Source organism: Ochlerotatus camptorhynchus, unplaced genomic scaffold, assembly GCF_037179485.1.
Source record: "Ochlerotatus camptorhynchus isolate MF236.1 unplaced genomic scaffold, CSIRO-AGI_Acam_v1.1 ptg000238l, whole genome shotgun sequence".
NCBI lineage: Eukaryota > Metazoa > Arthropoda > Insecta > Diptera > Culicidae > Ochlerotatus > Ochlerotatus camptorhynchus.
The window spans coordinates 157,067-301,245 of record NW_027040728.1 but is presented as its reverse complement, the minus strand read 5'-3'; the positions used below and the strand labels follow the sequence as shown (position 1 = coordinate 301,245).

Genomic DNA, 144,179 nt, shown 5'->3' with positions numbered 1-144,179 from the left:
TCGCAAGTGCACCAACAAGAACGAACAGTTCGAAACTATCGTGAAAATGGCTATGCATTATTGCGTCTAAACCACTATGCATAGTCACATGGAACGCTTGCTCCTTAAGAGCAAAAACCATCGAGCTTGCGGACTTCCTCCGCAACCATAACATCGATGTGGGCCTCCTCACCGAGACACACCTCAAGTCCGGCGACAGTTGCTGGTTACCGGACCACAACATCATTCGGCTTAATCGTACCAGCTCCAGGGGGGGGGGGGGCGGTGTTGCGATCATCGTCATAAAAGGATACGTCCAGTTCATCGCCGTCTACTGCCCTCGACAGTGTGCCGCCAGCAGCGGACTAGCGGCTAAATTCAAGAAAGACCTGGCCACCATCACCCGTACCGGTTCCCGCTTCGTTGTTGGAGGAGATCTGAATGCTCGCCATGAGGCCTGGCGGAACTACCAGCAGAACCAGAACGGTCGTCTGCTGTTCGACCATTCGCAGCATGGCCTGTACTCCGTTTGGTTCTCGGACGAGCCAACATTCATCTCACGGGCAGGCAACCCATCGACGCTAGACCTGTTTCTTACAAATACCAGCTTGTAGAAGCCGGTAGCCTTGACCGAACTCAGCTCCGACCATCAACCGGTGGTGGCTGAACTGGGATACAACGTAGCTCCTGCTCCAAGCCTGCGCAAGGACTACCATCGCGTAAACTGGGCCCAGTTTGGACGCGTGTTAGACAGGCACATCATCGACAACCCGCCGCTTGACTCCGTGGAGGACATCGACCGAGCTTTGGGGGGACTTCACCAAGCCATAACCGTGGCTGACGAGGCGTGCGTCCGACGAGTTCCTGTGAGGGGTAAGTTTATTGCCATTGATTCCCACACCCAACTATTGATTCGACTGAGAAATGTTTGTAGACGCCAGTTCTAAAGAACCGGAGATCTAGCGTGAAAACGTGGGAGATTGCTTCCAGAATGGTCTCACTCCAGAATGAAAGTTTCGGGCGGCTCATCCAGAACCTGGACGACCGCTCCAGATCATTCTGGAAGGTTGCCAAGGTCCTAAAGACGCACCCCAAACCCATTCCTCCACTCAAAGATGAAAATGATGACGATTGGCTCATAATCACCCCTCAGGAGAAAGCAAATACGATTGGTGAGCATATTACCAAATCGCACTTGCTTGGCTTCAACATCCAAAGTCCGCTCGAAGTTCAGGTTGAGCAATGCGTACTCAACCTTGATTCCTCCCCTTGTGCCATCCCTCCGCAGGATAGAATCACAGTGGAACAGATTTGCTCAACGCTGAAATGCACCAAAAATATGAAGGCCCCCGGGTTTGACGGAATATTCAACCTAGTGTTGACAAATCTCAGCATGAAGGTTCACTCTCTTATTCTCAATCGTTTGCTCAAGTTTGTCGAGGAACACAACATTCAACTACCGGAACAGTTCGGGTTCAGGAAGAGGCACTCCACAAATCATCAGCTAGTACGGGTGATGAATAACATCCGAAGTAACAAGGCTGTATCCAAGTCTACAGCCATGGCATTGTTAGACGTTGAGAAAGCGTTTGATAATGTCTGGCACAATGGGTTTGTATACAAGCTTTGTAACTTCAACTTTCCTTTGCATCTTGTTAAAATCACCCGTAACTACCTTCAGCAAAGGTCGTTCAGGGTATCGTTGAATGGTTGCAATTCAAGCACATTTTCCATCCCAGCAGGTGTTCCGCAAGGAAGTCTGTTGGGCCCTTTGCTATACAGCATCTACACTTCGGACATTCCTCCCTTGGGTAACGGTTGCGTATTATTTCTGTTCGCAGATGATACTGCTATAACCGTCAAGGGAAGGATGCCTTGTGAAATAACAAACAAGCTTCAACGATGCCTTTACACCTTTGCTGATTATGCCACCACGTGGAAAATCAAAATCAATGCTTCCAAAACCCAAACAATAATGTTCCTCCATCGGCAATCTCCCAATCTAAAACCAGCTCCCTCTTGTACTGTAATCATGGATGGCACAAGGGTTTAGTGGTCCGCCGAAGTAAACTATCTCGGGATGTTGTTCGACGAAAAGCTCCTATTCCGCTCGCATGCAAACCGTAATCAAGTGTTCCGCCTTGGTTAAGTGTCTGTATCCGCTGATTTGCCGTAGATCCCGCCTCTCAAGGGTGAACAAACTGGCTGTCTACAAACAAATCATAGCACTTGCGATCCTCAACGCAGCTCCGGTGTGGGAATCATGTGCTCAGACTCACAGGATCAAAATCCAGGTAGCTCAGAACAGAGTGCTTAGGATGATCCTTGATCGTCCCTTTGACACAAGAATTTCAGACCTCCACCAAGAGGCGAACATTCCAAAATTAGATTTCAAAATTGATGAGATTGTAGTTGTAAATTGTAGTTGTTAATAGTAGTTATAAGTAGTCTCCATTTTCAAATTCAAAACAAACCAATCCCACCAAGGTGGTCATACTCTAATAACAGGCCTGATAAGACTAGGAACTGTAAATAATAATTAAAATTTCAAATGTACTAAAGTTGAAAAGACGCATCTGTGTCACTTGATAATTCATACATGTAAACTAAACAAATACAAGGAATAAAGATCATTTAAATGTCAAAAAAAAAATTGCTCTGCTCATTACCGCTTCGGACGGCGTGGCACTAGCAGGACCAAGTCAGCAGCTAAAGGTGGATCACGGCGTGACCATAACCACCACAATGAGGAATGAGACTTGGAAAATTATGTATGTAAAACCCCCCCTTAACAATAACGCGAAAAGGACATGGACTTTGACGATCACTTTTTTCTGGGAAATAAATTTTAAGCCAACCACAATTAGGGGCTGTTCATTAACTACGTAGACAGTTTTTTGGAATTCTTGACCCCCTCTCTCCCTGCGTAGACAATTGTCCATACATTTTTTTTTAATTTGTATGGGCTGTGGATAATTGCCACCTCCCCCCATTGAACTCTGTCTACGTAGTTTATGAACAGCCCCTTATAAGTAAAAATATTTTTTCAAAAGAAATTGCTTACGATGAGACATGAATTACCAACAACTGACTGTAAAACATATCTGGTACCTGGTATGCAGTAAGATTAACATCCAAAGTCTATCCTTTTTTACATATTCTGTACAAAAGAAACTTTCTGTCCCGCCTCATTTATAAAAAAAACGTTGGGAATTCCTGCCAGATGCGGTTGTACATCATTCTGCTTGAACCTGAAAAGATATAAAAAAAAAAAACGCTGCGGTCGTGCCTCTGCGCATTACCGCTTCGGACGGCGTGGCACAAGTCAGCGGATAAAGGTGGATCTTGGCGTGATCAGCTGTCACATAATGAGGAATGAGACTTGGATATGCAACTTAAAAAAGACATGGATTTGACAATCACTTTTTTCCGGGAAATAAATTTTAAGCAAACTACAATTATAAGTAAAAACAAAATCCAAAATTTTCAAAACAATTGCTTAATAAGAGTCATACATCCGATGATATTATGTTGGTAAATTACCAACAACTGACTGTAAAACATATCTGGTACCTCTATATATGCAATTAGAATAACATCCAAAGTCCATCCCTATTTCCATATTCTGTCCATAATAGTCAAAAATGCATGACAAACCGAGTGACACACATCAATTTTGCGTGGTTCTACGTCATACTGCGGTCGTGTCTAGGACACAACCCTTTATTTTTTTTAACTAGTTCGTTTATTTGGAAGGCTCAATCGCGTTAGCTTTACGGAGTTCTTTGCATGAGATTCGAACACTGGTCATTGGCGTGGTAGACGTATTACTTCCTAACTAGACCAACTCCACTTGATAAAAGTGTTATTACTAGTGTCTGTGTTATTAGTATCTATCATGTTCTTGTCAATGACATTAAAATTGTATTCTCGGGCAACACGCCTTCGATCCGACATAAAGACGTTTTGTAAGCAGCAAAGCGTACATTTAATTGTCAGAGTGTTATTTAAATGTTTTTTTCAACTCCTTATAAGACAACCTGCACCTTTTCAGTTGTATTAATTTATTAGATGTCACAAAAAAGTGATTTCCATATTTTTTTTTTGTAACAAACCTCCGAAAACCTCATAATAAACTGTCGATTACTGCGAGAAGAGACAGTCCGGTTCAATGACGCCGTTAATGTTCACGCCACTCTGGAAAGTACAGAATCTCTTCAAGAACTTTATAAATTCAACTAAGATTGAATTTTCCTAAACGAAAAGTATTATAGTGGTATTGAAACAGTAAGATGCACGTTTAAATAACATTTAAAGATAAAAGCAAAAGAAGACTATTTTGGAAAATGTGGATATCTAGGAAGTATGAAGAAAACATCTTTAAACCTGGGGGCGACCCCGGCGTAGTGGTTAACATCCATACCTCTCACGCCAAAGTCACGAGTTCAAATCTCACCCCCGGACAAGTCACGAATGACCCAAGAGTGTTAAAGTGACTATAATAAAAAAAAAATCTTCAAACCTTATTTAAACGTAGGATGTTTTCTGCATCACTTATAATAGATTTATACAACAAGCCGTTCTAATTCTTTTTCAAAAAGATGTTTTATGTGTTACTTGGGTAGGAAACCCGAACGTAGAAAAATATGATAGAGCATGGGATCTATGTGTTATCCTAGACTCAAAGCTTACCTTACCCGATCATTATAACACAATTATTAACAGACATCCTTGGTTTCATGAAACGTTTCTGCTATAACTTTCACCATCCGTATGCAATAAACACATTTTACATTGCTTATGTAAGGTCGAAATTAGAATATTGCAGCATTGTTTGGTCTCTTTTTAAATCATACATCAAAAGAGCGTCATGAATTTTCTATGATTTCATTCGTAAACGATATCGTATAACATCGCATTGATTCAATAGAACTATTGTCATCCTCAAATGTATATACTATACACCATCGAGGCATTTACGAAATAGCACATAGTAAGCACTACAAACCACCATCGTACGAATTTTCCCAAACTTGGACCCTTGAACCAAATGATGGGCACATACAATAAGCACTGCGATAACATTGACTTTATGCCGTGGATACACTTGTATGACAAACAATGAACATGAGCCTTATTTGTATAATAAATTATTAGCACATCCATGGTCACACTTGTATAGTTTTTGTATAGTTTTGTATTGTGCTCATAATTATTATACAAATAATGCTTATGCTCATAGTTTGTCATCTAAGTATATTCGCGGCATTACAATGACAAAAAAAATTAAAGCAATATTTTAATTCCTCGCGTAACCTCAGCTAGTAGTAGTTTTTTTTTTAATTAGTTTCAAGACATATTATAATTTATATACCACAAACAAAATTGTCAAAAATAGAACTTAAGGAAACTTTTGTAAAATGGTCTACACTGATTGATGACATACATAAAATAAAAATAAAATAAAAATAAAATATAAACAAATACGTACCGTAAGTAGGGTGGCACTTTGCAAAAAAAATATAAAAAAAACATCGTACCCTACCTTAAAACATTCACATTTTAGCAATGAAAGCAATTTAAAGTACATGTATGATATATGATATATTAACGACTGTCATGGAAATGGTTTATTGAAGTTGATTGATGTCTTATTTTACTAAAATTAAATAAAAAATACCGATTCGAATATGAATATGGCATTAAATCTGGTTTTGAAAGTTAATGCACAGGTTAATAGTGAGGTTACGGGACGTCGCTGGTATTTTGTTATATTTTCTGTGTTTTAAGGAAATACCTGCATACATACATACATTTTGCATTTCACTACATATATTACATAAATTATACATTGCATGATATACTATTACCTTTAGCTTAATATTTCAGTTTACCCAAGCAAGTCATCGAAATTAATATGAAACAGAAGCATTAAATAATATTATATGTTTATAATTATTAAGCAGGTTATTTCTCGTCATGTTAGTTATTCATCACAATTTTTAGCATTATTGTTAGTATCATTCGAGCAAAATATATATAATTGCTTAATATATCCTATACATTTCAGTGTTGCATCCACCTGTTGTGAGCTGAGGAGGTGTAGAGCTGCATCTTATTATATGTAAAATACTTCTTCATTGCAGTAGCAACTATATTATCCATATAAATGTATTTCATTATGTCATATTTTAATGTTCTGATATATTTCATTTCTCCATTGCATATATTTTTATTATATAAATAAATACTGGGTTGGGAGGGAGCATCAGGGTATCATTCAAACTGAAACTGGACGATGGTATGATTGACAGCCGGAGTCTAGGAGGGAATAAACACTATCATTTTCTTTATCCTACCGATTCGATTGTGGTGGTGTGAATTCTACTCCAACAGTTTCAGGGCATTGACGCGCCCTTCTTAACAAACCATCCAGTAGGAAGCTTAATAAGTATTGCGAATTGTGTTATTCGATTTGTTGGAGCGTATCGTTGGAAAGAGATTCTTAAATTCCCGTGGATTTCGCGTAAGTGTCTCTGCTTACGGGTCCACCCCTCCGTTTTTGGCCCTTCATACAGCGATATAGTGAATTCAGATCGGTAGCTCAAATTGATCTTGCTATTAAGTGGAGCTGCATACAAGACAAGTCTTGAAAGGATGGTGGCTACCTTACATACATACATACATACAAAATTAAATAAAAAATAGACCAACGCAAAACATTATGGGGGGTGACATTGGCCAAAACATATAAGTTTTGACAATTTGATGTTTGAAGCCACAAAAGTAGTTGTGACTATTTGACAATTTTTTCATGAACTAATTTGTCTCCAAGTCGCACACTAATATCCAAAGTTTACAACTTTCTCTTGATGAGCTTTCAGTCCATTCATAGCAAGAACGATGTTTTCGGAAGAGTGTTCAATGGGGCAAAAGTTCTCAAACATAATGGCAGTTTTTGAAAAAATTTGCCACGGCAAACCTTTAAATACCCCATGAATATCTGAACGACATGTTTGTGTCCAAATATTATCAGAGCTTGGCAAACAGAGCTTGGCGAAAAATAACAGTCGAGTATTAGTACAAGACACTGAAGAAGTCTGCACATTGTAGACGAAATACGCGTATCTGTCAAGGATAAGCAAATAAGGTAGTGGAATTAAATGGAAATGACTAATCTTTCTCTCTCTCTTTATACAGGTATTCCACTAAGACGCTCACATTCATCAGGAAACATAATCCAATCAAAAATAGTGTCTTCCACAATAAATGCAATAAAACAGACAAACAGACGAAACACTTCATTCTGGATCATCGTTCACGCATTTAACGACTGATTTGAATATTATCAATTCCGCGAACTCCTCACCGCAGCGCTGGCATCGGATCACTTTGACGTTTCTATATATTCTTTTTACCTTGCATGCAACATTGTTCGCCAGTTAACGAACTAGCTTGTTTTCCGCGAGAAGCTCGAGAGCAAATCAAAAATGCTCTCGGATTTCCCGATCTATTCAGAGATTTCTCAGTAGAATTCCATATTAGTTCTGAGTACTAAAAAGGTGATTGTGACGAAAACTTCAAACGATATATAAGGATGGCTTCCAAGGTGCAGAGGTCCACGTAATTCCAGGTGAATTTTAATAATAATTCCAAGCAAGTTCTGGAATGATTTCCAAATAAGTTCCAAAGAAAACTCTAAAGAAATTGGGAATGAATCTTAAAATGAAATCTAATTAAACATCCAAGGTTGTTCTTATATCATCCAAAATATAAATCTAGGGATGAAGGAAAATATATTCGACGTGCAGAATGATGAGCGCTTGCTTCTCACCCTTAGTCCATCCGTATGAGCACGCATCAACAGTTTATTGGATAAAACCCAGCTTCTTGAAGTAAATAAAATTTCGCTTACATCCAACGTATGGTTGGTTGGTTGAATTAAATGATATTATAAACTAGCCATTCTTTTTTTTCTAGATTTTAAAACTTGTTCTAGGAAAATAGAACAGATTTCTTATTTTGGAAGTATTACGAACAGTTTGTAATTATTATTTCTGTTATATTGACGTCACATGACATACTCACACATTTTCGCTGCTGCTGCTGTACCTTCACATGACTGTACTATCTTTCATTACGACTGCTTCTCGGGACGACCAAAACGTAGCGCTGGAGTAGCACAATACGCTTTACGTTTGACATTTGCTGCATCCATACGCCTCACATACATACAGCTGCTTTTGCGGAACTGAAGTGGTGGTGAAGTGATCAACATTTTTTGGGAACATTTAATTTTTCCCGATGACCTCAAATAATTGAACAAATAAGACAATTGTATTTATTTTGAAGTGTTTGATTGTTTACCTATTTGTTTGTAACATACAATTTTGTAAAAGTAAGTCACTTTATGCCTGGTCTTGTAGCTTCAATCACCTCGCGTAGAAATCAGGCGTTGTCAGTTTCATTTTCGTTCGTTCTTCATTTCACCGTCCAGCAGCAGAGAATGTGAAAGAAAGAAAGAAAGTGAAAACCTTCTTTATTGGAAAACATGAGTCAAGCGGTGTTTGGGAAAATAGTCTTTTAATCATACTTAGCTTCTAAAAAGCTATCTAATGTGTGCAATAAGTTACATTACTCACAGTCATTGATTGTTAGAATAGGTTTGATGAATACATGACGTTTGATGTATGTTTCGATTAAGCTTGCATGAATCAGTTGAAAAGCGAAATTGCACTTTTCCATGCCTCCTCTCAACGCTTAATTGACTGAAAGCGAGTGAGATTAATTAAAATTTTCTTTTCCTATCGTGTACTTCAATTCATACAAACGGGAAAATGAAACGTGACCCGGTATCACTCTCCTTTGACCAGCAGAGCGCAAATTAATACGAAAGGAAGAGACTAATTCAAGATTATTCGTATAAATAGAACATCAGTATTTTTGGAATCGATTTATTGCCCAATCACGTTCAACTTAAAGTATAGCATGTAGGAATAAGCGATTAACAAATATCTTACTGTTTTTCTTTTCCCAGATGGCTTCAGGAAGACCCATTAAATGCGTTGTTGTTGGAGACGGAACGGTGGGAAAGACATGTATGCTCATTTCATATACAACCGACAGTTTTCCCGGCGAATACGTTCCCACGGTGTAAGTTTCAGTTCAGTTTGGCATGATCAGAGGGCATATCAAAAATAATACGCTTGAATAGTCATTGATTTCCGTTTCTTTTCTTCAAATCATACAGCTTTGACAACTATTCTGCCCCGATGGTAGTGGATGGAGTTCAAGTTTCGCTTGGATTGTGGGATACAGCTGGACAGGAGGATTACGACCGATTACGACCACTATCGTATCCACAAACGGACGTGTTTCTTATATGTTTCAGCGTTGCTAGTCCATCGTCATTCGAAAATGTTACTTCCAAGTGGTATCCAGAAATCAAACATCACTGCCCCGATGCGCCAATTATCCTTGTTGGTAAGTGAAAGATGAACTAGTACTGCAACAAATTTTAATTTGATGAGTGAAAATATGTTCAAAATCGCTACACTCCTATACGTATATATGACATTTACTACTTCGATCGACGTTACTTCGAATCTATTTCTAAATAAGGTACACTGGGGCAAGTTGAAACGTTTTTTTTTTTAAACTTGATCTTTGAGGCTCTCTGACATAAACATAAACCCTATGTTTTTTAATCAAAAGATTCGTGAAGCGTCTTCTATCATGAAAATATATTGAATTACAATTAAGAACGAACAAACTCACATTTTTATAAAGATAAATGTTATAAAGTTAAAACATATATATTAAAGCACATCTATTTTCTCAATGTAGTGTCCACTCATTTTGCTCAATGAAATTCCCTGAGTTTCCAGCTTTCTCTAGGACTTTTCCGAAAAATTATAGGTTTTTATAGCATACATATAATGAATTTACATACTTATACAGCTGTGTTCGATAAAATACTAGCGCATGCTGATTTTCATACAAAATGGTCAACTTTGACATGATGTAACTTTGTTAACTTATGATCAATTGAGCCAAAGAACTACAAATATGTTCAATTTTATGATCACAAAATATTAAATTTTTGGAAGCACCTGCCGGAAAGTGAGACACCAGGAAAATTTGTTCCAAATAATAGCAGTTTTTTATTTGAAAATCTTCGACGTGCTGCAAATATTTTAAACATTTTTAACTATTATGTACATTTGTTAATTTGGTGTGAATTGTTAAAGTTTTGAGATGTGTAAAATTTAAAATATCAAAATTAAGCTGAAATGAAAATTATTAGTACTGCTATTACTTTGAACAATTTTACCTGGTGTCTCACTTTCCGGCAGGTGCTTCATAAATTTAATATTTTGAAATCGTAAAATTCAACATATTTGTAGTTATTTGGCTCAATTCTTGAAAGAGCTGGAATTAGGGCGTAACAGCTTTTGTAAACAATGACTTCTCTAGATGATTACTCGAAACTCAAGGCACGCCCACGCAAACCAACATAGCCAACGGGAAGGGGAAATTTTCCCTAGAAATACTAGAAGGAGAGATGAGCGGAGAGAACACACTAAGATTTTTTTTTACAGGAGTCAGTATTTTTTTACTGGGTTTTTGAATTGCTGAAAAAGTCGGTAAAAATTCAAATGACCGTTATCCATAAGGAATAAATTAAATCGACCAATTATATTTTCTATCATTAAATGGGGTTAACAGAACTAAATATGTACAAGTTCAGAACAAATTTTCTCATTAATAAATTTTCCACAGATTTTTAAACTTTTACCGATTAGTTCCGCAATTCAAAAACTCAGTAAAACCGTACTGACTCGATTAGTGTGAATGTTTTGAGCCAAATGAACTGTCAAAATCTGAGCCAAACGAACATTCCCATTAGATTTTTTTCCGAGGATTACTTATTCTTACTAGATTAAATTTGAGAGTATTGCAATCGAACAGAAATTCAATCACCTTTATGGTTCGTGTGCTTCTCAAATTCAACTAGTTTTTGGAATCAAAAACAATATTCTAGCTCTATTGATTAATTGATCTTAGTTGGTTAATTAATGGCAAAAAATGAGCAAAATATTGCGATGTAATCAATTATTAATTTACACGTAAATCGAATCAAAAGTAAAAGTCATGTGAAATGCTAAGTTTAAGTAAGGGTTGCAAGATAATTTAGATACAAATCCCTGCTGCCAAATTGTATTTTGTTTTCTCCACCCAGCTCTCCCTCTGTGTATTTCTAATCTTCCCCTACCCGATGGCAACGGTGATTTGAGTAAGCTAGTCTTGGCTTTCTAGAAATCATATAGAGAAGTCATTGTTTACAAAAGTTGTTTCGCCCTAATTCCAGCTCTATCTAGAATTGATCATAAGTTAACAAAGTTACATCATGTCAAAGATGACCATTTTGTATGAAAATCGGCATGCGCTGCTATTTTATCGGACAAAGCTGTAATTATTACAAAAAATCCTGGTTTATAAATCCTTTGTTCTATAACAGATATGCTGCTATTTTCAGTGCATAATTTCACAACAAAAAACCCACGCATGTATTATGGTTTTCCAAGTTTAATTCATTTGCTATTTCAACATTTTATGTTAATAACAAACATGTGTAACCAAGGGTGTAGGGAACTGCAAAAGTTTGAAATCTTAAAAACATTTTAAAGTTTACCATTTAGGATATTTCTCTTAGTTTTGAATCTTGAAAGTTTCTCATGGTTCAGATCCAAGATTGATGATTTTTCTTAATCCATCAGAATCAAGAGAACTTTTAAAGCATGAGATATCAAATTTCGAAGTTCTTCGTCTCAGAATTAGGATTTTTTTAATCTTATACCTTGATTTTTCTCCTGTGATCTCGAAAAAAGTTCTATGTTTGTATCATACTGATATCTTTGTATTTATACACAGGATTTCTTTATCATTTTCTCAAGGATTGTTTGAGAAGCATCTCAACATTTCCTCAAAATGCATCTTAGAATCTCTCTGGCATTCCCTTACAATTTGCTCCATAATGCTCTACAAATTGTCTACAGGAGGCTCTTTGATTCACTCTGCATTTCTCTTAAAATTCTTAATTGTGTTCGCTTTATTACCTTCCCAAATTCTCCTGAAATACACTCTCCTCTGTATTTACTTATAATCCTCCTAAAATTTCCATGGAAATAACATTGAAATTATCTCTAAATTTCTAGTTGTCAGGTGAATATCTTGAAATGCTCCTCAGAGTTCCCTAGGAACTCTTCTTTGAGTTTCTTAAAAATGATGAATAGCCCCAGTATTCCTTTGAAATTTGTCTCAAAACTTAATTGGAAATTTTCTAATAACTGCTTTGGAATAAATCTCCGAATTTGCAAAGATTTTGTTACAGAATTCCCTTTGGATTATCCTTATTATCTTTGCATTCTACTCACAAGAACCATGAAGTGCTGCTAACAAATTTCTTTGAATTCTAGGAACTCTCTTGGATTTCTCTTTGAAATTAACTTGGGATCCTCCTCAGAGTGCTGTTGGAACTCCTACTAAGAAGCTCCTTGGAATTATACACATAACTACCTTGGAATTCTCTTTACGTTTCACCTGGAATCTAGAGTTCAACAGAACTAACCTGAAAGGAATTCTCAGATTTCACTTCAAGTTCTCCTAACAATTCTTCACTTGGCATTCTGCTTTGAATTCTATGAAAATTATCCCTGAAGTTCCTTGGAAATTCACGTCAAATTCTTTCATAATGATCCATGAGCTGTTAAAGTTTTGTAAGGCCCTTATTTTTTTAAATCTGGGTTCTTGGAGGTCTGGAAGTCCGACGACTTGAATATTTATTTTCGTTCGAGATTCTTTCCAATTCTGATTGTATTGGGTGCAGGGCTTAAACATTTGTAGAAATTATCCATGTTTCAGCACCCTAAACTAACAGTTTCAGTTTCAGAATGTATGTTGTTACTGATGATAAATGCACTCCACAAATATTACGATCATAGAATAAAAGCGAATAACGAGGATAATAAAAATTTGTTGTAAAATAAAATGTTGTGAAATGCTTCAAAAGGTTTCTCGGCAAACTTCTTTATTTTCTATTCTTTTATTTTTTGTTAATTACTTTATTTGTACAGGCTCAATCGAATAAACTTTACAGAGCCAAGTTATCATTTGCGTTATACATTATTAATGTCTTAAATCTAAAATTAAAAGATTTGAACCAAGTACTCGCGGTCTTCTCGAGGTTTGTGGATGACAATTGTATGGATTGGGAGAGGGAGAAGGAAATTTGAAGTATGACTAATGATTCAAAAGTTTAACTGTTTTTAAAACATATACTAAATTCGATCAACGCATAAACTGGAAGTTATGCTGGCCAATTAAGGCACCAGCAGCACTTTTTTGGCAGAGATGGCCGGGAATCCATTATCGACGTTTCATTCTTCAGTCCGTCGCTGGTGGCAAACATGGATTGGAGAGTGCATAGCAACCATCAGGCGATTCGATATGGCATCGGCCAACGGAATACTGTGGCAGTACGGAGGGCCAGAACTTGTGACCGGAAGTAGAAGACGAAGGTTTTCGACAAGGATCTTTTCGTTGAGGCATGTGGCATGAAATGTGTCGAGAGGAGGGTACTTGAAATGCCGTCAACAGAGCAGTCACGCAGATTATGTCGGACCTGCAGCGTAAATGGAGAGAAGATCAGCGATCCAGCATTGCCAGCTAGCGCTGAGAGTATCAGAAGGGGGGATCCAGGCAGAGAAGAGAGTAAGGAGTGGAGCTGTACTAGGCAACTAGTGGATACCACACCGTGCCAACTACACTACAGGCCAGGCTTCTTGAAGCTTTACTAAACCTTACTTAAAAAAAACACACACACACACGCACACACTCACGCCAACAGTAATGGAGGTAACCCAAATAAACCTCAACCATTGCGACACTGCTCAGGACCTGTTGTGGCAATCGACAACAGAAACAAAGTGCGACGTTGCAATCATTGCGGAACCGTATCGAGTCCCTCCCTCTGAGTTTTAATTCTTCGTAATATTTACAGTTTACAGACGGCTGTAGTGATAATATTAAATTGAGGTAATCTTTGCGAAAGTATAACCATGTATCATTTGTTTATTGCAGGTACTAAAATTGATTTGCGTGAGGACCGAGAAACGTTGAGTGCCCTTGCTGAGCAGGGACTATCGGCACTTAAACGCGAACAGGGTCAAAAGCTATCCAACAAGGTTCGTGCCGTAAAGTATATGGAATGCTCGGCACTGACCCAGCGTGGTCTGAAACAGGTTTTTGACGAAGCAGTCAGAGCTGTCCTTCGACCGGAACCGCTCAAACGACGTCAACGAAAATGTGTTGTGATGTAAGAAGAAGTCTTCTGATGAGATTCGCAGTCTACCGAAGTCTCTTGTATATAGGATTAAGTAGTGAGAAAGGAAACAAACAACAAGCAAATTGCATCTAAACAATACTCAAAACCTTAGTTCAATGAATCTCTTTGTACGGTTTTAGAAACGAATGCAAAAGTCCGATGAACAATAAGTCCCTAAGCAACCAAATACTAGGCCGACCTTTTAAGCAGTGCAACTAAGAAATATTTGGATTATTTGAAAACATTTTTTTGTGCCATCGAAACTAACTGCGAACGTAATGTATGAGCAACATTTTTATATGATATCCGTATACCTCACGCCTCGTTAAGACCAATATTGATTTAACTTCTTTTGAATTGAAGACTGTTTTTCGAATCTGATATATAATAAACAGAAATGCGATAAAACAAAAGATAAAAAAAAACAAAGCACCAATTTTACCTGTACTCAACGCTAGCGCCCAAAACAAAGTTCTGCCAAACATAAAACATAAATAATTGAAAAAAGTCTAATCGCAAGTTGATGAACAGTGGATCGAGTTCTGTAGGGCCTATCCGTAGGAACATAAAATATGCATAAGTTTGCTATCAAATTATAAAATACGAGAGTTGGCAATGTCAATCGCGGAACGCTTGATTCTTATCAAGGAGCATTAGTTTGAAGATTTCAAATGACAAACCGAAGTCATACTTGCTTTAAATACATTCAAGAGGTTTTGTTAAAATGGCAGTCCTAATCAATGAACAAGGCGAGATTTGTTTTAGAAAAACAAATGCTTACAATTTCACGACTCATAAAAAACAAATATTGATATCTATATTTGCCTAATTTTATTAAGTTGAACACATCTGCATGTACAAAAAACGTTTTGGCAGGTTTTTATCGTTCAGTGGGCTTGACTTTCTTGACTTGAAATTTTACACCACTAGTAACTGAGACTGAGAAGAAAGCAAAAAAAAAACGTTTCCCTAAAATCATTCTAAATACCGAAGTATCTTTTCGTAGTGACACACAAACTCAATATGATGCGTTCCAAAACCCAATAAAAGTGGAACCCGTTTTTATAAAGTAAGCTTTTCGTTTTTATCTGCTATTTTGGTTTCGGAATTGAGCGAATAGAGAAAGAAATGTATATCTAGTCAGTAGTGCTCCTCAGAAAATTTAAAATGAAACAATCTGATAGAAACCACTGATGGCACTTATCAAAATAATAAGAAGGTTTAAAACGAGCAAGAGTCAACAAAAGGAAAAAGTCAATTTCTGGTTTTGGATGATACATGAAAAAATAAAAGTCATATAGTTTTCCGTTCTAAAAATATAAGTATACATATATCATTTGCCGTGTTACAAATGATTTTTATTCATACGCAAAATCAAAACTGGTTTCGTCATATCATTATAGATTATTATGAATATGTGTATGGTAGTGTAAATGCAAACTGGCTGGCACAGCACAGTAGCCAGTAATTAGCATCTTTATTATTTTAATTTTGATAATGGTTAACATCACGTTCGAAAAAAGAAAACATTTCAAGAATCTAAGGAATCTCAATCATTAGAGTACATTAAACTAAAATTACTGAACCATGATGAAAAGTTGTCGATTTAAATTTATTTAAGATCGATTTTTCAAGTTGTTATGGGATCTTTTTTCTTTACTGTATAAGCTTTGACTCATATCCTAATGAATTTCTTTTTTCGAGTGTGAAGGATTATGATTTCGACTACAACTTACCCGTATGCTTTTACCTAAGACAAAAACTGGAGAGTTCACATCGGATGGGCAAATGTGCAGGCTAATAAAAGTACTAGTATCTATTTTGTTTTGGTAAAATATGTATTTTCTGTACTCTTTTTTTTTGTTTACTCTAATTGACATGACACATGAAACATTGTACTCAAAAGCAGCTACTAATTTTATGCTATATATTTTTCTAGGTTTTCTTCTTGGTTTATAAACTACGTTTAGCATTCTTAAATTTCTTTTATAATCGTATTACTAATTACAATAACTTTTTTGTATGATTGTAGCATATAACTATGAAATATATATACATATATATATTTTTCCCGAAAATATATATTAAAATCCTTTATTACCATTAGCATGATGACATTCTAATACACAGTATCATCTTCGATCTTGAAAAGATTGCCGTAAAGTACCAAGATTCTGCGCCGCACCTAATTACGCACGTTTTGCCAACATTTTGTAGAATATTATATATATTTTTTTAATTTATATTTTTTTCCATATACAAGTGAATAAAACCTATCTACATCATCAACTCACTTATTTTGGAATTAAAAAAATCTGCGCAGAATTATGGCACTTGTCGGTATTTCAAATTAATACTAAAGGGATCTTTTTGTCATAGCTCGTTAAATTTATAAATACGCCGTGTCCGAAGTGGCGGATTGTGCAACTTTCATATGCCTCTGGTTTTTCTTCACCAAAGTTAGTTTGGGTGCTTCCATTACTGAATGAATCGCTTGAAATATTCTGTCTGGAGAAATTGGAATTATTGAATTTTATCATGATTTTCCATGAAAATGTTAAGGGCCAGGGAAAATCAACAGATATAGGAATGTAAGCACTCAAACTTACTTCTGGCGAAGAAAAACTCGAGGTACAAGAAAGTTGGATAATCGGCCACTTTGGACACGGCGTGTCTCATCTGCTGCAACACTTCGCGTTCAGATTGCAAGACGTTTAGATCTGAAAATTTACCTCGAGGCTTGTAATCTTTGATCAAACACTGAGTATGATTATAAGTATGTACATTAAATTGTGTGCTAAGCATAGGTTTGCTTGAATCATGTCCTTAACGGTATATTTAAGGTGGTCGCAGTTTTGGGTTTCTAGTTATTTGAAGATGAACGTCTTCAAAATATTACGAAACCCAAAACAGGATATAATTTTCTACCAATCCTTAATCCTTACAAAATTTCACGTTCTATTAAATTATAGACTTCGAGAATAATAATTTCTCGCATGAATTACTTCATTTACCGATAAAGCCTAGTCATGCATACAGTTTCCAGTTCAAACATGATCAATGGGTTCTGATATCAAGATAGATAGATAGATATCAAAATCACTACTGGACAGTGGAAGATGAATTGTATATACATATATGGAAATCATCGATTTGCGTTGTACGCTTCAATTTCTGATAACAATATAGGAAGGAACTGTAACGGAGAGGAGTTGCTAAGATCAAATTTTGGATAGGTTTTTTTTTTCTGCTCAGCGCCTTCTTTACGCTATGTTTTGAAATGCTAAATTAGCAGGAAAATTTATTCGTTGCCTGGTAGACTTCCTAGAAAACGTTTAAAATTAAATGTTCCTTTCTCTCAATTGAAATGATTGGGATGATGCCTGCTTAAATTTAAATCCCCATTTAATTTTTAATTTTTTTAGTTTAGGTAACATGCGCAATGTGGTGCTTACACCATTATCAAAATTGTTCGGGAGAAGCTTTTTTCTGTTTAGGCAAAAAGTTAAATTTTCACCGCATTCCAATCGATAATTATAACCCTAATTGATATCATCAAGCAAAATGATGTCAGGAAAAAGCGATTTTTTTTGCAAAAAATTAATTTTGACAGTGTCGTTTATAGTAGGTGCATAAATAAGTAAAAATGCAAAAAAAGTGCAAGTTGGCTGTAGTGGTGTATGCATCACTTTGATGTCACACGATAGTTTTAGTTGTTTGTGATACACTAACAATAGAATGATTTTACAGATCAGGATTCGTAAATTGCTTTTTATAATTGAAATCGTCAACCGGGCTACAAAATGATGAGCCAACAATCTGGAAGGAGTATGATACCTAGCTTTGCCCCTTGCAAGATCCTATCTCACACCTCCACGAGTCATATGATAACAAACAACTACCAGCTGGAACATTGACATAGCTGGGTGACACATAATGGGGCGATTCCAATCAAAAGCTGGTCAAGCATAAAAACGTCTTTAAATCAACATAAACACCAATCCAAATCTATAGTTTTTTTTTCTGCATTACAACTTGTAACACGAGAGATACCTATGTATCTTTAATAAAAATACATATATAATTTTTATTTTACACAAGCTAAAATATTAAGAAAACAATTGGTGATCGCGCCCGGGAGAGATCCCTACGTTGTGTTTATTTGTTTATCTCTCAATTGTTGATCCCGATCGAGACGGATGGTAATGAAAAGCACCGATTGCTTCGCCGTCCTGCCATGGCGGAGGCATATGAGACACTAATTTATTGTTGCTTTGTTTTGTATATTGTGTGGTACAGTGGGTAGTTGCACATATAGATGACATTGCACAAACATACTCCCCCCCCCCCAAACCTACGGTTTTCTATTGATGCAAACAGGTAATCATGAAACGACTAGTATTACAAAAATACATACAATGGTTGCACAAACTCTGTTGAAATGAAGACTCTGACACTGACATTGAAAACAAATACGATCGTTGCTGAAGAATCCGTCATACGCACTCGCCCCAAGTTACCAAAAGTTCTGATAAAAGGCTATTTATGGCTTAAGCAGCTTGGTTAGTGGTGGTCTGTAGAATTCTAAGCAGCCTCATTTTTAAGTCGTTATATGAACTTGAAAGTTCCGCTATCATAATTGAAGAGCATTCTAAGCAGCTTCTGGCGGAACTTGAACGGAACTTTTAGAAAATAAATTTAAAAAGGTTTTTGTCCTCTACACCAAAATTCTATGTATAGTTCGCACTTTTATGAAAGTTATTTCTAAAGGCAGGTGTTAATGTGTATTGATTTTATCAGCATTAGTAGTAGAATTGGAGCTGTTTGAAGAATTAAACCCAGTCCTTCTGCGTGAGAGGCCCAGCACGAACCGCTGCGTCATCTGAGATATAATAAAGTGAGCTGTTGTCCCGCCTACTTGAATACGAAACACAACACCTTGATGAATTTTAAAATGGTGTTTGCCCGCATGGAATTCCAACACATTTGTGGCGCAGTGGTTAGCGTCCATAGATCGCATGCCGAATACACGGAATCCAGGAAATTACTTTTTAATTATTTTTTTATGTTTGGATAGAATGTTGATGCATTGCATAAATATAAGAATTATGATTTATTCGGGCCACCAGTTTTTACCCATTGAGGATGAATTCTAGTCCAAAGCATCGTTCATTAGTTCTTTGTGTAATTACAGCTGATCTGGCAACCGTGGGCCAGATGCTCATGCTCAAATAGTTAGCATCAGCAATATGGGTTTGAATCCCTTTCTGTGTCTGTTATTCAGATAAAAGGTATGAGAGTGCTGGGGAAGTAATAAGAGGGTGAGGAATAATATATTTTGTTTTTCAAATGAAGTCCTTAAAAAAACAGACACTCATAAATCATAAATCGTGTTTGCGTAGATTTGATAGCTATCCCATAGGTTATCTGTCATACTAACGTCGACGGAACGCTGGTGGCTACTGTACACGATGAAAAACTACCCAAAAAGTACTCCCTCAATTCCCGGGTTCAGCCAAAAAACCCAAACTTGAATAATACGCATATAGTAGTTACCATTTAACACCAACAATAAAAGCCTTACTCTTTAGTATATGCTACCAAAATTAAGTTTAATTCACGTAAATTTGAGAATATGCAATTTACTAAAAAATAACTTATTGGGCTGAAGTAAATCGTTTTGACAACAATAACGAGTGCAAGTGAGAGTCTCAACTCAAAATTTAATAAAAAGAACTCAAATTTTGGGTAGTATTTTTTCCTATACAGTAGATAGATTCTTACCGCAGCTGTCAAAGTTCTAAAGCCAGTATGAAAATGAGCAGAATACTCAAAAAAACATAGTGTGCATTGACGAGCTTCAAGTATTTTTGCTGGCAATTCTTTGATACCTTGTTTATTTGAATGCTGCGGTGAATTTTCTTTTTCTTGCTAAATAATCGGTAAAACAGAAATAAATCTCTTTATTTTGATTATACTTACAAAGTTTTTTATTGTGAATTTTGTTATTATAACTACATACGGTGTAAATTGTAACAACTGTTGTTACAAACATCTGAGGAGCAAAAAAACAAGCTAGGCTAGGTGTACCAGCTATGGCTAACGTTCCTTTTATAGTGTGTTTCAATTATGGCTAATAGTGGTGCTGGTGGTGTAGTCGTAAGCGTGATTGCCTCTCACCCCAGCAGGCCTGGGTTCAATCCATAGGTCATAATTGAAACACACCGTATGAGGAACGTATAGCCATAACTGGTTCATCTGCCCTATAATGGTCTTGGGATATAACTCATGTAAACCAAAACATTACACCCTACTGTCTTCAGCAACAATGTAAGCTCCATAAATCTTCCTTGTACAATATTTTTTAGAAGCGGAAACAAAAAGATATAATAAAAATCTGTATTTTAAAGGAACAACCTTATTTAAAAGTGCTAAATAACTCTAACATGGTCAAACGAAGCTTTGACAGTTTTATTCGTTATTGGTGGATGGCCACTTTACTGAAAACACACTTTTGCTAGGTCTTCGGTTTTTTCTTGCTCAATAGAATATCAGCATGTTAGATATTTTCAAGAAAGAGTTTTTTTTTAAATCTCCATGCATTTGTTTTTTAACTTTTTGCTCATAGGCCGCCTGGCCGCCTGGCCGCTTTATTGTTTGTTTCACATCCTTGATGTGCAGCAGGCATTAATAATGATAAGAAAAATGATAAATGTATTTCTATCATTTTCCAGGATTAGACTAGAAGACTAGACTAGACTAGACTAGATAGGAAGAGCAGTAGTTGTTAGATCTGATAGCTTATGGTAAACCGTTGTCATGTCGGACCATAGTGCAGTGGCATACGATATCGTACAGCCGTTTCGTGTACGTATAGTTATCCCGTAATCTCATGCAAACTCCATTATTATGTGTCATTCATCTATGCTTACATTATTTGGATTTGACAGTGTTGAAGTAAGTAGATCACTCCAATGAATTGGTATCGATTTTGATAGCAACTGCAGATTAGGTCATTTTTCATGCAGTATTCAGTATTTGTTTTTGGTTTGTGCATATCAGTACTATGTAATCTTTTACTATATTAATGGACACTGACCCTAACAGTGAAATGTCAGGGTAGTATACCCTATTCGCAGTACAGCCTACATTACATGATATAGTCTTTCATGATATCAGAATCCATACATCAAATATTCACTGGAAATCATATATATGATCGTTGATATCAAGATATTCTTAAACACGTGGTTTTAGTGAGACCGGGTATAACTTAGCATTTCGTGCATTGTGCTGTGTATTTTCAATGTCGTTCCCTTTTAACATGAATTCTTTCAATCCAAGGAAAGAATTCCTGTAAATGTGTTGGTAGGTTCAGGTTTAATCTGCATTATCACTGGTTGCAACTTTTTCGATGATTTGTAAAAGTTGATCAGGATTAACTGGCAGAGTCATAGCCGTGGTTGTTTGAGAAGTTTTTTTTTTCCCTTAATCAGTGTATTGTCTTGAAAATTATCGTAGTTCAGTAAGCCTCAAGGACTACTTTTCTCGTTTAGTATAGAGAAATTCATTCTTATATTTCATGTATTTGCTGGTTAGTATGCTTGAAACTTAGATCAACAATTCGGTCAAACATTCCCTTTGCCCAATAGGTTTTTGACCTAGACTTGTAAGCGGTCACGGTAGTTGACACTTTTTCTGTGATAATCGGCTGCCTTTGCCTCCAACACTTGCAAAAGAAGCTATCATAGTACATTACCAAACTAAAATGTCATATGAGAGGCTCTGTCATACGACATTGTCGCCAAAGACCGTCACGAATGTATGTATTTTAGTTTTTCTCACAGCAAGAGCTGCTGATGTTGTGCTTGAGTGAATTCTGAAAATAGTAAGCAATGATGTCCTAGTAATAACATTTCTGATCATAAATGGTTTAGTGTACACCAGGAATTAGAACGAAATCGTGATGTGTGATGTGTGAGAGCAGGGGTTGAAACAGTTGACGCTTTTTACTACACTCGCTTCGTTGTCGGGCACGACAGTCTGTTTGTATTCGTACACTCATGGTCTACCGTCGTCTCACTCACTCACGGCGACAATGTCGTATGACAGAGCATGTCATATGGCAGTTTAGTTTGGTACTGTACTATGTTAGCTTGCTTTGCAAGTGTCGGAGGCAAAGGCAGTCAATTATCACAGAAAATGTGTCGACTACCGTGACCGCTTACAAGACTGTGTGAGAGAGACGACCATAGAGCATGAGTGTACGAATACAAACAAACAGTCGCGTACGACAACGAAACGAGTGTAGCAAAAAACGTCAACCGTTTCAACCCCTGATTTGACCAAATCGCGTTTGGTCTAATGATATATCGGTCAAACAACTTGACACTATAAGCATCAGGGTCTAAAGTAAATTACTGTTGTTTTCGCTTGTTCTTTAAGTGGTATCGCTTTTGCAATGAAATGCAATGAAACAAATCGGGGCACTTTTTCATACATAATATGTATCAACTTGAGCGTGCACAAAAAAAAACAAATTACATCAAATGTCAGTGTGGATATCTTACTTCCTTTGTATATGTTCCTTACAACAAATGTAAGTTTATCCAGAATTAATGTTTTCGTAAAAAAAAACCCTACCGACACGATTTTCTAGCCATAGTGCATGTGTGGAAAAAAATGATTGAAAATTTAACTAACATAAATATTATAAAATAATTTAAAACTCTTCCCAAGTAACAATTTTGGTTTTATGAGGGTTCTGTAGACCATGATTTAGTCTTGTAGAATGCTATAAAACCTGCAATGTTACTTGGGTTCCGACCACCACATTACAGAATTTGATCATGCGGTGAAACACAGCAAATTTTGATTACATCTTATGTAAATCTGTAAAAGAATCTTATATTTCCGGGTTGGGTGTATGTTTCTACGGGTCTCAGTTATTTTTTATGCAAAACATCGAGAAATAATTCAAAATCCAATGATGAAAAATGCTAATAATAGAGTCAAAATGACTGTAAAAGCTAAGACAACATATCAAGAAGACTGGCAACTCTTCCATTTTCTCATACAAAAGATATGAGACAGATACAATCACGCCATCTACCGCTCAAAGGTTAATGCTTCGAACAAAATTTGATAGCAAAGATTACATCCAAGGTTTGTGTATTTGCTCATTTTTCTATGCGTTGCTTCCACCTTCACTCAAGCGCAGCGCTACTGAATCTGTCGCTTGGATTCGGGCAAAGTCACAGTCTTCTTGATATGAAGTCTGCGGTAAAAGTTTACTTTAAAGGGTTTCCAGAATGCCGTTTTTTTTTAAATTTAATGCTATCTAATAGACACACCATGCAATGAATTAATGAACTCTATTATTTTATCCTATGATCTCAACTATCACAAATACATATTATGATCGGTTTTAGTGTTTTTGATGGAATCCTAAAGATCATATGTTCTCTAAGGTAAGAGAATCATGAAATATTATCACCGCTGACTTCTTGATTTAATAATTGTATTTTTAAATAATATGATCTCATTTAACCAATATTTTACATGTCTTGATTTTCTTATGTGTAAAGTGTAAATGTTTTACATTAATATGCAAGACTGGACACACATCCTTCCATTGTTTCTCTAAATTATGAGCGTATTTTTTAAGCTAAGTTTCCACAATGTTTTGTCTAGACGGAAGGTAATGGTATGGTGACATTTGCGTCAGATTGTGGAACGAATATATTTTTAAGAGCAGTTTATGTGTTTTTAATCTCTCAGAAATTTTTCAAGCCAGCATGAAAATTCTTAATAACGTATACAATTTTCACAGCTTTGAGCTATGAATAAACAGAATAGAAATTATTGAATTGGTGCTGTTTCTTTTAATTTTTTGTTCAGGATGACAGCTAGGGGCCCTTTATACCCCCAAGGTTTACACACACACTTAAACCTGATATATGAATGTGAAACTAGGCAAGTCAAATGATCAACTCAGTTGAATTCAATTAGCTTGAAAAGTTGAGCCTAGTTCAACTCTTTTCAATTCAAGTGAGTTGATCAAGTCAGTTGAATGACATGGTTTACACGTTCAATTCGCGTTCAAGTCAGTTGAATTCAACTGACTTGATGAATTGCCCTGTCTAAACCCAGCCTATGAATTAAGAGTTTATTAAGTCAAATTTGCTACCCAGGGGACGTCATGAATTTTCTCTAGATTTTGACACTGTTTTGTATCAAAAATGTTTTCGGAAGTGTTTGACGGATATTCTTCATTACCCTTCAGTCGAAAGAGTTAGCCTTGTGATAAATCCTAGAGTTAGTTAAGTTTTGCAATTCCTCCTACTTTGGTTAGCGCGAAAAGGACAACAAGTTTTATTGTTGTTAGGCTCTTCAAATGTTACGTTAGGTAGTGATTAATATAGTAATTGAGAATATGTCCCTCGAATTCATGGAGCATTGAAAAATACAACAAAAACTAATACGTGGTGGTAAACTATAACGAACAAAGTTTGGTGCACAGGTAAACAAATAAGGCACGCGACGCTTATATAACATGAACATGAGCATTATGAACTGCTTTAACTTGTTACTTACTAACTGGATTTACATATTTATATAGTTAATATAAGACAGTCGCTGATTCATAGGCGTCAACCATACCTACTGGACAACTTAAGCATATGTGTGGCAAAAGGTATGATCATTGACTTGAAGCACGTCAAATTTAAATTGAATAGCAGCAATCTTGAATAGTATTATACAGCAGTACATAATTGTAAACAACAACTGGTGACAGTAAATTATTCCTCTCATTTTCAAGTGCAGTTACAAGAATACATCGATATAACGTAACTGTCACTTTTGGCTTCCATCGTCGATATCTCGCAAATTATCATTCAAACAAGCAAAGTAACACAACTATCGGACAGATGAGATAATCCCCCATTTATTGGTAGTATTAATTTGTATGATTCAATTGTTATTAGCGAGATATTAACAGTGACAGTTACGTTATATCGAGGTATACCTGTACTACAATGGTCATTTGGATGCTATTTTAGTGCCATAATTGAGTAATAACTTTGGAATGCGGTCTGAAACTTCAGTGCAATATAACAGACAAAACACAGGAATACAAATGTTAATACTTCCAACGTAGTCGTAGCCCACATCTACCTGGAGCTATTCCTAACAATCTCATCTTCCTTGTGTCTATTGCTGCCACTGCTTGTAATTAGAAAGGTAGTGAATTTGGAAGAACTATAATGCCGGAAATGCAACGAGTGACACAGATACTGACGACATTTAACAAATCAAGCTATCAAAATATGTGTAACGTATTGCAGATTTGTGGTGTTGTGTTAAGCTTAAATAAGGCTTATTCAATCTTTAAATCCGATAACTTATTGAGGTTGGATTATTGGGGTAGAATTCGCTTCATGCACTACTTATCAACTATATATTGAGCCTAATGTTAATCAGTTTTGTACACCTTAAATCAACCAATAATCAGCTTCTGTCCTTACTGTTCTGCTTGAATTGTTACTTGGGATGTAATGGTGGCGTTGGTCCCGAGACAATGAAAATCAAGCAAATAAATTATAAGCCATGTTTTTCAATGTTATTCCACTATTAATGTATATATTTATATTTTTCGTAACAACAATATTTGAAAATCTTTATTTAGACCTACTTATCAAGCAAAAATCAGTTCAGCGGTTCAAAAGTTATGATTTGAAAAAATAGGAATATTACTGATTTGTTGGTCTACTCAAACTCAAAAGGGGCCATTCTAATGACGGTTTAAAAGATACGGGTCTAATAATGTTCAATAAGGAACAAAACTACCAAGTTTTACGAAATTCTAAGATCCACTCTAACTTTTTTCAATGGAATTTCTGTAGATACTTTCGGTATAAAAACTCATCATTTACACTTATCAGGTCCCACAATCAGAATAAAATATGCTTTCCATATAAAATGGCTTTACAATTTTAATCAAAATAAATGAGAACTGCAATGGAATAGCCCAAAATTATAGGATTAGGAAATATTACATTACGTAAACATTACATGCTGCTTCAAATTGACTATCCATAAATTTTATTATATAGCTATAAAAGAACTTCATGCTTGCCAAAGAAAGAATTTAGATTAGGTGACATACAAAATAGTTGTGACTAAAAGTATTTGTCCACAGTCTTTATGTCAGGTTGTTTGTAGAAGATGGTATAATATAAACACACAAATATATATTTCAAGAAATGTGAACTCAATTCAAATGATCGAATGTATCAATTTCGTGTAGTTTGTCGTGAACCTAAACATTACACGCAACCGGTAAATGAAGATTCAATTACTGATTTGCATTAAAAGTATGCAGAATTTTCAATGTTTCGTGACTTGGAAAGATTCTGTAATGTGGCTACCGGAAGGGTTTTTAAATAATTATGTAGTTATTATCATACCTCATTTTTCGTACAAAGTTTGTTCCACTAAATGCATTGCGCATAGAAAATCATCTTGGGAAGTTTTAAAAAAATATTATTTCTGGAAAAACTTGCTTGTACACTGCAGTCAATTGCAAAAGCTGCCATTACATGTAATGTATGAAACATATCAAGAAGATGTAAAAAAATCCAGTTTTACATTGGATGTAAGAGAAATTGGTTTAGCGTGTATTAGTGTACTAGACTGCCGTTCTACGCATAACTGTCCCATGTTCTATGCAATCCTTATGCACGGCAGTAGAGTAATTATTCGCGTAAGTGCTTTTGTAAATGTCAATTTGGCGGTCGCCCACGCAAACTAATACCACCACCATGAAGGTGAAATTTTCCCCTATATGATGGAGGTATTAATTTGTGTGGGTGCTAAATTTTCGTTTGAAGTCAATATTTACAAAAGCACGTCCGTTGAAAATTTGCTCGAGATAAGTTCTAGACGAACATTTGAAAGGTCATATCTGCTATGATCGATTTAATTGACTTCTTCTTTCGTTAATAACTCAGTTGCAACAACATTCCCTATTGTGTTTGACGTTTTGGACGTTACATGAAAACGTCTTTTATCCAGGCTTGCAATTGCTCATTACAGCTAAAATGCTTTCAGAAGGTCACAACTAGCGATTTTATGATCGCTGATTGCTCACTCATCACGTTGCTCATCGCTATTGTGACCCTCTGAAAGCTAAATTGACATGTTTTATGTGTCATACACACACTTTACCATCTCTTCTTGCATCTTGTTAATAAGAATTATCATTAAAATATCTCATAGCTCATAGCTGTAATGAGCATTTGCAAAATTGCTTTTATCAAACCATGTGGCAAAAAATAGCGTGAAATCTGTTTACATAGCCTTGGATTACGGTTAACCAACTTTAATGTTCATTGCATTATACTTCATTAAAACACAGCATGCGTGCTTACTAAATCACTTGGTCTTAAAATATTCTATCCGTTAAAACTTTGAACTTTTCGATTTTATTATAATTTTCTATGCACATAATAGGCAACGACGTCAAAACCTCACTATGTAATAATTCACCAACAATTTCTCCGATAGAATATTTAAAACCAATCGATTATGGAACGTCAGCAACCAAAATAACTTTTTGCGAAATAAAAAAAAATCCTAAAAAGTCCATGAAAATCCATGAAAGTTGCTTAATCTACCACTTTGGACACAGCCGAACGCACTCCGCTTGGTAAAACAAAACATTGAAGCTGCATAGCTTTGATCATGCATGCCAATGAAAGTTAAAGTTGAAAGTAATTACTGTTTTCTGGTACTAACAAGAACTGTTTATTAATTTTTGACTGATATTATTTACTCGTTTACAAGATTCATTTCCAGAAAAAAAAACCGTTTCGTCATCATTTAACTACGATGATACTTACCTAGATGTCATATCCAGATATTCAGACAGAAGAATTTTTGCTAAGCTAAATTGTTAAGACATTCTTTTTTTTTTTTTGTTGTTGTATCTAGCTAATAACATGTTTTCGTTATCAAAATCTCAATTTCGGTTCTCATTATGATTATAGAACACGGTTTCTGACTGGTTTCCTTTTTTAACAATATCGAAAGTTTAAATTTTCATCAATACTAGCCTCTAGATTGTTTTCAAAATGAATGCCAGTAGCATCATTTTACTAGTGATATCCCTAAACCGAAGCTTAATAAATACGAAACGGTTTTGGATGAATTGCTCGTCCGTCTTTCTTCAAGAAACTTCGTGTTGATTCAACGCGACGCAATTTACGTTCTGGTGATGGTTCCGTGGGTCCTGGTGCAACTGACAGTACTATACACTCGGCTGGTAGTGAGATCGATGTCGTTAAAGAAGATGGACGACGGGATGTGGTCAATGAGATTGGTGCAGGGTTTGGTTCCAGTTCCCGTGTTAATTCAACACCGGACATGCTTGCAGCCATTTTCCGAAGCGTGCGCTTTGCCGAACGAGAGAACACATATTGAAGTAGTCTCGGTTTAAATTTGCTGTGAAAAGAAAATGGTTGCTCGCTTGATCAGCTACGAGGGTGTGCTTTATATTTGGGTTGGCGATTGCATACGATCTACTCTGCAAATTTAGCACAGTGGTGAGTAACGCAATGATTAAATCGAGAGGCAAACTTACGTGATGCAGTAGAAGCGCTGTTATACATTCTACATCAACAGGCGATCGTACCTGTTACAAGGACTTATGTCATCGGAAGTCTTGATTATGAAGCGCAACAAATAAGCACACGCTTTTTTTTTACAAAATGTAACCATTAAATAAAAACAAAGCTGTAATAATCCCAGATGTGTGGTAATGAGAGACAAGTCAAAATTTAAAAATCACTACAGGAAAAAATACGAGTTTGTAACTTCTTATAACATCTAGGGTACCTCAGGAGGCCAAAGCCGTAGGTAAGTTTTGACAAAAAGCGAAGCAACGTCAACTTTTTCGTCGTTAACGGATTTTAGAAAACTTTATCGCATTTTAAGGACAATATTGATGGAATCCCTCATAGGGTAGAGCGCTACTTCGTCGTAATCGCCCATTTCCGTTCTATCGATCAGAAAAGATCAATAATATCAATGATTTCACCGTGCACAAATCAATAATAGGTTTTTTTTTCCGATGCGTTAGTTCATTAGCTACAACATAAATCCTGTTAGAGCGCATTGTATAAATATTTACGCTCATTGTTCTCAAAACAAAAGCGTTCCTAGCGAATCCCCTTTTTCTACATTTATCCGTAGGACGAAGAAAATCAAATGGCGTTTCAATGCGTTAGGACGGAATTGAAACTCGTAGAACGAATTTAGAATCAAGAAGCAATATTAGATTTTTAACAATATCTCAACAATTTGTGACTCTTTATCAAATCCATGGAAAGGTGGATAAATTTAAAAGTCATCTTTGACAGAAATATTCCATTTTTGGTTTAAATTCGTTCAGAAAAGAGAGGAAAAGCACGGGTTGTCCTTAGTAAGACGTAAATTAGATCAAAAACCCTATTATATATATATATATATATATATATTAACCCTTCGTCTGTGCCAAAAATAGCTGGGCGTCTGTTCTCTGTTCAAAGTGGATCTAGGTGTAGTCTATAATTTCAGTCCGGAACGGAATAGTAACTGTTGTTGAATATTTTGTTATTTACGCTAGCGCATCTAGCGGTAGACAGAACATTGTTGTACTATCTACGCTAGTAGTGTGCAAGAAACTGAAACTTTTGAACGTTATTGTACGTCGACTTGACTTTGCTTGAGAAATGTCTATCGTCCCTTATCTTTGGCGGTCATATGGGATTCACATGACCTCACTTAAATCATCTGAAAGTTTTCTGAATCTTCATAAAAGTTTTAATATGTACGAAGGGTCATATTTCACCATAGGTGGATTAATTCGGATTTTTTCTTCAATTCAAGACCAACAATTGAAAAGGCCTCAACTCCATGTTGTAAACAACACAGCAAAAAAATAATTTTGATATCACATCAAAGTGGATGCACTACAATCATGTCGAAAATTTCATGTAATTTTTATGACCACATAAATAAACAAATGCAGTAAAAGCAGCGTAATGTCAGTTCATGCATTGTATTAATGATAATTTTGTCCTTTTTAGCAAGTAATATTACACCATATTTTCGACATGATTGTAGTGCATCCACTTTGACGTGATATCAAAATTATTTTTTTGCTGTGAAACCTTGTAAGGCCATTTTGCCGACAACCGAAATCCGCCAAGGCAAACCAACAAAATAAATAGGTAGGTGAAATTCTCCTCTACCCGATTGTGTTTTAGGTTTGCGAATGTAGGTTTCGGTTCGTGAGAAAATGGCCTTACAAGGTTTGTTTACAACATGGAGTTGAGGCCTTTTCAATTGTTGGTCTAGAATTGCTTGTATTTACTTGACATCTAAACTAGAAAGAAAGTTCCTATGTTCGCTATCTTTGTTTAGGTGAAAGAGATTTATTGAGTGGTGCATTGCACATTTCATAATTCATACATCATGCGGCGTTAGTGTGTCAATACATTAAGTCTTGAACATTATCTCATGAAGGTTTTGTATGAACAAAATAAGTCTGAACAAGTCGCTTGTTTACTACACGCTGTTGTTAAAACATACATTACAGCTCTCGTAAGCATTATCTACATATTTGTTTCATATGCCATATGTTTTGTGTGTATTGAAACCCATTGATTGTCCGTTTTCACCGTAATGGATAGTGCCACTCAAATCGATGAGATAATTGCTCTGGGCGACTTCAATCTAGCTGGTGTTTCGTGGAAACCATCTTATAGCGGCTGTCTCTATTCAGATCCTGAAGGTCTTTATTTCATTTAGCCTTTAGGATATGGCTATATATTACCAGCATCAAGGTAATCTCAAAACAATTACGTAAAGCTTGAGTCATTTAATGCCTGGACGTACTGGAATCGGATCTGGAATGTTTTGACAGCAGTTTGTTTTGAAATGTTTCCTCTATCAGTGCTGAAAAGTACGGCACGATTCATTTTGTTTGAAAAAAAAAGTTATAGGGTTACGGTATGTAATGTGGGTCTAGTCCTTTCATTCGGCCTATCACGCAAATAAATAATTAATTAAGGAATGTTACACAAAAAATAAGGAAAATATTGATCACTGATGATTGATAAATGTGTACCACACACAAATCAATTTATATCACAACATTTCAATACATTTTCAGCTCTCGTAAGTAATAAAACTGGTTGAGAATATCACTCTGTTCGGAGTTTTTAGCCGCCATGACTTCTAAGGTTAAGATGGGAAGGTTGCACTGACGATCATCAAATGGCCTGATTATGGCATTTATTGAATGGAATTACCTGATAATACACACTAGACGTAAAACTCACAGTTACTGTTTGAATATTTTATGTTTATTTTAATTGTTTAACAACGTTTTCACAAGTAAATCATGGACCCAACTTTAGGGACACATTTCTTTTCTATGTTCCTAACTTTGGCCCATGAAATTCATTTGACAGCATATAGCAATAAGAGTAACGTCAACAATGTGGTTTGCATTTGGATGATAAGGAACGAACAGGAAGGGAGATTTTTTCTGCCAAATCTGTATAATGAACATCACAATGTTTTGATTTAGATATTCTGCGGTCGAAAGACGATAAGCGAAATTTTTAATTTTTAATTTTTAACTTGAGTGATTTAATGTAGTTTTCGTAAAATTTTCTCTAAGAAATGTTTTGAGGAATGAAGAGTATTAAGTTAACAGTGATAGTGATAAAAAAAAATACATAAGAAAACGTTACCAAGAGCGTTTTTTTTGAGAATCAAACAGGATAGGACGAAGTTGCATCCATAAATAGACCCAATTTGGGGACAATAGACCGATATTACATACATTTCCCTGGTGAGTTTTTGTCTTAAAAAAAGTAAGTTTTTCAACTTTTTGCGGTTCCTGATAGCAAACGACATGATAAGCATATCTAAGCATACCATTTAGCAGTAGAATATCGTTTGCAGGTAAATTAATTGATGAGTTATGATTAAAAACGTAATCTATGGCTGCATATTAGACCGAGGTTAGGGACGTATACCCTACTTGATGGAAGCCGCGAACCGAAAATAAATTTTGGACGCCCACTTGGAAAATCCAACGTGGTCAGGTTCCAAAATCGCGAAGTCGTTGAAATTGCGCATTGTTCTCAAACGTTTCAGTGAGTGGCATACTATCGATCGACGTTGTAGTGGAAACAAGGATCAGAAGCTGCATTTGAAGATGTTGAGAACGGTTAGGGCAAACTCAGGGTTGTCGGATTATGATATTGCCAAGAAATGTAATGCCCGTCAGAAGGATTTCGATCGAAGCAACCAAACAGGACACTGAAGCAGAATCTAGTGACTAAAAGACGTGTCCGGAAGTTGTACAATGATGTTATTACAAAGTACGAAGGATGCATCCTCATGTATGACGAAATGTACGTGAAGATGGATTGTAGGCCCCGGACAAAAGCACTACACAGCAAAAAATTAAATTTTAATGTTACATCCAAGAGGATGCACTTCAATCATGTCGAAAATCTCATGTAATTGTTATGGCCACACAAATAAACAAATGCAGTAAAAGCAGTGTCAGTTCATGCACTGTATTAATGATAGTTTTGTCTTTTTTGGCAAATATTATTACACCATATTTTTGACACAATGCCACTTTGATGTGATATCAAAATTATTTTTTTTGCTGTGTATAAAGCCACTAGCAAGTTCAAATTCGTTTTTGCCGACAAATTTGGTAGAAAGCTTATGATCTTGCAAGGTATTTGCAGCTGAGAACAAAAAACCCAGGTTTTCGTAATAAACAAGACTATTGATCCCAAAATATACAAGCAGGAGTGCATGAAAAACGTATTCTTTCGTACATTAAGGTTCACAATGGACCTAAAAAGTTTTGTCTTGATTTGCCAAGCTGCCACTACAGCGGAGAAGTTCTACAGTGGTATCGAGACAACGGGGTAGATTTCTTCGAAAAATACATCAATCCACCCAACTGCCCTCAATACTGCTCAATTGAGAAATATTGCGCAATTGTCAAACAGAAGTTGACGAAGAGTGGAAAGATGACACGGGATGCGACAGAGATGAATAGATGGTGGAACAAAACAGCCGCTCAAGTTAGCCAACAGAGTGCCCAAAATATGATGAGTGGTATTCAAAGAAAAGTTCGAGATTTCATAAAAACCAAATCGGAATAAATTGCAATAAATGACCCCCGTTTTGAGTACTCAACATTTTTCTTTCATTAAGATGGTTCCGAGATGCACCCGGTTTTTTGCGTCCAGATATTAAATGACTCAAGCTTTAGTCAACTAGAACAATCATAGCTTGAACCTCTGTTTAGAAAGCGCTTAGGACGCTACTCCATTTAACTTCACGACAAGTTCTCCACTAGTAAAGCAACCCGGGAAAATCTTTACTATTGATATCTAAAGTTGATGTGGATTAGCATTACAGAAGAGGTTAAATATCAAGAAATAATACCAAAACATAGCATGCCGAATACCATATTAAAATCAAATGCTGATATTTGCATATCAAACAAATACCTACGCTTTAGCACTTTGTTATTAATTGGATACCGTAATTGATTAATTTGCTATTGGAACGATATTGCAGGAACAAATTTTAAATATTATTTCTTGATACTATACCTCGTATATCGTGCTAATTCATATCAATTTCTGATATCACTTAGATACTTTCATCTACCCGTGTGGTTTCTAATCATCCTCCTTTGGTTGTCACAGTTGAAGATAATCACGTTTGGAATGTTGACGATATTTATAATCACGGTTACAAGAAAGCCGATCACATAGTAGGTCTACCTAGTATAGGTTCAATGCTGTCTAGCAAACGAGATGTTGATAATTAAACACTTCATTCGAGCAGTTCAAAATGACGTTTGACAAACTATAGAATGGTATACAACTCGAAATTCAATAAAATAATATTTTGAGATTGTTTCTTCGAGAACCACGAGAAAAGTAGCCAAAATGTGTGACTAATTTGTTCGTCCAGCTTTGTGCTGGTAGAATCGCTGGTAGAAAATCACGCCTAAACTCCTTGACAAAGTGGTCCGTTAATGCATAATCACAGCGTTGACCGCGGATTCGAAGTTATTCGACTTAGTATTCATGGAGCCTCTTCTCTTTTATTGTGACAAGGCTTTATTTCCAGGTCGTTCTATCACTACTTATCTGCTGTGCTACTTTTATATTATATTAGTGTTTTAGAGAAAGCGTGGCCTGAAAGGTTTCAATCAGACTTGTCAACAGCAAGCTTGCTTTGGCTCATTTCGCTATAAAACATGTAAACTAGAATTATGAAAAAGCAAATCCACGCCAACTGACGAATCTATCAAACTTTAGCATTATTATTTGTTGGGGGAAATTCAACATCATGATATGTTGAAAGTGTTAAAGTAAATTAAAACAAATCGTTTTTTTCTGTCCATAATCCTCGACGAGAAATAACGATCTTTCTGGACGTAAGTTCTGATTAAAATAATTGAAACTTGGTAATTTTAAATTTCAAAATTGAAAAGTTAACACTCATAAGTAATTCAATTAAGTATTACCTACTACGACGGCACCAGTGATTGAGTTGTAAGCAGTGATGGAAAAGTTTACAAAAACTCACTATGGCTTGCTAATTTTTCCCTTCTTAAACTTTGTGCAATGTCATGAATTTTTCCAACGATGGTTGAGAGCGTGGCATTTTTTCTCATCCCACAGTGGATCTGTGGGCTGAGGTCATTGAGATTTTCTAAGGTGAAAAATCTCTAGTCACGTTTTCCTTGGCAAGGGCAGTAGAGCCGGTTGTTCAGACACATGTCGGGTCCGGTTGAAGTCGGTTCCCAGATGTCGGTGATTGGCACTTACATGTCGGAACAGATACCAAAGGAAAATAACCTAGGAAACGAATTCTAGAAAGAGGTGGAATTAGGACATAACAGCATTTGTAAGCAATTACTTTTTTCGATAATTTCTAGAAATTCAAGGAACGCCCACGCAGACCATCATAATCATCGGGAAGGGGGAGTCTGCCCCTAATGGAAGGTCATGTTGATTTGCGTAAGCGAGTCTTAACTTTCTAGAAATCATCGAGAGAAGTTTACATAAGCTGTTACGCCCTAATTCCAGTTCTATCTTGAATTATGTATAACTACGTAGCCAAAACGATGCACTATAGATACGCACCTTTCTCTAACCAAAAGGTTTTCATGATGTGTGTAATATAATGCAAGAATGGCACATAGGATAGAGTACTACTTCGGCATATACGCCTATTTTCAACTAACCCTATCTATTAACAAAATCTCCGCTGCTGTTACCTATGTGGGGACGCATAGGTTAACACGGTTCTAAAAACAACAATGGCCACTCAGGAAATTTGTTCCAGAAATATTATTTCAATAGTAAATTAAGCAATTACGGTATCAAATCAATAACAAAGTACTAAAGTTTAGGTCTTTTTATGATATGCAAATATAAGAATGCGTTTTTATAATGGTATTCGGCATGCTATTTTTGGGAGATATTTCTTGATATTAATATTTAATAAAATATAACAGGATAAACGGTCACTGCAAGCCCCATTTCGTTGATTCATTGTGCAATTTAAATTATTCTGTTCAATCGCCGGGCAGCAATCATTGATATGTGTATTCAGTCTAACATGAGTAAAGCTAACTCTTTAACCACCAATAGGGCCTCTTTGAGCCTGTTGGTGCTCACAAATTAAGTGATATTGCCAATTCGGAGAAAAATAGCTACCTGCGTAAGTTTTGTTGATAACCGTAGCTTTAAAAGTATCCTCTTCCTGGAGTCCGAGAGTGTTAAAGTGACTATAATAAAAAAAAAAGTACGTTCCTGGTTTTCAAATGTAATGCTTATTTTCCTCTGAATTGACAGTCCTATAATATTAGAATATTTTTGTTCTACACTTCATTCAAGCATCGTATTGAAGTTATTGACTGAAAGATTCAGCATTTAATAGTTCCTTCAAAGACTGTAAACATTAAATACATTTTGTTCATCTTTCGAACTGATACCTAGTCAACAGACCAAACGTGTGCTTATTTGTTGTCATCAATTCTACAGGAGTGCAAAACCAAATACATAGATTCCCAGAAAAAACTTGGGTGGGTATTGTAAATTAAGACGCTTTGCTAGTAAATCCATCGGTAGTGAATATCGGTTTGGTGCGTAGGTAACAATACTGCTACTTTCAGACTATAGCTTATATTACGCAGCATAGACGAGATATAGGTACGCTTGCATCAATCTGCGATTAATAGTTATGGCATTTGATGTCAGGTTTATCTATGAAATATACCATATAGTCTGAACGCAACATAAGCCAAGTTCATTTTTTTATGATTTGTATTTTTAGATATCGTATTTTTTGGAAAGCCTAAAGCCAAATAAAACAATGTGATTACTTATAAACAAATACAATACAAGGTTTTCATATTTTCAATGATTTATTTCTCATTCATTCAAGACTAATAGTAAATGGTACATCCATACTTGTTTTTGTTTTGCTTTTTATCAATGATGGTAGTTTGGTTGGTTTTAATATTTTTATTTAAATGAATTGAAAATGCTCCATCCAACCGTGAATTTTAAATATATGCTAGCATTTTTTTTCCCATAAATATGAATATATCATTTAATGCTAATGCTAATTTTCTTGTATAGCGCGTGACTTTTGTATGCAGATAGAATATCAAAATGACAAATTTTCTTTCAGTATAATCATATTTATGAAATACAATCGTCAGCTTGAAAGGAAATGGTCAAACATCCGCTCTTGAGTCTTCTGCTCTTCATGCTACTAAACTCAACATTCGACTAGAAAATACTCTACAAAAGATAATATAGCATTGAACTTCTGAGGTTCAAATCAAAAATAGGTTACTAATGAGGGCAACTGACGATAATTGCAACAGAAAACTACCTTTTGCTAGTAATCCTTAAACTTAGATCTTTGTCAAGGTTACTCTGACCCTCTGTGTAATTTCAATTATAATCTTGGTAAATTTAATAAAAGTGATCCGAACGAAAAACTTGAAACATCGATTCAATTGGTGCAGCAGATACGGTCAAAGTTTGACTTGTGATTTACCATTGCTCATACAACGCAGAAACTTAAAACTAATTAACGAAGCCGAGTTTAAACTACATTGTATTTATTTTTTATGTAATTGGTTCATCAGTTGTTGGCATCATTGATTTGTTCTAATCGCAGGACTCAGGAATAATGCTTAATAGTATGAATTTTAGTTGAATTCCGGAACTGGGGACTAAAACGAAATAGAAAGAATAAATCAGAACAAAAATAAATTGATTAAACATAAGCGAAAGTAATCGAACACAAAGTCAATCCATAAAAAAATAGAAAAAATAACAATCAAACAAATTATCAAAACCACAAAAAAACGGAAACAAAAAGAAGAATCTTAGGTTACAAGGGTACAGTAGCCAGGTTGCTTGTTTATAAAAAAAACACTGTCAATATGGAGGGTAAGCATGAATGAAACGATTATTTATAAAGTACCTATTGCAAGTGAAAAAAGCCTAATATAGTTTCAATAATAAAGTGTTCTTAAATGTTATTATTATTTTAAAAAATGTAGTGTTACAACTGTGTCAACTTCATCTTCAAAATAAGATATATTTTTAAACTGTGTGTCTCTATCTGAATATTAGCATTACTTACACTAACAAATCTTTTATTCCTCTAAAATCATCAAAAGAGTGGAAGAAAAGCCTGGTGACAAAATACTTCAATACTAAAGAACTCAAAATTGTCTTATCATTTTATGGTAAGTCAGTACCTTTCAAACATATAAATATAACTGAATCTTCCCATGTTAGGCAATGCTTCAAGGTCAGCGGTGTGCAATTTTCTAATTATTTTGACGTGATTTGCTTACATTTTGTACGTACATTGTAAATATCAGGCGTGAGTTACTAGCTTATTATGTGTTTTCAATTAGTACAAAATTCGATTACTTATAAAAATTTCACTCTCTAACTAAATACAAGCTACTTCTAGCTAATTGCAATCAATATAATTATATTCCAAACCAAAGTTTACGTTAGTGAGATGAATCTATTGCAAAATTGTGAGTAAGCAATTGTAATAGCGTGAGGTTTAGTCAATATTAGTAGCGGTGATGGTTGAAGTATTGGGCTGTGCAATTGCTGCTGCGATGTCCCCATAATTCTCGTCATCGTTTGATGTTGGACTCTGCGAAATGTGTAAAAAAGTGATTTTGAAAGTGATCAACTGCCAAAGAAATGGTGTTCTACTTTTCAATCATGCCGTGTTCTGTACAGCGTGTTTTGTTAAAAAGTTTTGTTTGCGTTTGATTAAAGGTGACTTTATATTAGATGTTACTAATGAATGCAAGGACAATCCTTTTGAAACTCAAAGTACAAATTGAAATCCTAAAGGCACTCTTTTTTTGGAAAATAAAGACGGAGGAAACTTACAATCAGACAACTAAAAAACTTGAACTTTTTTTTCGTATTTACGTAGGTTTAGGGACTATTTGTTGAACTTTCATCTACCTGGCTGTACATGGATCATATTTGTTTCAATAAAACTTGTACATATAGTCCTATGAAACAAAATCAGAGGGAAGCAAAAATACCCAATTAATAGACGACGTTTATAAAGCAACCTGAGAACAGAACATATGATTGAACGATGAAAAGGACAAATCTACATTTTATATTACCAATCATCAATTGCCAATCGAAAGGCTTGTACAGTTTTAGCTAGCTATAATTTCACCAAAATTTAAAAAATAGGGTCTGGAAGAATGCTACATGGAAGAAACGCAATACAGCTCTAGGAAGCTAGGCTTGCGGCTGACATTGGACAAGAAAGGGAAATTCTTCACTCGGTAGACGAGACTTTCTCAATAAAGAAGGAATTCTCTCGAACCCGATTTTACCTGTGACGGTGGTGTAAGTCCCACTGGGTGATCAATTTGCTTCAAATAATCCTTGTCATCAAATATCTTAACACCGCCGCCTCCTGGTTTGTGCTTGATGTTTTCGAGTGAGCCCACTTTGCTCTCGGCCTTGATGTCCAACTTTTGATTGACAATCTATAAATATAAAATATTGACCAAAACATTTGAATCACTATAGATTACACATTAAACTCTTACATTTGCATAAATAAGTTATCAAGTCAGAATTTTCGGCTCCTTCATAGAAAAGTCTACTTTTGGTGTTTTGAAGGAATTAGTGTCTAACCGAACAACTGTTTCCTGCAATTGTGCTTTGTTGCATTAGTGCAGGTGCAATGTTGACTGGAAGCAATTGTGAAAGCTTTTTTTATTTGCCATAAGTATTTGTATCGTCGCTACGTATGATACAATCACGCAAAATAAGTATACAACTCCATCTGGACCCCACATATCGAGCAAATCAACGCATGATCAGTTTTATATCCCTTCTAAAGATGTATTTGGGTTTTATCCATTTCATAAAATGTGTAAGTCTCAGCCACCTCAGTCAGGAGCACTTCTGAGACTCCCTGACCTCAATTACCTCAGGGTCGGAACGCATATCGATTGCTGTTCCGCGGGGCAAGGAATAATCGCACGTGACACACAGAAAAAAAACTTCACAAGCACTTCACTACTCAACTTAAAAAAATTATTGCATGTCCTCGGTCGCCGTTCGCTTTATCTCTGGAGGTCCTTCGTGCGCTTGCTGTAATTGTACGGGGTGGCGATGGCGAGCACCGGGTTACACGTCCTGGGCCTACGAGTTGGTTACGTACTCGGGCCGGCAGACAGCGACAATGTAACCTTCTGGTACGTCTACCGGACCTTCACATAGTACAGGATCTGAACTAAATACAGCGGGGTCCTGCTATCCGTCTATCCGTGACTCTCTCCTCACACTTTTCACTGGTTGTCTTACGATCAGAAATGTTCAATTTCAAAGTTGAGTTAGTCATTGGGTCATTGCTCCAGGCTGTCGGTCAGTGAATGTGATTCAACATCCATTCAAAATGGCCATCTCTATCGCCACCTCTCATGGCCTCCCAACAGGCAGTTGTTCGTCCATCTCGGATTTTGCAATTTTCGGTGGGGTGGATTGCTGCGTTTTACGGTAAGCTGTACTATCTTTGCCTATCAGAGAGTTTGACTTCGGATAAAACTGCACAACACTGTAGTGTTCGTGAGTGTTACTATTATTTTTCTACAATTTAACGGAACTAAACACCACGATAATCTGAAAAAAATCCTCAAAACAAAGACGCTAGCACTTACATATGATAGCAACTCTCTTCCATCAGTGAACTCCAAACAAGCTTCATAAGGTTACCCTTTCTTATATTTGTGACAAATATTGAAATAAAATAATCAGCTATGTAAATGTATGCTAGAGTAGTCCAAAACAAGTCGCTGCTAGAATTTTAAACCTTGCATGGCTGACCCCAAAACAGAAACACCCACTCTAAATTTAAAACCACTTGGTACACGGGAAGGGGTGCCGCTAAAGGCTTGATGTTTGAATTGTAAAAATCGGCAAACTGTACATGGGGAACGAGTCACTTTCACATTTATAGGTGGCACTTTCACGGTGTGAACCTTTGTATAATTGGGAACAACTTAACTGCAAACTGGAAGTCAATTTGAGTTAACCCAGAACAGTTCAGTATCAACATTTCAAAGGGGCGTAATTGCATTTGTAAACAATGGCTTTAGCCGTCGATTTCTCGCGAATAAAAGCTCACTCATGAAAAATAATGACACCAGTAGGTAGAGGAATGTTTCCTCTACCAGCTAGCATTGTAATTTTGGAGAGGTGAGATTTCATTCGCGAGAAATTGTCATTGTTTACAAAAGCAATTACGCCCCTTTGAAATGTTGGCACTGAGTTGTTAATTTTTGAACTCAACACCACCCGCCTTACTTATGGTGAGGGCCAAACGTGTTATGTACGGTTTTACTTGGCGAACAAGCATAAATCTGAATCATCTTTCCAGAGGAATGTTTTATCCGTAGGCGGTGCAGGGTCGAGGAGTTCACAGAAAGTTAAAAATATATATGCGGAGATGTTGAATGAGAGCGTGGGAGAACTTTTTTTTCCATAGATGGACTAGGATACAATTGCTCGATTCTGGATCGCCAGCAAAACTGAACTTTAAGTTATTCTTACCCACGAGCAGCTCAATTTTTGGTGCAAACGGCCAATCAAGTGCAACGGAAGATAGATCAGATGCAACTCAGCGACGGTGTTCAGATCCTACAAGTTTTACGTTTCAAGCCACAGAACCCACGACGATTCATCTGGGATCGTGTTACCGAGGAAGAACTAAACTTAAGTGTTTTGTGGTGTTTCATGTGCCGGAAACATTCTTCCGCTAATGTACATTAGAAATTTGATGTACATTGGAGGCATTTGGTGAGATCCTTCCATTTTACTTTATAATAAATACCATTATTGTTACATTCAAGCTTGCAAATACTCATTTCAGCTAAATGTTTTTCGGAATAATAAAACCAAAAGATGGTATAATGACATGTTTTACTTATAACTTACAAGAAGAGGTTACAAAGTATGCGTTTGTAACATAAAACCTGTAAATTTTGCTTTCTATGAGTCACAATCAGCGTGAGTGAGTGAGTGAGTGAGTGAGTGTGTGTGAAAAATCGCTGATTGTGACTCTCATAAAGTGAAATAAACAAGTTTAATATGTCAAACACATTCTTTGCAACCTCTTCTTGTATCTTACCAATTCAAAATATTATCATAGTATCTAATTAGGTATATCATAATTAAAAAAAAAACATTGTTTTAGCTGAAATGAGTATTTGCAACCTTGGTTATATTCACTCTTACATAGCTCGGAGCGTTTGGTAAGGTATGTACACGCATTTTTTCACTACATGGTATGCATAGCTGTTTAAATATATTTATTTAAGCTCGAATTATATCACAGAATCATCTTTGCCGCAAATGCAAAGCAGTACTCATAAAATTTCTTAAATTTTGTTCGGTACTTTCTTTGCTGCATTCATTTGGTAAAATATATTGTTAACCGAAAGTTTTGTAAAATGTGGTGTTTTACCAACTTTTCGCAATGAAAAATGCTGAATTTATGTAATTTACAGAAGTTTACCGAAAACTGTACATACAAATTTACAAACTGTAAATGGCTTCAATTCTGCAAAACTGTAAAAAGTGTGGCGAACTATACTGTAAAAATATTGTTGTATGTATGGAGCTTTTGTAGGTTTTGTTATGAATGCAATGCAATGAATGCAAATGATTTTCCATGCCTGATGGAAAATGTTCCCCTCAGCTGAAAATTAGCAATGTGTGCGCTTGTTTTCATCATTGAGATTTTCCACAGTTGTTGGTTCAGCTCCCAGAGTTTGTTGTCGATAACTTTGTCCGGGTTCTCAGCAGAACACAATTTGTATACGTAGGTGTTTTACTATCAAAAACACACAAAAAAAAACAATAAACTGTTAGTAATAATCTTACGGAACGGTATTGTAAACTTTACCAATCATTCAGCAAAATTTACAATGCGGAATGCAGTAAATTTTGACAGGTAGGGGAAATGTTGGCTTTGGCAATACCTTAACCTATTATCGTCAGGGGGTAAACAAAATCCTAGAGCACTCAAATTTGGCAAATAGTTGCTCTGAAACACAATGTATCCACATGCCAAAATTGAGCTCTAAAGGACGTTGTTTACCCCCCTGACGATAATAGGTTAAAGTATTGCCGAAGCCAACTTTTCCCCTATGTAAAATAACAAAAAATTATCGAACCGATTACCGATGTTCCATATTCGGTAAAAAATTACAATATAATGCAAAAAATCTTAATGCCTTGATCGCTTTGATGTTTTTTTTTTTCAGATATGCTGCCACCATTAATGTTGACATGAAACATGATTAGGCGTTATCCAACCTAATTAATTTCCAAGCTGCTTTCTCGTACTGGCTGCGCTTTTATTAGATAAGATTAGATTAGAATAGGACGAAAGGTCGAATGGACAAAAGGTCGAATGGACAAAAGGTCAAATAGGAAAAATAAAGAACGAATGGACAAAAGGTCTAAACGGACAAAAAGCCAAAATGGCCAAAAGGCGAACGAACTAAAGGTAAAATGACAAAAGGTCGATAGAACGATAAAAGGACGATAGACAAAAGGTCGAATGCTCAAAGGATGAAATGGACAGTAGTTCTTCTTTAACATGCGTTGTTCTTTGAAAGATAAAATAATAGATGAAAATAGTAAATGTAATAAACATTTCAACTTAAATGCTTTATTATTATTTCTCACTCCTTGATTTTATTTCTTCTTCATAACACGAATATCCCTTTGAATGAAAGGAGCGATTGAAAGTAGGAGCCGCTCAATAATTATATTGCAATTGTTCTGAATCAAAAGGGTCTCTTAAGGGATTTTCGTTATCGAGTTACTTTCTCTTGGATAACATTTCTCGCTGCAATGCGTACGCTAACTAATCAAACATTTTACTATATTGAATTGGAAAAATATCGGAACATTGGTTTACTTAACTGTAGGAATACAACGAGAACATCGATGAAGCGAATCGATCGTCGCAGTTAGGTCCTTATGATTCTGAATGATATATTCCACTTTTGGAGGTAATTACTTCATGAGTCGTTTTTGACAGGTTAAATCTATTGAATACACTCCAACTGAAAATGCTCAAAAGTTATTTCTCAGTCTTTGAGTCGACTCTTTTTTTATGATATGAACAGTCAAAAATTTCAAAAGGTTCTGTCTACTTTGATCGATTCTCTTCATCAACTTATTTTTTTGTTAATAACTTAGCTGTAAAAAACCTTCCTTGTTGTGTTTGACGTTCTGGACTCTAGATTAAAACCTCCTTCATCGAACTGAAATTGTGGCAGAAATTGCGCGATATCTGTTTGTACAACAGGAATCAACAAAAGAGGACGTCGATTAAACGAATAGGTCAAAGTAGATATGGAAATTTACAGTGGGGAACGTTGGGTGATATGTGCCCTCTAAGGAAATGATCGATTTGCACTACATTTTAATCATAAATAAACATTCTATTTCAGCACATTCATTAGTCTGAATACCCTTCATGAGGTTACCAAAAATTTCATGTGAAAATATATATCCATCACCGAGAAAATTATATTACAAAAAAAAACTTCTCAAAATAACGTTTTTATTTTTCGTGGGTAATAGCGTAACTGGCAAGGGTAATATGGGTCTTAGTGTTATGCTTTTTCCTAGATATTATGTAGGTTGCATACATTCATGCACTATTCGTACATTTGTATTGCGGGAAGTATACATTTAGGCTGCATTTAAAACACTTTTATAAGGTTCTCGCTATCTGTAGCTCCTGTTTTACGTAACTCATAACAGAAATTTAAACGTCAACGGATGTTTAGGAACACAACACAGCGCATATTGCCCCACTATCAGATCAGAACTTTTAGCATAAAAAACTCTAATTTTTGATCGAAAAACATTCTGATTTCACACAGACACTAAAGTGGTAATGTAGCATGTTTTTTTTTCAACTAGTTTATTTTTTTTGGCTCAAATGTCCACGGAGCCGAAAACCATTTCATAATTATATAATTACAAAAAAATATTAATGAGGGACATTTTTATCAGTTCTTCTTACTCTTACTTGGAAGTGACTCGAGCTTAGCTGCCGCTTTCCCCCGTGCCCTCAACACCTTTGCTTCTTCCAATTGTTTTTCCTTCAGCAGCTCTCGCCGCTTGGCCTCCGCTTCGTAAAGTCCACATCTCGAATTTGTGGTAGTAATGCGCATCATGTTTCTCAGGCCCTTGCATCCTCTCCATTGTTATTCTCGCTGTCCGGGGATGTCACAGCCATCACCATCACCTCATCTTCCCGACCTTGACCGCTTCCTCGTTTGGCGATGCACTTTCACTCACTACACCAGCGTACGTTCTGGTCTCTTCCTTATTCCATTGATGGTTTTCTTCTTCCGTTCGTTGTTGTGCTGGCTGCTTCCAATCCTTCCGCATGGGCAGGAATTTATCCACACAAATTGTGGCTTTCTTGATAGAATATGTTCCCCTTTCTATTAAGGAAATGCATATATAGACCCAAGGCAGCTGGGAAATTCTCCCTAACAACGTGCTTTACATCACCGTATTTCGCTAACACCAATCGCTATCCGAGACTTCTGGTGGGAGGTCGTACACTCTTACTTATTGAGCTGTGTCCCCAGCAGGCGACATACGACAATGAAAAGTTTATTGTTCACGGTTGTTTAGCAGACAATGAAGCACCAAATCTTCTGATTTAAACTTGATAAACATAGAATTTCCTCCACAATGCGATATGTAGCGATCATCTGAGTGGGATCCGCGTCTAGCACTATCACGAAGTTTGCAATTTCATACATATATGATCTCGCCGAGCCTTGTGCGAAGCTTATAGTGAGCTTTATTTCAACGGACATATCCAGTTCTTTTGCGTCCAACGGGTCTACGGCAAAAGCGGACGTACTTCAAACAATGAGTGCTTGTGTCGTCTGCTAAGAGCGAACAGGTAATGCAGCAAGTTAATTCAAATATCAATTCAAGTTGAAAAATGCATTAGGTCCTGAGTAACATTAACAGATTCTCTTCGTCGGCTTTCTCTTTGAATCCTCACGGCCATGTTGAGACATTCCCAGCTAATTATATATAAAAACACGACAAAAAACTGTCCAGTACCCAAGTTATTAACGAAAGAGGAAGTCGATGAAGAGAATCGATCAATGTTACTTAGGACCTAATGCATTGTTCAGTTTGAATTGTAAGGAATGATCTTACAAACCGTTGAACAAATCTTGCATCGAAAGGCACTCAAATAAACTTTTATAATTTTTATAGATTAGAATAGCATTTAACCCCAAAATACTACCTTTTGGTGCAGTAAAAAGTTGACCAAAGTGTCTATTAAGCGAAATATTGTAGTGGCAAGTATTACCCCATCAACGCGTTTTACACCTTTTCTCCCTATTCTTGTCAATCAGCGTTCGTGCTTCTATTAGCATTTTTTCAGTGTCACGCCTTTATACATTGTCAAATAGGAGGAAGAGGCATAATGAGCAGGTTAAGCACACATGCGTTGGTAACCTAAAGTCATAAAATTTAAAATTTTAGGCATTTATATTTCAATATAATCTTTTTCGTTCAGGAGCTGATGATTAAAAGCTAGAAATTTGTTGATTAGGACTTTAAAAATTACAGACAATCAAGGGTAGCATATTTTAGAGGCACGTGGAAAGTTGGCAAAGCACACTCATTGAGCATATCTACAAAAACGGGTAATTAGGGTACAAGACAGTACCATTGGAACTGAATAATATTAAACATACTCTAATGAGTAGTAAACAATTCATAAACCTAATAAGAAAGCATATTTTATATAAGAAAAAAATTAAATTCTTATGCATTTCATGATGATCAATCAACACATTCACGAAATAAAACACTGGTTTAGAAAACCCTTTCTACCATTATTGGAGGAACTGGATCAGCTGCCGTAGGAATCGCAAAGGGGATCTTGCAACAAATATGCCCATTTCGATCTGCTTATTACAATTATTCTTAACTCATTGTATTTAAAATATTGAATATTGATCGCCTCAGGTTTATTGATCAGATGTTTGAAATATAACTTAATATTGATTTCCAGAAATTAAATAGGAAAAAAAAATTATTAGAGTAAATGATTGATGCTCTTTAGACCCTAGATAGAGAAATATAGGGTAAGTGATCCAGTTATTGCATATACTCCGGCTATAGCATAAGCATATAATCTCAATGGTACCAGTTGTTGGCCCTACCCATTTAAATCACATAGGTATCACATGACTGGTACAGCTATTTTTAAATAGTGCCATAATAAGTGCACTTCTCCTACGCGATGTGTTATGCTAATCCGATCGATCATAGATTTAAAAGGAGAGCCTAGGAGTGAAATAAGTTGATTGAGCTATCCAGAATTCAAAATCCACTGACACCATGAAACAAAAAAGGCAAAGATATTAGTTTCCGTAATTTATAGTTGTCTTAATCAGCGGTAATCCGTTAAACGATAGATTTTTTTTTAATTTAACTGAGTTCATCAAAGCATAGCATCTAAGCCGCTTAAAAACTATATACAAAATAATTGATGAAAAGGCACCAGCTGTGTACAATCAACACGCAAATTACTGATAGTTTGAAAAGCAAAGCATAAGCGGTGAGTTTATTTGCTTAGGTATGATATGAACTTATGAATAAATAAATATAAATCAGAATCAAATGAATAAATTTGTCACGAAACGAATACTATACGACACATGGATGTCTAGATGCTGCTCGCTACGGCTTTCAATGCGCATTATTTTAGCGATCAATACAATCATTACTTACTGGTCTTCTTTTTTGCTCAACATTGATGGCACTTCCAGGCTTACGAGAATATTCAAGATATATGCATTATGATACGTATAACGAAAATGTGTGTAGCATAGAACGAGTTATTAAGAAGAAGGTAAAAAGAAGATACAATAAAATGAATAGAGCTGCAACGTTGTTCAATTAAATGACTGTTAGATGTTGATGTCAAATTTAAAACAAACGTACGCGTTTAAAGCACATTTGAAGCTGATGGGCCTGGATTTGTACGGGTGTATTTTTTTTTACTTTAGTTTATGATCGTTGTGCTTCTCGTCAACATTCTACCAGCTAATGAATGAATAGGCAGCTCCATACCGACGATTTTTGGGTGTGTTTTCAAATGCATGAATCGTATCATGGATCTACTCTTTGCCGTTTAACGTCGAGCTCATATTTTTTGGTTGATTGGCGAAATTTTATGAAGCGAGCTAAATTCAAGACCAACTACTTTGTTAAGAGCACGGCCAAGATATACCATAAAAGAATAAGACTAAATTGAATATATTGTTTAGTGTTTTCTGCTTTGTTACGCCCCGCAAATAATCGCGATGATGAAATATGATCAAGAACGGTGAACTTACGGTGGCTAGAGGCAATGTGATTCCTTTAGAGGATGAGTTGGCTTTGATTGTAGCATGCAGTGTGGAGAAACCAATTACTGAAACTGCAAAGTATTGGGTTGCGCAATTCATGCTGCTTACGAAAATGACCATCGCTTATTTGTACTCTCAACTACGACAATTTTATCGGCATTCGTGCTCTACAACAAGTTAGCCTCTTCTATGAATTGGCCATTACATTGTTTAACACATCAAGAAAGTTAATATTTTTTCACCCTTAAACTGAATTCTCACTCAATTGTATTGCTCTTTCACAGATTATTTTCCATTTTACAAATTATTTCTAAGATCAAAAACTTCCACCGCATCTGTCAAATGAACAAGAATTTAAGATTCGCCTGCAAAAATAATTCAAGATTGTCAATGCACACTTGTATGCTGGCGGTGAAGTCTTCGATATAACCACTAGATGGATTTTTTTATTTAAGATCCACTATTACTGGTCACATCATTGCACGCTGCGTCGTGGAGCATAATATCATAGCCCTTATTAAAAAAAAAAAACAAACAAGAAATCGTTAGAACGGAAAATCGCATCTACTTATTTGCTTCAAATTGCTGTACGCGGGGTCTTGGAACGCGAATCTGAAGTCGAAATAAGTTGGCACTCTAACGCGAGTTTTAGTTCAACTCGGGTTCATGACTGATTATAACTTATCTTTTTTTTTTCAAGACCATAAGATATTTGTTGATAAAAAAAATTAAAAATTATTGAGACGATCATCGAACGTCAATTAAATGCATCATACTAACCTACCTAACCTCTCCTCAACTACCGTTTTAAGTGCAATATTATCGTAGTCCATTTAGATAAATGTATTTTATTAATTCCTTAAGGAAACTTGCCAAAAACCCCACTGAAAACCTGTCAAAACCTAACCTCTCCTCGACTACCGTTTTAGGTGAAATGTTATCGTAGTCCATCCAGATCAATTTATTATATGAATTCCTACAGGAAAATTTCCTAAAGCCTGTCAAACAACGACGAGTTCAATAAATGAGATCCCATCTGTTTTCTTCATGGGCCAACAGTGTAAACGATCGATACTGGGTACGTCTTTTCTTTACCTTAATGTCTCCTCCACCAGGCTGATAACCCAGATTATCCTTGGAACCAATCTTCGGTCTTGCGCGATCCTTGAAGTCAGTTTTAAGAGTTTCAATCTTTTTGTCTCCGCCTCCAGGCTTATGGTGAGCATTATCCAGCGATCCTATCTTAGGTTTGGCGGTCCATGTCAACTTTGTGGTGATGATCTGGGAGGATGATAGAATAATTGTATTAATGATGGTTTATTCAGTTATCAGACCAAAATCATATCACAATGTGAAACAAACAATTAAAGTGCGAATGAGTTCATGCAACTCATGATTACATTATAAAAGCTACATAGTAATGCTCACGAAAAGGCTCGTCGAGTGAATTTGTGCGGCCCGCGGAAAGCTGTTGACCCATTGGCTGGCAAATCACTTCAAAGATGCTTTATAATACCATCCTCGCACTATCCAAAGTGTAATTTTTTTACATTCTTATTCACATTATAGCTATTCACACAGTTGAGAACGTAGATGTTTACTATGACGGATCTATGGATTAATTTTGGTTAACTCGTCCAATTTTTAACAAAACATTAAAATAACGTGTTATCCTAAGATGAATAGGTGATTGTATCTTTAAACGATTAAATGTTCCATAAACCATAAAAAAAACATTTGATTTTGGTGTATGTTATAGGAACAGGGTGACGTCCATCTTCGAAAAGAAGCTTCTACAGAGAATTTAATAAAAAAAAAAAAAGATTCTTAAGAAGATTCCATAACAATTTTATTAATAGGATCAAAAAGAAGCTTCTTAAGAAGATTCCAAAAGAAGTTTCTTAAGAAGATTCCAAAGGAAGCTTCTTAAGTAGGTTCCAAATTAAGCTTCATAAGAAGATTCAATGATAATCTTCTTAAGATGATTTAAAAATAAGTCTCTTCTATATGCTTACACGTCGCTCCGCTCCTATAACTAAAAAACACGGGCAGGAGAGTAAATTCGACTAGCTGCACGTTGAGCGTTTTTTAAAGGTTTAAGAATAATTTAATTGCAAAAAATATACATTTCCGCAGCTTCCCAATCCTCAACCATCCACAAGCATAATCTTACCTTTTTATCACCACCCTTTGGAACATAGGCATCGTTTTTCGCCTCGATTCTTGGCGCTGCCTTGATGTCTATTTTTTTCGATTCTATTTTAACGTGCCCACCGCCCGGTTTGTGGGTAGCATTTTCCAACGATCCTATCTTAGATCTAACTACCTTTAAGTTAGGCGAAGGAGCTGCACCGACTTGTATTTTATTCATTGGTACCTCTGTAAATAAAATCGAGTTCGTTGAATAATTGCAGATCTTAGGAGGTATCGGTTCTAAAGTAGCTTACTTTTAATTAGCGGTTCGGATGGAGTTTCTGGAGTTTTAGCAGTAAGTCGTTGCTTCGAAGTGCTTCTGGATCGTGTTTGCGGAGTGATGCTGTCTGGTCGCCGTAGTGCTGGTATTTTGCTAGGTGATTTCAATGGTGAACCTGGAGAAGTTGGACCATTTCGATCCTGATGGAAAATGTAAAGAACAAAAAGTTGAATCACACTTTGATTACTTATTGATCCGCGATATCATCATCACCACAACCTTGAATGATCTTTTTAATGAAAATTTTACTCTATTGGTTTTCTTCGCGATTTTCTCTTTGATCATTGAACAGATAAAAGGACCACTTTCTCCCCGAATCTGGATGATGCAATCTACTGTATGTAACTGCACAAGAATATGTTTAATGCCGACGATAAAAACTGTTTAACTACAGGTAGCCAATATTCGTTAGCAGAGGAACAAGCAAGCAATGCCTTATTTCAGAGGCCAATAGAAGACTGAAAACCAAACCTTCTGTTACCGATTGTGGAGGCAAGCAGACATGGAAAGTGATTAATATCGCGTTGTCTAATGAAGCGCAAATCCAACCCACATTGTTTCCAATTGTATGCTCATAAACGACATTTTATTCGTTCAGGAGCAATATGGGAAACGAATTCGTATGGATCAAACTATCTCAATGCTACGGTTGATGAATCGGTATCTCTGTGATGACGATAGGTCTACCAATAACCACGCTTGTAGTTCAACGAAGTTAGAAAGCGCAACATACAGGAGGTGGAAGGTTCGATTCCAACTATGGTAATTGATCGTTCTGGACAGGAAATTTCCAATTAATATTTTAAACATTCGTCTACATGTTTTACGAGCCTTTTTTAGGTGTGCATTTTCATCGTAAACTGATGAAATATACATATGTGATTCAACTTACCCCACTGTATGGGGCAAGATGAATCAACACACACTGTATTTGTATCCTCATAAAAAGTTAGTTTTGTGGATCAAAACTATACTTTAATATTTTTTCATGATAGAAGACGCTTTTACGAAACTTTTGGTGTAAAAACATCCGGTTTATGTTACTTTATTAATTTTCCTAAGAGCCTAAAAGCTCAACTTTGAAAAAAAAACGTTTTAACTTGCCCCGGTGTACCTTAATTATTATTGTTTTTCCTCCTCTGTTCGGGACCTAACACTACTGCGACCAGTAATTTAATCTATTGTAGTTTATCTCGTGTCCTTAGTTTAGTGCATCACTATAGAGAAATGATGATTTTTTTTTTACAGTTGTCATTCTTACATTTATCGCAAGGATCCGACTATAATTGAAAGGTCCCGCTATTTATACCCAGATTTTTAATAAATGTTGGCCACTATAGACTCGTGCGTTTGTAAGAAAATTGAAAACAATGAAAACAATTTTTTACAAAAACTGCCTTAGACAAGCCAAAATTGATTTACATAAAAAAAATATTCACCATTGTTTCATATTGCCTTGGAGGTCTTTTGAAAGAAAGTATGTATGCAGAAAAAAAAATCGACAGTAGAAGGTTAAGCCGGCGCCGGTGGTGTAGTGGTAAGCGTGACTGCTTTCTAACACCCCGATGGGTCTGGGTTCAATCCCAGCCGAGGTCGGTGGGATTTTTCTGAGGCATAAAAATCTCTGGTCACGTCTTCCTTCGGAAGGGAAGTAAAGCCGTTGGTCCCGGCCAATGTGTGTTGAATGGGTGCGATATCCTACGCAGATGTGGAAGCTGGCTTCCTGCACATTCGATTGCCGTCAATGGATGACAATCGATGTCCGTCGGTGATTGGCACTAGATTGCGGAACAGAGACCAACGTTAAATAAAGGAAAAAAAGTAGAAGGTTAATACATTAAGATTCCGTTACTCACTTCAAATCACGGGAAAGAACTAGTTCTTCAGTTCATTCGTTCTTTTAGAAATCATAATTTGTCAAGCACTTTAAAAAAGTTGCTTGGAGTTCCTAACTAGAATTGAATGCAAATTATTACATTACTTTGTAGAAGCCTTATCTGTTATTAGATGCCTTCCAATTCATGTGTGCAAATGGTCAGTTCAAAATGGTGCTCTTTTTGTGCAGATATAAGTCTCGATTCCCAGGTTCAAACAATACCAAATGCAGGGCATTCGGGATTCAGGCGAGACAAGCCAAGCCTCAGAATCAGTGTCACATGCTCACTCTAACCTTTGCGCGCGTGGGGTGAACCCATACAAAAACATAACCAAAATCATAACCAACATAGGGTAATTGATTCTGGTTGGACCTATCCAAAAACTGATGAGGTTGGACCTATTTTTTCAATCGCTAGTTTAGTCAATCTTCGCTATTTTTTTTTTTTTTCAAAGATCACTTTACTATTATAAAAAACTCTTTTTCTTCAATTTGTATGGGTGTTTTATTGAAAAAAAACTTCAAAACAATTGAGTTTCAATGTGCTTTCAAAACAGTTCACTTTCCACGCATTAGCTCGTCATCATGCCTTACTTTCAAACATACAAAAAAGGAATATTTTTTACATTTATTTTTATTTTCATGCAGTATAATACTTCTTTAAGGTGTAAACAACACGTTAGTACGCCATTTATCCATTGGTTTCACTAAAATGTTTGAATTATTGACGAAATTCGAATAGATAAATATGATCATGGTTGGACCTACGTATGATGATGGTTGGACCTATGTGTTTCCTAAGACGGCCGCTAAGTGCGCTTCGGTTTGTCTACAACCTTCATGCGCAGCTGATTTGAAATTCGATTTTGTTTTGGCCGAGTGATTAGTTTCTTCGATTGAAAAAAAAATGGCTAATGAAAAGAGTTATACGGTCGAAAATCTTCAAGAGGCTGTCCTTTTAGAAAGAAATCACTTACCGCGGATCAGGCACAGAAAAGGTACAATATTCCGAAAACGACACTTCACGCAAAAATTAAGGGAAGCCACGGCAAGAAATATGGAAGGGAAATAGTGTTGAGTGTTGATTTGGAGAACCAGCTAGCGGATTGGGTTTGTATGTGCGCTGCTTCTGACAGTCCCAAGACGACCAAAAAGATCTTGGAAGCTGCTAAAGACCTTGCGTCACTAGTTGGGCGTAAATTTAAAGGAGGAATTCCACCGTCAGGTTGGCTGAAAGGGTAACCACCGATTTCCGAACTACCACGAAAGCGCCGAAAGAATCTGTTAATATGAATTTACATTAAACACTTCTCATACACCTTCTGTGTGTGAATTAACTTGAAATAAAATGTTAACAAACTAAAAATTTCTGTCTAAAATTTATTTCCGAAAAAAAAACTCCTAGGAGAAAAAGAACCATAAAACCGGAATTAAGTTCTGATATTCTGTCATTTTAAGCCCCTACACTCCCCGGGGGCACCCAGAACATGCCCGGAAGTGGCCAATGTGGTCCAAGCCACTCAATTTTGTTATTGATCTTGTCATCGAATTTGGAAGCAATGTGAAGTGTCGCATGATAGCTTTTATTCCTTCCATGTCAAAATTAGGTCCATGTTCCATATACCCTGTAACTTGTTCCGGCCATATCTCCGGAACCAATTGACCGGTTCCAAAAATATTCGACAGCTTTCAATGAGACCACAATACCTATAGTTTGACGTTAAAAAAAATTTCAAATCGGGTAAATGATTTCCGAGAAAATGAGCCATGATGAATAGATAATGCGTGGAAAGTTAACTTTTTTTTAAAAACGAAGTTAAACTAAAATTTCTTGATTTTTTTTTAATTAGCAAATTCATAAAAACTGTATAAAAAGGGTTTTTTCATGATACCAATAAGCTCTAAACAATGTTTTTGAACAAATATGGGCAAACTAGCATTTGCAAAAATAGGTTCAATCATCATCATTTTTTAGGTCCAACCAAGTTCAGTATAGGTCCAACCAACATCATAATTCTTTGCTGAATAAAAACGTTTTATAAAATCATTAGTCATAATATTTAACTTTTTATGTTATTATTAGAAACAAAAAAGGTATCTAATTTTTTTTTACATGTAGTTTACATTGGAAATATCATGAAAAGTTGAAAATAATAGTGGCATCTTTTCTGGGTCGTTGTTTAGATTTATTTTAATATCAATAAACATTTTTATACAAAATCTACAACAAAGGGTGGCTCCTAAATATAACCGATTTTTTTTATCATAGAAGCAAAAACTTGAGCAACATTTGATCTAGATATTTAGAAAATATGTAGGGTTTTTGATCTAATTTTTGATCCACAACCCGTTCTTTACCTTTCTTTTTTGATCGAGTTTGAACAAAAAAATTAATATATCTGCTTAATATGACTTTTAAATTTATTCACCTTTCCATATTCCAGTTGGATATGATAAATAGTCACACATTGTTGGTATATTGGTAAAAATCTAATACTGCTTCTTAAATTCGTCCTACGAGTTTTCATTCCGTCCTAACGCATTGAAACGCCATTAGATTTCCTTCGTCCTACGGATAAACGTAGAAAAAGGGGATTCGCTAGTTTGTTTTGAGAACAATGAGCGTCAATATTCATACAATGCGCTCTAATAGGATTTATGTTGTAGCTAATGAACTAAAACATCGGAACAAACCTATTATTGATTTTTGCACGGAGAAATGATTAATATTATTGATCTTTTCTGATCGATAGAACAAAAATGGGCGATTACGACAAAGTAGCGCTCTACCCTTAATCTCTTTCCGACAGAACAAACCTTAAATTGACGCAATTGGGCACATTTTAGCTATAGATTGTTAACATTGTTTTCAATCTAATATACTATGGATTTTAGGTAATTTTATAGTATATTGAGAGATTAGGGTTGGTTCAAAATTTACTATTTTTCATTGAATTTTCATTTTTACCGCTCTGTACAAAATTCTAATCTTGGCGGAAATTTTTCATTTGAGAATATGAAAGAAATATCTAAAAACATAATAATTCATGAACATAAATTTAAATCACCACGGACTTCGCCCCACTGCGTTAAAATCTGCAATGGTGAATGGCATATGAAGTGAGCTGTCCAGTCAAGGAAGAATTCTGAAACAGAGTTCCTTGGTGGAATAGAACTTTAAACAATCTAAAGAAAACAACTCGGAAACTTTTCAATGCTTCAAAAGCTCGTGGACAATGGTATCAATATAAAACACTCTTTCATCCTACAATAACTTATTATTTATTTCCATTTCCATTTCGTCAAGCCAGTGTAGACTACATACAATGATTATTACAATGTTTACTTACATACTATGCATTAATTCTATTCTGTTTTAGCTTAGTTTTTATTTGCTGCTTGGACATAGTGATGTCAATAGTTCCACAATGCAAATTATATAGGCGCATCATTCGATTGATTGGGCTATTTTTCGCATAGTTTGTTCTGTACGATGTTTCTGAAAATAAATTCCGTGTTCTAAGATATCGACAAGGTGTGTAAAAGTTTAATTGTGCGAGAATTTCTGCCGAATCTATGCGCATTGAAATAATGTCGGTGAGTAAGAAAAGCATTGCAAATTGGCGGCGCTCCTTAAGTGTTTGTATATTCATGAACATGCAGAGCGCTTCATAAGAAATTAAGAAAAGCACGAAGAAGAACGTGGACGTCTTACTGTGAAAACATATAGAAAACTCCAGAAGTAGTCAAACTACAGCAAGTACCTTCTAAGGATCATTCAGATGATATACGAATTTTAAAGGCAACTAATGGTAATTGTATTATTAATTCAAAAGAAATGCTTGGAGTACTCATGAGAACTCATTTCCTAAGATCAAATTTAGTGTCTAGTGATAATGGAGTAGGTACGGAAGTTGAAGAGAATTACAGGCCATCCGGGATTATAATCGTAAATTCGGCCATACCTAATACCATCCTCATACGGATTAAGGTTTAGTGGGCAGTGAACTCCTTTGAACCATTCAAATCTCCTTAAAAGGGTGGTATTTTTCCTGCACTTCTTCAGAAAGAAACTTTTGGTAAATTGAACATCCTAAGAAATTTCACCATTTTCTTTTTTATCATTCAATAAAATAATGAGCGTATCACATAAAATAAAGCTTCCTTTCATAAGCTAAACAGTAGACAATAGCAATGTATTAAAATCCAAAATATTTCATTGCAAAGCTGATTTTATGTTTGCGGGCAAATGAACATTATATGGGGGCAAAATGAACATGTAATGGAGACAAAATGAACATACAGTGGGAGTAATTTAAACAAAGACTGGGAATAAAGTGAACATGTGATAGGATAAAATGAGCCAGTGCAGGAGGCAAAATTAACAATGTGAACACTGTTAATTTTACCCCCAAAACATCAATTGTTTTGAATCGCTTATTTAAAACAATAATTAATGAAAATACTTACAATCTTCAAATTTAAGTAAGTAATGGATAGAATTTATTGGATCTTGATTTTTCACCCCGAAAAATTATTTACCTTTCATCATATTTAACAGCTCCTGATCAATCCAGGATGCTTAAAATTCTCATTGAATAGAATGGCTGTACATTTGGAACTGAATTTACCAATTTTTGCCGTGACCAGTTCATTTTACCCATCCTGTTCATTTTACCCCACCTGTTAATTTTAAACCCACTTTCCCTACTTAATTATCTAACTAATATTCATAAAGGTTATAGTAAGACCTAGCTTTATTAGTTTGGTGGCCGAAAACAAAGTAATGCACGACGCAAAAGAAGAAAAAAATGCAGCGTTTGGCCTGTATGGCCATAACAGGAGTAATGGACACCATAAAAGATCATAGAGACAGCTCGTCATAAGCAGCCACTGCATTAAGGGGGTATTCCCAATCTTTTGCCTTTTTTCGGCCTGTTTTCAATTAATTTTTTTCAAGGAAAATGAATAGTAATGCGCCTAACTCTTTGGGATTCTTGTTTATTGAACATTAAAGTTTACAAATAAAAAATTTTCGACATAAAAAAGACATTATTGACGTCACAAAATGGCGGCAAACAGACCCCTGTTCGCCGCAAACGCCTGGACGGGCGAAGACTTTTCTCGGAACGGCTTCATCTGAAACAGATTTCGTGATGAAATTAATAATCTGCATAAGATTCTCTGGAGCTTCTCCCGTTGGCAGCAAAAAATCTTGCAAATTAACAAAATGGCGGCCAGATGAAAAAACAGGCGATTTTTAGCCCGCTTTTTTGCAGCTTTAAGGTGCTTCAAACAATGTTAAATGTTAATATTTTTGGCTGAAAGTGGGAGAAGCTCCAAAGAATTTAATAAGGAACAAAATGCGCAAAGATTCAAGTCAATATCTCTTATAGTTTCTGAGAAAAATCTTCGCCCGATAAAAAAAATGTGGTTTCGAGAAAAACGCGTTTAAAGTTTTGACTTTAGTTAAAACCATTTGGGGGTTCTTACCATTAGTCAGCTATGCCTGGACACCGAATTCGCTGATCGGAAAACGGCTTGGGGGGATGAAAGTATATAGTCTAAAGTACAAAAAAACGTGAAAAAAAAATTTGATTTTTTGAAAAAAAAAAAAGATCGGGAATACCCCCTTAACAAAGCTATGTCCATTTAGAATCCGGAATAATAAAATCATCTGTATCTCGGTACAGGATTGACGTAAAAATAAGGTTAATACATCAAAACAAAGGTAATTCACTGTTCTTTTAGGAAAAAATATCAATACTAATCATTTATCTTTGTTTCTAATGAAAATTTGCACTTTCTTCTTTATTCCTCCCATCAAACGCTGCACACCTCCGGAGTCAACTTCCTTGGCACAGTTGTTCCACATTTTGGTCATCTGAATCGAGTCCCGAGCCGTTTTTCGACTTTTCTCAAGCTTCCTCTTTATTATTGCCCAAAATCTCTCGATGGGCCAGACCTGCGGGCAGTTGGGTGGATTTATGTTTTTATCGATGAAATCTACGTTATTATCGCAGTACCATGGATGACTTCCCGGCAGTAGCGGCAACTCACCAAATCTAGCCAAAACTTCACGGGACCTTTATGGGCTTTAATGAAAGGTAGTACGCGGTTTTTGAGGCATTCTTCCTTGTACAGCTTCGAGTCCATCGTCTTATTCGTCACGAACACTTTGGTCTTTGCTCCGCAGCTGCATATCCCTTGCCAAATCATCAGTTTTTTGGCAAATTTGTCCATAAAAGCAAACTTAAACTTCGCAGGAACATCTCATCGTGCCGTCGCCATGTAGAATTTTTGGCCAGGAAGCTGTCCGAAATCCATTTTGACGTAGGTTTCATCGTCGATGAGCAGGCATCCTCGGTACTTCGTCAAAACCTGCTGGTAAAATTTCCGAGCTCGAGTTTTGGTGACGAAACTTTGCTTCAACGTTCTGTTTTGTTGCTTGCTGGCTCGATAAGAACGATATCCTGCTCGCAAACGAATTCTTCGAACGGTACTGCGAGCAGCAGCGTATTTTTGTGCGATTTCATTTTCTGATAGTCCAGGGTTTGCTCAGACGGTTCTCAACACCTTCTGGTTCAGCTTGCGGTCATATGTTCGATCCACGCTCTTTCGCTCCCTGAAACGTTTGAGCACATCATACACGGTTGATTTGGCGATTTTCAACGTTTTTGCGATTTTTATTACGGACCACGTTGGATTATCAACGTGGGTGTGCAGAATTTTTGCTCTCCGCTCGGCTTCCATCTGAAATAATTTTTGACTCACTGCACGAAACACCGTGAAATTTATACCACAGAAAGTGGGCGCCTAGGTTAACAAACCGCTGTAAAAGAATTCTTGCAGCGGTCACTTTCCGTGCCGCTGCAACACAATAAGTGATTCCGGATTCTAACTAGACAGAACTTTACGTGCAAATGTAAGCTGGAAAGACTGCACTAAGGCTACGCAAAACTAACGTCTTTCTAGAATACAATTTTTCGGCGCATCTTAGTATACTTAAAGATCTTCTTAATAATCGATTAGTAATAATGAGCGAAGACTACATGAAAGAAAGCTACACCTAAATATACTGTATAAAGTAGTTGAAACTAACAACCGTTAAAAACCAGCTTTATCTGTACTGTGTACCAGACCATTGTGGAATCGAAGGAAACGAAAAAAACTGATTTACTCGCTGGACAGAAAGGTTCTGGTCCTATGAATTGGTCACTTGAGCCTTAAGTGTCCAATTCATAGGACCAGAACCTTTCTGTGGGGTATCTCAATGTTTAATACAAATGAAAAATCAAAAAATCGGAAGACAATAGGATACAGTCAAACTGGACTGCTACAAGTACTTCAAGGCAATCCAAATTTGAATTCTCGCTAAATATATTGGGTTGGATATAATTTAAAAAATTAATCGAAGTCAAACAGATATATGTCGGCTTTGTGACTGCGATTCAGAGACCTCTCACATTTGCTCTGTGACTGTAAGGCACTATTCTTACGTAGAAGACAATATTTCAACAAGGGTATATTAAGTGCTTTTGAACTTTAGTTAGAAAATCCCAAACTGGTGGTTGAATTCATTCTAAGAATCATTCCAGATTGTGGTACTCCTCATTACCAGGCATCAACGGAAGTTACCCTAATGGTAACTTGTCGTCCTGAACAAATGCGATAGTAAAGAGGGGTATACCACAATATATCAGCTTAATGGTCGCAGTGGTTCAATCCTAACAAAACAAAACAACCCTGGTCACGACCTTTTGATTGAGAAACGCTGGTATAGAGAGATTTAAAAAATTTCTCACTTCAACAATTGAGGTGAAACCAGAGTTAGTTTATCGCGCATTTAGATAAAAAAAAATATATCTGTATGTCGCTTATTAATTATTTCCGACGCAACTGGTAGCATTGCAAAAGACCGGTCCAAAGTACCAACAATAACAACAACAACATTCTCAAAATCATGATTTCTGTAAAAGTCGGAAATAGGTTAGGAAGTCGGAAGTCAGAAATCAGGCTTCCAAGCTTTTATTTAGTGCTGGCGACAAAATATGGCATAATTTAGTACAATTATCAGTCTAGGGTAATGCAAACGGTGCATTGCCCAGCGTTTCGGCCAAGAGAGCAGATCGACTCAGAACTGACAACAGTAGAAAGATAGAAGGATAAACTGAAAGGCAGCCGAACAATTTTCTCTACCTAGGGAGAACCAGATTGAATGCGTAAAATCCGAATGCTAACGATTTAAATAGCCGAGTCAGATAGTTTTTGGCTCACTGCAGTTGCCACAGCAGTTTTATGTTATTTGCATGACGCTTATGATTATGTGTTACAGTATAACAGTGTTCTCGATATTAATAGCAATTTAAATATGTCAATGTATGTTTAAAGCTAGAAAATAAAAAGTGATTCATTCTGTAAAATTTTCCTTCAGCTCACTCAGCAGAATGCAATCGTAAAAGGCTCAGCATGGAAAAATAATAAGAGAGGAATCATCCGCACTACTACACTCAGAATCATTAATGTTCGCTCAGCTGTCTGTTTTGCTCAATTTTGCGTTCATCTAAGAAAATATAAACAATGCGAATACGAACGAAATCAGTGTGGCTCGCACAAGCTCTTGTTCGTTTCTGATGTTATATGCGTGTGACTGAGTAGTAAATGTAAAATGAAACGATTTTTCCCATGCTTGCAAACTATACGACACTACACTAAACAACGGTTATTTGACAAATTGAATACTGTTTTACCCTTAAAAATCGTCACAATAAACGGCCGAAACGTCGGGCAATGCATAACTGACCGTTTGGATTACCCTACTGTGTTACTGACTAATAGCGAATATGCATTGTATACGAGTACCCCGAATACAACGTATAGTTGCCTAACTTTACATTTCAAATGCTATGCAATATGCTATGCGCAAGACGAGTCATACGTTGTATTCGGGGTACTCTTATACAACATATATTCGTTATAAGTCAGGTAACAAGTAGACTGAGAAAGCCATAAAAATAAATCTCCCACATACCAGTCGAACAATTAAATAAATGAATTTAGTACTATTTCTGTTAAGCCGAATGCATACTTCATTCATTTTCGTCAATCATTAGGTACCAGTCCGACTGTAGCTAACACCGTGGGATGATTTAAGAGAAAAGGAAAGGATTTTTATATATTGTTTAAAGTAATACAATTCATAATTTCAGATAGTTACGCCGTGGATACACTTGTATGACAAACTATGAGCATAAGCATAATTTGTATAATAAATTATGAACACATCCATGGTCACACTTGTATATTTTGTGTATAGTTGTTGTATAGTGCTAATAATTATTATACAAATAATGCTCATACTCATAGTAGGTCATACAAGTGTTTCCTCGGCATTAGTTACAAAACGTTCATTATAAACTTCTACATTATTATATACAATGTATTGAAATTTTTTAATCATTTCATTTTAGTATCTTGATTTATCCAGGTTTAGTTTCAAATTTCCCGCTGAAATTTCTTCGGATTTTTTTTATGATTTTTGTTATCAACTTGTTAAAGAAATTTCCCCGATTTATTCTGGCTTCCTTCAAGAATTTCTTCTAACTACCTCAAGAAGTTTCATCAGATTTCATTTGAAAGATTCTTCAGGCATCCCCAGAAAATTTTTCAACTTCCTCCGAAAATATCTTCCGGCTTCGCCTGGAAGATTTTTTTTCGGACTTCTCGTGAAATCTTCCGACGTTTTTTCACGCTTTTCCCGTAATTTTCCCCTTAAACTTTTACCAATCTTTCTACGGAACTTACATTACTGAAAATTTCCATTGGAATATTCTTCTGACTCCCGTGGAAGTTTATTTTGACTCCTCTGGAAAATTCCTGCAACTTCTCTTGGTTTTTTTTTCCAGTCTTGCTCCAGCAGTTTATTCTCACTGACACCAGAAGTTTGTAACGATTTGTTCTGGAAGCTTACTCAGACTTCCCCAGAAGTCCTGCTGAATTGCCCAGGAAGCGTCGGCCGGCTTTCTCTAGAAGTTTCTTCCGACTTGCCATGAAAGTTCTTCAGATATCCCCCGTAAATTTCTTCCAACTTTTTTACTCCCGACAGATTCTGTCAGCTTGCTGCGGAAGTCTCTTCCAACTTTCCCAGTATGTTTTTTTTCTAACTTCTTTGGAAGTTCTTTCCAACCTCTTCAAAAAAGTTTGCATGAGCTGCCACTGGGAATCATCTTAATTTATTAATAGTTCTACCGAGCAAACCTCCCGGGAATAGTTTCCTGATATTTTTTATTTGTCCACCTATCCAGAATGTAATTTTAATTTTATTCCAAGGAAATCGAGCTAACTTCCCAAGAAAAAGCCCTCCCCCTAATACAAAAATCGTAGTTGCGCCACTGCACTGTAGTGTAGGGGATGATTTGTGTATGTATGACCCCAAATATTCAATCCAATGCAACTCTATTACCTTCTAAAACTTATGTTTAATAATAGAGTTTTTTTTTTTTTTTTTTTTTTTCATTATAGTCACTTTAACACTCTTGGGTCATTCGTGACTTGTCCGGGGGTGAGATTTGAACTCGTGACTTTGGCGTGAGAGGTATGGATGTTAACCACTACGCCGGGGTCGCCCCCCTAATAATAGAGTAAAAATGCATTATTATAATCATTTTAAGCTTGCACTAGATCAGTACTATAACTCACCTTTTCTTGAGTAGATTCATCCACACCGCTATCGTTGTCGCCCTCTGCGGAAAAGAAAATTTAAAAGGATAGTGTTATTACAAGACGAGAAACGATTTCCAATGCACAAGAGGAGAACAGCAATATTATTTATAAAATCTTATGATTATTAAATTTCATCTTACTATTATCTGCAGAAGAATGGTCTTGATCCACGGAGAGATTACTCCTAAAAGGGCTATGACCACGCGTTTCCGCGTCGAGCTTTTTAAGAAAGTTTGGTGGAACAGGGGTCTTCCGCATTGGTTCCGAGTTTTGACCACCGTTTGTTTCATCCGGTAAAACAAAGGTAACTCGATCAGCACTTGGCGTCGTTGGTGATATTTGTCTTGATTTCCCCATTGCAGCGGGGGGTTGCGAACGGGCTGGTCCTAATTCTATCGGTTTACTTGGTCGGCTTATATTGTCTGTCGAGGGAGCACGACTTGTTGGGTTCGATTGATCAGCGTGTCCCACTTTGCTAGGTTCTGGTGTTCTGTCCCTATCGAATGACCCCGAACTGTCCACCGATTTTTCGGTTGAAATCATGTGCTTCTCCTTATACACTATTTCTGTAGATTGTAGCGTTTGTGGTGATTGTGCAGTTCTCAAAGTATCGGTTGTTTTGACATAATTTCCAAGCCCTGACGGTGGTCTTGATGATATAGACATTTGGCTATCTGATCTGTTGAATGGTGCAGATGTAGATGATTTTAACGTTGGACTCAGTTGACCTTCTGGAGTTCTTAATGATGCCAGTGGGGTAATTTTTCCGATAACGACGTCTTCATCATCATCTGTGGATAGGTAACTACTCCTGGGACTATCAACTTTTCCTAGACTTAAGTCTGACTGCATACGACTTAATGTTTCCGGTGATTCTCTTTCAGACCCAGAATGATCACCAAGGTTACTCATTTGTACTGGGGATCTAAATGGCATCGAAGGAGGCCTGTTATTGATAATCTGTTGTGGAATGGGTGCTGGCCGATTCTGTTGTGAGCCAAGACTGGACAGTGGAGGTTGTGGTTGGCCAACATTTGGTGGCCTTACTAGAGGAGCTCCTGGTCTGATTGGTTGATTGAGTCCAGCTGTTGAGTTTTGCGGTGAAAAAGAAGGTCTTACATTCTGAGGCATCAAATTTGGGCCTCTCACTTGCTGAGGTGTTGTAGGTCGCATATTTTGAGCCATAGGTGGTCTTTGCATGCCTGGTTGTTGTAGTTGCTGCTGTTGAGGAATTGGCATTGGAGGCCTTATATTCGGAGAACTTTGATACTGGATCGAAGCACCAGGAGGACCGGGAGGCCGATTAATGGGTGGCGCTCCTGGTCGGTGCATAGGTGGACCCATTGGGCGCATATTTTGAGGTGACATTGAAGGATTTGGTGGCCTTTGCGGTCCAGGTCCATTTTGACTCATTATTTGCCTTGCTCCAGGTTGGTAATATACAGGCGCCTGGTATGAAGGGAATGCGTTGGGTTTAAATGCTGTGAATTGTCCCGGCCCCGGTTGCAATGGAGGTTTCTTTGGGAGATCAAGAACCTGTGGCGCTATTATTGGTTTGGCGTAGAGCTGACGGATGAGCGGTGGAGGTTGCAAAGGTGGTTGAGGAGGCGGCTTTGGAGGCGGAACAATAGTTGACTGAGAAGGTGATGGTCCAGATGCACTTTCCCCAAAAATGGGTTTTGGTGTTATAGGAGCTGGATTCTGTATGTACAAACAAACGATTAGTGGGAATAAAATCTTTTAATGAATGTATAAATTGATTGTCATTTGTGAATGGATAGTGTGTCACTTACTGCAAGATTAAAATGGAATAAAAAACATTTTTGGAAATTACAATGGGTGAACGCAGAAATGCAGGAATGAAATTTCGCATTGTCTTATTTTAAAAGGTCATCAAACATTATTTCTTCTATACATATATTGGATTTCCTCCATTTGTTTAAGGATACTTTTTCCGATCCGATCGATGCAAAAATAATTTATTTAGTATGAAAATATTTGAACGCAAATAAATACAGTCCCTTTCCGTTTTTGGCAACATATAATGCTTAAAGAGTGATCTCGTCCTACCACAAATAGAATGAAGCGTAAGAAGAATTTTCTAGAACGTAAAGAAGATAAAAATCATGTGTTGCCAAAACCGGGAAGGCACTGCATTTGGGTACTAAAACTGCTAACTGTTAAATCATACTTCGGGAAATTATTATGTTTTCCAATATTAATAATTTCAGATTGGATCAAATTTATGTACGGTTGTGCATTAAACGATTGGATATCACCCAGTGCTAATATTTTATTGATTTAAGTTTGTAATATTATGTTCATCAACATAAAGTAAGATTTAGCGGTAAAACCGTTGATCCTGATAATAATACAGCAATAGCCTTGGCATCTCTTAGCCTCACTTTTTACCTGTGCATTAACTTTCAAAACCAGATTTAATGAAATATACATACTCGAGTCGGTTGAAAAATAAAATAAATCTTCTAGTTTACTCGATATCTTCAATGGATAGATAGCAATATTTTGATAAATCTTTATGTTTTGAGAGTTCGTGCACAGGTAGATTAGGGTTAAGAAGCGTGGTATCAAAGGTACTCCTGTACAAAAATCCGTTTCAATCTGAGATTATTAACTTTTCAAAAAATAATGATGTGCGATTGTATGATTTAACAGTTAGCGCATTATCTACCCACCTCTGATGATTTTATAGCTCGGATTCATATTCCTCCTAGCACGAGTTCAAGTTCGTTTGATGTAGGCTGTGTCCAAATGGCATTTGCAACAGCCTTCAAAACGCGCAACATTGAATAATCTAGTGTATTAAGATTGCGACTGGACGATAACCGCGCATACCGTACCTCTGACAATCTACAGAATTGTGAAAAACCACGCAAATAGGTTATCAAGTTTCTCGTATTCATTCAAACTTTGATCGATTCGAAATCACAATTCGTAAAAAAAAAATATCGATGAGACTTTACGACTCAAGCCCAAAAAATGTTCACCCAATAGCACGCGAACACACTGGCGCTTGTGTAGGTAAAATTATATATGCTACCCGATCCTTACTGGATTCCAACATCCAGCGAAAGTGTCATTTGAAGGTTTATACCGCATGCTTACCATTTTTTACGCACAATTTGTTTCATTCAATGAGGGAAAATCAAAACGAATAGACCATTGTCTGCTTCAGTTTTCTTTTGGAAGTGGGCCTTTGTGAGTGTGTTTGTATCCGAGTTCTGATGCAGAATACTTGAACTGTGCCAGTAATGTTGTGAAGGTTATGTCTTTATTGTTAGTCCTGCCTGTGGGAAGACACATTTTTATTGAGCCGAAAAAGTTGTTCTACAACAGTATAAACAAATTAGCGTGAAGCAATTTAGTGTAATTCTGTAATACACTATTTATATACATCTTGAAAACGCTTGGCTGACATTATGTACATTTGAAAGTAGTCCCGTTCATGTACAACTAGTCGATACGAACACACCTCAATGGTGTTTTATGTTCCTCTACTAATTATAGGCAGAATACAATACTGATATGTGTGTCAGCTAAGCCCATTCGTTTGTTACGCCTTACATTGCTAATGGGACGGTTCATTATACGCAAATCCTAAGTTTTAATGCTGTGAGTGTTCTCCAAATACTACCTAATTGTTATACACAGCAAAAAATTTTTTTTTTTTATATGACATCAAAAGGAAGGCACTTCAATTGTGTCAATGGTGTAATAATATTTGCCAAAAAAGGACAAAACTATCATTAATACAGTGCATGAACTGACATTACGCTGCTTTTACTGCATTTGTTTATTTGTGTAGCCATAAAAATTACATAAGATTTTCGACATGACTGAAGTGCATCCTCTTGGATGTAACATTAAAATTTAATTTTTGCTGTGTATTTATGATTTTTAATTTGCTAAAAGTTCAAATCTTGACGATTTGTAGCAAGATTATTGAACAATCCATTTCTACAATAGTAAAGTTTTATAGTAGTATAAGAGAAAAACTGCATCATAATTATGTGGACAATGAAGTTGTTAATATTTAGTACAAGTTTAGGTAAAATCTAACTAATTGAAAAAAATATGCATCAAAAATTTTTTTTAGATAATAAACATAAGACACTAGTTGGAAAAGTGGATAAACGATAAGAACCTTAAGGTGGATAACGGGTGTCACTCACATTTGAAATAAGTTCCGAAAGGCTCATACTATTTACTGTTTACTGTTTAAAATACTCAAAAACTGTGTAAGGTCTGCGGTTTATGATTTCTTTTTATATCAATACAATAAACCATGTCCCGTCAATCGTTCGTTCGCCTGTCGAGATCCAGCGCTTTTCCCAACCATTGCAATGCTTCTCCCACGTTCATTCACCGATACAATAGTGACGGATATTAAACGAAAATTCCTCCCATGCACCTTGTCCCTAGTCCTCGTCCACCCTGTTTAAACATTGTAGACCTTAACCACGATCGAGTAAGCCACGAGTATTCGGCCCCCGCTCTACTATCTTTAGTCACAATTGATCTTGTTAATATGAAACGAATAACGCAAAGCTAACGCACTTGAGCCTTGAGAAATAAACAGATAAGCAAAAAAAAACAAGAAACCTGAGAAGGAGAAAGGAGGTATTTAAAGTTCTCTAAATCAGAGCTGGTAAATATCACGGCCGTCATGTGACGATGAGAGAACAGATCCTCTCACTGTCATGAGACGAAACTACCTATCATTAGCTTTCTTGTCATTTTTCAATTTCAATTTAATTCTTATGTGGTTTTGACAACAACATTTCTAACTGATTTAGATGAATTTAAGCAAACAACCGTATGTATTCGGTAGAGTGAATACATTATTAAGATTTCCTCGGTACAAGTAACTTTAATAGCATTAAATGAGCTAATAATTACGATGATCACCACACTGTTACGTTCTGTCATGACAAAAAATTCGATAAGATTTTGAAGAAAATCTCAATCATCGTTTTCTCATCCAATGACAGTCACAGAAGTATCTCTGTAAATATCGCGTAAGATCTTTCATTGAAAATGAAATTTGCCAGCCCTGCTCTAAATCATTTTTATTCATTGGTTTTATTACGTCCCTACTGGGACTTGACGCCGGCCCTCCACTTAGTGTATGCACTACCACAGTTGTTGAACGAGAGCTTTCTAAGCCTTTATCATGTTTGCATTATAATAATTGTGTGACAAGTACAAACATACTCCATGCACATGGGGATCGAGATATTTTCAACCTAAAAATTCCTAGACCGGATCGGAAATCGAACCCAGCCGCCTCCAGCATGGGTATTGCTTTATAGCTACGCGTTAATTTAATCTAGCATTTATCTTCCTATGAGTGGCGAAAACATTAGAAATTGAAATAAAGAAGTTCTAAAAACGATGGTTTGTAGAATACATCAAAATATAACCATCTATCTACTCACTAAGATACATCGGAATAACAAAAAAACATTTAAAGCCGCTTATTCATACTCATTTTCCATTCATTGATCTATATACGCTTAAGAAATTATGAAAATTAAATTTAATAACAAATAATCAGGCATAACTTCAAAGGGGTGAACGGCGCCGGTGGTGTAGTGGTAAGCGTGATTGCCTCTCACCCCAGTAGGCCTGGGTTCAATCCCAGTAGGCGCCGTCGTGATGTTCTGAGGCATAACATCTCTGATCACACCTTCCTTCGGATGGGAAGTAAAGCCGTTAGTCCCCGGTTCATGATTTGATGGGTCGATAGGTAGGGTCCAGGTGTGGGAGCTGCCTTCCTGGCACGTCGGTAGCATTGGTGTTCAGCACGGAAAACAAGATTGACGGAAAAAAAAACAAACCAAAGGAAAAAAAAAAAAAAAAACTTCAAAGGGCCGATGTCCACTATTTCAATCTGTCGCGGTAGTGATTTTCATCGAAAATGGATGTCTTCAACGCAACGCGGTTCGACCTTTTAAACCGGTCAATTTCTCGGGGTTTGGTTGTATGGTTCTTCATACTAACCACCTTGGGATGATAAATCGATTCACGGAACGCGAGAGGTATTCAGCAGTTATGTTACATGCCCCTTTTTGGTATTTCAATTGAAAATCCCACGAAACTACATATACGGATTCGTACAATAAATCAGGACATCGACTTTTTGTCTAGAATGTCAAGATCGAAATTCCAGGTGTATTAGTAGATCCCGGATAACTTTGGCATTACACCTCGCATGTTTTTTTAGTGTATCTCAAAATTTGAGCGTACTCCTAAATGGGCAATTTTTTGAAAGACAGTGAGTAGATAGATTTTTGGAATCTTGGCTAGTGATTGAACAACTATTTATTGATTTATCAGTATAGCTTTGACTTTATTGGCAGAGTGTGTATGAAGTTTGAGTAATTCCAGTGAAACGGTCAACTTTTTTCATAGTAGGCGGATTTTAGTAAAATTAGCGGCATTTTAAAGATCTTTATTATGACTACAGATAAGCAAAATTTCAATATGTTTGGCTTATTGTATTTAAAGAAAATTTGTTTTTTTAGGATATTTATTTTTTTCCAAAATAGCTCCAACTTCTTACACACTCATCCAAATAAGCCCAATACTATACCGATAACTGATAAATGGTTGATGAACCAGCAGCCAAATATTTAGAAATCTAACTTTTCAAGTTGTGCTCGTACAGCTGTTTTTCTGCAATGTACGGACAGCTGTACGCTCAATTTTGAGATACACTGTATGTAGCTCCGTATGTAGTCACGTACGAGCCAAATGAAAAAAATTAGTTCATTATACATCAGTGAATAGGCGTTTATTGATATGCACCAGTGCTTGAATATCAAACCCAAAATTGTTATCAGTAGAAATCCTCAAAAGCAAAATAATCAATTTCATTTTGGGCAAAATGATTATTTTGAATATTGTCGACCAAAGAGTCTAAAACGACGATATTATGATCAATTCAGCATGAGGCAATAATTTTCCAACGATATGTGAGTAAAAACCTAAACCTTATTAAATAATTTTGCAATTCATCCTCAAAATCATCCGCATCAATCAAAAAAACGAAAGAGAAAGTCGACGAAGAGAATCGATCAATGATACTTAGGACCTAATGCAATGTTCAGCTAGAAATGTCGACTTCAATGTTTAGAGGTTGTCTTGATCAAAAGAATGCTGATATGCCAAAATTTAAATTCATGCAGGTAGTTGGTCTACCTGTTAAGGTTGGCTTCATTTTCAGCTAAGTTTAGTGTAGAAGAAATAATGTTTATCAGCACTGATGAGATTATGAACATGCGATCAAAAGTGTTACAATTTTTAAAAAAAGCGCACAATTTTCTCCATGCACCATAAAAAAAAAAAAAAAAAAAAAAATAATGACTAGAACATCTACCCTATATGTATTTATATTGTATTGTACATATTCTTCTGACAGTGGTGTAGGCATACAGCGTTTCAGGTGTAATATTAGTCTATGCATCTAATTGAGGCAAAATCGATTAGAATTTAAGAGGATCCGAATTTTTGTTATTTAAAACAGGTATAAACAACATACCAAATCTAAATTTATTCTTCATATATCCGGGTACTTAGCGAATTCAGTCCCGGACAATTTTAAAAGTTAATTATAAATGCCTACTATGCTCAAGATAGCAGCGGAATTTTATGAAGGTCCAATATTATCGACCATTACACATTTATTATGCAGTATGTAATATTTCATAAAAAAAATACTATTTTCAGACCTAAAAACCGTCCGACCTTCCGTACCCTACGGTAATAAAAATATGAGCGATATTTATCTAATCGTAGATTTTAGCTGAAGGTCCATAAACCCATATTATACTATTTCTCGAACACTTTTATAAATTCATTCAATGTTCAAGGATTTTATGCTATCTGTTGCCTTTGTTTACCGTAAGCTTTTAACCTGTTACATCCACGTTATTATGCTGATAATTATAATATCAGTGTTAACATATTGATTCAGAACGGGTGTAAATTCTTAAAATCACCCTTCTGCTTTCTTCAGCATACCATTCGATTGCAATCTTTGTTTTCTAGGACATTTGACAGCAAGTAGCTATAGCACCGTTGGCTAACCCTTTCATGGCCTTGACCATATGCCAACATTATAATTTTATTACATGTTATACAGGTATCGATTTCCAAGTAGATTGAATCAAATTTTAATTTATTTACGATACATATTATGACAAAATACAATTTAATATCATATTTTTTTGTTTAACAAATACTATTATCGAAAAATTTAACAATTATACAATACTGATCGATTTAACAATCCGATAAACCCCTAGCTTAGTTCTCTCCTTGAGTAACTTTTTATACTATTAAATGAAACGGAAAAACTGTGAGCAACGGAATGTCGTACATTCTTAACAAATGGATTTGCTGTAAACTCGCAATATCAACCAATGTCCAAATTTAATGCAAATTGTTATATCAAACAACAGTGGTAAATTGGAGCTCCAACAATCTTTATTGTTTTTAGATCAACATCACACTGAGGATATTAAACGAAAATATTTAGGCAACACAAAAGAAGTTGGGTTTGCAAGGGTTAAGATACTAGCGTGTATCCCCTGAACAGCAGTTGGTATGAGCTGCGAGTCACCCGATTGTCGGTGAACGTGGGCCACTCCCCCATCCATATTACATTACATGTTTCGCAGGCGGTTGTGTTGCCATCGTTCGTTAATGAGAAAACATTGGGAAAGGAGCGGAAAAATCAATACCGAAAGTGTGTAAATAATGGAGGGGAGAAATCTGGAACAGTAATATCGTGACAATAACCATGTGCTAGTTCGATTGCCAAGTCGCCGGCAATCGAAATATTCATGCCATTGTAGCTTTGTAATGTTAGTTTACAGTATTTTCCTACCGTGTGACCATGATTCATAATTGATAAGTTTAATATCTTACGCATATGGTTTTAAAACCAACATTAATGCAAAATATGTGCTACCTAAACTATAATCATGATACTGAAAAATTATTCAGGTTTGATCTTCAACACCGTACGTTGAATTCATTCTCTCTCAACCTCAATCACTCTAGCCACCAATACTAACTGAGGTATGCTTAGCCTGATTTAAGGTAGGTTTTTTAATACCAGAGTCAACAAACGTATAATCAGGCATAAAAATAAAAGAAAGAGCAATTTCCACTGCTTGGCTTACCACGGTATGCCGGTTCACCCGATCAGTCTAATTATGAAATCAAACAAAATCGAAAGGAAATGAAGGGAACCCACCGTTTTCTGGTGGAAGGGTGACCATTCGATAACATAATCAATACGTTAACCTTGTATGGTGGTCAATACTCATTTCCCTGCTTACGTATTTTCCGGAGTAATAATTAGCAGAGAAATAAAATAATAGAAATAAGTTCAAATATCCAAACAAACTGAGTCAGATTTAACATATGCACTTACAGTTTCAATGTCAGCCCCCAAGCTCGTTCTAGTCTAGGTAGATAAGCCAAATCACAATGCCTTAAAATAGGACAAAGCTTATCACGGAATATCCAACTTTTTCTTTGTAAAACGCATTAATTTTTAACTCAACTTGTAGATAAGAAGAATGCACACATCCTTTTAAAACCCGGCATTGTTATTACGCTAAGTCTGCTGACGGGTTAACGTGTGCATTAGGGTGTTTCATTTTGAAAAAAGTGATGAATTTTTGATAGGCCACCCTCCAGTTCGATTCATAGCCCCAAAATATGAACCTGTGCAAAAAATGGTAAAGATTGATGAATGTTTAGAGGTCGCGCCAATGATTTGGATTTTGTATGGAGATTTTGGTGAATTAGTATGGGAAATTATTGATTTTCGTTTACATTGCTCTAACTTTGGTTGTAGTTGTCCAAACGTTGAAAAAAAAAAAATATGTGGTTGTCATGACAATGATCAACAAGCCTGTTGTTGTTGCGATGAAATTGGCGTTGTTGCCTTGTACATATTCATCTGTCAATTTACCCTATTTTGCCATTTTTTCACATTTTTATAATTCTTGATACGCTGCAAAACTGAGCGTAGCAACTGTAGGCTTTTTGTTTATTGCCATAGCAATAACATACTAAATTTTTTCGACATTTGGACAAGTAGAAGCAAAGTTATAGCGATATAAGCGATTTTTTAAATTCTTCCATAGTAATTCCCATACAAATTTCAAATCATTGGCGCGACCTCTAAACCTTCATCAATCTTTACCAATTTTTGCACAGGTTCATATTTTGGGGCTATGAATCGAACTGGAGGGTGGCCCATCAGAAATTCATCACTTTTTTCAGAATGAAGCACCCTAGTGTGCATATAAGTATATATGTTGGATTGTTTTTAAATTCTTTTTTTATAAGCAATCAATTACAGGTTGGACTCGATTATCCGGAAAGTCGATTATCCGGAATTTTAGACTCGATTATCCGGAGTGTTTTTTTTTTTCATTTTTTTGCAGAAATTTGAATTATAATATACAATATGATTATTTTAACAATACTGGACGTAGCTAGGAGGAGGAGGGGATGAAAGAGGGGTTGTTTATCCAATTCGATAATTCAAATGAATATATTTATTTTATATTCATTCATAATATGAATACAGTGATGACCCGATTTTGTCTACCCCCGATTTTGTCTACCCCTGATTTTGGCAGCCTGTAAGATTCAATTAGTTTCGTTTGAGGTGAACTGTTTACTACACTAGTTGATGGTATTTTACTGATTGCTGGACTTACTAGTGACATTCTTCGAGAATTATATTCGGAATATGGACTCTGAGCACCACAGGGTGACCCTCTGGAAGATCCGGAACAACCGTGAAAGTTGTCAATTCATGAAATTGGTCTTAAAGTTTCGTGTTTTTTTTTTTTCAAAATCCCTAGTTGATGTGTTGTAAGAATAAATTTCAAGTTGTGACAGGAGTATGGCAAGTGAGGGCCTCAAGGTTTTCTTCCTTAACGCAAAGCTTACCGCCGCGATTATTTTTTTTTCCTATGATTCTTAAAAAAATATGTCAAAAAATGACATATTTTTTTTTCTTTTTAATCATTTAAAAAAAAATGATGAAAAATAAAATCGTTAGGTCTGTTTTTCACGTATTTTACACCAAAAATGCCTGCAGGAAATGGATGCATCGGAAGAAATGCTTGGTGGAGGCGAAAGATAACTCTGTGCAAAGGCGTCAAAAACAGATAGAAGAAGAACTCTGCAGATAAATTACCAGAACTCCAAATCTGACCGACCACCTGTTAGAGCTGGTGTTCTTCAAGGTAGCATTCTGGGTTGCTTTTCTGCTAAAGGAAGAAGTCTTCGTGCTATTTGTAGAACATCGATTCTCAACATGGGGTTCGCGAACTCCCACTCAGCAAAAAGCACATGAAAAGAAGCTATGTTGAGCGAGCTTGACGTGGGATGGGAATCGTTGCGGTTCGATACTGTCGAAGATTATTTGCATATTTTTTCTTCTTTTTTTTAATGGTAGATTTTGTCCCAACACTTCCAAAATCCATCATATTTTTTCCCACCTATAGGGTAGAGCGTCGTAGTCGCCCATTTCCGTTTTATTGAGCAGAAAAGATCAATAATATCAATAATTTCACTGTGCACAAACGTTTGTTCCGATGCGTTAATTCATAAGCTACAACACAAAGACTATTAGAGCGCATTGTATGAATATGTTCACTCATTCATTCACTCACACAAAAGAAGCGCTCATAGCGAATCAATTGTTTCTGCCTTCATCCGTAGGACGAAGGAAATATACTGGTCAGTAACTGTAAAGCAATGCAGCGGGCAAAAATCACCGTTGGAGAGCACGCCATTGTTTCGAAGCGCGTGCTAGAATATCTGGGTGTGTTAATCGACGACCGGCTGAGCTTTAACAGCCACATCGAATATGCGTGCGAGAAGGCGGCGAAGGCCCTCAACGCAATAGCCATAATCATGCCGAAAAATTCTGGTTCAAGCAGCAGCAAGAGGCGTCTTCTGGCTAGTGTGTCTTCATCGATACTAAGGTTCGGAGGTCCAGCCTGGATTGAAGCACTGAAAACGAAGCAGAACCAAATTAAATTGAGAAGTACGTTCCGGCCCATGGCCATGCGAGACGTGAGTGCGTACAGAACCATTTCGGCGGAGGCAGTATGCGTTATCGCCGGTATGATCCCAATCGGCATCACCTTGGTGGAGGACTACGAGTGCTATATGAGGAGAGAAACCAGAGGAGTACGAAAAATGGTGAGAACGGTGTCAATGGCTAAGTGGCAGCGGATAACGGTAGATGGACACACAGGCTAATACCGATTCTTTCGACCTGGGTGAACAGGAAGCATGGGAAAGTCAGCTTCAACTTGACGCAGTTCCTGGTCTGGTCATGGCTGCTTCAGGAAGTACCTGCATCGATTCGGACACAAAAGTCACCCTTCTGTCCGGAGTGTGAGAGTAGATGCTCACCCTTAGCGCGGAGTATGTCATCGAAGAAATGTGTCAAGAGGAGGGCACCTTTCACGCCGTCAGCAGAGCAGTAACGTATATCATGTCAGCGCTGCAGCGAAAATGCCGAGAAAACCAGCTAGAAAGTAGTAATGTACTCACACAAGTGCGAAGTGAAATCCGAAGCCGGGATAACTCTGCTTCAGAGTAGGATGAATCCCCCACCGGGGTTAGTGCAGTAGAACGCGACGCTGGGAGCTAAATGGCTCACATATTGGAGAGACGATCAGCGAAGTGGAAGCGCCAGTTAGCTGAGGTAAAGTGAAGCGCGTAATGCACAGCCCTTTCCGAAGTAATACGACAAGTGGTTCCGGAGGAAAAGGGCAAGGCGTCCAAGGAGGTTTAAGTGCGGTAAGAACCCCACAAACCATGTCACCGGTCGTCAAGCATGATGGCTTTTTGAAGGTTTCCTCCTTTTTTCCTTGATTTGTTTTCCGTCCATCTTATTTTCCGTTCTGAGCACCAATGCTACCGGGGCCAGGGAGGCAGCTCCCACACATAGACCCTACCTATCGACCCATCAACTCATGAACCGGCGACCAACGGCTTTACTTGCCTTCGGAAGGAAGACGTGATCAGAGATGTAATGCCTCATAATATCCCGGCGGCGCCGACTGGGATTGAACCCAGGCCTGCTGGAGTGATAGGTAATCACGTTTACCACTACATCACCGGCACCGCTAAGGTTTCTTCCTTGTCAAAAAAAAAACACACACACACACACACACACACTCAATACGCCTGAACGATGACTGTCGTACCGCCTCCAGCATAGTTTTTCCACAGACAAACAGACGTAACTCTTCATTGTGTATCTTCGTTCACGCATTTAACGGTTGATTTGAATATTATCAGTTCCGCGAACTACTCGCCGCAGCGCTGGCATCGGATCACTTTGACGTTTCTATACATTCTATAGAACTTTTATGCAATATTGTTTGCGAGTTAGCGAGCAAGCTTGTTTTCCGCGAGAAGCCTGAAAGATGTCGCTACTGAGGTCCTATGTTTTGAGATACTATGTTTTCAGGAAAAACTTTTTCAAAGTGTTACGTCTGTTTGTCTGTGGTTTTTCTATACACAGGAAAAAAAGAGTTCCCATAGTTCACGATGTATATTTGAGAAAATTTTGTTCTGGATAGCTGGCCGTGATTTTTAGTTCACGGTCCGTTCCCGTTTTCGGGAACGGATTTTTTTCCAAGTATAGGGGAAATGGATGTAATGTCGGCCTAAATCCTCCTAATTTGGGCCCATACATAAATTCAGCAATCGACTAAATTTTCAAAGGCGACCAAAAATATCCATTAGTACCGTTTCAATGACGCATTCAACTAGATAAAATTGATAAATAGCAGATTTTTAGCGATGGGCCTCTTAAATCCATAGGCCAACATTAGAGCCATTTCCTCTAGCTTCGCCTTTACCGACTGAGCGTTGGTGGTAAAGGACATTAAATCGAACATGTTTTCCAAAGACACCATTGCTCTAATTTAATAAACTGGAACAAATTATCTCTAATTTCCAAAGGTGTGTAAGTCCTACTACGTGATTTGTTCTGGGTGATTTACGCCGCCCAGCATTTATCTTGAGTGTAAACGATATCCTGTTTTGTACAGGTTCGTGCAACTAATTCTACTACAACTGTCAGCAAGGCATCGCATTAGTGTCAGCAATCAATTTTCAACTCAATTCACATTTTTCTTGGTCAAACATTGCAGTCAATTCAGGATTTTCACATAAATGTATGTCAATAGGTTCGGTTCTTACACCATCGGGGAAGAAGCTTTCTCTAGGGAAGCAGTGTGATGACCTGGTTCGATTGTTTACTTTTATACCTATGTGTACCTGTATATACGGTTTTGTTTGATCAATTGAACAAACATAAAATTTATGCGAAACAGAAGTCATATTTTTATGTGTGACTATAAATGCTTACTGGTATCTTTTGCACAATTTGGCTCAGCCAAGGTTTTTATGGGTTCGACACACAAAAAAAACCTCGTCAGCAAGGGTATACGTCGACAGACACTGTCATAGGACTAATGTATTAATACAGGGGGATCTCAATCCAGGATTCGCACGGCACCTACATGCCACTGCATGCAAATGCGCACCACATAGGTCTGGAAATTCCGCAAGGATTGGGGTAACTCAAATATACAATACAATAATAATAACAACCATAACACTATCGCAGAAGAAAGATTACAACAGCGAAACCACAGCGCAATGTCTGTCGTCACGTGAGCCGTGTCTAATGCTTTTCATCGCCGTTGTCGCCGTCGCACGGAAAGTCGAGCGCAAACTTTTCACTGCAGGAGGGGTTACAGGCAACACTTTAGCGATGGTGTGAACAAGAACTTTTTGGTTGCTATTTGCACTTCATGCAGTTAAAATGTTGCTCACACGATTTTCACTGTTTTTATTTGTTTCCGTTTTTCTTATATAAAGTAACTCGAACTTTCACAATAATGCCAAAATAATGATACAAAACTAAACGCAAATGCAGAAAATCTTTGTGCTTTTTAAAAAGTCAACTTCAATCAGTCTAAAGAATTTCTTAAAAATGATATGTTACACAAAAAATATCACATCAACCATAAATCGGTCATTAAGCACGACTAGCTTGCAAAACCGGATCATAATTAAGGGGTTATCCACTTACACTCCAGATCAGAAGTTTGGAGTCACACTTTAAAAAACATGTAAATCTCTGCCATTTTAAGACCGATTTACAATATCCATAGGTCATATTTGAAAGGTATTGATGAAAATTATTTTCATAAGCAACTGGTTTAATACTGGTTATTATATACTAAAACGTCTCATAAAGTTACAACATTTTAAAAAAATCAATGAAAGAATAATGAAATCAAAAGATGATATAATCACATGTTTTACTTGTAAGTAACAAGAAGAGGTTGCAAAGTATGTATTTGATACATCAAACCTGTCAATTTTGTCATTATCCAAAGTGTAATATTGCCACAGATGGCGGTAGTTAAATCTAATTTAGAAGCCTAACATTACATTTTGTTTTTAATTATTTTTACATAGATATTAATATTTATTCCCACTGCACATTTCGTAATCATTAGTTTTTGAAAAACATTGCTTTTAATCTAAAAAACAACACATTCCCGAACATTTCCTTTTATTGTTACTACCATTCTTCCGTGAGCTCAGTACTGCCCATAAAAGCATATCAGAACCATATGAAAAAAACAGCAAGCCGAGAGAAACGCTGTTGATAATTTATTTTTTCGTAGACTCTTGTGGATGGGACAATACAGTTTTGGTATTTTTCGCGATATTATCTGAACAAAACATGCTTTTAGTACACAGTGTAATTTACAATCGATTCTAATCATTAGCATTCACAATCGATTCTAATGGATAACTCATTTCTGACAAAAATTCATATGGGCAGGGTATGTAGGTAGTATCCTAGAGTGCTGAGCATGATTGAGATAAATACAAACGAATATGTGACAGCATGTGACAGTGATGGATATCACAAACTCGGTGCTTTACCCCTGGGCAGTATTGTGAACTACTAGCACCTCTGCCAGGAAAATAATATCAATGAGTAAAGGCGTTGCCCTATTCCAGAAAACATTATCTGCAATGAGTATTTTCAACCTTGAGTGAGTATTTCCAATTTATTCTGCCACTAAAACATTTGTATTTTCGCAGAAACGTACATGTTGCCTACTATACTTGCAAGCTTCATTAGTGTCGAAAGTCACTGAAAATGATGTTAGGCACTGATGATGCCTGCAAGTAGTAGAAAAGATGCGCATTAGGATGGGTTGATTTTGTATGGCAGTCCACATCTCCCTACTACGATTTTGTCACCCCTCCGCGCATTAGACTTTTGTCTTTCAATCATTTTACATAACTGTAATTCCAAATCTTCTAGCGAATTCGTTTATTATCGGGGTTCGAACCAGTTCGAAACCGAACTTTTTGTCAGTGCGAACCTCAACCTGAACTGGGTTTTAAAAACAAACGAGCAAACTGACGTTTGTCAGAAAACAAGTAGATCCAATCTTGATACCCGATCCAGGTTGGAACTGAATAATAAACGAATTCGATATTACTCATTCATCTTCAAGATGGATGTTTAAGATATACTTTGGTGCAATAAGACCACTGAAAAAGCGCATGAGTTTCGTAGAACATTAGAAAAAAAAGGTTACTTTCAAAATCGGGTCACTACTTTATTTATTTGCTTATCAAAAATTCACACTTTGCTCAAAATTGTCCATTTTTTAAATTTAGACTAGGAAAACTACACAGAACAACTTTGTCAAAGACCGAAAACCAATCCAAACCCTTACTTTATGGCAAGTGTGCACTCCATGCACACCTAAAAGCTCATTTAAAATATTATACCGCCAGTCGGGCTGACGTTGGAGTTGGGGAGTGACATTGGTCCAAAAATTAATAATGTTGATTGTTACAAATATCTTGAAAATGCAGAAAATAACTAAAATTTAACGTGATGTAAAGCTGACATGTTTCTTCAACTCCTGGAGTAAAGCGTAAATAGCATTAACGAATTGTTTTGTTTAAATAGTGTTGTAAAGTTAAGTGTCATAAATACTAAAAAAAAACTTTCCTCTAAAAGCCTACTCAAATAGCCCAATGTCACCCCCCATAAGGGTTAACACTTATTTATAAATACATGTTGTGTAGAAAAGCCTAAGTTTTCAAAAAAAAATATAAAAACGTTTTACGCCCATTGTCTACAAACCATGAAAACCTTAAAAAACAAATACAATCAAAGTTCTGCTACACAAAACTTCAATTCATATATTTTTTCTGAAAAGTATTTTTAAAACAGCAAAAGGGTTTATCTTCCATTTAATTCCACTTAATTTATTTTGGTATCCATGACAGATACGTATTTCGACTACAATGAACTAAAGAACTTATCAAAATCTAACCCCCTTAAGTACTCATCCCCTAGGTAAAAAAGTCAAGATCATAGGTATAAAAATGAAACTACAATGTGTTGAATCGGAACCTACCTAACTAATAAAAACCAAAGATTTAAGTGAGCTAAAGGAGAAGGGGGTTAGATTTTGATAAGTTCTTTAGTGGGAATGACACTGATGAAGACTGTACATTGTAGTCGAAAGTCGAAATACGTATCTGTCATGGATACTAAAATAAATTAAGTGGAATTAAATGGAAGATAAACCCTTTTGCTGTTTTATTTAGCATTCCGCTAACAACCCAATTTCATTACTTCATTATGATGGCTACCAAGCCTTTTGGGATTTTCCTTATTAGAGAGTTGTATAGATTTTTTCTCCTTTAGCTCACTTAAATCTTTGGTTTTTATTAGTTAGGTAGGTTCCGATTCAACACATTGTAGTTTCATTTTTATACCTATGATCTTGACTTTTTTACCTAGGGGATGAGTACTTAAGGGGGTTAGATTTTGATAAGTTCTTTAGTGGGAATGACACTTATGAAGACTGCACATTGTAGTCGAAATACGTATCTGTCATACCAAAATAAATTAAGTGGAATTAAATGGAAGATAAACCCTTTTGCTGTTTTATTTAGCATTCCGCTAACAACCCAATTTCATTACTTCACAAGTATTTTTAATAACCTTTCATTTGATATTTTGATCATTCAAATCGGTTCAATGGTTCAAAAGTTATGATTTTTTTTTAAATGTCATTTTTGGAAAAAAAATAGAATAAAATCGATTTTTTGGACCACCCGTACATGGAAATGGTCACCCTAATGAGAAAATAAAAAAAAAATACGGGTCTAATATTTTTCGATAAGGAACAAAACTACCAATTGTAACGAAATTCTGAGAACCACTATATCGTTTTGCTATGGAATGGCTGTATAGAGAGATATATATATAAGGAATGCGTGATCAGAGATTTTATGCCTCATAAAATCCCGATGTCGCCGACTGGTATTGAACCCAGGCCTTTTTAGGTGAGAGGCAATCACGCTTACCACTACACCACTGGTGCCGCTATAAATATATTTGTTGACATGGTGCTTAATAATGTTTCATATTACAAAATAGTAATTTCAACCCATCGTGGTCATAATCATGAGAGACATGATAATTAGAACAAACTTGTATTCAGAACCACACTCTAAAAAACTCATATCTATTTCACAACTCTAAGACTGACATATGAAATTGTCAATTCTGGTCCGAGATCTGCACTAATCTCAACATTTGAAGTAAATCTAAAAGTAACTACGACCAGCAACACTGCCAAGCGTACTAAGTATAAACTTTTAATTGCAATTAATTGTAATGTTTTTATACAACTTTGTGAAATCCTGTTTGGAGTGTAGTGTTACAAAGTTCAAAACATATCGATCGATCCAAAACTTATGTTTGACCTGCGAATTATGTGTTGTTTTTTCATTCAACATTGGTGACCCGAAATGTGGGTCACAACAAGAGGTTCATTATGTCCACGCACTACGAAAAACTTACGTATATTTCGGGGTCATGAGATTGACACATACGAACGTCATTTGTGGCATAAAATTGCTGCATAAAACACAAAAAATTAAGTTCTTCTCCATGAGTCACATATTTTTCGGTCTAGAAGCACTTAAATTTACATTATATGTTTGTTTACGTTTGATCTTTTGATGCCAAAGATGGAATCCGTCACGGGTAAAGTTATCTTAATCTAAGTTCACACTTTTAACTACGTATTACTGATTTACAATAGCTCAATATAATGTTCGGTACAATGATAGTTGTGGGAGGACAACATATTATTAATAGCTATAACTACGTTGACTCAATGTTTTATACAGTTCTTTCATTTTGTTCCATTCGAGCCATTCGATATATCCATTATTTACAGTTCCTGTCGAGCGTCATTTGCCTCGATATTTTCTTACTCATTACTAGCGTAAAACGTGTCGTCCTTTACACGCAATAGAAGTAAAGAATAGTTCAACTTTCCCTTTTCTTTGAGGTATGAAGTCACTATTCTGCACATTCCAACACATACTAAATCGATTCTAGCTTGATGTCAAGAAGCAATTCAAAACTAGGTACTTTGCGGCACAAAACTGGAAACTAGAACTCGTGAATTTAGGAAATGAGCAAAGTTTTTACTCACTCTTCAGAACGTATCCAAGTTTGTACAATAACTTCAACTGTTTTGTTTCTATATATAATTAGTAGTGCCGTATGTCAGATCACTTGCTTTCACAAAGCTTTAATGTATCGAAGAACATGAAGAATCAACTCACTAAGTATATAGTAATATCCAAAACCTTAACGTGTGTTGGTGTGGTTTTATGTATAGTGAGGAATACTTTTCTGAATAAGGACCAGCTACTGTTGTTTACCTGCTATCCTTAACACTTTTCGAAATGAACACGTGTTAACTGGTTAAAAGAATACGACAGACTGAAACTTTTCTTCAGCGGCACTAGTCGGTTTCCCTCAAGACTTTGGCCGGCCAAGGAAACCACGAGTCGGCGCATAGCAAGGACTCCGAACATCATAACAATATCCTTCGGCACCACAGTAGCTAGGAGCAGCACAAAAAGGATATCTTACGGTTAGGATGAGGATACCATTAAAATTCAATGCCAACTGCCAATGAACCGATCGTGTGGTGGAGAAGAATTGTTATCGAACTAGACTGCACGCCATCGGCAATATACATCATCACGAGGAACTCACGGAGAGAAATTGCGCTTCTAAAAACTGTGGCTAATCAAAGCAACTGTTAAATTTTAATTTCATAAGAATCCACAAGGCTTGGTCATAAGTCTTAAATCATCATCATGCACCTCTTAATGCTACCATATTTCGTGGAATTTAAACATTCATTGGTATTATTAAACTTTTATGTGATGAAACAATAAACAAAACATGCGGCTCCATGATGATATTTTTAAAAGATCGATATAGATCATTTTTCATGACAAAAGTGCAACACTATTGGACCGCTACCCAATTTCATAAGTTTAGATCTTCAGCATGAAAGTTATATCGAATTGGATACAAATATTCCATTTGTGAACATTCAGAAAATACACTGACCAACAGGGTAATATTCATTGTTTTGTTTAATTTCTGGATTGTGTTTCCTTGATTTGTTTTCCGTCTATCTTATTTTCCGTGCTGAGCACCAATGCTACCGACGCCAGGGAGGCAGCTCCCACACCTCGACCCGACCTATCGACCCATCAACTCATGAACCGGGGACCAACGGCTTTACTTCTCTTCCGAAGAAAGGCGTGATCAGAGATGTTATGCCTCGGAACATCCCGGAACAACCAGGCCTGCTGGGGTGAGAGGTGAACACGCTTACCACTACACCACTGGCGCCGCTAATTTCTGGATTTCATTAGAAGATTATTCATAAATAACTAATATGTATGAATTTCACGATATTACTGAGTAATAAAACATCGCCATGAAAATCATGCTGAATCTTATGAAATTTGTGTTCAGGCCTTTTTCAATGTTAATATGCGTATTTGAAATGCCTTTTATGTATTACTTTTAACTATTTCACAGCCAAATAATAACACTGTGTTGACGCAGAACATCCCGGCGGCGCCGACTAGGATTGAACCCAGGCCTGCTGGGGTGAGAGGTAATCATACTTACCACTACTCGACCGGCACTGTTTATCGTTCCACATGATTACTTATTACAATTTGTATTTTGTTAAGTTTTTGAACACTTTTTAAAATTAAAATTGTTAAATTGATAAACCCCTCAAACGGCTTTTGAATGACTCTCTATAATATATTCTTATTATATTTGGGTTCATTAAATCCTTGTACGACACGTATTTTCAGCAGATATCAAGGTTTGACAAAATGAAAATGAAGTTTATTTTTATATATTACTTGTAATTTCACTGCAAATCATTAATTTCTGACAATTGAACATAATATATTGATTAACACTTAGTTTAATGAAAAATGCTACTATCAAGTGAAGTTCGTTTCAACCCTATGATGCGTATGTTTGAAAACTGATATTGAATGCTATTAAATGTCAATAAAATAAAATAAATGTGTGCAGAAAAATCTACTTTTTTGTAAAGAGAAACTCATGATATCTATCACCAACCAACCAATTTTACCCTGGTGATCAATTTGCCCCCGGATCACAGTAGTTAATTTTTTTTCCTTTTTGTTTTTGTGGTGACACGCTATTCAATATCAATCTTCGAAAGCTGCTGTCCCTCTGGATCCTAAATCTGGCACTGGTCTGAGCAAATCTGTACATTTTCAAAAGTTAGTTATTAAGGCCCCTGTTGTGACCGGAGAGGAGAAAACAAAATCCGTGCCTGGGTTTCGGGCCTGAAACCCGACAAATTATGCACCAAAACGTCCGCCTTTAGTACTGATCAACAGCACAGCAGCCACAGCAGAAATCAGCACACCGCCGTAGGGTAGAGCGCTACTTCGTCTTAATCGCCCATTTCCGTTCTATCGATCAGAAAAGATCAATAATATCAATGATTTCACCGTGCATAAATCAATAATGGGTTTGTTCCGATGCGTTAGTTCATTAGCTACAACATAAATCCTGTTAGAGCGCATTGTATGAATATTTACGCTCATTGTTCTCAAAACAAAAGAAGCGCTCCTAGCGAATCCCCTTTTTCTACGTTTATCCGTAGGACGAAGAAAATCTAATGGCGTTTCAATGCGTTAGGACGGAATTGAAACTCATAGAACGAATTTAGAATCAAGAATCAGTGTTAGATTTTAGACAATATCTCAACAATGTGTGACTCTTTATCAAATCCAACGATACGTATGGAAAGGTGAATAAATTTGCAAGTCATCTTTGACAGAAATATTCCATTTTTTGTTTAAATTCGTTCAGAAAAGAGAGGTAAAGCGCGGGTTGTGCTTAGTAGGACGGAAATTAGATCAAAAACCCTACTAATGGCGATATTTTTTATTCACTGATTTCGCAGGCAACTCGCGACACGGTGATTCGCAGCTTTCCTCGCTTTCCTCCAATGGAAGAATACAGATCTTCGTCACAGGTCACACGATGACGCCACGGCTGGTGCTTAGTGAAACAATTCGCAAAAGTTATCATTTCCTGGGTGAACAGCAACTATTTGGGCCAACGGCCACTACACCGGCATCTGCGATACGTCAATCAGCACTACGAGTCTCCTTGGTTGGATGTATTCGAGTGGCAGGTTTTCGTGTCACACTGCAATTTCTGCAGATATTCTTTCCTCCATTGATGCCATAAATACTGAAAAATTCCATGGAGCTGTTGATAGCGATTAGTGAGCCGATTCAGAGGTGTTCGATGACAATTCGGTTCCGGGAGCGCATGCAAGAAGTGCGCCGGGGTGATGTCAATGTCGTTCGGGACATCACTCAGTGGCACGAAAGAACGCGAGTTCATGCTCACTTCGCTTTGGGTGAGCACGGTGGTGAAGTCTTCAAACGATAACCTGGAGTTGCCGAGTTGCCGATAAATTTGACCTTTGGCCACTTTCATCGCCACTTCCCACTGTTCTCCGAAGTGCAGGGCTGAAGTGCTAGTAGATTTTCTCGCTGCTTCGATCCGTGGTAATCTGACGCAGCTGGTCTTCGTCCTGTAGCATTCGGTAGACGTTTTCCAGCTCGCTGGAAGCCCCTTGGAAGTTTTTGTCGATAGATCACTGACCAACTCGATATGCATCGCCTTGCTGCAGAAACAGACGAAAATCCATAAGTACGCTTTCGTCGCAGCAGCTCGCTTGTTTGTCGGTTCCATCCCAGTGACAACAAACGGTCGGGCAGGCATGGTTCAATGCAGAGGAAGTTGTCCGATTTGTAGGCTCGTTGGGACAGGGTTAGCTCGGGCGCATCGGTAGCAACTGCGGAGGACACTGTGGACAAGTGGTCGGCCATGGATTGGAATGAATATCTCCCTCATGACCGCGAGTGTGAGGTGACCGCCACCATGAATAAGCGATTAGGATTTGGCAATTAGGTGGAACAGACGATGGTTGCTTGGTAGTAGAGCGGAATTTTTGGTTAGGAAAGCTGGTCAGAAAGTCCCCCCTACCCAAATGGTTCCCTCAGGGTCTAAAAATGGAGTCAGTGGGCTAGTTAAAGATTACCTTCCGACAGGCTTGTCGTTTTACAGGGCGTGAATCTCTTCGCGGAACGCGTCTACCTGGGCCTGATGAATTAATGTCCGTTCGGCGACTTTCAAATGTTCACCATTCAGCGAAATATTGGGAAGCAAACTAGTTGAAGGAATAGGTCGCGTGCGGGCTTTGTTGCGTAGATTGGCGATGAACCGGAATACATAAGCAGTTTGCACGACGTAGCCAGCGATGGATACCTGGTGTTTCGCTGCTACGTCCAGTTGCGTCCAGCTTAATGGTGGACCAAGGCACTTGGCTCCTTCCGCGCTAGTTGTCTCAGAGCCAGAAGACGTGTTCAGAGAGCATGAACAGAAGCAGACAGAGAGGAACGTAGAAGAGTGTTTAGTGTCGAGATTCTGATGGCAACCCTTGGGTGATACATACCGTGTCGTGCTGGCGAAGAGGTCCAAGCATGCCCGCTGAAATGTATACAGAGAAGCTGAAAGTCATCGTGGAAGGACTTTTCCCGAAGCACGACCCAACGACTTAGCCACCAACGCCGTACGGAGAGGTAGAGGCAGATAATGTCAAAGTCACCAACGAGGAACTCGTATCAGTGGCGAAAGGATTGATGATGAAGAAAGCTCCCGGTCCGGATGGAATATCCAACGTGGCGTTGAAATCGGCGATCTAGACGTCTCCGGACATGTTCAGGATGTTGTTGCAGAAATGCCTGGACAAGGGTCACTTTCCTGGCAGGTGGAAGATACAGAAGCTAGTGTTGCTGCCGAAACCAGGAAAACCGGCGGGGATCCAGCATCGTATAGGCCTATATGCCTGCTTGATACAATCGGAAAATTATTGGAGAGGATCGAGCGAAGAGGAGATCGATATTGCGCCGTGATAACGATCGACATAAGAATGCGTTCAACAGTGCCAGCTTTGAGGTCATCGCCGAACCGCTGCATAGAATGAGGGTCCCTGACTACCTATGTAGGAACCTGAGGAACTATTTCCAGAACCTGGTTCTGGTCTAAGAGACAGACATGGGACAAGGATCCATTATAATCACAGTGAGAGTTCCACAAGGCTCCATCCTTGGTCCAACGGTCTGGAACGGGATGTACAACGGCGTGCTAACGCTGAAGCTGCCCTAAGGAGTTGAGATCGTTGGCATTGCGGACGAAATCGTCTTGACGGTAACAGGCGAGACGCTGGAAGAGTTGGAAATGTTGGCAACCGAAGCGATTGACATGATTGGTAACTGGATGCAAGGAGCGAAGCTGCAGATACCCGAGCAAAGTCGGTTAACCAAATGAAAGCAAATCTATATTAAAGATTGTAGTTCCTATCATAATGAAAACTCATTTTGATTTCAATTGTCTCGACATTAGTTTAATATAATATTGTTCTTTCATTATGCAGTCAAGACTTTTTAAATGAAAGCAAATTAACTTGAAGTTCTGCTGTTAACGTCTTGTTTAAGCTTTAATTTAAGCTCATCTGTCGTTAACCTAACGCTTTTAATTCTAACACATTTTAGATCATTCGCTATTTGCCCGGGGTGAGATTTGAGCTCAAGTCTTTCAGCGTGAGAAGCATTGATGCTTACGATTTACGTCAGGCCCGTATTCAGTTAAACATTATGAATGCAAAATCAAAAATCAAATTGATTTCATTGAAAGCACGATTAGTTTTCCGTTTGATTCAACAGTGTAAAAGTTTGCTCTCATTTTTGCTGTGTTAACCGTTAAGTCAACCAAAATGAGAATCAACTGGAGTATTCAAAATAAGTTACATCATAACAGCTAATTTTGATTTCAATTTGATCTCCAGCTTTGCTCGGGTAGCCCACCATAAAACAGAACTGATGTTGGTCAGTAACTGTAAAGCGGTGTAGCTTGCATAAATCACCCCTCGGGCGCCATAGCCTCGAAGCGCGTGTTGAAATACCTGGGAGTGATGATCGATGACCGGCTAAACTTCAACAGCCACGCCGAATATGCCTATGAGAAGCTTAAGTACATACCGGCTCATGGCGAGCGTACAGAACAAGCTCGCCGGAAGCATTATCGCCAGAATGACCCCTATCGGTGTAAAACGACACGAATGTCACAGAAGTGATGAAGGGTCACTAGTAAATAATAATAATAATAATTGCAATAATAATTCTAATCATAATAATAATAATAATAATAATAATAATAATCATAATAATAATAATAATAATAATAATAATCTTCTTCTTCTTCGCATTTCAAGCTTATTGCATATCGCATATTAGCTTATTGCGTGCTCTCAACTTAGTGTTCTAGATGCACTTCCACAGTTATTAATTGAGAGCTTTCGATGCCTGTACCATTTTTGCATAGGTATAATTGTGTGGCAAGTCCAATCATACTTCTATGCCCAGGGAAGTCGACAAATTTTCCAACCCGAAAAATTCCTAGACCGGACCGGGAATTGAACCCAGCCACCTCCAGCATGGTCTTGCTTTGTAGCTGCGCCTTTACCGGCTGAGCTAAGGGAGGCCATATATATAATAATAATAATATGATGTGTAAAAAAGTTTTACCAACCTAACTGTTCTCCTCTCAATATGTACAAAATATTAATGAGTTACCTGAAAAGAGAAAAAAAAGACAAAAATTGTTAGAACGATACTCTCAAATTGGCACTGCTTTACAAGCAATGATTGGATGATGATTAAACGTAGCTGTTCGGTGTACTGAATGACTTATTTTCTTCATTTTCTTATACAGGTCAGGAAAATATATACAGCAGTAGTTTTTATGATACATTGCATACATTTAGGCGTTATCCCCATATACAATAATCCAGGACCAAGGTCCAAATCCAATTATTGAACATCATTGTATTTCCTGTAAATATTACATGGTTAATAGATATTGCAATAGATCGATAGGTATAACAATAACCAACCTTTTTTTTTAAAATAACTTGGAGTTGTTGGATTTTAAACTAATTAAAGCTTATTTTACAATAGTTAGTTACTAACGACTCTTAGCTGAATAATTAAAAATCGCCTGAAATTATGTGCACTATACACTCCCGGAAATAAATATAAAGACACATAAAAAAGCATGGCGCCTACCAAATATAAGAATCAGAGGAATTCTAAACCATGTATTTTTGGAAGCCACATTATCATGCTACAATATCACCCATAGAAATAACCAATTGCATCATGTACGCAGGGGAAATAAATGGAAATGTGATTTTCTCCTTAGGAAATAAATATAAAGACACATAAAAAAATGTATGGGAAATGGGTCATTTTCGAAACATTACTAAGCATGTCAACAATTCTTGTAGCACCAAAATAACCAAAGAGTTAGTTAAAGTAATAATTAAACTTAATTTCTGAAACGTTTTAAGCAGATCCAATCGCTAGAAGTTATCGAAAATTACAAAAAAATCATTGGTTGATCAGCGATGATTAATTAGGTGATACATACATTTAGGCGTTTTCCGAGTTAGAATTTGTCTTGAGATGTTCAAACAAATTAATAGGAAGATGGGAAGAGCGCGTAGGCCCGTCACCCCCTCACTTTTACTAGATATCAGTTTTAGTGTAACTAAATAAACACAGGTCATCCAGAAGACCACGTAGTCCTACGTCACCATTGCAAACAACCCCATAGGGCTGTCCCTTGTAGTTTTTTATTGATCAAACATATCTTTTTTTCAGCGGCGCCGGTGGTGTAGTGGTAAGCGTAACTGCCTGAGGCCAAATGGCCTGTGCCCAATTCCAGTCGGCGGCGCCAGGATTTTCTGAGGCATAAAATCTCTGATCACGCCTTCCTTTGGCAGGGTTGATAGTATGGTACAAATTACTTTATTTGTGTGTGCATAATCCTTTATTTATGGGCACAACTTCCTTTAATTATGGTAATATTTTTTTGGGGTAATGGTGCTGTTTCTTATCGGTACATGCCACCATTTTTTATGGGTGCGTTTTAATTTTTGTATAGTGTATTTTCTTTTTTTTTGTTGGGGGAGGTCTTAAACGTTTTACCGTTACGGGTATGGGCCGTAAAATTCCTCCTGTGAAAAAGAACACATACTAGCAGAGTCCATCTACCCGTGTAGACGAGAATATAAAATCAATATCAAGGTTTACTATTTAAACTGGGGAACAGAACATCAGTTGTTATCATTTTTTTCCTTGATTTGTTTGTTTCCGTCGATCTTGTTTTCCGTGCTGAGTACCAATGCTACCGACGCCAGGGAGGCAGCTCCCACATCTGTAACCTCTGTACTCAATAGCGCAATGCAATGCAATGCAATGTAATTTTGAGTTGAATTCGACTTAGGTACTGAGTTACTTTTATCGGCCGTGTAGACCGGGCAATTTTTTTTTTCTCGATTATCATATTCGGGCAGATTTATAAGGAAAATTTTACTCAATCATTGAGTAACCCCACGTTCGATTTTAAGTGAAATGTTCATGGTGATTAGAACTGATGACCCTCCAGGGTAACTAGTTATTGAAAACAAACATTATTTATCTTTATTTCAAACAAGGGCGCGAAGGGTAATTCGAAATGAGTAACCAGTTCCAAATTTACCATGACATCACTGGGTTCCGGTCTTCATCAAAGCTGTTCATATGGATTAGGCCTATTGGAAGATGAACAGTTGAGTTCAGAGTTCGTCTTCCAGGTGGCACTCATATGCCATTTGTTTTCAAATTATTTGCTCAATTTGACATCTTAACTCGAAAGAAGGTATCTGTCTTTGGGAAAAAAAATGTTCAAGTGAAAGAGACTTATTGGATGGTGTACATCACACTAGTATACTTTTTAAATTCTTATTGATTCTTATTGCAACTTCTTACCAAAGGTCATATAAAAATGTATCATAGAATATCGTAAATTGCTACAGTTAATGTCAACATCTCAGATAAGAATGGCATACATTGTATAATATTTAAGTTAAATCGTATAGAATTTAAATTTCCGACTTATTTCCGATGAATCATTTTTCCATCAAGTTTAATTTATTATTACAGATTAAATCGTATATGATGTTAAATCAATTCGTTTTACAATAAATTGAAATGTGCACGCATATGACCTCCAATTTTGAACGTAAAAGCCATTTTTATGCAACAGAATAGAATGAATGCACAGTATGTAAGTAAACATTGTAATAATCATTGTATGTAGTCTACACTGGCTTGACGAAATGGAAATAAAGAATAAAGAATAGTATATGATTCGTTTGTTTGTGTATATGTTTGTACATCACTTACTTTACTTGCATTTTGGTGGTTTGGGTATTGCTTTAGCATAAGACCTCAACTAGTTATAAGGTAGCGGTGTTGAACAAAAATGTGTTGATGTATAAGACCTGATGTACAGCTCAGTTCAAAATTCACTCACCAGGTGACGATAGTGTGCAATATGACATCTTCTTGCATGCTTTAACTTGACAGTACGACTAGATAGAAGATCTGAATGACAAGACCTATCGTATCTCATTAGAAAAAAAAAAACATCTCGACTAGACTCGACTAGACTAGGTTGCTGTCAACACGAGCTATTGTTTAATTGACAGCTCAGTTCTGAATTCTCACACCAGGCGGAGCGAGTAAACGATTTGACTTATAATAACTTGCAAAGTTATTCAGATTTATAAGACGTATTTCTTCAGATGGCTTGCTGCCTTTGTTAAAATATTTTAGATGGATAAGACCTATTGGATGGTGTATGTTTAGTTCAGAATTCTGTCACCAGGGAAGTAATTGTGCCTTTCCATGGTATACATCAGCGAAAGAATACCGGTTGATAAGTCTAAAATGGTACCATAATGTTTGCAAATTTATATACAACCATATGCCTTGTGTAAACGAGGAAATATCAGTTCAAACTCACAAACATATGTTAGTATGAACAATTTAGTGTACTTTCAATTTATTGGATTGCAGTGCTCGCTATTTGATAAATTTATGTTTGAACACAGATAAAGGACAAATTCAAATGAGAATCAGTTTATCGGTCATAATTCTGCAACATCAAAATGTGTGATGTGAAAAACCGCCAATTATATTGTAATATACAAACTCATGCTAGACACCAGCTATCGATATAAAATAATAACCAATGATCTTTTTTTCAGAATAAAGTCGGATGCATCGATAAAAACTTTATACACTCAACAGTTGTCACCATCCTACTTCTGTTTCAATTGGCGATGGGACTCAAGCAGTATGACTTTCCCATTTTCAGCAACTTTTAACAAATTCTAGAATCGATCAAACGTTCTCCATGCTTTCACAGACAAAATATTCGGTGAATATGAATATATCCCGAGCATCGCAAGCAATTTGTTGGCAACGTTTCACTAGACTCTGGCAAATACCAACACACAAATATTTTCACGTGCAATCATAAATAGAATTCTACGGTTATGCACCACAAGTTCAATGTACTTTCAGTCGTGCCCTTGCAGTTGGACAAAACAAATGAAATCAATATCAGTTGCACATTTGGATTTATACGTACCGCTGCACATTTTGATAAGCTTACCTCGACTTTTAGATACGCTTCTTTTGAACATTTTTGTATTCCTCATGATAGAAAAGGATCCCAGCAGAACAAGACACAAATTGATCACTGTAATCGAAATTTTGACCTTAACTGAATACGAATGTTCAAATCAGTCCAGCTTTCCACAGTAGCACGTCAAGCAACGACGGTTGTTGATTCGTAATTGATGTGCGTAGCGGCTGCTAGCCGAAAACCTTCTAACAACAGCCTTACTCCGAATACCACTGGCTGTGAGTATAAAGAGTCACATTTGTTCACTGAAAATGGAAGCTTTGAATTTTTTCGCTAATAACCCTTGCCACATGTCCTAGCAACAGTCAATTCAGCTGCTTGTTTTCACAAACAAGCATGCCATACACCACGAGTAAACAAGGCTAGAATTAGAGCTTAACGAAAATTCACCACGAAATAGGCCGCAAACTTTGTGATTTTGGGGAAAGCTGGAAGGGTAGTGAAGGGTGAACTAAAGACCGTTAAATTTGCCCAAGATTCAGTGCGTAACAAGTTCCAGTTTGCTTGAGCCTGTACGAAATCTGTGAATGATATGTTTTCTATTTTTTCCTTTTCCTTTTTTATTTATCGTCATAAACCTGCCTAGACTTGTCACATGTCACAGAATTTTTTTTTTCTTCCATTTGTTTGTGCTGAGCACCAATGCTACCGACACCAGGAAGGCAGCTCCCACACCTGGACCCTACGTATCGAACCATCAACTCATGAACCGGAGACCAACGGCTTTACGTCCCTTCCGAAGGAAGGCGTGATCAGAGATATTATGCCTCAGTACGTCCCGGCGGCGCCGACTGGGATTGAACCCAGCAGGCCCTTTGGGGTGAGAGGCAATCACTCTTACCACCACACCACCAACGCTGCTGTTTCACAGATATTTACATCGAAATTCTCCAAATAATAAACAAAACCACTGACTTCTTTTCGAAGATTTAAAGACTAATGAGAATTTATTATCTATTAATAAAATACAATGGAAAAAGACTTACGAAATAACAAAATAAGTCGTTCGAAATATTACTAGATTTTCAACCAAATTCGACCAAACTTAACTCAAAAGCAAACATTGGCCCAATTTTCCAATTTTACGTTGGAATTAACTTTTTGCAGTTTTGTAATTTTTGGTTTTCAAATAAGCTAAGAATACTGAGAACCAGAAACAGAAGGTGTAATTTTTGTGCATGATGTATCACAATCATTATTTTGAACTAAACTAAAAAGATTCTAATGTAGGAATAAGGCTTTGGGAATTCCACTGTAGAAGAAAAGGGCCACTTCAATGTCACTGGTTACTGATTTACACACTGTACGGCTCGAAATCACTCTTCTTCTCCGAACGCGTTTGAAAGAACGAAGCAATGCAAGCATTCTCGAGCGATGCAAACGATGCTTTGATTCGCGTCTCTGTGAGTGACCAGTGAGCGAGGATTATTCCTGCTGTTCATGCTGTCCTCCTTACAGTCTCCATTGGCCATATGAATTTAAATCGCTGTCGAATGCATCACCCAAGTCTTCGAGCAGAAGTAGGCAGCTGGTGAGTGACGAATGCTTGATGGCACAATGTAGTAACTCAGCGAATGATAGTGAAGAGGAGAGGGAGCAAAAAACCTGAAAAAAGCGAACCATTCGTGCAGCACTGCATTCGTGTATAACTAGCGCAACGTTTACTGTGATAGCATCAAATTGCTTATGAGCAGCAGACAATGCGTTGCATGATTCGTTGCCAATATCTGCAACCTTGGTAGGAAGCTTTGCCAGAACAATGCTTTTCAGTGGATCAGAAATATCGAGATAGGGTAGAGAACTACTTCGGTCTAATCGCCCATTTTGGGCCCATCGAGCAGAAAACATCAAATAAATCCATGGTTTCAGAGTTAACAAGTGAATAATGCATTTGGTACGATACTTTAGTTAATAAGCTACCGAACGAAGTCAATGAGAACGCGTGATATGAACGTTTGCACCCATTATTCCCAAAAACAAAAGAAGCGCTCCGACCGAATCAATTTTCATCTTCATCCGATAGGCCGAAGTGAATTCGTTTGCGTTTCAATGGCGTTTCAATGCATTAGGCCGAGTTTAGAATCCGTAGGCCGAGTTTGGCGTCAAGAAGCAGTGTTAGACTTTTGACAATATCTCAACGATTGGTTTCTCTTTATCAAATCTTACGGTACATACGGAAGGGTAAATAAATTTGGAAGCCATCAGTAATAATAACATTCCGTTTGATGCTAAACTGCGCTAGATTGAGAAATACTAAGTGCGGGTTGTGCTTAATAGGCCGGAAATGGGGTAGTTAACCCTACTTGCACATCTATGACACAAACGTCATTCCCATATACTTTGCGTGAAGCCGAAAAATCCTGGTTCTCTGGTTCGATCGAACCAGAGAACCAGGATTTTTCGGCTTCACGCAAAGTATATGGGAATGACGTTTGTGTCATAGATGTGGATACTTGATGATATCGTCCATAATGTCATCAAATGAGAACAACCCAGATGAAGAAGGGGCATCGGGGATTTGTCCCCGGGAGAGGTGAAAAATCCTAGATATATACAGTTCTGCGGAATCCAGGAGGAGTAGAAGTGTCCTTTTTTCCACCACTTCTTGATTTGGGCAAGCTGATAAGGGGTTCCTGATCTGCAACTTTCCGCGAACGGATGCGTCTACGTTTCCGTGAATAATTGAAAGGAGTTCCATCCTCAGCCAGGACAGAGTCAGACTCGTCATCTGCCAAAAGAGTCGTTTGCCGTTGGTCGATGGCGTGGATGTCTTAAGCATTTCTGAAAAGACTGTCAGTTACTGTGCAGGCGCCATCCTGGTGCTTCTCCCCGCATTTGGAACAGCGTGCCTTGATGCCACAGTGAGAGGCCGTATGTCAACTGTTTGCAGTTTCTCATCCCAATGGGTCTGGGTTCAATCCCAGCCGAGGTCGGTGGAATTTTTCTGAGGCATAGAAATCTCTAGCAGTGTGTAATGTTTGAAATGAAATCTCTAGTAGTGTATAATGTTTTTCTAAATTTTCTCAACAGCGATGTTAATGTTTTTTTTTTACCGATGAAAAACTGATACCTAACGCACTAGTCAACGGGTCAAGAATTGCCCGCATTTTAAGCCAGACAATCGAAAACAAAGGCATATTCCTCACAGCCACAATTTTCACACACGCATCGACAATGATTTGTTCATTAAAAGCCACGGATGTTATTTTTTTTTTCTTCGATTTAGCTTCCACTTTCTCTCCTTCCTTAAAAAATACCCCCTTTCCCTAGCCAACGCGAAATGTGTACTGCGAAAATGGCAAATGTGTAATGCGAAAACCGCAAGCACCAAGAATGGACAGGTATACTTGGAACAGTGTCTCCAAAAGCGGCTTCTCCCTCTCTTGAAGGCTCACGACGGTCCGACGTGCCACTACACGAAGGACGTGCTAGTGTGGTATAAGGTGAACGATGTCGACTTCGGGCCGAAAGATCTGAACCCCCCAAACACTCCGAAACTGTGCCCAATAGAAAAATACTGGGCCATTATGAAGGAGTACCTTCTAAAAAAAACTGTCGATTCTGAGGTCGTGCAGAACCTTATGGATGGGGTTAAGGCCAAGGTTCGCGCATTCGGATATAAAGGCGAAATAATTTGGTGAAAATCGGATCAAAACTCGAATTTTGAGAATGAATTTGTGTGTGCGGATTTTAAACGGTACACCCTTTATAATGCTATGGTGACAGTAGGGTAGCCCATTACAGGGTAGCCCATTACTAGCACTACTAATGTTTACTAATGCTTAATGCTTGGGCTGGTATGAGCAACGTCAAAAATGTTCGCTTCTATTCCCGAGCGAAATGTTTAACTCTTTTTTTTTTGCAAATGTTTGGGCTGTTCGAGTAAATGTGGTTAAACAAATCGCCAATTGTTTACTCAACCATCTTTGTCAAACTCCTTTGTTGGTTTTTGTAAAAATGTTCGAGAGAGTCAACTCACTACATGAGCATGTTGACCGCCCACGGTTACTACTCCGTTACAACTTTGTAGATCAGCTGTTATTACACAGAGAACCAGCAGATGATGTTTGGGAATAACATACATCCTCAATGTGTAAAAACTGATGTCCGAATGCAGGTTAACTAAGGAGTGAAAAGGAATGTGATGACGTGAAACTCGTTTTTTTGAGAACACCTCTACACTTCCACGAGAAATCACTGGGATTTTGAATATATGGGGTAGGATTTGCAGCAGGGTTCGTTTTGGTAAACTTATGGGTCTTCGAGCAAAGAGATCCTATGCAACTACGACTATGGTTCTTGACGTCTGTGATTTCTATATGAAGGTACACTCTGTGAAAACCGAAAATGGAACATGTAACAAAATTATGACGTTAATAACACAGCTGCCCCTGAACCAATTCCAATAATTTTATCACCAATCGCTCTGAAATATGTCTACGCATCTGCTTAAGTTAAGACTTTATCATTTTTTAAAATGTCTCTATTGAAAATTGCACGAATGTGCAACTGTTGCTGTGATAGTTAAAATTATCACCGATTGCCTGCAAAAAGTGATTTCCCTAACACAGATTTCAAAGTTGAATTCCATCCGGTCTCACCACACACGCCTATAGATTTCTACTACCGAAGTGAACCACATTGTCTCGTTCGATCTATTGTTAAAAGACAAAATGGCGATCGAGCGAACTGACCGCAAACAATTATCAGAAAAAGAAAATAATCAAAATACACAGTGCTCCGTGACAAATGTCCGTTTTCGACCGCGCTCCACCGCAAACTCCAACACATACCTGCCATGTTTAGAACATAAACTGTGTGCAAACAATTGCTCTTCTCACCGTCACCGTCCTTGTATCTTTTTAACATGGCCGGATTCTTTTCGTAATATCCGTGCTGAAGTATATCGGATATTTTTTATTTATTTTCACGTTAACTCATCGGCACTATTTTCTTCTATCCATCTTTAAAGTGGATCACACCGTAATTCATTTTCACAAAGCAACGGATTACAAACGGCTTAACCAAATTTAATGACGCCACGCTAGACGCTCACTTTTCTATTCGAAAGATTCTGACCACGTGGTTTTCCTGTCAACATATTAACAAACATTGCTAATGCTAATTATGTGGATTAAGGGTATGAAGCATTAGAAGTGCCTATTAAAGACTTGGTAGTATTAGCCTGTTATTAGCAATAGTAATGCTGAGACAAAGCCGCTTAAGGAGGCGTCCATTAATTACGTAACGGTAAAAATTGAAATATTCGACCATCGTCCCCTTCTTCTACCCCTTAGTAACAAAACGTGACGCGGAAAGTATTCTATTTCTAACGTAACGATCTTAAAGCTCGCCCTGATTCAGATTTTCAAAACATTTTTGATTTGGTTATAATTTCTTTATGTCAAGGTAATGTAACATATGTATGTATTGTAAGGTAGCCACCATCCCTTCGAAGATCTTGTCTTGTATGCAGCTCCTCTTAAGAATAAGATCAATTTGAGCTAGCGATCTGAATTCACAATATCGCTGTAAAAACGGAGGGGTGGACCCGTAAGCAGAAGCATTTACGCGAAATCCACGGGAATACGATCCAACAAATAGAATAACGCAATTCGCAATACTTATTAAGCTTCCTACAGGGTGGTTTGTTAATAAGGGTGCATCAATCTCACCGAAACTGTTGGAGTAGAATTTACACCACTTGTCGATCATACTATCGTCCAGTTTAAATTTGAATATTTCCTCTTATCGTCCCTCCCAACCCACAATGAAAACTTATGTAATGGAGAAATGTAATATATCAGAACTTAAAATATGAAATAATGAAAATAAATTTATATGAAAAAATTAGTTGATATTCTGCAATGAAAATAATAAATATTTTACCTACAATAAGATACAGCTCTATGTCTGCTCAGCTCCCAATATAAGGTGGATGTAACACTGAAATTTCAAGATTATATTATGCGAATAAATATTTTTAGCTCTAATGATACTTGATATTTTTCAAGATTGAAAAAAAATATGATATAATAATAATGACTAAAAATTGCTGGCATGCTGGGTAGCATCGATTGCTGGCACTTGCACTGGGGAAATTGCCCGAATAATTATAAAGGTGAGTTTAATTAATGTATTACCAAATATAGAACCCTCCTCCCTTAGTTTGATTCTCCCCTCCCCTAATACATCGGCATTCAAAAACGAAGAAGCCTATATGATGTGAAAGAAGTAAATATGTATATTTATTTGAAACGAAATTTTCTCAACCCACTTTATAAGCTTATCAACCATAAGATATTAACTAAATAATTCTTGTTTCCATTCAGGCCAATTCACAGGAAAAGAAGGTAAATCCACTATTGTGTTGGAAGCAATTGCCTCCTACGGCACACATATTTGGCACAGCTCCTTTGGTTCTCCTGGTAGTCTCAACGATATCAATATTCTGGATCGTTCACCGTTGCTCAACAACGTCGTCAATGTGAGTTATTTAATATCTGTCGATAGATTTTGCATACCTAAAATCTAAGATAAAGATCGTAAGTAAAATGATCTAAGTAACTCAGGGTAATAAATATATGAATTTATTTTCAGGTTAGAATGCTGACCAAGCGAAGTTCTGCCTGGGACTAATTGGTGAATTGTCCGTAGACCAACAAAGCTACATTGATGACGTGATAAGTAGGTTTCATATGACGAGCTGTCGTCCTGCTGTTACACCATTTGAAGCTAGTGAGCGGTTGGACAAATCGATGTCACCATAGAATGTGGAAGAAGCAGAGCAGATGAAAATGTTCCCTTCCTTAGCTGTCGGATGTCTGCAGTACATTGCACAGGCAACCAGTCCGGATATCTGCTACGCGGTCAATGCTGCCAGCCAGTTTAGTAGCAACCCGGGACAGAAGCAATGAAAATCGGTGAAAGGGATTTTCCTATACCTGAAAGGCACGACGGGCATTTGGCTTCGGTACTGCAAGCAAGGCAACGAAAAGATTGTTGGCACACCGATGCAGATTTGGGAGGAGATACCGTCATACGGCGATCAACGACGGGCTACTTATTCATGCTTCAACTTCAAGGTGGTGCCATTTCTTGGAACGTGACAGACCTATAAGACATAGTTTCTCTTTACTATAATCACAAATCAATTAAAATATCGCGAAACCTAACCGTTCTTTTTGACGCCTGAGAAGAAACGAAAACGTTTTCAGCTGGTCGCCTACCATTAATGTCATGGATATCAGGTCCGGCGACGAAAATCTGTCGCCTCATTCATTCTCTCGCCGTTCTCATGCAACGATGGGTGTGACGTCAAACTGTTCGTTACATGAGAACAGCGGGAGAAAGAAAAGACAAATTCACATTGCTGGATCTGTTCACCATGGTATTGATCTACCATCTGTCAACAGTAAGAAGCTCACACATATTCAACCACAGAAATTTGGAACACAGCTTGTTTCGTGGTTCAAACTCGTACAGAAATAAAACAAAGTTGTCGAGCACGCATCGTACGTAGAAACCTGAAAAAAGAAGAGCTAATATGACTCCATACAATTTGTGCTGATTCGTTTTCTTTTTTTCTGTCGAATATATTATGAGGCAAGTACAATCATATCCTTTTGCGCAGGAATGTAGAGAAATGTTCTAATCCGAAAAAAAAATACACGGGACAGCCCTATGGGGTTGTACGCAACGGGGACGTAGGACTACGTGTTCTTATATAATAAATCTTATTTGTTAACTGCAGCAAGAGCTTGTGTTTTGTGTAGGAATGGGAATTTGAGCAGCGTTATCTCTGTTTGAACTCTTTAGTATGATATGCTTGACATAGACATTCCAACGCCGAATCACGAAGAGCTACTGATTCCGATCAATAACGACGGTGCGGCTTCTTCCTCCTTCTATGGATGCTTATGTGGACTGCAGCTCGCTACTTGCAGGCAGCATTTTGTTGTGACTGGAGAACACCACCACTCACCTTGCGGTAATTAAATAAATACCGTTTGGTGAGACCAGTTGGAATTCAACTTTGAAATCTGTGTTAGGAAAATCTCTTTTCGCAGGAAATTGGTGATAATTTTAACTATAACAGCAACAGCTGCACATTCATGCAAATATTAATGGTAACATTTTGAAAAATAATAAAGTCTTAAATTAAACAAATGCGTTGAAATATTTCTGATCGATTGGTGATAAAGTTATTGAAATTGATCCATGGGCAGCTGAGTTATTAACGTTCAAAATCTTTCATAATTTTGTTACATGTTCCATTCTCGGTTTTCACAAAGTGTACCCCCATATAGAAATCACAGACGTAGTCCTACGTCAAAATCCTAGACCGGACCGGGAATCGAACCCAACCGCCTCCAGCATGACCTTACTTAATACATATGCCTTGAATGACTGAGCTAATTGAGGCCCCTTTTATGCTGTATGTCTGGCGCATTCATTATGTATTCCTAAAAAACTGTTTTTATGTTAGTTGTAGATTAGCCGAAAAATCTTTAACAGATTGCTTATTGCATGCATTTATGTGTTACAGATTAGCCGTTGCAGATAAAACTTATCGGCCAGCCAGGAGTGCACAGCGGACACGGGTATTTTTTGGCCGCCATTTTTAATAATTTCTGGAATTGGGGTGCCGTATAGAAACCGGAAATCAATATCAGACGCCATATAGAAATCCAAGATGGTGGCTTCCGGTTGTAGGAAAACTGGAAAATACTAGCAAATACCGTTCAATATGGGTATTTTCGGAATCGGGATGACCAATATAGACCGGATATCAATGTCAGACGTCATCTTGAAATCCAATATGGTGGCTTCCGGTTGCAGAAAAACTTGGAAAACTGTCAAATACCCTTCAATACGGTTATTTTTGGAATTGGGATAACGTGTATATACTGGATATCCATATCCGGTATCTATACGTCATTCCGATTCCGAAAAAAAACCATATTAAGGGCGTTTGACAGAACTTATTAGTTTTTCTGCAACCGGAGGCCGCTATATTGGATACAAAATGGCATCAGACATTGATTTCCGGTATGTATACGTCCAAAAATACCCATATTGAAGGATATTTGACATTATTTACCAGTTTTTCTGCACCCAAAAGCCGCCATATTGGATTTCAAGATGGCGTCTGACATTTATATCCGATCTATATACGTCATCCCGATTCCGGAAATACCCATATTGAAGGGTATTTGCTAGTATTACCCAGATTTCCTACAACCGGAAGCCGCCATCTTGGGTCTCAAGATGGCGTCAGACATTGATTTCTGGTGTCAAGACGTCACCCTGATTCCGGAAATACCCATATTGACAGGTATTTGACAGGTCCTTGACAGTGTTTCATTTTTTTCTATAACCGGAAGCCGCAATCTTGGATTTCAAGATAACGTTGGTCGACGATTTCCGGTCTCCACGTCACCCCGATTCTGGAAATACCCACATTGCGTAATACATCATTTGAATTCACAGTTTTTCTGTATTCAAAAACCGCTATTTCGACTTGACACTGCATAATTTTATTCATCAAATACAAATTCTGTTTAGTTATCTGCCATCACTGGTGATTCTGAATGCGCACCACGCACATAAACATACAACAGTACCGGATCGGTTCTTGAATTCAAAACATCATCCTTGTAAACACGAACACCGGTACTGGAAAATCAGATCCGCAACGTGTGCAGCGAACTGGTGGAACTACCAAACCGAACCGACCGCAGCACCAAACACTCGCACTCGGTACAACAGTTCAGCACATTGGTTATGATTTAGAAATCCGTACCGGTTCTGTACCGGTGTTTTGACCAACGCTGCTCAATCGTAGCAGTTGAAAAAAGATGAATTGTGTGGAATAAAGCACGTTCAGGGAAGACGCCAACAGTGTCCGTAAGTGTTCCCACCCGGGTATGTAAACAAAATTGCATACAGTACGGTCTGACGGGGATTTGCTGTATCTGTCTTGCTTATGGTCTAGTTAGTGTGATTTTATGTTTGTTTCTTTATTGAAAACCAGTTTTATGTCGAAACACCCATTGATATTTCAATGCACAAAGTCATTATTAAAGAATAAAAAAAAGAAGCAAACATAACCTTCATGCGCAACTTAAAGAGTTATTCGATAAAAATTACCCAAACATAATCAGCTGTAACTATTTAACTATTATACCAAATGCATTGAAACTTGCAGTAAAGATTGTTTTGTCCATAATTACACATTTATTTTTATGATGGTCTGAGAGGTGCTTTATCTCGAGTAATGTTATGAGAACAATATGCTGTCTAAGAAAATCGTCTCAAATTTAAAATCAGGGGTTATTGAAAGAAACTCTTTCGTCATTATTGTTATTGACTCATAAATCCATACCAATGTTTTTGTCATATATTATATTTCAAAATATTGTGGTCAGACATTACACTTCAAAATATTGATCAGAAATTACACTTTAAAATTTCGGTTCTTTTTAACATAAAATAATTAAACCCTTCAAACCCTAAACTAATGAAAACTTAATCCTTTAACGCCGAATAAAACCAGTATTATATATTACGCTTTAAAAATTCATAATAAATTAATAAATTGAAAAAAAAAAATGTATGAAAAAATAAGTAAGGAAAATTTAGTTTTTCGCCATTGTACAACATTTTGTTGTCAAAGCTCGTATTTGAATCATGGAATTTTTCCTACATGTTTTTTTCTCGTATAACTTAACGTTTTCCATAAAAGTGCTTTTGATAGTGTGTTGAACCTGCTTTCCAAATTGTGCACGAAGTTTGGAGTTTGAGTTGCGGAGGTCAAGAACATATCAATTAGTGTTTAAGCTAGGTCTTTTTTTATTATGCTCATGGGTCATCCGTGACTTACCCCCTAAGGAAGGTTATTGTCAGCATTAGTTTACCAAAACGATCCCTGCTGCAAACCTTTCCCCACATCCAACATCCCAGTGATCGCTCGTAGAAGCGCAGAGGACTTCGCGGTTTCCTTCACAGCGAGTATCACGTCAACACATTCCTTCCCAGTCCCTATTTGACCTGCATTCGGACTCGACCGGCCTTTCAAATATTGCTTAATATTAGATTTCCAGTTTTTACACATTAAGGATGAATGTTAGTCCCAAACATCATCTGTTGGTTCTCTGTGAACAGCAGCTGATCTGGCCATAACAGAGTAGCAACCGTGGGCGTTCAATCATGCTCATGCTCATGCTCAAAGCTCGTATTTAAATCATGACATATTTTTTACATGTTCAGAACACTCCAAAGAATCTACTCTGAAAATTTAAAGTTATTTGGTTTAATAGTTAAAAAGTTACAGCTATGTGTGCGCAATTTTTATCGATTATACCCATTAGTTAAAACTTCTTTTGTCAAACAAATTACACTAATATCATCTGTAAGACAGCAAAATCGAATGAACAAATCGACATGTTATAGCAGCAATCACTGCTTCGCGACGCTGACCTACACTAGTACTAGAAGAGGTGTTGCATAAATATACTTTGAGCGGATGACGATTCGGAAATAAATTGAATTATAAAAATAGAAAACGAAAACAAAACCACCTCTTCCGTTGTACACATTCACAGCACATGTGGTCAACCCATTGCTGTCCCGATTTTATTAGACATGTTCCTTACCCTACAACGGCAAGCAGTATGTAGGTAGTGAGAAAACCGTCAGCTTAAGGCTCACCTATTTACTCTACTTTAATTACATTATGTGTCAATGATCGATGTAACGGAGACAAGCAAGCATACATAAACCGGCGTCCTTTAACAAACCGTGTCTAGTGTCAGCATACAAAGTTAACCTAGAACGCCTAAATTTTACAGAAAACAGACACTAGACATGTGTTGTCCAACAAGAGGTGAATTTGCCGTGGCGAACGACGCTTCCTGTCCGACGCTCACGATGAAATGAGCGCTTCAAGGTTTGTATTTTTCATTTCCATTTGTACATGCGAGTTTTGTTATTCAGTCCATTTTACGAGAGTTATGTTTTGGTTCGTATGGAAATCAGCATTGCATTATAAATGCTAAGCCCATGACCGCGAGTCTGTGTTTTCTTTATAAAGTTGACCATGAGGTTTCCCATGACCAACTGTATAAAGAAAGTACAGACTCATGATCTTCGGAATTATTCACTGTTTCCACACAATGAAATAGTGTTGCTTAGCAAACTTTTTGAATGTATTCCCATCATCAATATTTTTGTCAGTAAATCCCCTTCGTGCCAATATATTGACAAGTGTGGGATTCGCTATAGAGCATGATTGTACTTGCCACACAACAATACTAGAAGATAAATGGTATAGGCTTAAAAACATGATTGTTAATCGTTAACGTCAGCGTTAATGTCTTAAATGGGAATTTGCTTAGAAAGCTCTTAATTAACAACTGTATAAGTGCTAACACTAAGTTGAGAGTCGGCGTAAAGTCCCAGTAGGGACGCAGTAAATCCAAAGGAGAAGAAGGTGGTTGGTCCATCTCCTTGTGATAAGGGTGCCAACTTGCGGGAATAAGCAGGATGGTATTCAAATTAAAAAAAGAAAACAATTTGCACGCATTAATGTTAGTGCTAAGGAGAGAAAAAGAATAAGTTCTCTTTAAGGCCTATCGAGCAGAAAACTTCAAATAAATCCATGATTTCAGAGTTAACAAGTCAATTATGCGTTTGGTACGATACTTTAGTTAACAAGCTACCGAACGAAGTCAATGAGAACGCGTGATATTAAAATTTACACCCATTATTCCCAAAAACAAAAGAAGCGCTCCGAACAAATCAATTTTTATCTTTATCCGATAGGCCGAAGTGAATTCATTGGCCTTTCATTGGCGTTTCAAAGCGTTAGGCCGAGTTTAGAATCCGTTGGCCGAGTTTGGCGTCAAGAAGCAGTGTTAGACTTTTGACAATATCTCAACGATTGGTTTCTCTTTAGCAAATCTTACGGTACGTACGGAAATGTAAATCAATTTGGAAGCCATCAGTAATAATAACATTTCGTTTGGTGCTAAACTGCGCTAGATTAAGAAAGACTAAGTGCGAGTTGTGCTTAATAGGCCGGAAATGGGGTAGTTAACCCTACCTCAACTTTTGATATTCAACTTGTGATATTCAAATATTAGGATTTGTTTTTAAAATGGAATCCAGCATGCTGACCTCTTACGTAACGCTAATTCATATCAACTTTAGATATCAATAGTAAAGATTCTACCCGTAGAGCTAGCTTGAGTAGAATTTACCTCTCCACGTCCATACCCGTATAGATGAGAATAGTAAATCAAACGCAAGTTTTACTATAAAAACTGGGGAACAGAACATCAAAAATTGCTATTAGTTTGATTAATATAAAAGGTAAAATATCAAAACTCTATGCGACCATAACTGAGTATTAGCAAAGACAGTTGTTGCCATATATAAAGAACTGCAAAAAACATAGAAAATTAATATCATATTTTGCTATTATATATCATCAAGCGGTGTGTTGTTTAAATAAATCAATTTAATGACATTAATTCTGCTTTCAAATCAAAATAACCAAGAGCTTTCATGTTACCAAAATATCATAACAATTTAGCAAATGGTGATTTGAGGGCAGACTAAGCTAATGATGTGTTATACCGCATAATTTACCATTAAGATAATTGATGGTAAAATTTGAAATCATTTTCCTCTGGTTTTGCTATTCCCCACTACCCGGGTATCCCGGTCTTCAACAGTTTTGAATGAACTTCATTGTTTTAACATATTGACATATAAATATTACATTACTAATTTTAAAGGTGTGTGATGCAAAACAACAATCATTAACAAAGTTAGGATGTACCCAGTGGAACAAAGTTTCTTTGAAGGGATCCTCAACTCATAAAAAATTCAATTATTTATTTAATATCTGAACCTTAGCGTAAAGAGTGTAAATTTTATAATTATAAATCGATAGTTGACACGAATTTATAACAAGAACTCGTTGATTTTGGATTTGTAGTATCACTTTAAACTGCTCCGTAACGTGGGTAGATCACCTTTTCGTGGTACGTTACGGGATGTAAGATCTACCACCGATTCCTAGTCCAGACTACTTCAAACTAGGGGAACAGGATTTTTCAGTAATCAAAGGAACACATCTTAGTCCTTGTTACTTTTTATGCCTTGTTGATAGTGACAAGACTCGGCTTTGTCTACCGAGGATGATCTTGAAACAAGGAAAAAAATGAGTTAGTTTTCTTCATCTATGTGATTCCTAATCTTCTATTCGTTGTTCCCTAGTTTGAAGTGGTTAAGACTAGGGTTCTGATGAATGGTCATTATCGGTGTCATACCTTAATTTTGTTGCTAAGGAATCCAATTTTGACTGACAAAGGGGCGCGCTTTTGGAGGCTGTTTCAACACTCCAGAGGGTATAAATAGTGGGACCTTTCAATTAGAGTCGGATCCTTGCGATAAATGCAATAGTGGCAACTGTAAAAAAATCGAATAATACTTCATCATTTCTCAATAGTGATGGAGTAATACGACATGCACTAAACTAAGGACACGGGATATACTACAATAGATCAATTTACTGGTCGCAGTAGTGTTAGGTCCCGGACAGAGGGAAAAAAATCACTTTAAACTGGTTTTGAAAAGTAATCGGTTGTTTAAGTTTTTCAAACATTCCGGAAGTGCATTGTACCCAGATAGACCAATACGAGGCATGTGAATGTTCTCGAGCGTATTAGATTACTCGCATACCAAGTGTTTTACCCCTGCTGAGCCTACCGGGGGAACAGTTAAAAAAGACCGCTGGCGAACAAATCTCACGCTTGAAATTCTCATGCATTTTCAGTCACTCACACTCATAACTCCGTACGTACCGTAAGATTTGATAAAGAGAAACCAATCGTTGAGATATTGTCAAAAGTCTAACACTACTTCTTGACGCCAAACTCGGCCTACGGATTCTAAACTCGGCCTAACGCATTGAAACGCCAATGAAAGGCCAATGAATTCACTTCGGCCTATCGGATGAAGATAAAAATTGATTTGGTCGGAGCCCTCCATTTTTTTCGAATAATGGGTGCAAACGTTCTCATTGACTTCGTTCGGTAGCTTATGAACTAAAGTATCGTACCAAACGCATAATTGAATTGTTTACTCTGAAATCATGGATTTATTTGAAGTTTTCTGCTCGATAGGCCCAATAAGGGCGATTAGGCCGAAGCAGTTCTCCAGTTGCCAAAATAGAAAGCAATGAATTTTTGAACCTTAACGGGTTACGCCTGCCTGCAAACTTTCAAAAAATCGATTTTTTTTATTGTCCTAATCTAAAGTAAATAAAGTCAAGAATATTTCCTCAAAAGATCAAGTTGATCCGATGAAAATTGTGAAAGTTATGCGACGTACAAAAATATTCACTTATAGTGGACTAAACCCAACTTGAAACTTTAAACGCGATTATCTCGGAATCATATTTTCAAAACCGTTGCCAAAAATTTTTCGAAATGTATACATTCGATTCGTCCGATTCGTTTTGATTTCTGTTCAGTACTATTTTGTGCAGTCCACGATCGTTCGGATTTCGTCTATCATTTAATTTCGATTTCTTACAGCCGATCAAAGACAAATTTTAAGGATCAAAAATCGGCACTTCAACTTTGCAAGGCCGCCATTTTGTCAAAAAAATTTAAAACAAAAACCGAACGATCAAGGACTAGTTTAACACATGCTTAACGATTTGGCATGGTTTTTTTTTTATTTCAGATGATTACATCACAAACCGCAGTTGGCACCGCAAAAAGCGTTTTTTAGAACATCGTCCACGGGGAGCAGCCGTGCGAGCCACCAGGACCTCGTTTTTACAGCATCGACTGATAAATGTACCATTTAATGTGTGTTCAATAAACGGCAGAAAACCGATTTTCAATATGTTGCGTCGTTTTCGAGAAAAAAAAATCCAAACTTTCGTTTTTTTTTCGGTCTTGCAGGTAGGCGTAACCCCTTAAAACTCATCGATGATTTTTGTTCAGTTGTATTGTGCAAGGCAAAACTTATAGGCAAATAAACTCACACATGAGATTTCAGTTTTGAGTTTTCCGAATACTGAAAAAGACTTTAACAAAATAAAGTAAAGCCTGTCTTCAATCACATGTGTACATAAGAGTGGGTCAAATTTACAAACCTCTACTCCCTAGTGCTCTTCCGATCTGTATTGAGATCTCCAGCAACTGAGCCAAACTTTAATGCATTCGGCTACGATCTGGATGTGTATAGGCAAATTTATGGGAAACGAGACAAAACTATTCAGTTTGTTGTCAAAAATTCAAAACATGCAAAATTTTGACCAAACCTGATTGAGAAAACAATGCAGAACAATTTTGTCGCACAAATATGAGTCTTGAGCACAAATCTCCGACATTTTTGTGAAGTCACTTATGAAACTGTTTGCTGCCTTGTATGTGCAAAGATTCATCTTTTCTTCTTCTTATTCTTTATAAATAAAAATGAAGTGGTGTTCGTGTGTCACGTTATAGCTCGAGAACGTATTGACGGATTTGCAGGAACTTTTTTTATTTTATTTTGTTCGTCTTGGGTCCCGACGGGTTTTTATCAACTAGGGAGTGTGTCGTTTGCCTAGTCAGCTAGTTTAACATAAATTTGTAAGCGTGTCAATTTTACATTATATGTTATAACTTAATCTGAAGTAAGCAACTCAGTTCGATAAGTCTTGCTTAGTTCACTACCGCTTATAGCAAGTCCATCCTATAACACAAATCAGCAAGCCGAGAAAACGCGTTCTAGTAACGCCTGGTAGTTTACCTTTTCATGATGCGTTACTAGCATTAAGCCTAGCCCAAACTACTTCAAACTAGGGGAACAGCATTGTTTTGTAATCAAAGGAACACATCTTAGTCCTTTTTACTTTTTATGTCTTGTTGATAGTGACAAGACTTGGCATTGTCCACCGAAGATGATCTTGAAACTGGGAAAAATGAGTGTGGTAGTTAATTATTATCTAAGTGATTCCTAAGCTTTCTATGGTTTGAAGCAGGGTTGATTCTACTCACTTGCTTGAATTATGAAATCATTATATTTTATAATGATATATTTTTTTGTAACCTACAAGAAGAAGTTAAAAGTATGTGTTTGACTCAAAAAACGTGTAAATTTCGCATTCAGAGCGTCACAATCAGCGATTTTATGAATCACTGTTCATGACTCACGAATCGAAAAATCGCAGATAGTGACGCTCTGAAAGCAATATTGACAGGTTTTACGTGTCATACACATGCTTTAAAATCTCTTCTTGCAGTATAAGTATAATTACATCGAATGATTTCATAATTCCGAGATACATATTTTAATAACAAGTAAGTGGAAGCAACCCTGGTTTAAAGTGGTTAAGACAAGGATTCTGATGCATGGTCATAGTCGGTGTTATTGCATGACTTTCTTGCTAAGGAATCCGTTTTTGACTGACAAAGGGGTGCGTCTTTGGAGGGTGTTTCAATACAATGAAAGTTATAAAGAGCGGGACCTTACAATTAGAGGAGGATACTTGCGATGAAGACAAAAATGACAACTGTTTCAAAATCGAATACTTCATTATTTCTCAGTGGTGATGGAGTAATACGACATGCGATACACTAAAGAAACCACAATAGATAAAATAACTGGCCGCAGTGGATTTATGTTCCGAACTGAGGCAAAAAAGATTGCTTCGTGCCGCAGGGATTTTCTGAGGCATGAAATCTCTGATAACGCCTTTCTTCGGCAGGGAAGTAAAGCCGTAGGTTCAGGTTCACGAGTTGATGGGTCGATAGGTAGGGTCCAGGTGTGGGAGCTGCTTCCCTGGCATCGATCGGTAGCATTGGTACTCAGTACGGAAAACAACCCGTTTGGCTGTTTTTCCAAACTTTTTCCAGAACAAAGATGTTGAGTTTATCTATTATCCGATTTGATTACTACGTTGCCACAATTATACACCGTTTAATGATGAAAATTTTACATTCTAATACGATGAAACATAAACATCATCAAATTCATAATTATATGCAATTTGGACTAGAATCTTTACGATTCTATATGTACATTTTTATACGACTTCTGGGTGGTGTCCTCAGTGAGGTTTCTCATGATCATAATGACCATCTATTGACATAAATAGATTATTCGAAACTCGTCCACATAAATGGCCCCAAAATCTTGCCTTCTACACTGACATCTTGGAGGCTTGGTGTTTTGGGTTGTATCTCAACAAAATTAACAACTATTCTGAAGACGTCAAAATTCCACAACAAACTGTTTCCGAGTTATTTGGAAATAATGATAAAAATAAAACCGGAGAGGTCGAGGATTCCGATGAAATGAACTCTCTTACCATCCGTTAACGATAGTTTGCTACCAGCGCATCCGATATTCAAACCGTGTGTCAAGCCTACAATCAACTCATCGAGAGAAAGCTCTTTTTGAATGAACTTCTTCCATCGTTGATGTTTTACTAGTGCTAGCATGTCGTTAGATAATGCCCTTCAGGAGACTGATGTGGTTCTTGTTCATTTTAGCAGCTGTTTTTGTTTATTGGAAGTCTTTGAGAAATGCTGATAACAGTTTTCATAGACGAACATGAACAATTGGCTGAGTTAAATTTCAGGTAGCTAAGCAGATGACTTTGATGTCTAGTCGAAATAAAGATATATTGTAAACGATACCAACTTAATAATGTGTTTTCCGTTAATTCTCTTCGAAACCGCCTCATACAGTAGGTTGTTTTGTCAACAAAATATTCAACTTTGGATAAAAAAATATATCAATATACCTATAATATTCCCGCAGCTCACAGAGATCTTCACAATCATTATAGCTTTATGAATCGCTCCTGCATTTTTTTTTTTTTTCGCAGTTCCATCTATTTTTAACAGCATTTAATTCCCAATAGGTTGCTGTAAGTTTTAATCCAACCACTACTGAAAGCATGGAACATCCTTTATATGAGAAAAAGTTATTCAAAGAAAAAATTGTTTTTTTTTTTTCCAAAAGTATCGATTTTAGAAGCAAAAACAGAAAAAAAATATTAAATTGGCAAGTTGTATTAAAATAAAAGCTACTACTTTCACTATTTTTTATTTTCGAAATAGGTTTTAATTTTTTTTTAAATAAATATTTTTTGGTTTTCTGCGTGCACATAAATTACCGTTAATTATTTTTTTGTACGAGCAACATCTGTAGCAAAAATTATCCATGCTGTTAATCTATTTCCGGTAAATCCCATGAATTTTAGAAAAACCCCGAGACTTGCAAATTTTACTATCCAGGAAAATCCTGGGACTTTTGTCCCGGGATTTTCCGGGGAAGACCCTCTCTGCTGAAGCTCTGTACTGTGGAAATGCATCTAGAACACTAAGTTGAGAGCCGGCAAACCACTCGCTACAGAAGTGTAAAAATCCTAGAAGAAGTGCTCTTACGATAACATAAATTGCATGTAATCGTCGGTAATAATAATCAGAGGCGTCTCGTCCGCATGGAACAGGTAATCAATTTTCACTAATAGTATGTATATAGGTACATGTTTTATTGTTTTACTAAACCGTTACATTTTGTGAAATATAAGAAAGCATCTTCAGCAAACTGCCACAGCGTGTTCGCCTTCGTGAATGAACCAACAAGGCCAATCATTTATTTTCAATTGTGTTACCCATTGCCTGTATCTTGGGGTCATTATGACCCCAAGTAATTTTTAAAATCTTTATTATTCCTCTAAACGGATTTTTCTCTGACATTTTTGCCTGCTTAAGTCTTTTTGATATGCCTGCCTCTTAGTTGAGACATATTCCGAAATTTATTTAAGACCCCCTTTTGAAGGATTTCGCAATGAACTCAGCTTTATTTTAGAGGTACAGACAAATGTTCTAATTCGTCAAAAGGTAGCCTATAGGCATGCACCCACAAGCAAAACTAAATGCTTAATTTCTAAAAAAAAACAATTCGCCTAAAGGTATACTCATTTATCTGTTGCCGAGAGGGAGATCGTTTTCTTATTAACGTTACGGGGAACCTATGTATGAACAGCGTTGCCAGAAGCTTTCGTTTCCTTTCAGCTTTCTGCAGTAAGCCACACTCTAACTTTATAGTACCCATTAATGAGTACAATTTCACCCATTTTGAAGTAAAGTAGGTTAACCCATTAAATGGGTAAAAAAAATTACCCATTAATGAGTAACGTTTACCCACTAATAAATGATAGCTCATTTATGGGTCCAAGTTACCCATTAAGCAATAACTTTTTTACCTATTAAATAGGTTAACCTATTTTACTTGAAAATGGGTGAAATTGTACCCATCAATTGGTACTTTTCAGTTGCAGTGCAAGTAAGCAAACCGTCAAATTGGAACAACTTTTTTCAGTTTTGTGGTGACAGTCGTCCATACTTTAACTAGAAGGCTTTAACAATCTCACTGGTTCGATGATCGTCCGAAACGGGTGAAAATATGCGAAAGCACCGAGAAGCTTCTACTGTTGCACAAAAAGTAAGCAGAGCAATTCTCTACAGATTGACGAATTTTTTATTTTTTTTTTTAATTTGTCGGCTCCGATTTTGATGAAAATTTGCACAGTTGTTCTTTTTTAGTAAAGATGCCAATTTGTGTTATCAGTTCTTCAAATTGAATCACGACTACTTTTCTAACAGGGCCTGTGTAAAAATAGTACTAATGAGTTTAAAAATATATATTGCTGAAATGGTTTGTTGGATTGATTTGGTGTCTTGAGCAAAGTTGTAGATATAATTTTAGCAATAATGTTAAAAATATATACTGTAAAAAATTTCGCTTGTTTCAATGAAAAAAATTATATTTGTTATTAAAAAAGTTAATTTCTCAAAAAGTACATTTTTGAAAATTTTCGTTTTATACTTTATTGAAGCTCATGTTGTTTGCTACAAACTGGCAAAGTTTGGTGATGGTAAAAACAAAAAAGTTATGATTTTTTGAAAATTTCACGGTTTTTACATTTTTATTAAAAACACATGTTTTTCAACCGTGTGTATTTTTTCAAGAATTGCATTTTAATTTTGGACAACTTTCTCGAAGACACCATAGCAATCAGGCAAGCCGTTTTTGCAATGTATTAAAATGTTTATTTTATAAGCGCTTTTCTACACAGGCCCTATTGGAAAAGTAGTCGAGGTTCGCTACCCCGAAAAGAAGCACAGTGAAATCAACGAAGGTATTAGAAAGAATCTTTTCAACTTCGCGCCTGAGGCTGACGAAGTGAATGAACTCAAAAAGTTTTAGAAAACATGAAAGAAAAGTTTTCCAATGCATCCACTGCAAGAAGTGAAAAATTATTAATTTTATCGTTATTGCCTTATTCATGGTCAACACACAAAATTATGGATCAATTTAATGCTAGTAGATGTATTGCAACAGAGGCTAAGTTGATAAAGGAAGGTAATTCGTCAAAAACCGCAAAATATGGCACAGCCTTAAGTGATGAAACAAAATTGGCAGTCATAATTTTTTTTTTGAAGATGATGATATAAGCCGGGCAATGCCTGGTCAAAAAGATTATGTGTCTGTGCAGAAAGAAGGAAAACGACAAGCCATTCAAAAAAGATTACTAATGATGACTTTGAGACAACAATTAAAACAATTAGAGGAAAAATGCATTGATCAGCTTTCATTTGAACAGTGGTTTATCACGGATAGATGTGATTTAGAAACTATTGTAAAGCCTGCAGACGAATTTGTTTCATTTTTCTGCTTGAAATTGACAAGTTTGATACCACATGATTTCATAAAAACACAGCAATCTAATTTTTTGAAAACTACACGAAATAATTTGCAAGGAGGTGAATTTTTAGTTACTTGCGATTTTTTCCGAAAACTACAGCTTTGTGTTACAGGATGAAGTTCAGTCTCATCACTGGAATGTCCAACAAGCTACCATTCATCCATTTGTTATATATTTTAGAGAAAATATGCAAGTTAAACATTTAAGTTTTATTATAATTTCTGAAGAGTTAAGGCATGACTCAGTGGCTGTTAACTTATTTATTTCTAAAATGATTTGTTTTTTACGCATTAACCAAAGTAAAAATATCAACAAGATTTATTTTATGTCCGATGAAGCCGCGTCACAGTACAAGAACCGGAAAATTTTTGCTAGCCTTTGTAAATTTAAATCAAAGTATGGAATTGAAGCCGAATGGCATTTCTTTGCAACATCACATGGGAAAGGAGGTACAATAAAACGCAGTGCTACTAGAGCAAGCTTGGCCAAAGAACGTGAACATCCAATAAAAAATGCAAGAGAGCTTTATAATTGGGCAAATAATAGAAAAGAAGAAGAATTAACAAAATTATCATTTAGTTTTGCCACAACAGAGGAATACGAAAGTATGGCTTCACACCTCAACGAGCAATATAATAATGCAACAATAATTCAAGGAACTCAAAAGCTTCATCTTTCATTCCTGTTTCAGAAAATAAAATTAAAGCCAAACGTTACTCAAAAACGTTACAAAAATGATGCCAAAATATTCGATGTATTTAAGAAGTGATGTAAATAAAAATAGAAAGTAAGTACAAAATAAATTATGTATCATCTGTCCATAAAAGGTTTCCGAATAAAAAATAAGGAAAAAAGTGCAGAAAAATGTATTTTATGGATTTAAGTTGAAAATTTAAAATAAAAAAGTAGTCGGGATTCGCTATTACAAATTGTAATAGCGAACCCCGGCTACTTTTCCAATAATATTCTTTATTCGTTTTCAAACAATTAATAGGAACAACTGTGCAAAGTTTCAGCTTAATTGGAAATGATCGGTCAGGATCAATTTGCGAACCTTCGTGGAATGCCTCAGCTCAAGATTATACGAGTATCTGAAAGGGCATGTGATTCCATACGTTCTACGAGAATTGGAAGCTGGCTGCTTTTGCATAACACTCTGGTAACCACTGTTTTTGGTTTATGTATTTCACGAGGTTTTATCTGATTTTATGCTTGTGATAAACACGTTCGGCAGCGGTGCCGGTGGTGTAGTGGTAAGCGTGATTACCTCTCACCCCAGCAGGTCTGGGTTCAATCCCAGTCGGCACCGCCGGGATGTTCTGAGGTTGTCTTACATCAACGTCTTGCAGGGCAGTCTTGCATCAACGTAGAGAGAGCAAAGTCAGTGATGAAAAATATTGTATTACTATCTTCGACGCACTCCAAGCAGCACATGACAAATTCCGTATAAAGACAGTCCTCTTTCATTTACGTCGTGTAAAAAACTAGCTCAGTACGTTCTCTCTCTTAGATCTGTCGGTTAATCGGAGAGGATTAAAAACTGCACGTTTTAGTCATGGTATTGTTTGACAAAAAAATGATGATCGTTGAAAGCAACACAAAAAACTTAAAATGGGTTTTATTTTGTCCATGCATGATACAAGAAATAGAAGTGAAGGTAGAAGATGCGATAGGATTTGTTCAAAGGGATTACTGTCGGCTTCTCTTCGTCAATGACGAAGGATGTATGGAAATGATGGTTTTTGTACCGCGACAATTTATTTTTGGTTTTCGTCAAACGTCACTGACCAAATTGACCGTTACCAACTCTGGGTATAACATCTCTGATCACGCCTTCCTTCGGAAGGGAAGTAAAGCCGTTGGTCCCCGGTTCATGAGTTTGAGGGGTCGATAGGTAGGGTCCAGGTGTGGGAGTGGGAGCTGCCTCCCTGGCGTCGGTAGCATTGGTGCTCAGCACGGAAAACAAGATGGACGGAAAACAAATCAAAGAAAAAAAACACGTTCGGTACAGATTATTATCAATACTATGCATATTTGATGTTGTCACATAATGGCTGATGAGCTCCTGGATGTTTCCTTTTCACTTGTATTAAATGTCTACTGAAAACATTTTATTCTGTACACAGAAAAAAAATTCTGAATTTCAACTATCGCGTAAAATCTTCCTTCGTTTAATTTTGAGCTTTACTTGGCGTAAACAGTGGAATCGTTTACAAGCTTGCATACAATATTCCAAATTTATGCGATATTGCGCTTAAATTTACACGAAATAACGCGTAAAGTTATGCCGTTAATTTTATGTGCACTTTATCTCGCAGAAATTTACATGAATTTTTCGAACGGTGTAGGGCTGTTACACCATTACAGTAAGCACAAAATACATTTACTATAAATTATTTTAATTTTAGCATTATCTTTAGCATTAGCATTGATCAAATTGTACAATATCGTAGGTGGTACGAATTCAAAACTATTAAGAGCAAGTCGGAATCTATTACTGGACAGATAGTAAATAGGAAATAATTATACCTCTCCAACAGTTAAGGATTGTCCTGGCCACGTCCTTGCAACTAGTTGGGATAGAAAAGGTATGCTTTAAAAGCTAAAAAATAAATTCAATTCATAATTTCGGGAATTGTTGGGTGCGTTACGCAAACATAGCTATATTCATGGTGTATTTTCATAACATGAAAATACGCTGTGTTCATGAAATCATGAGCCGTTTTTCTCATTTCGGAGATTGGATTTGTTTCCGTGTAGTTGAGTACACCATGAAATCATATTTGATTTTTTTTTTTTCTAAAACCCCAACATATAAAGTAATTGTTAAAAATCCAATGGTATACGTTAGTGATCGCATACTATCAAAACTAACTCTAATATATCTAAAAGAATGGCTTTGGCGTGAGAGGTATGGCTGTTAACCACTACGTCCTCACCACAAATTTATAAATTGTATTAAGATTCGTACATTTTGTGCGTTTCTAGTATCTGCGTACCAATGAAAGTTCATCAAACAAAGTTCGTATTACATGAGAAAAAGGTCAATCTATTTCAATCGATTCTGATAGAAAGTTTCATTTTATTTTCAGCTTTATTATACCTATTGATTCGTCAGATTGTAAAGCCGAAATTCTCGTCAAATAACCTAGCGTTGCTTCACTCTACTAAACATACCAAACAAACACAACGACAGCAGAGTTTACAATCAGGTGCTAACAGCCATACTTTTGTGATGCTCACCATAATGTACAGATTATGACCTAATTCGTTGCTTACCGTGCGAGAGTAGAAGAGGTGCAACCGTAGATAACCTTCACATTCAAATGAAACGTAATCTAATCATCACGACAGGAAAACAAAAACTGACTGCATCGTTATCAATAGGAACAGTGCAAATTCTCGATTTCGCGAAAGCTGCAAATTTTGCAAAATTTGGCTTTGGCCCAAAAAAATTCCAAAATTCTGCGAAATACCGTGAAATTGGATGAAAATGACGAAAGTCAAATAGGAACTATTTTTGTAGTTATTTGCAATACAGTTAAAAAACGGAGATCAACAATTTTCTGTAGATTTTCATTTTTTATTGTATCCGCATTGTGTAAATTATGATCCAAACAATAATATGCATTATTTAAATTAATTATAATCCAAAGTATATAAGGGCCCAATCAAATGTTATTTAACGCAAGATGGGGTGGAGCTAGTCTGGAAATGTGTTAAATACCATGTATTAGGTCAAGGGGTGGGGGGTAATCAAAAATCCACTTTTTTGCGTTAGATAATATGTACACGGACCCTAAGAGATAACCATCGATGCAAAAAAAGCTATTACAAAATGCCAACAAAAAAATCATATGACCATCTTTTTGTTTTCTCTCGTAAACAAACACCCTTTTTTATTTATTTTTCTTCTATGCGATCCTCTTTAAACACATACGTAGAAGCCTTTAGGTAAAAAACTTTTCTTTCGACAGATCATTTAATTAGATTTCAAAATGTGATAAAGAGTATTTTTACATAGTTAATAGTCAGAAAGAAATTATTGTTATGTATTTGTATGTGTATATTCTGTTTCTTCGAGAGCAAATTTTAAAGGCTTGATCTTAAGTCGTGACTTCTTTCGCGTGTTGAGTAGATTTATGTCCAACTACTACTCGTTAGATGCGCACCTCCATGAATAAACCTCGTGGACAGCAACATATGTCGGTGTGGAAACGATTATGATGACATCGACCTCGCAGTTTGGCAATGTACGGTTCCTATCAGAGACGTGTTGGGAAATGCAGTCGATTTATGTATTCCTGCAAATGTCTAGTATAATAAGTTAATTTCTATGTCTTTTGTATCTCTTAAAAAGTTTTTGTTTGTCTCATCGTCGCCCAGCCGGTTGAACTCCAGACGAATGTAGAACCGCACTACCCTTCATACTGGCGACAAATCTCGGATGAGACAACAAAACCCCACCTCCAAGTTCCTTCCATGGTCCTATCCTTGGACAATGTACCCGTCTAACCTCGGATAAGCCGCGAGTATTCGGCCTAACTCCTACTAGACATAGAATTAAGTGAATGTTGTTACAAATAAGAACAATGAATTATCGGCTCCGTAAAGCTAACACGATTGAACCTTCCAAATAAAGGAATAAAAAATGTGTATATTCAATTCAAATAAAATGAAAACTGTCATTCAACAGCTTAAACTTACGGTATTTGGAAGTATCCGAATTTTTGAGATATTATTGTCAATTTTACAAAACTGTAAACGTGGGACAAAAAAAAAGACATCGAAAATTATGCAAAATCGTGCAAACACTGTATTCGACAAAATTGATATTTTTTTAGTTGGTGTGTATCATCTCTTAGAACAGCAGAAATTAAAAAAATATATCTGACTTGACACAATTGTAAAATAGCTTGCATAACAGAGCACATATCATTCAAAATTTCATAAAAATTACATGCTGCTTCGAAAATATTTTTAATTTGTTCTTAGTATAGCATAAAACTTGCTCAAGAAAGCATTAATCAAAAAGTCAAATAAAAAAGTTGTGACTGAAAGTTTGCGTCTATAACTTGAACAGTTCTTATTAAGTATTAGCTATTCTAACATCGATCTGATATCGATGACAAATTGATGTGTGATTGGGAAGTAGTTCATTCCAAAAAATGCGATGTGCGATAGAGAGGAAATGTTAATTGCATTTCTTTTTTTTATTATTATTATTATTTAAATCCAACAAAAAGCTATAGTGGTTGATAATGCGACAATATGAAACCGTTGACGTTGTGTTTTTTGATCAATGAAACACTTTGTTCATCAGTTTAAAATTGTAGTTAAATACGAGTTACCAGTTTAAAATTAAATTGTTGCCCCCTAGTGGTCCTCTAATTGCCCATATCCTAATTTACATATTTTAATCATTCTTTTCCAAATTTATTTCTTTTTTTTTAGGATATAACATAAATAAAAATGTATTTTATATCACTTAAATAGTGCATAGCCGATTAATTCATTCGAGCAGTTTAAAAGCCATTCGTTGCTAGAACTTTGTGATAAAATCAACAAGTCAACCAAACTAAACAAATCACGTGATTTTGGTTAAGTTGTTGTTATTCTTGGTAAATGATTGTTCAATAATTTTTTTTTTCTGAGATCAAATATTGCCGCGGAATCACTACGAAATTTCAAGATTTTAACATTTCTCGACCGCGAAATTTGGCTTTTTTTGCCGCGAATTTCCACTGTCCCTAGTTATCAAACGCCGAAATCGATTGAAATTTAAATCAATAATCACCATTGTTTATGTCACATCACATATACTATCTCCAGTCCAACATTTAATGTTCTACGAGGGTTTTGGTTATCTTTATTAAAACTGATATAATGGAGGTGGATGTGGAATTTTCAAGATATACCAGCATCCTTTTCTTTTCATCAGGAATCATGAATCAATACCGGAAGAGCTTAAAGACGGTTAGTGCAAACGTAAACATTTGAAAACAAAACACGAATAATGTAATAAATGTAGGTAATACCTGTGCTTTGCCTATGCCGTGGAATCACACCATCCGCTAGTGTCTGCTTTTCCGACGTTGATGCTGTGCTCTCGGCGACCGTCGCCATCTTGGTTGTTTCTAAAGCGCTCCCTTCAAGCTCCTTTTATTCACGTATCCTTTTTTCGCTACTCTGAATTCAGCACACAAAGAATAGGATTCTGCACTAGAATGGAAACTGCGCTTTTTGCACCACTCTTTTCCAGAACAATTAAACTGCGCCTTTGACGGGGTTTCAATTCAAACGACTAATTGCCACCTTTTTCGGAATATATTAACGCCAATCACACTCGCTCAGCTGCTCCACAATAACAAAGATGACCACACTTTCAACTATTTTTAAACACTTTTAGCACTGAGAAAAAAATATTCAATATTTTCACTCATCAAAGCGCTCGGGAGGTAATGAAGATTCGCGAATATTCACTACAGTTTGCACAACAAGTGTCACCCACAGCTTCACGAGATTGGATCGGATGGATGCGAGTATCTAATTGAACTGAGCTTCCTTTCTGCTTATAAGTTTCACGGCGGATGAAGCCTATGTGGACGCACCTATCTTTTTTGTTTATACTGCACAGCAAATTATCGCGTCCGATCGTTTGTGTCGTCGGATAGTGATAGGGAAAGAGATGATAACAGATTTAGGCGTTCATAGAGAAAAACTGCCGTAACCGTTTTGAGTGAGGGAATTTTTGTTTCTCTGCTGACTTACACTTTTGCGCCATTCAACGCATGCGCGCCAAAAATGGAGGAGGATTTTCACAGGTGGCACCACTTGGTCAAAATAGAGAAAGCTTGAAAGTGATGTTCCGCGCCGTCTGTGAATGCTGCAAGTGCAGCGGTAAACTACACGGCCGATGAGATCACTCAAAACATGGTGTTTTTTCTCTCAAAATGGCATATACGGAGGTTACTCATTAACTTTCCGTAAAATTTCCTCGTTTTTCCTCAAAAATCTGCTCTAATATGAGAAAAATCGATGCAAATTTTACTCAATCTGGGAGTATACTAATGAACCGAGGGAAACGGCGGTTTTCCTTAAAGTAGAAAAGTTTTTCCAAAGCTCAAGTTTGAGTTGGTTTAATCGTAGTGCTCCTTTTTATATTTTCACTAAATGGAGTCACATGGCTTATAATGGTGCAATATTGTTCACTGCCGTAAGCCGGTCGCCCACTGGTGTGGCGTCGATGTGAAATCATGCAACATGTCAAAACATCATGTAGAAGTCGTGTGGGGTGTTGCGAACGTCTACATGATGTTTTGACATGCTAGCAGATGCCACACCTCCACCACTTCAGTGGGTACCTGGCCACCAGGTGTTTCAATCCTTGTAAACCGTATCCATAACGCGGGTATATTACCTCTCCAGAGGGCGTTAAGGTGGTGTAATATCAACCGAACTCTGGACCTAATCTCAATTTGCCAATTGATATGAGATCCGGTTTTCTTAGGACTAGGGATTCATTTCCCTTTTCCCACTTCGTTTTCATTCGTTCTTCTCTTTTCAGAAAGCGAGTTATGGCTCTATAACCGTATAGGACTAGGATGAGACTTAGTGCTCAAATGGAGCATCGCTAAAGCTTTCTAGAATAGATGCTTCCAACGACCAACCATTTTTAAACAACAAAACAACGAAACGTGCGGTACGAAATGTCCACGGTTCATATTTTTATTGGATTTTGAAAGTTCGATATTTTCTGAATCATCTAATGCCTATTAAATGCCTGGCTATTGTTTTTCCTAGACAACAAGAACTTTGAAAATTCGTAACTCATGAACCAATCGTAGATACAAATTTTGCAGTGAAATGATAAGGAAATTATCTCAGCAATCTATAAAAATTATAATCTAAAAATGTTTCAATGCATATTGTTTGGCTCATAATCTTTGACCATCCCTAATAAACAATACGAATGCAACGTAAATTGGGAATGTTCTGGTGAACAGAGCGCGAGTTTTCATGATCGCGTTCTGATTTGCCTAATTTTTTTTATTTAATTCGGTTGGAAACTGTTAGTCCACAAACAATTTACCATATTGCTATGAAAGAAAGTTGAATTATTCTTGTAGGAAATTTCTAGTTTGCACATCAAATGGCTTCGAGATCGAGCTGTTAGCGATGTCACCCTTTGTTCAGGCGTATTGTATGTGCCGCGATATGGGGGTAGATTCCCGCTCTATCCGGTGGAACTTTCGGTAAAAGGAAATTTTCCTACTGGGTGTTGTATACTGTCCGTTGTCTAGTCAGTCTGAATAGCCTCTGGTTGAGGACACGGTGTCAATTGTGTTTATTTTTTGAAATTAGATATTACTTATTCTATATACTGGTCATGATTATTCTGCCAAATTCCACGTGCCTGAAACACCAATAGAGATCTACAAGCACAAGTCCAACGTACAAATATAAAAAAGAAGAAGGTGAACCAAGAAGATACACAGGATATTTTTTTTACTGTCGGACTAGTTTGGGCCGAAATTTTCAGAATTTTATGAATTTTTGCCCACAGGTAGCGTTTATGATTTTATGAACAAAAACGAACAAATTAACGTGCTGATGTTGATAAAACGCTGTTGTTTTCTTGTTTATATTTTGTCGATGTTGTTTCATTATTTTTCCTGGACGTTGGTCGTTTTTTTAAGGTTGTTTTATTTTTGTTTTCAACAAATTATATAAATTTAGGGCAATTAATTTTCCAGGAAAATTTTAGTTAAAGTTGTCGGATTTGCCCGGCCTTCACTAAAATTCATAATTTATCACCCATTGTAGAAAGAACGTTTTGTAGTAATGTTAAAAGGAAATTATCTCAGCCAAAATTTTCAAGGTGGAAGGAAAATCAGGAAAAACCATTGTCAGAGCAGTGAAAATGTTTCAAATGATTTTTTTTTCATGCTTCAATACTTCTAATCTTTCACTGGTGACAATTTTAAAGTAATGTCGGTTACCAGTTTTGAGTTATGACCACTATTAACTACCATGACATTAATTTTTTTAAAATTTCCATGCGATTTTCCTTCCCATTTTTTAGATTATATTTTTATGGCATACTGCGATAATTTTCTTATCATTTCACTTCACAACATTCCTCATGAGTTATGAATTTTGAAAGTAGTACTTCAACTGGAATTTTACGGAAAAATTAACAACCCAGAATTTTTTTAAACTTTTCTTTAATTCATAAACTCTAGATGTGGGCAACATTTCATAAAATGCTGAGACCATTCGGCCCATTTTGTCCGACAGTAAAAAAGTGGTCTCTTCCGTACAAACTTCATATGGCTTGCGCTAAATCAGTTTTTTTAATAAAATAAGTTCAAATGTTGGAACGATGATCAGAACTCATTTTGGAACCGTTTGAGCACTGAGGAGCCAAAATTTCAAAATTTTTATTTGTCTTCTTGGAGGAGCCTCAGATTGCCTAGTCAGTTAAGGCACGGTATTATCAAGCTGAAGGAAGTGGGTTCGATTCCCTTGCTGGTCTAGATAATCTTTCGGGTTAGAAATTGTCTCGACTTTCCTGAACATACAGTATCATTTTGCTTGCCACATAATATACAAATGCATGCATTGGTTGGCATAGAAAGCTGTCAACTGTGAAAATGCTTCAAAGAACAATAATTTGAGAGCAAGCGAAACGCTCGCTATAGAAGCGTAAAAATCCACCCATTCCGACGATTTTTTGCTGGCTTAGAAAACTTTCCATTCATTCGTAATCAAAAAACAATATTTTGAGAGCATGCTTAAAGCTACAGTTGGAATACGTTTCAAGATAAAAGAGGAAGATGAATCAAACTTCTGATATAGGGTAAACATGAATGTTTGTTAAAAAAAATATATTAAATACCATCTTTAAGGATCTAGGTTTACGTGTTTTGCGGACAGCCCCTCTATATAAATAACGATTAACTCAAACGAACAGAAGGGTATCCATACCCAGCTGATCAAATTTGCTCAGATAAAGAAGCAGCTCGCCTTTTATAAGAGTTTCCATTGTATTTTTATTTTTAAATTAACGAAAACAAATAGGTACAAAACTAAAAATATATATTCAAATCATCATCTTCCTCATGATTCTGGTAAACAAATCATGCGAGCATTTATCAGTGTTAATTAAAATCACTTTTTAGACGATAAAGCGCAGGAGTACTAGAGGGGAAAGGATGGTGATATTTTCCAATATCAAGTCAAATGAATACTGCCAGGGATTATATAATCTCTTTATACATATACTTTTATTAAAAACTTAAAAAAAGAAATTAATAATAACCGCTCCCATACTAGATGTCATTATAAATTATCAGTTTTGTTAACGTGCTGATGTTGATAAAACGCTGTTGTTTTCTTGTTTATATTTTGTCGATGTTGTTTCGTTATTTTCCCTGGACGTTGGTTGTTCTTTTAACGTTGTTTTATTTTTGTTTTCAACAAATTATATAACCATCATAACAAATTCTACAATCAGTAGTAATTGCAAAAATAGATGTAATCATGGTTTGTGGTCACACAATCTCTGAAGAAATGCTGTAAAATAGAATAAAGGTAGAATCATTAGTTTGATTGAATAATTAAATAGTAAACGCAAAGCATAAGCAAATTGAGGGTTATGCTATTTTCAGACTGGAGCCTTTCATATAAAAAACGCCTTCATGATAAGGATGTAACATTGTATGAATCTCTAGCTTGAATTATAATTGACATAATAGAAACATGTACAAAAAGTAGGTAAACGAGGGTTATGTCACTACAAATATTAAAAGCCCGGTTGGTAGGAATGTGAAAACAAGTCAACAAGTTTCGTAAGTCACCGGCTTTCGGCCCACTAATGTCTAAAAATAAATTTCGATGCGTGAAATCACCGTATGAGTGAGCATATTTTCATTTCAATTTTCGCTCGGTGCCATGTGCTGAAAATAGCTGATCCATCGAAAAGCGTGTAAAATAGTGAAAGGAAAAGTGTGGTCACAGAAACCTACTTCATGACGCATGAATCATGAGGAATGATGAGGTGCTCGCAACATTCTAATTATATGATTTTTTTTTCATAAAGGAAAAATTGAGGATGTAGAACGGAATGTATGCAAATATGACTGCTAGCGGAGCTTAATGTGTAGTAATTATTGAAATATACTTACGAATACTCTTACATATTACATGTTGGTAAATTTAGTTATTGAATGATGTTCGTTCAAATGTTTACTTGTGGTTGATGACGACCATGTTATCCATCATCTTCTTGAGGAAGGCTGTTATCACAAATTGTCAACACAGAATACATAATTCGGGAACACAAAGGATGGTTGAACAATTACGGTAGATACACATGAAAGATATCATAAAAATATAATTTATAACAAATGCAATATTTGGAAGATATTAAACATCATTGAGATCAGAATTATTTACTGAAATAGATTTGAGCATAAACTTTCAACGATACTTACGTGCATATGGGATGTTACCGTCATCGTCCTCGGGGTCCATGCAATCCTTGAAGACAGCGTCAAGCTCATCGTCGCTCAATCTTTCACCTGATATATGAAAATATATGGTTAGAAAGGATTCTTTACCATTTGGTTCACTGGTGCATACCCAAGGCAATTAAACTGTGCTGCAATTCAGCCAACAGCATGGTGCCGTTTTCTTCTTTGTCGTACAGCTTCAGACACTCGAGGAAGTCCTCGTAGCATCCCATGTCCTTTTCCTTCTTGACTTGGGCGTAGATGGGGAGGAATTCATCGAACTTAACTCGCTTCTCACCGCGTTTCTGGGTTCCACCCATTTTGCCGATGAGATCCAGAGTTGGGTTCAGATTAAGGGCACGCAGAGCGTTTCCGACATCGAAGGCATCAATGCTGTTGCTGCCATCCCAATCGTAAACGGAAAAGACAAACTGAGCCTCTGCAGAAATTCACGAAACGTTATGTTAGTTAAGTATACTTCAGTTTTTCACACTCTGGAAAACATGATTCAGCAAACATGAAGACAGCAAAAAAATTTCACATCGGATCGCTCCTTTTTCGTACTGAGCTATTTTTAGATTCATCTTGTTCTAATACTAACACACCAGTGTAGGTTCACTAAGCTGATTTAAACCACCATTCACCATTGCGTCATAGGATCGAAAATTCCCGAAACGTGATTCTACACTGGTAATTAATCTGACTTTGAATAGATCTTCTTGGACCTTATTTTAAACTTTGTTTCTGCACTTCAGTTAACTAAATCACTTTTCCATTTCAAAATTCAATTCAGTTATCACCGCTCTATATACTTACTCTCAATTTCAACGTCTTTCAGATCTGCTGCCTGAAAGAAGGTATAACCGGAGAAAATCCATTAGAATTTCAGCCATTTCAATAATGATTTATAAATTTTCACAAAACTAGTTCACAGTTATGAACATCTTTTGCCTTTTATCACTTGGTACCAAAATTTCATCAAAATCCTATGCACAAAATTTCCCTTAGTTCCACTGGGAGCACTCACCATTGTGACTTGTGTATCTCGCGGATCGCCGTAGACTCAACTGAGGAACGATTCTCAATCACGGCTCACGACGTAGTGAAACAAGTACGAGTTATATTTGGCTAGTACGAAGTCAAATTTGGCGCAGGAAACCTTGAGAGCGCGCACGATGACCGTTCCTCGGCCGCAGATCCACCGAGATGATCATGCGCAGTAGCTGGTGCTCCAACATTTTTCATTCAATTCGATGGCTAGGGGTTTTTTTTTTCGCCAGGTCTACTGACTGGGGTCCTAGCACGAGCCAAAACGATTTCCCCCACCCGAGCACACGCTATCAGGTATAGGTTTGTCCTCGTTTGCTTACCAGTTTTCGAGGTGGTTTCCACTTTTCTGCTCAGTCGTATTTTTACTCCTACGGCAGGGAAGGCAACGCGTTTTCCCATGTCTGGAGCAAATTTTTCCGCTGGTTTCGTTTACATTACGATAGCGGCCTATTTTTACACATAATACGAATAATGTACAATACTAACAGTATGCTATGTTTGTTGATTGTCGTCAGCGCGTGTTATTTGATTATTTGCGCTAAAACAATTCATCCTTTTCTTATTATTTTATTAACCGTGCCATGATTCATTGAGAACTTTTTAATCTTTTAATCCTTTTTCTGCCAATACTGTTACATTACGGTTACAAAAAGTCATAATCATTTACATTTTTAGTCCTTTCTATGAATGCTTGATATTGAAGGACTAAGATAACTTCACCGATTATCTGAGTTGAAATCATAATCTTTAAAACTAGTTTTTTTTTTTCAAAATAATTGCAATTCCAGATTAAATATTTAAAGTATTATGCCAATTCCTATAATGTTATTGACTAACTATTTGGATATTTTTCCATCATGATAGAAAAAAAACTCTTTTTAAAAGCTGAAAAAAAAACTGAGTCTCAAACCGCATGATAGATTTTTTTATCACGCTCCTGTACTCCTGCTGTTTTTTTACACCTGCTCCATGGTGTAATGTTCGATTGATCAACTTTCCATAATTCAGACATACATGACTTTCCAATGACTCAGACATACTCTAAAATACCTACGTCACTTCTTTAATTCGTCAGCTCCAAATCAGTGGATTCCAGCTATTAGCTACATACAGAACGACAGTTACTCATATTTTGGCATCTCTTTCTACAGTCGACAGTCCACAAATTTGTACACCGGGCCGGGGTGGTGTGGTTAACATCCATCCATCCATCCACGCTGAAGGCTACAAACTCATCAGTCACAAGTAGTTTAAAAAGTGCTAATGATAAAATATAAAATCTTGCACCGATACTAGGTTCAGTCGCTGAAAAGTTAAAATTGATCAAGTTTATTCCAATTTTGATTCTATTTGATCAATCACGGATCATTGAGCCATTCGCAATGCTGTTGTATTTTATACCGACCGTTTCAATTTGACTAGAACAGAAATACATCCCTCGCAATTTTGAGTTGCAGTTCCATTATTCGAGCATCATATTTGCAACTGCTGGACTATTCTGTTTTATTTCTGAGTGGGTTTGAAACATGGATAGAACTCTGCTTCACATTTGTATGGATTGAAGTAGTGAAATTAGGTTGTTAGCGGAATACTTAATAAAACAGCAAACAAGTTTATTTTCCATTTAATTTCACTTAATTAATTTTCATATCCACGACAGATACGTATTTCGATTACAATGTGCAGTCTCCATCAGTGTCATTGCCACTAAAGACTTATAAAAAATGAAACTACAACGTGTATAATTGGAACCAACCTAACTAATTGTAATCGAAATAAGTATCTGATTTTTGCTGGATTTTTAATCTTAGTTTGTTTTCCATCGATCATGTTTTCCGTACTGAGGCTGTGTTTCATTTGGTGAATTGTCACTAAAATTTAACACTTCGAAAATAAACTATAATTTTCAAAAATCCCTCTGTTGTTGATCTTTCGAATTTTCGAGAAGGTTTTTGGTCAAAATTGATTCCTGGTCTGTCAGAAATAAGTCTGGATCCTACCTATCGACCCATCAACTCATGGACCGGGGACCAACGGCTTTACTTCCCATCCAAAGGCAGGCGTAATCAGAGATTGTATGCCTCAGAAAATCCAGACGGCGCTGACTGGGATTGAACCCAGGCCCTAATCCGAAGTAAATCCGTTGGTCCCCGGTCTATGAGTTGATGGGTCGACAGGTGTGGGAACGTTGGTAGCATCGGTAGTCAGTACGAAAAATAAAGGGTGTCCACGATGAAATTGCCACACACAAAATTGATTCGCAAAATTCGAGTTTTCATCCGATTGCCATCAAATTTTCAGGGATTGAGAAATAACTATTAATCTTCATTTTACCATTTACTCGTATTTTATTTACAGTCCATACGCAAATGCCCGCACCTTGGCCTTAACCCCGACCATAAGATTCTGCACAACCTGTGAATCAACCGTTTTTTGCATATACCCATACTTTCTTCAGTTCCTCGACTGTCTTCACTACCTTAGGTCGTTTAAGAAGGTGCTGCTTCATAATCGCCCAGTACTTCTCGATGGGGCGGAGCTCCGGAGTGTTGGGAGGGTTGAACATTTTCGGCACGAAATAGACCTTATTGTCCGCATACCACTTCAGCACGTCCTTGGAGTAGTGGCATGAGGCCAAATCCGGCCAGAAGATTGTTGGGACGTTGTGAGCCTTCAGGAGAGGAAGCAGCCGCTTCTGGAGGCACTCTTTTATGTACACCTGTCCGTTCATCGTGTCCTGGGTCACGAAAGGTGCACTCCGCTTCCCGCACGTGCAGATGGCTTGCCAAACCAGGAATTTTTTCGCAAATTTGGACATCTTCTGAGTGCGGACATGCTCCGGAACGCTGAACTTATCCTTGGCCGTGAAAAACAGGTTGCCGGGGATCTGTTTGAAGTCGGCCTTCACATATGTTTCGTCGTCCATGATGCAGCATTCAACTTTCGTCAGCATGTTGAGGTACAACTTCCTGGCACGGGTTTTGGCGGACTTGTTCTGCTTCTCGTCGCGATTAGGGGCCTTTTGTACCTTGAACGTTCGAAGCCCAGCCTTAGTTTTGGCCTTCTGGACAAAACTTCGGCTTAGGTGCAGCTTCTTAGCCACATCCCTAACGGAGGCGTTCGGATTTCGGTTGAAGGCCCCAACTACGCAGTTGTGATTTTTGGTGTTGTACGGAATACTTTTTCCTTCATTTCTGGGCTTCCGATCGGTGGTCAACCGTTCCTCGAACCGCTTAATCACTTGCGACACCGTGGAATTCACGAATCCTAACGTTTTAGCGATGGAACGATGCGAGAGATCCTTGTTCTCGTGATGAATGCGCAAGATTTTATCACGCACGAGCTGTTCTTTCGACTCCATTTCCGCGAGTTTTGATCACAGGACTATAAAACTTGCAGGATGTAAATAATGCACTATGAACTAAATCCACCCAAATTTTCATTAAATTCTACCCAACGGTTAAAAAGTTAGAGCAATTTCATAGTGTGGCAATTTCATCGTGGACACCCTTTAAGATCGACGGAAAACTAATCAGGGAAAAACAAAGCCTGATATCGAAACTAGATGCAGGAAACGCGTTATATATTATATTTTTTACATCCACGGGAAAAAATCCGTTCCGAAATTCGTCAACCTCCAGTCACGATTTTCGGAACAAGTATATTTTTCGTTTACGAAAGTACACCATGAATAAAAATCATGAAATCGTGAACATTGTTCCACAAAATAAACGTAACGTCTGCAAAGGCAACAAAAGTCATAGAATCGTGAACTCTGTTCGGAAAATCATGATCTAGTTCTGGCAAACGTGATTTATGTTCATGCGTTGTGATTGATACCGTAAACCTTGTTCTCGAAAACGGGAACATGGTTCATGGACTGCAAAATGTCAACTTCATTATAATTACCAATATTTTAAATGGAGTGAGGAAGTGGAATGAAAACAACGGAAGCCTTGATGCAGGTTTTACCCGCATCCCAAACTGGCAGCAGATATCTGTCCAGCAGATGGAATGAACACACTCGAGTTTTCAGCTCAAACTCAGTCGAGTTTTCAGCTCAAAAAATCAACACCACCTTCGACTTCCATCGGAGCGGCGGGAGCAAGAACACCGGATGCGTTCAGGGATTCTTTTTCTTCTAGGACGGCCAGTATGATACCAGCCACTGCCATTGTGCCGGACCACCATTCTGATGATATGGCTCAGCTCACTCACTAATAATCGAGACGGATCCGAGCACTCTATAAGGATAAAATCAACAACTACTGAAAATGACAGCTGCAGCATTGCATGTGATCCAAGTTCACGATTTCAGGAACGAAAATCACACTTATGGGTTCATGGATCACGAAATCATGATTTTATTTTGTGTTTTCTGTAGCGTTATGAAATCGATGGTCGCGCTGAACAGGCGTGACTTAAGTTCATGGATTTGGGATTTATTTCATGAAAATGTTATTTACTCAATCACGTTTACGGGAACTAAGTCATGAATTCAAACGAACTAGCAGTTCATGCTTTCGTGATTTGTTGTTTACGAATACCGGAACGGTTTTATTTACGTGTCCTTAGGAGTATATTATTTTTATATTTAATGTAGGTAGTATATATGCATATTAGAGTGGTTCACAATATCATTTTTGGTCCACCAAGCTCAATCGAGTTCAAATCAGGTCCTCATAATTCTCCAAACATTTGAGCTGATTTGGATTCTAACTCATACTGCGCTGGCCTTTGAAGTTTGTGTGGATAACTTCTAGCCCTGTACCGTAATAATATACGGTAAAGTTTGAGGTGTGACATCCGAACACGGTGAACCGGCGACCCAGGAGGCAATACAATTCGCAGGCACACTTACAACAGCTAGTTACAAAAAAAAACACAGGCGTGCAAAGAGACGGATCCACACCCGTCGTCGTCGAACGGCAAAAAAGGAATCGATGGGCAATTTTGTGGTACACTTTAGATCGAAAAAACTTATTTTTTTTTCAAAAATAGTTGCGAACGAACCAATATTATAAACTGAAATTAAAATTATTACTCGCGATGCCACAAATTTCTGGTCCGGGAGAAAAAATCAAACAACGTAGATAGCGCCAAATTTTCTGATCCTTGCAAACATGATGAATCATGTTTTCTTTCACGACTCTAAAACTTCTCGGAAAGCGAGAAAACCACCAATCACACATGTATAACCGTCCGGGAGGCAGAGTGCCAGCGTAAATCCGGCAAATGCAGCTGAATACTATGAAAGTGAAAGCACGCACAAAACAGAGAACAAACTTAAAACACAACCGTATCCAAAGGGGTTCGAAACTGCACTGACACATTCGTTCTCAAGATGTGTCCCAAAACTAATATTTCAATAAATATCATAACAATTCATAATTCATAAGACTGGCAAAAGCCCTTGAGTCTACTCTCCTTTAAACAATGGATGTCTTCAAAGAAAACCGTAGTTTAGAGAATGTATACATCAGCTTGGAGGCTTTTAAATATTTATAAACTTACAAAAGATATTTTCCAGCGAGCTTGTGCGAAATGTTTCGATGTTTTTGCTGAGATATATCCAAAGTCAAAATAGGGGATCAAGTTTATATTAACGCCCTTTACAACTTTGCTGAACACAACAAGCCTCTACCTCATTTTTTACAACAAATAAATTTCCCATCTTATCTACTAAGAGGGAATAATCCAGGAACTGAGATTGAGTTTTGCATACCAACAAAAGTCCTAAAGGCGTCAAACTTCAACAAACAGCTATTTCAGCGCAAATCATAAATCGTGCCTTCAACCTGGCACCACTATGCGCCGCACAGTGTATTTAATTTATGAGAATACAGGACAAAAATCCAAACAGGTAGTTTTAGACATTTTTACCATAAGACAACTTTCAGTGATAATGAGAGCTGCTATTTGCATAAATGATGTATGTTGTATACATAATCGCAACAGTGCATCAGAGCCAAAATAATAGAAATATGTTATACGTAATCACTAAATCATCTCAAAATCCTATATTCTAAAAAAACACATTTGAATACAAACTTATAATAATTAAACAGTGCATTTTTAATTATGTCTCCTGAGTACATAATTAAAAATGCACTGTTTAATTATTATTTAGTTTATAGATGATTCACGTTATGTATACAAGTATTGGTATTTAGAATACACCACAACTCCTACAACAAGCGCAACAGCTGTTAGAATCCAAAGTGGATATTGATTTAATTTTATCTGTTCTAGAATATGCTAGTAAAAATTTAATACATCTGATAAAAATAGAGGATATCAATGAAGCTGCCGTGCACCAGCAATTTTACGTAAGCGCCAAAATCAAACTTGTTCAGTTGTAGCCTTTTATTGTTCAAGCATTATAAATAGGTAAAGTGGCACTGCAGTTTGATTTCAATCGGTAATTATAATCCTAATTGACAGTCTCATGCAAGAAGATGTCAGGAAAAAATCGAACTCACTTTTAACAAAGTGATGTTCGTAGAAGTTATTTGTTACTAGCCGGCCTTGCTCGCGATTCAATATTAGCTTGAGTTTATGCGCCGATTAAAAAATAGCATACTATATTGGACGTAGCACCCCCCCCCCCCTCTTATCTAAGGGGCATACCTCCACATGCCAAATTTGGTTCAATTTGCTTGATTAGTTCTCGAGTTATGCAGAAATTTATGTTTCATTTGTATGGGATCCCCTTACATAAGGGGGAGGGGTCTCAAAACATAATAAGATCCTTTCCCGGCCCCAAATACCCCTGCATACAAATTTCCACTCCGATCGGTTTAGTAGTTTCGGAGTCTATAAGTTTCAGACAGACAGACAGAAATTCATTTTTATATATATAGACTAGCTGAGTGTGCCCGGCCTTGCTCGCGATTCAATATTAGCTTGAGTTTATGCGCCGATTAAAAAAAGCAAACTATATTGTACGTAGTCCCTCCCCTCCTCTCTTATTACCATCTCCTTATACCTCCATATACCAAATTTGGTTCCATTTGCTTGATTAGTTCTCGAGTTATACATAAATTTCTGTTTCATTTGTATGGGAGCCCCCCCCCCCTTGCATATGGGGGAGGGGTCTCAAACCATCATAAAAACCTTTCCCGGCCCCAAAAACCCTTGCATACAAATTTTCACGCCGATCGGTTCAGTAGTTTCCGAGTCTATAAGGGTCAGATATACAGACAGAAATTCATTTATATATATATATATAGATAGATAGATAGATTTGTGCTGTTTGATGAACTGAATTTAAAAATTAAAAAAAAAATTGGCCATAGTAGCGTATACGTAACTTTGCTGTTACACGGCGGCAGCATATTTCAACCAAGAATTGAGCTCTTACCTCGAGATAATTAAATGTTGACTATGTAATCAAATTCATATTCAGGACAAAAATATTCAAACTTTGATGAAAAATTTAATAAAAGTTCCACCAAACATCACTCGAAAACATGCACAGAATTATTACTATACGCTTAAACTTCTTGAGATTTTTATTATTCGTTAACGCCTATTGCTCTTAAGTAGAAATATTTTTGAAAAGTGTAGCCCAATGCTATGTGGTATGACCAAAATGCATTTGTAAAATTATTATTATTTTTTCTGGCAAACGATTGGACAATGTTTACCATTGGTACTTCACGTACTTGTAGGTACCATTTCAGTTTAAGGAGCATTTAATCGTTATAATGATTCGTTTACATAGCTGCCCATTATTAACCATTCGACGCGCGACAACGCATCTGGAAACAGTTTTAACTTTGCTGATTGTGGACCGATTTGAAACAATCTAATCTCATGTATCAAAATGATTGAAATTTCTTTTTTTTTTAGATATAAAGAGTCACTTTAACACATTTCTTGACGTTTGTGACTTGTCCGGGATGAGATTTGAACTCGAAAACTTTAGCGTGAGACACATGGGCCTTCTTAAATTCATTTGTGAAACTTAAAAGTATCTTAATTTTCGTGAAGGGACAGCTCTTAAAAATACCTGGTTATCAAATGCTTATTTCCCATAAAAATATATTTAAAATCAAAATAAATTTTTGTTTCTTGACTCCCTAAACGAACATTTCATTGTTAATAAAGTGCAATAAAGATATCAAAATTTGGTGAATCTGGCAATGAACTGATTTAATATGTATTGAAGATGTAAAAAATAGCGTTTCAGTAAACAAATTCAGTTATTATTATTTTTTGCGAAGATAGTCGGAGCAACCTTTCTTGCATATAAACTACTAATATAAAAAATTGTTGTTGTGAACATGTTTAGAGTTTTCAAATCTTTCCCCTAGGAGTCCTGTAATAACCGAAAATGTATGCCTCGTTTCGAAGTGGACTATGCTTGTGTGTTCAACCTAGTTCAAGCTTCCAGAATGTGTTACTGGACCATGAATCAAAGAAATCCTTAAAAGATATTAAACTTTTGAGCAGCTATTGTCATGCGACTGAAATAAGAAAAAAAAAAACAAAAACACAGCACCATGCAATCGTTTCAGTTATACCATCACCTAAATCAGATAGCATCAGAATTAATAAAATTGAAAAGAATTTGGTATTTCAGCATATGCACCATGGGTTCAGATTCGTTCAAATCAATTTGTCTAAGTTCTGTTTTTCATTTTCAGCCCACACATTTTCCACCCGGCAAAAATTCATTTCACTAAGAATGTGTTCGTAAGCAAGCTGTGACTATCTCCTACAGCATACCAAATTTGTGGTTGTGGGAGGCAGCAGTTCGGTGTCAGACCATACCGATAGGTGTACGAAATTTTAAAGTCTGCAGATAAAAATAGCTCCGAATGTAACATGCGCTGTTTGGTGATTCAGTGGAAGCCGGACTCTATGTATCTACTGTAACATCTGAAATGTACGATATTCTGTCATATGGAGTTTGCCAAGTGTCGGTAGATTATTGTTAGTTCAGGGGTCATTATTTCAGAAAGAAAATTCAGTACGCATCTGAACCAGATCCGTTGGATTTATTTCAACAATAGAAGTTAAAACTCATTCATAAATTACGTGAATACATTACTTATTAATAATCAGCTTAAAATTACATAGATTTAAATATATTGCTAATACTTGTTTTCTACATCAATAATCATCAGGGATCTAAACATACCTGTGGAATTAAAACTCAACTGCCAATTGATAATTACGATTTTTTAGACAATATTTTTCAACTTAAATCATATTACTAGTTTAAACATCAATCTTGTTCTCTCATGAAGGTTTTTTTTTCGTTATAAGAGGTTCTTATCATAAAGGTGAACTATTCTGATAAGAGGCTAGAATATTCAAGGCAGAATAATTAGATCAATTTTCTAGCAACAAGTCTCAGTTCAGCTCATCCATTTCCTACAGCTCAAGTTCTATCGTCAATATTTCACTCTTTTAGCATGTGAAGTTACAAGGTCAGTCATCAAAATTTCAATAATATTTTTACATGACCTCTTAACGTCGCTCCCAAAAGACGTAATCGGAACCAAGAAAGTCCACCATCAGATAAGTAAAATACTTTGCGTGACGTCAGGTACAAAGATTTTTGACACATGATTCATTAACAGGCACACCGCATCGCACACAGCGAAAAATTGCGTCGGAGAAATCTAAAATTAACACTTTAGTAAAAAAAAAATTGCACCATGGCTTCGATTTGCGTGTGAGTTAGGACTACTGCAAGACACCAATATTAGTGTACACTGTTGGATCTAAAATTCCATTAGAGATATTAACATTTCTCACAGCAAGAGGTCGACCAGGTTTGCAACCAGATGGAATCTCATACATAAAATACGCCCAGAACCAGTTGGAGGAAAACGAATCGTTAAACCTTTTCTGATTGTTTTATTTTTCACCGAGTGCCAACCAACGGTTCCTGTGTGAGCCGAGCATGTGCATGAGTACTTGCTAGTCGGGCAAGTTTTCCCATTTCCACCCAAATGACGATAAAAATAAATCCGAAAAGCAAAACACAAACGAGCTATCAAACTAAATTTAACCTCAATACTCCAACCAACGGTCCGAGCGTGGAAGGCACATCGAGCATTTGTTGCGTCGGTATTCAACAGTTTGCCTGGTTGAACAAATTCAACAGGTTTGCGTTCGTTTTTTTTTTATTCAGTATGTCTGCCTAAAAATCTGACTTTTGTCAGCTGAAATGAAGATAAATCGAATTTCATTAAAACGACTGAGATGATGTCTAGAATTGGGCACAGTTCCAAAACAATAGTGTGCCAAAGTTGGGTTGTTGCTTGATTGTTGAGCCGGTGACGATCTGGGATGACTGAATGAAGCCACATTATAAGCACCATTGATCAACTCGTGAAATACATATGATAAAAAATCTCAAATCGTGCGTTGATTATTTATGTATTGCTTGGAGTTGGCATACGCACCCATGCAAAAAATATCAAACGCAGAAGTTTTGTAAATTGCTCATTATTTATTAAGTGACTACTTCAAACTACGGGAACAGAATTTTTCAGTATTCAAAGGACTAATCTTGGTCCTTCTTACGTTTTACGCCCTGTTGATAGTTACACGTACGTATTTATTGGGAATGCAAAAACCCACAGTTACAAAACTCGGTTGCTCCACCGAGGATGATCTTGAAACAAGAAAAAAATGAGTTTGTTTTCTATGTAATTAGTAATCTTCTATCCGTTGTTCAGTAGTTGAAAAGTATAGACCAGGGTTTGATTTTGTCGCTAATGAACCCGATTGTGATTGACTTAAGGGCGCCCTTCGATCGAAGGATATCGAACTTAACACATATTTTCACCCACAAACTACCCAAAAATGATTCCTGTCGTGAGAATCTACCCAGGCATTCGATTTCTCATTTAAAAAAAACTATCTTTTGATGTATAAATATCCAATCCTATTCAGTGGAACTTATAGATATTAAATTAAATTCCTTAGTTGAAAACAAATTCCCATCGTGCAGTGTAGAAGTACCAGTTAAACAAATTCTATATGAGAACTGTTCTGCTGTCGGTGGCTCAGCAAGCTTTTGCTTAGCAAAATAAGGTAGAAATTCATTTGGGTTGGACATCTTCTAGATTTCACTGGACATAGATTGCCAAACAATTTAAGATTGCAAAAATGGTACGCTAACTATCAAGTAACAGCTGGTACCCAATCAACAAAAATAATTTTGTGGATGGTGTATGGTATGATGATAACCGAAAACCTCTTCGTTTTATTCAATGACCAACATTCCTCTTTGCCTTATTCATAATAATCAACGACGGGTTCCTACAATTTGTGCTAGTATTTACGTGTGGATTTTGTATTAATACAAAATCTACACGTACTAGCACAAATTATACGAACCCCTCCGCCTGGTTGCGCTCAAAAGTTGAAAGAATAAATTAAATATTGTACGTATCATTATTACGAAATAACCACCCTGGTCGCGGTGGGAAGCGTTTCAAGATAATCGAGACATGTGGCATATTCAAAAATGGATCGAGAATACGTACTGGGAAAAGTTAATCAAACCATAAGAACGAATGCTATAAATATTTACATCCATTTTCTCAAAAAAAAAAGAAAAAAGTAAGAGGTTGTATCCAAGACACGACCCGTAGATTTGAAAGCAAAAGTATAGCATATCACACCAAATTGGGTTAATAAGCGCGTTTTCACTTATTAAAAAGTGTGATAAAATTGCGAGTCTACGTCTAATCATCTTGGTGTCTTCGGTACACTTATTCATTATGATACAAGCAATAAGTGCTCCAAAACGATTTGACGGAAACTTCCACTTTTATCACACTTTTTGCATTTTTGGTACAGTCCAGTTTCAGTTGCAACCAGCAATATTAAATTGATTTCTTAACTGGTTATCAGTGAAAAAGTTTGATAGGTTGAAATTCGAAAGCAATGTGTGAGTTCTGTTTATGAGGTGCTCTGTCGGTGTCCTGGAAGATATGTCTTGGATACAAGCTCTTTTTTTCCTCTGTTCGGGACATGCGACCAGTAATTTGATCTATTGTAGTATATCCCGTGTCCTTAGTTTAGTGCATGTCGTTTTACTCCATCACTATTGAGAAATGATGAAGTATTCGGTTTTGATACAGTTGTCATTCTTGCCTTCATCGCACGGAATCGATTCTAACTGAAAGGTTCCGCTATTTATACCCTTCGGAGTGTTGAAACACCCTCCAAAGGCGCGCCCCTTTGTCAGTCAAAATTGGATTCCTTAACAACAAAAACAAGCTATGAAACCGATAGTGACCATGCATCAGAACCCTAGTCTTAACCACTTCAAACTAGGGAACAACGAATAGAAAATTAGGAATCACATACATAGGTGAATATACTAACTAACTCATTTTTTCCTTGTTTCAAGATCATCCTCGGTCCAGGCAACCCGAGGACTTATCACTATCAACAAGGCATAAAAAGTAACAAGGACTAAGATGTGTTCCTTTGTTTACTGAAAAAATACCTGTTTCCCTAGTTTGAAGAAGTCAGGACTAGGAATCGGTGGTAGATCTTACATCCCGTAACGTACCACGAAAAGGTGATCTACCCACGTTACGGGCATACAAGCTCTTACTTGAACTCTTTAGTTATCTTTTTTATCAGTCATTTGTGGTCCTGAAAGGACCGATGGGTTGGAAGCCGGTGCGGAAATGAAAAATATGTATTAGGGAAAACACATCAATCACAGAAACTGATTGTACTGGACGGTACCTATGTTTATGCTTTTTGATGCAAATTTTAAGCCTTAAGGGGCTTAAAATTTGCAACAAGGGCACAAAGATAAGTACCGTCTGGCACTTTTCCCATCATGGAGACGCCTCGTGGAATTTCTTTGATAAATAATTCCAATGGCGAGATATTCGCGATCAACCACATACATTCGTCCTAAAGATTCCTTAATTTGAAGTGTTTCTGGCTAATTGACATGGTCATGTGGTATTCGGTCATTGCGAGAATTGGTATATAACACTTCAATACTTGACACATTTTACCACAAACGTTTTGTTGCTTGAAACATTATCAAAGCTAGCTAGCTGCTTTCGGGGAGCCTTTCGTTGTGTACTGGGGAACACCATCACTCACCACACGCGGTGATTGAAAGACCGATCGGTGAGACCGGATGGAATTTAATTTTGAAATCTGTGTTAGGTAAAGCTCTTTTCGCAGGCAATCCGTCATAATTTTATTTATCATAGCAACAGTTGCACATTCCTGCAATTTTCAATAGACATTTTGAAAAGTGATAAATTCTTAATTTTAACAGGTTCGTAGACAAATTTCCTATCGATTGGCGTATTAAGAATTAAAATTCATCATCTCTGGATCAAACTCAGACCACTTTCACGACCGACTTTGATTTTTCAAATTGTACCCCCAATGTTGCCTTAAAAATACATGATATGTTAGATTTATGGGAACTGAAATCCGATTGATGACCTTGACAAGTCTAGCGTCACTTTTCAAATAGAACAATCTACATTGATCAATTCTCTTCATCGACTATCTCTTTCGTTGATAACTTGGCTGTATTCGTATGTCGGGCTAATTTTTATTAAGCGTATTAGACGATAATAACAGCTGAACATTTTTTAACGCAAGAGAGAGTCGATGAAGAGAATCGATCAATGATTGGTCTACTTGAAAGTTAACGCGAGAAGTGTCCAGAAAATACTCTTTAACAAATTCATGGTGGTCCTGAAAAGGACCGTTTTGTCGTGATGGTTGAGTAATGCTGAGCTATTAAGGTGTTTTACACCGATAAGGCTGGCGAGCTGTATGTTGTTTAGAACGGTCACGCGTTTTTCATAGATGGCCCACAGCGGCTCTCACGACAAGCAAGTGAAATCCAATCAGTAGCGGTACAACTTCTTCCTTCTTCTTCGGCGAATGGACCGCTCAGTGGGCAGCTGCACTGCTGCTGCTTTTTTTTTCCTTTGGTTTGTTTTTTCCGTCGATCTTGTTTTCCGTGCTGAGCACCAATGCTACCGACGTGCCAGGAAGGCGGGTCCCACACCTGAACCCTACCTATCGACCCATCAACTCATGAACCGGGGACCAACGACTTTACTTCCCATCCGAAGGAAGGCGTGATCAGAGATGTTGGGGTGAGAGGTAATCACGCTTACCACTACACCACCGGCGCCGTTGAAGCACTGCTACTACTGATGATGAAAATTACAACTGGACACCACCACTTGAATGATCACCGTTCGGTGAGACCGGAGTGAATTCGATTTTTAAATCTGTGTTGGGGAAAGCGCTTTTCGCAGTCAAGCGTGATCATTTTCATTATTATAGCAACAGTTGCACATTCGTGCAATTTTCAATAGTGACCTTTTGAAAATTGAAAAAGTGTTCATTTGCAGATTCGTAGATGATATACACACTAAGAAAAACTCATGTAAATTTAGGTGCTCTGAAACTGACATATACGAGCGTCAATTTTGACATAAAATTGAGTCATAAAAGCCCCAAAATTCAACACAATCAAACGTACTTTTCGTCGAGTAACGAACTTTTCAGTCTAAGAGCACTTAATTTTACATGAAATATTTGTTTAGAGATGGATTCCAACACGTGTAAAATTAGTTATTTCTAAGTGTTTACCAATAGATTGGTTTGTTTAGAATTAATATCCATCCGCTATTGACAGAGTTATAAGTGTTCAAATCTTGACCACTTTTCGTAACGCGCACCCTAAATATATTGCCGAAAGACGTAACCCTACGTCAACAAATAAGAAAAATAACTGACGAAAGCACTCCTATCGAATTCCTTTTGGTGGCCTTTATCAGTATGATGAATTAAATCCAATGACGTTTCAATGTGCTTTGATGAAATTAAAACTCGTATGCCGGATATGGAATCAAGATGGCAGCATAGTTTGGAATTCACTAGGTTGTGCTAGTGTGTAAGGAAAACATAGTTGTCGTGATCTTGATTAGATATATGGTTGCGGTCTTCGGCAATGTTGTTAAGTTCAAAGTAGATTATCTAGTTTAGAATTATCTCACTTGGTGGCTCTAGTAGTCATGTGAACTTAGTCCATAAAATATATATCTCTATATATATATTTAAAAATTAAATACATAATTGAAACCCAACAAAACTAATGAGGAGAGCCCTTCTGGTATTATTTGCAAAAATGAAAGATTTCTCCCACCGCTTCCAAAACTCAACTTATAATATTCCCACATAAGTCCAGAGTTTCTTTTTTGAAACATAGCCACATAATCACTATGAATGGAGCTCCAATTTCCTGGTCAAGTTGATCTAGGGCTCTTAGATGGAAGAAGCACTATCTCCAACAATCGAGAACTGTCCTGGTCACGTCCTTGCAACTGCTGGGTAGGGGAAGGATTGTCAGTTTGACACTTACTTAAGAGACATGCAGACAACTCTACGACCTCTCATAAGTGTCACAGGAGTTTGAAGGTTTGTTAGTGGGGAGGGTAAAGCCATAGGATACGTTCCGTAAACGTTTCTGGCAGATTTATAATAGCAATGGGTATAGAATAAGGCATAGTGAAAAAATATAAGGAAGGGGATGGGACTTGCCTTTGATAAAAAACACGTCTACTGAGGATTCATATTTATGAAAAAATCATATATCAATGAAACAGTCATCGGTCGTCATTGAAAAGCAATGCAACTATGTTTTGTCAATCTAATTGACTTTTATTGGTTCTGTTGTCTTGTGAATTTTAGCTAAAACGGTCTCTTTTCTGATTTTTATCTCTCAATCTATGAAATAAACACGAAAACTATGTTGGAATGAAACTTCTAGAACAATATGAGGAACATTATGCCGTACACTACACATTTTTATATCATACGGGTGGAAAATTCGTAGAACAAATACTTTAAAATTCTTCACATTTTAAGATATCTTCGAGCATGAAACTAAGTCAAACTTCAATAAAATCACTTCAAATAGTCAACCTTTGGTCACAAAATTGATACATGAAACATTAAACTTGCTATGAAAGTTGTTACAGCAGTTTTCGTTATTTCAGTCTCGAGATACAAATATTGTAAGCCGTAAAT

General features: G+C 36.9%; 4 protein-coding genes across 8 annotated transcripts; 1 reads left to right on the top strand and 3 right to left on the bottom strand.

Moving 5' to 3' along the window:
* Positions 1-8,199: 8,199 nt before the first annotated feature.
* Mtl (Rac family small GTPase Mtl) lies at positions 8,200-14,437 on the top strand. 2 transcript variants are annotated; one of them, XM_065225827.1, is made up of 4 exons: positions 8,200-8,377; positions 9,017-9,132; positions 9,230-9,462; positions 14,122-14,437. In XM_065225827.1, the coding sequence occupies exons 2-4, from the start codon at positions 9,017-9,019 to the stop codon at positions 14,358-14,360; spliced, it is 588 nt and encodes a 195-aa protein (XP_065081899.1). In that variant the 5' UTR covers positions 8,200-8,377; the 3' UTR covers positions 14,361-14,437. The 2 variants fall into 2 exon arrangements, with proteins under 2 accessions (XP_065081899.1, XP_065081900.1); XM_065225828.1 differs by lacking the exon at positions 8,200-8,377 and adding an exon at positions 8,449-8,960.
* A 22,641-nt stretch (positions 14,438-37,078) lies between these two features.
* On the bottom strand, positions 37,079-122,282 carry tau (microtubule-associated protein tau). 3 transcript variants are annotated; one of them, XR_010517787.1, is made up of 8 exons: positions 121,584-122,282; positions 63,533-63,576; positions 50,933-51,098; positions 50,659-50,864; positions 49,581-49,766; positions 39,387-39,542; positions 38,920-39,047; positions 37,079-37,724 (listed from the first exon to the last, which is right to left on the bottom strand). XR_010517787.1 is itself a non-coding variant. In XM_065225822.1 (7 exons), the coding sequence occupies exons 1-7, from the start codon at positions 121,669-121,671 to the stop codon at positions 37,701-37,703; spliced, it is 870 nt and encodes a 289-aa protein (XP_065081894.1). In that variant the 5' UTR covers positions 121,672-122,282; the 3' UTR covers positions 37,079-37,700. The 3 variants fall into 3 exon arrangements, 2 of the variants coding, with proteins under 2 accessions (XP_065081894.1, XP_065081893.1); XM_065225822.1 differs by lacking the exon at positions 38,920-39,047; XM_065225821.1 differs by lacking the exon at positions 38,920-39,047 and having other exon boundaries at positions 37,625-38,674.
* On the bottom strand, positions 63,662-65,429 carry LOC135704391 (histone-lysine N-methyltransferase 2D-like). Its single transcript, XM_065225829.1, has 2 exons — positions 65,391-65,429; positions 63,662-65,293 (listed from the first exon to the last, which is right to left on the bottom strand). Exons 1-2 carry the CDS (start codon positions 65,427-65,429, stop codon positions 63,662-63,664), a joined length of 1,671 nt encoding a protein of 556 aa, XP_065081901.1.
* A 3,513-nt stretch (positions 122,283-125,795) lies between the features above and the next one.
* Mlc1 (Myosin light chain alkali) lies at positions 125,796-128,193 on the bottom strand. Of its 2 annotated transcripts, XM_065225819.1 has the most exons (6): positions 128,089-128,192; positions 127,878-127,908; positions 127,192-127,500; positions 127,044-127,130; positions 126,735-126,845; positions 125,796-126,123 (listed from the first exon to the last, which is right to left on the bottom strand). In XM_065225819.1, the coding sequence occupies exons 1-5, from the start codon at positions 128,089-128,091 to the stop codon at positions 126,796-126,798; spliced, it is 480 nt and encodes a 159-aa protein (XP_065081891.1). In that variant the 5' UTR covers positions 128,092-128,192; the 3' UTR covers positions 125,796-126,123; positions 126,735-126,795. The 2 variants fall into 2 exon arrangements, with proteins under 2 accessions (XP_065081891.1, XP_065081892.1); XM_065225820.1 differs by lacking the exon at positions 126,735-126,845 and having other exon boundaries at positions 128,089-128,193.
* Between the last annotated feature and the right edge of the window lie 15,986 nt (positions 128,194-144,179).

Bases quoted from the DNA above. Each gene is read 5' to 3' on its own strand.
- Mtl (XM_065225827.1), top strand. From the start codon at position 9,017: ATGGCTTCAGGAAGACCCATTAAATGCGTTGTTGTTGGAGACGGAACG. The intron at 9,133-9,229 runs GTAAGTTTCAGT...CAAATCATACAG, and splicing joins GGCGAATACGTTCCCACGGT to CTTTGACAACTATTCTGCCC. The intron at 9,463-14,121 runs GTAAGTGAAAGA...TGTTTATTGCAG, and splicing joins TGCGCCAATTATCCTTGTTG to GTACTAAAATTGATTTGCGT.
- tau (XM_065225821.1), bottom strand. From the start codon at position 121,671: ATGGCGACGGTCGCCGAGAGCACAGCATCAACGTCGGAAAAGCAGACA. The intron at 63,577-121,583 runs GTATTACCTACA...TCTTTTCCGCAG, and splicing joins ACGGCATAGGCAAAGCACAG to AGGGCGACAACGATAGCGGT. The intron at 49,767-50,658 runs GTAAGATTATGC...TCATCCTCCCAG, and splicing joins CAAAGGGTGGTGATAAAAAG to ATCATCACCACAAAGTTGAC.
- Mlc1 (XM_065225819.1), bottom strand. The intron at 127,501-127,877 runs GTAAGTATATAG...GAATTTCTGCAG, and splicing joins GAAAGACGTTGAAATTGAGA to AGGCTCAGTTTGTCTTTTCC. The intron at 127,131-127,191 runs GTATGCACCAGT...TTCATATATCAG, and splicing joins GCACAGTTTAATTGCCTTGG to GTGAAAGATTGAGCGACGAT.
- LOC135704391 (XM_065225829.1), bottom strand. From the start codon at position 65,429: ATGCGAAATTTCATTCCTGCATTTCTGCGTTCACCCATT. The intron at 65,294-65,390 runs GTAATTTCCAAA...ATTCATTAAAAG, and splicing joins CATTTCTGCGTTCACCCATT to ATTTTATTCCCACTAATCGT.